Source organism: Ovis aries, chromosome 15 (assembly GCF_016772045.2).
Source record: "Ovis aries strain OAR_USU_Benz2616 breed Rambouillet chromosome 15, ARS-UI_Ramb_v3.0, whole genome shotgun sequence".
Lineage (NCBI taxonomy): Eukaryota > Metazoa > Chordata > Mammalia > Artiodactyla > Bovidae > Ovis > Ovis aries.
Window position 1 is genome coordinate 48970023 of NC_056068.1, and position 144179 is coordinate 49114201.

General features: G+C 39.8%; 7 protein-coding genes, 1 non-coding gene and 2 pseudogenes across 8 annotated transcripts; 7 read left to right on the forward strand and 3 right to left on the reverse strand.

The window, feature by feature from the left end:
• The first annotated feature begins 16329 nt into the window (after window positions 1-16329).
• On the forward strand, window positions 16330-17298 carry LOC114118273 (olfactory receptor 51S1). Its single transcript, XM_027979030.1, has one exon. The coding sequence runs from the start codon at window positions 16330-16332 to the stop codon at window positions 17296-17298; it is 969 nt and encodes a 322-aa protein (XP_027834831.1).
• A 7656-nt stretch (window positions 17299-24954) lies between these two features.
• On the reverse strand, window positions 24955-25908 carry LOC114118274 (olfactory receptor 51A7-like). The gene has a single exon (XM_027979032.2). It carries the CDS (start codon window positions 25906-25908, stop codon window positions 24955-24957), a length of 954 nt encoding a protein of 317 aa, XP_027834833.2.
• Window positions 25909-37491: 11583 nt separating this feature from the next.
• Window positions 37492-38432, reverse strand: LOC101117018 (olfactory receptor 51F2). Its single transcript, XM_012095940.5, is given in 2 exon segments — window positions 37492-38321; window positions 38324-38432. Coding segments are annotated over 2 exon segments (939 nt in total).
• Window positions 38433-52910: 14478 nt separating this feature from the next.
• LOC101117278 (olfactory receptor 52R1-like) lies at window positions 52911-53861 on the forward strand (annotated as a pseudogene).
• A 14505-nt stretch (window positions 53862-68366) lies between these two features.
• On the forward strand, window positions 68367-69320 carry LOC101117534 (olfactory receptor 52R1). The gene has a single exon (XM_004016687.3). The coding sequence runs from the start codon at window positions 68376-68378 to the stop codon at window positions 69318-69320; it is 945 nt and encodes a 314-aa protein (XP_004016736.3). The 5' UTR covers window positions 68367-68375.
• Window positions 69321-91235: 21915 nt separating this feature from the next.
• Window positions 91236-91547, reverse strand: LOC121816695 (cytochrome c-like; annotated as a pseudogene).
• Window positions 91548-94133: 2586 nt separating this feature from the next.
• Window positions 94134-95099, forward strand: LOC101117788 (olfactory receptor 52R1-like). Its single transcript, XM_004016688.4, has one exon. It carries the CDS (start codon window positions 94140-94142, stop codon window positions 95097-95099), a length of 960 nt encoding a protein of 319 aa, XP_004016737.3. The 5' UTR covers window positions 94134-94139.
• A 20049-nt stretch (window positions 95100-115148) lies between these two features.
• TRNAG-CCC (transfer RNA glycine (anticodon CCC)) lies at window positions 115149-115221 on the forward strand. Its single transcript has one exon. It is a non-coding gene; the product is annotated as a tRNA-Gly (tRNA).
• A 4087-nt stretch (window positions 115222-119308) lies between these two features.
• Window positions 119309-120244, forward strand: LOC101118050 (olfactory receptor 51F1-like). Its single transcript, XM_027979866.2, has one exon. The coding sequence runs from the start codon at window positions 119309-119311 to the stop codon at window positions 120242-120244; it is 936 nt and encodes a 311-aa protein (XP_027835667.2).
• A 17186-nt stretch (window positions 120245-137430) lies between these two features.
• Window positions 137431-138390, forward strand: LOC114118275 (olfactory receptor 51F1-like). Its single transcript, XM_027979033.1, is given in 1 exon segment — window positions 137431-138390. A coding segment is annotated over 1 exon segment (960 nt).
• The last annotated feature ends 5789 nt before the right edge of the window (window positions 138391-144179 follow it).

A 144179-nucleotide genomic window follows, 5' to 3' on the forward strand; every position in this document is an offset into this window, starting at 1 on the left:
CAGTCCATAGGGCCGCACAGATTTGGACACGACTGAGGTGATTTACACACACAAAGAAAAGTCGAACTATTTCATATTTTATTATTAAAGAAATTGAAGCATAAATAAAGAAAATAACTTGCTCTGAGTCGAATACATAGTCAGTGGGGAAAAAAAAGAAAAACAGATGAAAAAAGGAGGGAAAGAAAGTTACAACTAAATATATTAGAAGCTTGAGGGTTCAGCTAGCAAAGACAAAGTTTTTAAAAAGGCATCTCTTGGCTACGTTGCTTATTCCTTAAAATGCATCCTTGATTTTGTCCATAATTATACTGCCCAGGATATACTAAACAGGTGAAGATCAGTTTCTTAGATGCCAAGTTCTTCTGAAAGTTTCACCTAACCTGACCCTCAACTGACCATGAGCTGCCTCATTTATGGAAAAAGGTTGTGTAAGTGTTTTATATCTGCCCCATAGGCTGCCACGGAGTAGGTTGCCATTTTCTTTCCAATGCATGAAAGTGAAAAGTGAAAGTGAAGTCGCTCAGTCGTGTCCAACCCTCAGCGACCCCATGGACTGCAGCCCACTAGGCTCCTCCATCCATGGGATTTTCCAGGCAAAAGTACTGGAGTGGGGTGCCATTGCCTTCTCCGATGACCTCATTAGAGATCTTTGATTGACTAGTGGACAATAAAATTGCAAATTTTCTCTACTGTCTGAGTTATAGCAGAAAAACAAAAACACTTCCATTTCACTAAGTACTAGAAAGTGGTTGAGGGACAATTGGAAACTTTAGTAATATTGTCTTAAGATATTCTGTTGATAGCACAACTTTAGCCTCTCATTTTGCTCTAAAACTTACCTTGTTGCTTAGGGTACCCCTAGCTGGAAGAGGATTCACCAGCTGCCTGAGGCTCACTTGGCAAAACCATTTCTACTCACATGAAGACTTTTATTTCCTGAGCTGCTCCCAAACTCCTCCCCATACCAGACCGTGGAGAATTTCACAGATTGGTAAACAGGGTTATACCCTGGGGCTCCCAAGATTGAGGCAGTCTCTCCGGAATTGCGAAATCAAGCCCTAGAGTCTCAGGTCTGAAAAAAATGAGATAGTATTGACGAGGATATTAGCAAAAAGTGCATGTGTGTGTGTGTGTGTGTGTGTGTGTGTGTGTGTGTGTGTGTGTGTGTGTATTTGGGTGGAAATTCACAGGCTGGTCAGTATTCAATCACATTCTCTTAGAGCCATCTTGGGCACCTCACTCTTCCATGCCTCTTTGCAGCCAAAGATGGAGAAACTCAATACAGTCAGCAAAAACAAGACCAGGAGCTGACTGTGGCTCAGATCATGAACTCCTTCTTGCCAAATTCAGACTTAAATTTAGAAAGTAGGGAAAACCGCTAGACCATTCAGGTATGACCTAAATCAAATCCCTTATGATTATACAGTGGAAGTGAGAAATAGATTTAAGGGCCTAGATCTGATAGATAGAGTGCCTGATGAACTATGGAATGAGGTTCGTGACATTGTACAGGAGACAGGGATCAAGATCATCCCCATGGAAAAGAAATGCAAAAAAGCAAAAGGCTGTCTGGGGAGGCCTTACAAAAAGCTGTGTAAAGAAGAGAAGCCAAAAGCAAAGGAGAAACAGAAAGATATAAGCATTTGAATGCAGAGTTCCAAAGAATAGCAAGAAGAGATAAGAAAGCCTTTTTCAGCGATCAATGCAAAGAAATAGAGGAAAAGAACAGAATGGGAAAGACTAGAGATCTCGTCAAGAAAATTAGAGATATCAAGAGAACATTTCATGCAAAGATGGGCTCGATAAAGGACAGAAATGGTATGTACCTAACAGAAGCAGAAGATATTAAGAAGAGGTGGCAAGAATACACGGAAGAACTGTACAAAAAAGATCTTCATGACACGGATAATCACGAGGGTGTGATCACTCATCTAGAGCCAGAACCTGGAATGTAAAGTCAAGTGGGCCTTAGAAAGCATCACTATGAATAAAGCTGGTGGAGGTGATGGCATTCCAGTTGAACTATTTCAAATCCTGAAAGATGATGCTGTGAAAGTGCTGCACTCAATATGCCAGAAAATTTGGAAAACTCATCAGTGGCCACAGGACTGGAAAAGGTCAGTTTTCATTCCAATCCCAAAAAAGCAATGGCAAAGAATGTTCAAACTACTGCACAGTTGCACTCCTCTCACCCACTAGTAAAGTAATGCTCAAAATTCTCCAAGCCAGGCTTCAGCAATACATGAGCCGTGAACTCCCTGATGTTCAAGCTGGTTTTAGAAAAGGCAGAGGAACCAGAGATCAAATTGCCAACATCCGCTGGATCATGGAAAAAGCAAGCGAGTTCCAGAAAAAACATCTATTTTTCCTTTATTGACTATGCCAAAGACTTTGACTGCGTGGATCACAATAAACTGCGGAAAATTCTGAAAGAGATGGGAATACAGACCACCTGACCTGCCTCTTGAGAAATCTGTAGGCAGGTCAGGAAGCAACAGTTAGAACGGGGCATGGAACAACAGACTGGTTCCAAATAGGAAAAGGTGTATGTCAAGGCTGTATATTGTCACCCTGCTTATTTAACTTATATGCAGAGTACATCATGAGAAACGCTGGACTGGAAGAAACACAAGCTGGAATCAAGATTGCTGGGAGAAATATCAATCACCTCAGATATGCAGATGACACCACTCTTATGGCAGAAAGTGAAGAGGAACTCAAAAGCCTCTTGATGAAAGTGAAAGAGGAGAGTGAAAAAGTTGGCTTAAAGCTCAACATTCAGAAAACGAAAATCATGGCATCTGGTCCCATCACTTCATGGGAAATAGATGGGAAACAGTGGAAACAGTGTCAGACTTTATTTTTGGGGGCTCAAGAGGCAGGTCAGGTGGTCTGGTATTCCCATCTCTTTCAGAATTTTCCACAGTTTATTGTGATCCACAGTCAAAGGCTTTGGCATAGTCAATAAGGCAGAAATAGGTGTTTTTATGGAACTCTCTTGCTTTTTCCATGATCCAGCGGATGTTGGCAATTTGATCTCTGGTTCCTCTGCCTTTCCTAAAACCAGCTTGAACATCAGGGAGTTCACGGCTCATGTATTGCTGAAGCCTGGCTTGGAGAATTTTGAGCATTACTTTACTAGCATGTGAGATGAGTACAATTGTGCTGTAGTTTGATCATTCTCTGGCATTGCCTTTCTTTGGAATTGGAATGAAAACTGACCTTTTCCAGTCCTGTGGCCACTGCTGAGTTTTCCACATTTTCTGGCATATTGAGTGCAGATCTTTCACAGCATCATCTTTCAGGATTTGAAAGAGCTCAACTGGAATGCCATCACCTCCACTAGCTTTATTCATAGTGATGCTTTCTAAGGCCCACTTGACTTTACATTCCAGAATGTCTGGCTCTAGATGAGTGATCACACCATCATGTTTTTCCAGGTCAAGAAGCTCTTTTTTGTACAGTTCTTCCGTGTATTCTTGCCACCTCTTCTTAATATCTTCAGCTTCTGTTAGGTCCATACCATTTCTGTCCTTTATCGAGCCCATCTTTGCATGAAATGTTCCCTTGGTATCTCTAATTTTCTTGAAGAGATCTCTAGTCTTTCCCATTCTGTTCTTTTCCTCTATTTCTTTGCATTGATCGCTAAAGAAGGCTTTCTTATCTCTTCTTGCTATTCTTTGGAACTCTACATTCAGATGCTTATATCTTTCCCTTTCTCCTTTGCTTTTGGCTTCTCTTCTTTACACAGCTTTTTGTAAGACCTCCCCAGACAGCCATTTTGCTTTTTTGCATTTCTTTTCCATGGGGATGATCTTGATCCCTGTCTCCTGTACAATGTCACGAACCTCATTCCATAGTTCATCAGGCATTCTATCAGACCTAGGCCCTTAAATCTATTTCTCACTTCCACTGTATAATCATAAGGGATTTGATTTAGGTCATACTTGAATGGTCTAGCTGCTTTCCCTACTTTCTAAATTTAAGTCTGAATTTGGCAAGAAGGAGTTCATGATCTGAGCCACAGTCAGCTCCTGGTCTTGTTTTTGCTGACTGTATAGAGTTTCTCCATCTTCGGCTGCAAAAAGAATGTAATCAATCTGATTTCGGTGTTGACCATCTGGTGATGTCTATGTGTAGAGTCTTCTCTTGCGTTGTTGGAAGAGGTTGTTTGCTGTGACCAGTGCATTTTCTTGGCAAAACTCTATTAGTCTTTGCCCTGCTTCATTCCGCATTCCAAGGCCAAATTTGCCTGTTACTCCAGGTGTTTCTTGACTTTCTACTTTTACAGTTCAGTCCCCTATAATGAAAAGGATATCTTTTTTTTTTTTTTTTTGGTGTTAGTTCTAAAAGGTCTTGTAGATCTTCATAAAACCATTCAACTCTAGTTTCTTCATCATTACTGGTTGGGGCATAGACTTGGATAACTGTGATACTGAATGGTTTGCCTTGGAGAAGAACAAAAATCATTCTGTCGTTTTTGAGATTGCATCCAAGTACTGCATTTCAGACTCTTTTGTTGACCATGATGGCTACTCCATTTCTTCTGAGGGATTCCTGCCTGCAGTAGTAGATATAATGGTCATCTGAGTTAAATTCACCCATCCCAGTCCATTTTAGTTCGCTGATTCCTAGAATGTCGACGTTCATCCTTGTCATCTCCTGTTTGACCACTTCCAATTTGCCTTGATTCATGGACCTGACATTCCAGGTTCCTATGCAATATTGCTCTTTACAGCATCGGATCTTACTTCTATCACCTGTCACATCCACAGCTGGGTATTGTTTTGCTTTGGCTCCATCCCTTCATTCTTTCTGGAGTTATGTCTCCACTGATCTCCACTAGCATATTGGGCACCTAATGACCTGGGGATTTCCTCTTTTGGTATCCTATCATTTTGCCCTTTCATACTACTCATGGGGTTCTCAAGGCAAGAATACTGAAATGGCTTGCCATTCCCTTCTCCAGTGGACCACATTCTGTCAGACCTCTCCGCCATGACCCGCCCATCTTGAGTTGCCCCACAGGCATGGCTTGGTTTCATTGAGTTAGACAAGGCTGTGGTCCTAGTGTGATTAGATTGACTAGTTTTCTGTTAGTATGGTTTCAGTGTGTCTACCCTCTGATGCCCCCTTGCAACACCTACCATCTTACTTGGATTTCTCTTACCTTGGGCGTGGGGTATCTCTTCACGGCTGCTCCAGCAAAGCACAGCCGCTGCTCCTTACCTTGGACAAGGGGTATCTCCTTACCGCTGTTCCTGACCTTCAACTTGGGATAGCTCCTCTAGGCCCTCCTGTGCCTGCACAGCCACCGCTCCTCGGGTTGCTCCTCTCAGCTGCCGGTCCTGGCCTCGGGCTCCGGGTGGCTTCTTAGGGTCACCACCCCTGGCCTCGGGCGCGAGGTGGCTTCTCCCGGCCGCCCCTGACCTCGGACTCCCTGGCGGCCACTGACCTTGAACGCGGGGTAGCTCCTCTCAGCCGCTGCCCTTGACCTCAGACGTCAGGTGTCTCCTCCCGGCCACCGCCCGTGACCTCGGATGCAGGGTAGCTCCTCCCGGCCGCCACTGACCCCGGACGCAGGGTAGCTCCTCTCAGCTGCCACCCTGACCTCAGACGCAGGGTAGCTCCTCTCGGCCGTTCCTGCACCATCGCAGCCTGGCACTCTAGGCCGCTGCCCCTGACCTCGGATGTGGGGTAATTCTTCGCGCTTAGTGCGCCGGCTCGCAGCCGCCTGTGACATAGCCAAAGCTAAAAATGCAGAGGAGATTGATTATGCAACAGATCAGACTCTATTGTCCTATATATTTAGAGAATCTATTTTTAATTAATTTTCCCTTGATTGGATACTAACCCCTTTTTTATCAAATGTCCTCCTCTCTTAGCTACTTCTTTTTAATTAATTAGTTAATTTAATGGAAAAAATGGCAACCCACTCCAGTGTTCTTGTCTGGAGAATCCCAGGGACAGGGGTGCCTGGCGGGCTGCCATCTATGGGGTCGCACAGAGTCGGACACGACTGAAGCAACTTAGCAGCAGCAGCATAGTTGATTTACAATAGTATATTATTTTCAGGCGTACAGCATAATGATTCAGTATTTTTGCAGATTGCACTCCACTATGTTACTAAAAGATAATGAGTATAGTTTCCTGTGTTACACAATATATCCTTGTTGTTTATCTCTTAGCCACTTCTTGAAATACATCCACACCCATCTTTTCCTTCTTAGCATTTCAGTAAACTGCCCCTTCCCAGGTTCAATAGTAACCCCATTCACTACTCCCAGTGAAATGACTCTCTCTCTCTCTCGTCATTGTTCACTTGGTTAATTGTGCCCTCTTCTTTGTGACCCCCGTGGACTGAAGCATGCCAGGCTTCCCTGTCCTTCACCACTTCCTGGAGTTTGCTCAAACTTATGTCCATTGAGTCGGTGAGGCCATCCAACCATCTCATCCTCTGCCTCCCCTTCTCCTCCTTCCTTCAATCTTTCGTAGCATTGGGCTCTTTTCTAGATGCTGGGTCTCTCTCTCTAGAGAGAGAGATCTACATCTCTGATACTGAGCCTTATGATGAGTTCAAGATAATAATATGTCATCTGCCTGGTGGCCACTGGAGGAGTGGAAAACTTTTCCCTTCTTCCCTTCTAGGTTCTTTCACTGGCCCAATAATTAAATTGACATAAAATAAATTAAGAAGATTTAATCTGCATGTATAGGAGTTCATAAAATAACATAAGACTCAAAGAACTGACCAAAGCAGACAACCTTTGTACCTTTTAGACAAGGATACAATGCATTTGTGAAGAATTGACAATACAGAGGGGATTTGGGGTTGGGTTAGTAAATTAGTGAAGAAGTAACAAGATTTAGGAAAATATAATCATCCAATAAATCATAAGTCCCAAGTATTCGATCTCTTAAATATTTCTATTATTCCTCTTTTCTTTCCATATGTAACAATATTATACAATTCCAGAGTCTCTATTTTTGCTACGTGGACTTCCTCAGTAACATTTTAAGTTTCTTATTCACATAAAAATAAATCACTCTGCTTCTTCTTTTTTTCCCCTGTTCCTTGTTTCTTTTACTTTGAATGAGAAATCACTTTCTCTTATGTCTTGTCAGCTTCTTTAGAAAATATTAGCCTAATAATACTTAGCACTAACCAAATTTGAATTAGACAAATCTCTTATTGCCTCTAGTTAAATGATTTAATTGCCACATAAATTTGATATTTATGAAAGCCATATGAAAAATCATAATCATGAACAGCCAAAAATACATTTGAAATAATCTGTAAGCCTGTATAATGCATCTTGTCTATCCTTAAGCGGTTTTCATACTGTCAAGATAATTTTCAGCATTCATGAGTGTATTTTTCCCAAAACATATTCTTTGTTATTGACTCATTCTTAATATGTTTCTGAGGCCTTTCATAAAAGATAAAGTAGCTTAATATTTACTCTTTGGACTGTATGTTCCTTTTGACTACAAACTATCTCCTTAACTAGTAGCAAAAAGTACAATCTAATTTTGGAATTTGGCAGTGTTATTAAATATTTCCAGATGAAAATTCAGAAGAAAGGATTATAAAGTACAGTTGCCTTTCTGTTCTAGAATATTGACTTCACCTTTTCTTTCAACATGGCTTTTTGCTCTCTGGGAGGAAGATGGTGGGAGAGTAATTGCTGCTTTGGTTGGCAGGTTAGTTATATCACATCATCAGATAGGGAAAGTGTGACTCAACAGAAGTCAGAGTGCCTGACTCTTTGCCTTTAAATGCTGATGTGCAAACAAAATGGTTGAAAATTATTTTAAAGGAGAATTCACAGCTAGGTAACAAACAAAACTTGCATCTTGTGCATGCTAGGAGTGAAAGACCCTCAAGAAAAGGGACAAAAGTCAAATTCAAAATGAAAGGAGATAGTTTGTGGTCAAAAGGAACATACACTCCAAAGAATAAATGTTAAGCTACTTAAATATTAAGCTACTTTTGCTAAATTGAAATGATTTGTTTTTCTGACTTGCAGTTATCTTGCTTAAAATATTTGAATGATAAATTTTTGAGATGTCTTTCTATCATAATTTAGCAGCTGCATTGCATTATCAGGTCTATATTGGTCAAAACAGTGAAAAACAAGATATATTAAACTTGTGGATTATCTAGTTATTAATATCTCTGTCCCATTGCACTGAGCAATTAAAAATAATAATCATGTGTATAAATAGACTATACTATTTCTTTTGCATTAATACTAACTCCACTCTGTGGGTACCAATGGAATAAAAATAGAGCTTTGTGTTTTTGCAACTATATCATATGTTCGTTTTGTTTGTTCAGTTTTGATTTATTTTAGCAGATAATATGGTCAATATTTTTCAAAGCTCTTCATTTCATTCATGTAAAACAAATTAACATTGGGTTGAACTTTGTTTTCAAAAGCTTTCTATATAACCATGTGTAACTTTACCTTTCATCCGCCAAATTGTTTAAGACTTTTTAAAAGATATGTATATATAGAAAAAAATATGATCAAGAGTAACTACTAATCCCTTTAATGATAAAATCTTTGAGTATCTATATGGAATATGTCATCAGCTTTTTCTTAAATCAGTGGCTAAAGTTCAGGTATTTAATCCTGTAAATTTTCATTTTTCAGGAAAAAAGATACATTTTAATGTATAGTTAATAAATGAACATCACTAAAAATACTAGCCCTTTTAATACTGTAATACTCATATGAAGTATCAAAAGTAGTCAAAATCATAGAAACAGAAAATAGAATGGTGGTTACCTAGAGCTTTAGGAGAGGAAAAAAGCTACTGTTTAACGATTATAGAGTTTCAGATTCAGAAGACAAAATGTTATGGAAATCTATTTCACAACAATGGAAGTATACTTAGTACCACTAAACTATACACTTAAAAGTGGTTAACATGGTAGCTTTCCTTCTATGTTTTCTATCAAAATAATAGATTTAGAATCCCCAAACTCCTAATTTATCTCTCCCCCAACCTTTTTCCCTTTGGTAACCTTTTTTTTTTTTTCTTCTGTATCTGAGTCTGCTGTTTTTTAAAGAAATTAATTTGTATTCTTTTTTTTTTCTATTCCATATACATGTGGTATCTTCTGATAATCTTAAATGGTTTTCCTGCTTCCACTTTTGCCTGCTAAATCCATTCCTACTCTACATGGCAGGTAGATGTAACTTTTTTAAATCACAAATCATATCGTTACATTTCTCTACTTTGAAAACATCCAAGGATATTTCCTTGGACTTCAAACAAAAACTTTGTCTTGCCTCGCCACTTGAGAATTTGCCTGAAACATGCTTTGTCCATATCAGCACATGGCTGATATGATTAAGAATATTCATTCTCAATATTTAGATCTCAGTTTAATATAACCTTCAGAAATATCACCCTTTCTATAGTATTCAGCCACTCTCCATCCATTATTCCATGATCCTTTTCTGTTTGTTTTATAGACCTTAGATAGAGCCATCTGGAATTGTCTGAATTGTTTATTCATTTATTGTCTATCACTCTCCCCACTGGAAGATCCGTGAAACAAGAAACCTGACTATTCTTGTTTACTCCCTTGTTTACTACTGTAGCCTATAATAATATCTGGTATATATCAGGTGCTCATAACTCATCTTTGAGAGAAAACCACTTTGGACAACAAAGAGGGAAGATTGGTGACCTGATGTTGACGGGCACATACAGCAAATAATAGGAGTTATGCATATTCTGGACACATCACTAACCTTACATACAAACCCTTTTTACTGATGAGGAAACTGAAGCTTGGAGATGTGAAGGGGCTTGTCCTGTATTATAGATAGAAAGTAGCAAAGCAAGGATTTTTGCCTAAATAGGTCTAAATATGAAAGTCATAATGCCATATTGTGGGCTCCTGAAATATGATAGCTGATGACAGACATGTTGATCTGAGATAAAGAAGTACCCATGAATGGTTTAATTCTGTCCCTTCCTCAAGCTATTAGGTCAGAATCACTTATCACGGAAAATAGTTATCCTGAACATTAGGAAGATCAGAGTACAGAGATATGGGACCATTTCTATGGTTTAGAGATGAGAGAAGAGACAACTCTGGATCCCAAAGGCATGAAAGTATAGGGAATGGTACATGGAATTGAACAGGGAACCTGTGATAGGACTGGCTATGGGACTGTGGGTGTTCTGAGGAGGTAAAACTGACTTTATCAAGGTCCTAGTCCCAATCCCCAGGGATTAAAAAAAAAGCTTCAGTTGGAGAGTTTGAGGGAAGCCTCCAGGTCCAATAGATCACACCTACTGGAATTTTCTGGGAGAAAATGAGAAGAAGGATGCAGTAACTTGAATCTAGGAGAAATTTAGTTGTACCCTGGGGATAAAGACATTAACGCACAATCTCTTCAAGAGGAGTAAAAGTAACAGGAATGAGCCAGGATAAACCCACAAGCTGGAATCTAGTTACCTAGGTCTGCCTTAGGGATTATAGGAACAAAAACATCCCTGAACGTCTTCAGGTAGGGGAGGAGCGGTGGGTGGCATGACACACATGAGTCCCTAGGTTCTTTACAGAGATTTGGGCTAATTATGTCCAAGGTGTGAAGGAAAAGCCGCAAGCTGGTGTGGGGAGTGGGAGTGTCTGAGACTTGATCCACCAGACAACAGGACATTTGTAAAGAATGAGAAATGGCAAGGAGAATGAGAAAGGGCAAACACAAGGAAGAGAGAGAAAAAGAGTGAGCCCAAATGACTTGATTTGGGCCAGAGGAGAGTGGGGATCCAGTCAAGCTCACTGCTATATTTCAGAGAGATCTGACTTTATGTGTAGCAGAGTGAGTGTGGTTGGGGATGAGCATCAAACCATAACAAGGATAAAAGGTCATTCAACGGCCCTCTTTGAATGAATTATTTGAATTGATTCAGCCCTTAGCCTAAAGCTACAAAGCAAAGTGAGTAAGTGATCTTTGGAGATATGGAACCTGCACCCTTAGAGCCACTAGCACCCTGTTGTACTCCACTGAGCTCATGGCAATTAGTCAAAACAAAGACAAGCAACAAATCCAGGGGTCCCTATGGTCTAAACCTGGGATACTCTCTGGGGCTCATTATGTGCTCTTTGAAAAAAAAAGGTTTGGGAGAGGTTGTAAACTGCCAAAGAGCAGAAAGACCAAGACAAAACAGGGCATCAGAACCTAGTGGGCCTATGAGCTTAGGGTTAGTGTGGGGTGGAAAGAGACTTGTTTTACAGGCTGTGAGAGCAGTAATTTATGCTGGGGATGGAAGGATTCTTCCATTCCAGCTACAGTTCAAAAGTTATTGTGATGCTTCCTCTGGGCAGAACCACAGACCCTTAACTAACTACAGCATTCTCAGGATCCCCATGGGGCTGTGACAACAAGAGACTGGACCCCTGTGCTCTACTTTCATGTAGCGCACACCCCACCCACTCCACCAGAAGCTGTACAACAAGGGTAGCATAACGAATACATCTGAGGCAGTACAACGTGTGTGAGGGTCACTGGAGGAACCAAGTGAGTGAACTGCACAAAGGGAGAAGCAGGTGTGGAAAAGGACCATTAGATTTGAGGTAAGAGTGATAAAGTAAATGGGGAGAGGGTAGTAATTGGGGAGATGAAACAAGAATGAGGAAAGCGGAAGGAGAAATAGGTGTGAAAGTTGCTGTTTCTGAGCCTGAGAGGGCAGAAAGAAGATAGGGTAAAGAATTTGGCCACTTGCAGAAAGTTACTTCCGTTTTTGAAGCATGGAAATGTAGATGTGGGTTGGAGAATTGGGATGGAGAAGTAGAAAGTTTATAAAAGCAAAATTCCATTTACAAGGAGCCTGGGCTCAGAATCTGGACAACAAGAGCAATTTTTATATAAGCAGACTTTAAAACAGCTCATGGAATTCAACAAATATATTTCATGTATAATGGAAAGATACCGTTATTATAGAAATGAAAAATATAAAAGATAATATGTCTTTATACAGCTCATAAAGTAGCAGGAAGGCATGGAAAGTGTTATAATAGTGCACTAGTTTATGCTAGAGGGATTCATAGAGTTAAGAGAATAATAAGTGATTTGTTTGCAGGGAGTAATATATTAACATTAGCAGGTCTATGGGAACCAGTAGCAGATGAGTTCTTGTAAGAATAAATTGTTTCCTGAGATGGATAATGGAGTGAAGATAGAAATAACTGTCCATGCAAAGACATGGATTCTGAACCAGCATGCAGTATTCAGGATTGGGTTAAAGTCTTGGAGACTGGGTATAAAGGACTATAACAGTTGCCACCATAATTTAGAGAAAGGAAGTCACTTGAAGCAGACTTTGACGATCAAATATATCACTGAGAGATGTCTTAAAATTAATATAGAATAATTCTTAAAATGTATGACCCACAAGGACCTACTATATAGCACAGGGAACTCTGCTCAATATTATGTGGCAGGCTGGATAGTAGGGGAGTTTGGAGGAGAATGGATACATGTACAGGCATGGCTCAGTCTCTTTGCTAACCACCTGAATCTACCATAACATTGTTAATCAGCTATACTCCAATAAAAACTAAAAAGTTATTGGAAAAATTAATATAGTATAGTTCTAAGGTTCAGTTCAGTTCAGTTCAGTTACTCAGTCATGTCCGATTCTTTGTGACCTCATGAATCACAGCACGCCAGGACTCCCTGTCCATCACCAACTCCTGGAGTTCACTCAGACTCACGTCCATCGAGTTGGTGATGCCATCCAGTCATCTCATCCTCTGTCGTCCCCTTCTCCTCCTGCCCCCCAATTCCTCTCAGCGTTAGGGTCTTTTCCAATGAGTCAACTCTTCGCATGAGGTGGCCAAAGTACTGGAGTTTCAGCTTTAACATCGATTCTTCCAGTGAACACCCAGGACTGATCTCCTTTAAAATGGACTGGTTAGATCTCCTTACAGTTCAAGGAACTCTCGAGCCTTCTCCAACACCACAGTTCAAAAGCATCAATTCTTCGGCACTCAGCTTTCTTCACAGTCCAATTCTCACATCCATACATGACCACTAGAAAAACCATAGCCTTGACTAGATGGACCTTTGTTGACAAAGTAATGTCTCTGCTTTTGAATATGCTATCTATGTTGGTCATAATTTTCCTTCCAAGGAGTAAGCGTCTTTTAATTTCATGGCTGCAGTCACCATCTGCAGTGATTCTGGAGCCAAAAAAATAATAATAATAATAAAGTCTGACACTGTTTCCACTGTTTCCCCATCTATTTCCCTTACTGGTGGGAAGCTTGGGGAATCTTGAAAATTCAGTAGCAGTATCTGCTATTCCCTGTAGGCTGGCTTTCTGCCTACCTTACACTCCTGATAAGATTAGCAGGGGTCCTTTTCCCCAGATTCTTCAGAGCAAAGCTAAATTCCATAGGTGTCCTCACAAAGACAGAGTGTGAGAGAGAATCTGAATATACGGAGTAGCAGAACTGATCCCTACCTTGTATTTCAACTAGCCACAGATTTGAGATCAAAAATAGAGAGCTTATTACCAAAAGTTAGACTCTATAATTTACCAAATCATTTTTGTTCCCTGGTTGTTTTATTTCTCAATCCCGCATGTGATGCCCTTTTTAAAATGTTTCTTATATGCCTAGGTCTCTTGCGTATTCAAATGTCATAACGTATCCGATTTGATCTCTTACTTTGTCATATGGATATACCACCTGCCTCCAGCAGATTCATTAGTTCTTGGCCCTGTAAATATCTCTTTCAGTACAGTCAAGGTTAATATGGAGACAAAGAGAAGTCTCTCAGGAAATGGAGGAGCAATCATCACCTTGGAGAAAAGTCCAATCCCTTAGCCATTTCTTCCTACTGTGACTTATCCCCTATGACCTAACTTAGCAATTTCTCAAATTGGCCACTTCTAATTCTGTAGCATTCATGTGCAACTGAAGACCCTGTCTGATGCGTAAATTTTTCGATGCTGGCCTGGTAAGTAGCAAGGAGAATTTTAATGAGAGCCATATAGCCAGTCTTGGTCTGGACGCAACTGTAAATTGAGAGGATTTGTTCATAATACTTTGCCATCTCTGTATGGCTGCTCCAATCTCCCCATTGCACCAGCCTCAAATCTTCCCTATAACCAAATATCTCATGTTCTATCTCTTTAGTAACCTGAGCGACTTTTATTTCAAACGGCAGGGAAATAAGCCAGTAATGAGTGAAACTTGTCCTCTCCCCAAAAACATCATTTAGTATTTATACACGTCTTTTGTTGATAATGTCCCCACTTTCAGTTTTGAACCACAGAAATAAATCTATAGAAAGCAAGATTTCAGTATGAGAAAAATGGAGCTTATACTTGTCTTTGTAGTTATCTATCAGATATTTGAAGTAAAATATGGATGAAAAATGCCCTAAGTAAAATATTGATAAAAATGAGTGATGTGAGATGTGATTATTAGATACACGTTTATGATCGCCTGCCTTTCTGATGGGTGCAGATGTATGTTTGTGTGCTGCATACTGAGGGAAGTTTCTGAACATCTGAGGAATATGTGTATGTGAAGAGGTAGACTTACTCATTGTCTGCAGGTGTGTTTATGGAAAATGACTGAGTCTTTGTATTGGCTTGGCTCTGATGGTGTAAAGCAGCAAAAGATTGGTTAAGGGCACTTGCCATTCACAATCTGTGCAGATGAGTGTATGTATGATAAGAATATACTAATACGTGAATATACGGGTGCTTTTGTTCCACATGTATTCTCATGTGAATATGTGTATATGTATCAGTGCATAGTCAGAAGTGCTTTCATCTAGGGAATGAGCATTTTGTATCTCTCCATGGTTGAGTGTTTGCATGAGTATGCCTTATATTTTGTTTATATTTTGTTTATCCGTTGATATAATGCCGCTTTTCTAATTTTACTTTTGTCACATGCACTTTTAGTGTCATACTCAAGAAATTATCACCAATTCCTATGTCATGACGGAGAAGGCAATGGCACCCCACTCCAGTGCTCTTGCCTGGAAAATCCCATGGACGGAGGAGCCTGGAAGGCTGCAGTCCACGGGGTTGCTGAGGGTCGGACACGACTGAGTGACTTCACTTTCACTTTTCACTTTCATGCATTGGAAAAGGAAATGGCAATCCACTCCAGTGTTCTTGCCTGGAGAATCCCAGGGATGGGGGAGCTTGGTAGGCTGCCGTCTATGGGGTCGCACAGAATTGGACATGACTGAAGCGACTTAGCAGCAGTAGCAGCCTATGTCATGAAGCTTTTCCCTTATATATTCATCTAGCAGTTCCAGGTCTTACGTTTAAATCGTTAAACCTTTTTGAGTTGATTTTTGTTTGCAGTATAAGAACCAAGAACAATGTAATATTTTGTATGTGAATACATTTGTTAAGATCTGATTTGGATTATTTGAATTTATAACGCTTATGACATCCAAGTAGAGACTTGGGTGAGCTAAATATAGAATTATCTGGGGATATATTTATGATTCATCAACTTATAAAGTTTAGTTGAAGTCAGGAGGAATGTCACTGAGGAAAAAGGAAATAGCCAAATAAAGATTCTCAAAAATACCAGTGTATAAATTGGATGGGAAAGGGCATGGAGAACTAAAAATATAAATTCTGATAGGTGGAATTGAAAAGGAGAAAGTATTTCATAAGAGCCAAAGCTCATTGAGAAACACATCAGTTTAGGAAATGTAAGCGCCCCTAGATTTGGTAATAAAGGAGTAATGGATGATGAATGAGAGCAGTTCAAGTGAATTGAAATGTGTGTTGAGGAAGCACAGAGGTCAGATTGCCTGGGACTGGGAGGAGTAGAAGACATGTTCAGGGACTTCCCTGGTGGTCCGGTGGCTAACACTCCATGCTCACAATGGTCAGGGAACTAGATCCCACATGCTGCAACTTAGTTTGTATGCTGCAACTAAGATCCTGCATAGCCAAATACATTTAAAAAAGAAAAAAAGAAAGTTTGCTCATAGGAGTATAGACCCCCTTATGGGTGTTTTCCGTTAAAGGAGGGAGCAAATTAGGAAAAAAGCTACAGTGAAAAACAGGGTTGAGGAAAATGGGAAAATCATTTAAAGAGAGAATCAGAGCTCTGTGGACAGCTATAGAAAATGCTCCAAGGCAAGGGATGACTATGGCATAGCTACTAGAATGAGTATGTGTATGTGTGCCTGGGGCAGGAGAGGGAGGGGGCAGGCAGTTTTAGAAAGCCTTATGCAAATGCATCATAAGGTTAAATAAGTCTTTCTAATCCGTTTTCAGTTTCCCAAGTTCCCAGTGGGATCCTGAAGTATGTCAACATTCCTCACCCACTCAGCTCCCAATGCCAGCTCTTCGATGGCCCCCACCTTCCTGCTGGTGGGCCTGCCAGGCCTATCGGCTGTACCCTCCTGGTGGGCAGTACCCCTCATCACTGTCTACCTTCTGTCTGCCCTGGGCAATGGTGCTATCCTCTGGATCATTGCCCTGGAGCCCACACTGCACCGCCCAATGTACTTCTTCCTCTTCCTGCTCAGCATGTCTGATGTTGGCTTGTCCACAGCCCTGATGCCCACCCTGCTGGGTCTTGCCTTTGCAAATACTCATGCTGTCTCTGCCTCAGCCTGCCTTCTCCAGATGTTCTTTGTCCATGTCTTTTCTGTCATGGAGTCCTCTGTCTTACTTGCCATGGCCTTGGATCGGGCACTGGCCATTTGCCGCCCTCTCCACTACCCAACACTCCTCACCAATGGTGTCATCAGCAAGATCTGTGTGGCCATTGCTTTCCGATGCCTGGGTCTCCACCTGCCCCTGCCATTCCTCCTGGCCCACATGCCTTACTGCCATCCACAGGTCCTGACCCATTCTTACTGCTTGCACCCGGATATGGCCCGTTTGGCCTGCCCCGGAGGTGGGGGAGCAGTGTACAGCCTCTTTGTGGTCCTGTCTGCCATGGGCTTGGACCCTCTGCTTATTTTCTTCTCCTATGGCCTAATTGGCAGGGTGTTGCAAGGTTTGGGGTCCAGTGAGGATCGCTGGAAGGCTGGCCAAACCTGTGCTGCCCACCTCTCTGCTGTGCTTCTCTTCTATGTGCCAATGGTCCTCCTGGCTCTCATTGATCGTCTCAGGATGCCAATCCCTCAGCCTGCCCATACTCTTCTCTCCTATGTCCACTTCCTGCTTCCCCCATTGATAAACCCTATTCTCTATAGTGTCAAGATGAAGGAGATTAGAGAGAGAATCCGCAAGAGATTGCAGCCCAGGAAGGTGGGTTGTGCTTAGTGAGAAGGATGTTTCCTCCATATTTGGTGGTTAGCTGACACAAAGGTTTCCATGACTGAGAACTCAGTTCATCATGCATAAAATGTCATTCAGGTACACAAAAGTGCATGTACACAGATGTATATTTCTGTCCCTTGAAGTGTTCATGTGGATACTGATGAAAGTTTATGAGCTCTAGAGAAGGGGAGTGGTCTATTGTGAGCCCCTATTAACATCACATCCATGGCCCAGAAACAGTCAGAATCTAAGTCTTGTCACAACCATTCAGGTGTGTTAGGGGTGTGCATTTTCTGCATGTCCACCAGAATTCCCTGTTACCATTATTATCAAATTTTCATCAATTTTATTAGTGATGAATTTTACTTTACATCAGATTTTCCTAATAGAAACAGTGTCTTTCACATATCTGTAGGCTATTTTGTTTCTTCCTCTATGAATAGTCTCTTCAAAAAGACTTCACCCATTTTTCTACTGGATTGTTTAAGGTTTTAAAAACAAATGTGCAAGAAATCCTTTATATAAAATCCTTTTTATACCTTTGCCAATATAGTATTTGCCTTTTTCACTATTTAAGTAACCAAATCTCAAGTAAATGCAGTTTAACATAATCAAATCCATTTTAATTTTTAATTTTTGTTTTTCATGTGTTGCTTTTAAAACAAGTGTCTTTAACCTGTTCTGTACATATTCTCTTAAGCCTTTTTAAAAGAACTGTTATAATGACTTTTCTAAGTCCGATGTTATGTTAACAAGGTAATTATGTACTCGCGGTAGCATCATCTATTAAACACATTCTCTTTTTCTCACTGAAATAAAAAACTATGTATGTCATATGTTCGGATTCCTGGTGGCTCAGATGGTAAAGAATCTACCTGTAGTGCAGGAGACATGGTTCTATCCCTGGATTGGGCATATTCCCTGGTAAAGGGAATGGCAACCTACTCCAGGATTCTTGCCTGGAGAATCCCATGAATAGAGGAGCTTAGCACACTACAGTCCATGGGGTCGCAAAGACTCAGACATGACTGACTAAGCGGCATATATGTCATATTTTAGGTGTACGTATGGATATGGACTTTGCTTTAGAAATCTAATGGAATATGGTATATATGTGAAATAGCTGGCTTAAAACTCAGCATTCAAAAAATGAAGATCTTGGCATCTGGTCCCTTCACTTCATGGCAAATAGATGGGGAAACAATGGAAACAGTGAGAGACTTTCTTTCCTTGGGCTCCAAAATCACTGCAGATGGTAACTGCAGCCATGAAATTAAAAGACACTTGTTTCTTGGAAGAAAAGCTATGGTAAACCTAGACAGTATATTAAAAATCAGAGACAACACTTTGTCGACAAGGGTCTATATAATCAAAGCTATTGTTTTTCCAGTAGTCATATACAGATGTGAGGGTTGGACCATAAAGAAGGCTGAGTCATAAGGCAGTTCTATTTGCAATTCTTTAAGGAATCTCCACACTGTTCTCCATAGTGGCTGTACTAGTTTGCATTCCCACCAACAGTGTAGGAGGGTTCCCTTTTCTCCACACCCTCTCCAGCATTTATTGCTTGCAGACTTTTGGATCGCAGACATTCTGACTGGTGGGTGTGAAGTGGTACCTCATTGTGGTTTTGATTTGCATTTCTCTAATAATGAGTGATGTTGAGCATCTTTTCATGTGTTTGTTAGCCATCCGTATGTCTTCTTTGGAGAAATGTCTATTTAGTTCTTTGGCCCATTTTTTGATTGGGTCTTTTATTTTTCTGGACTTGAGCTGCATAAGTTGCTTGTATATTTTTGAGATTAGTTGTTTGTCAGTTGCTTCATTTGCTATTATTTTCTCCCATTCAGAAGGCTGTCTTTTCACCTTGCTTATACACAGTAAAATAAAGTAAAAATAAAAATTTAATTAAAAAAAAAAGGCTGAGCACTGAAAAATGGATGCTTCCAAACCATGGTGCTAGAGAAGACTCTTGAGATTCCCTTGGACAGCAAAGGAGGTCAAACTAGTCAATCCTAAAGGAAATCAACCCTGAATATTCATTGCAAGGACTGATGCTGAAGCTCCAGTACTTTGGCCACCTGATGCAAAGAGCTGACTCTTTGAAAATGACTCTGATGCTGAGAAGGGGTCGACAAAAAATGAGATGGTTGGATGGCAACATCAACTCAATGGACATGAGTTTGAGCAAACTCCAGGAGTCGGTGATGGACAGGGAGGCCTGGTGTGCTGCAGTCCATGGGGTCACAGAGTCAGAAAAAACTGAGCTGAACAACAATATATGTGTCATATATATTCACATATCACTGACCTACTAGACCAGCCTCATAGTGTGATTTGGTTAATATGCGCTATAAAGTGATCCTCTTTCAAAAGCAATTAAAAACTCTGAAATTCTAACAAGAATTACATTCTTAGTAGATTAAATATAACCAAATCAGCATTCATGATAAGTTTCCACATCCAACAATTTATGTATTTCACTTATTAAGAACTTGTTTATACTTTTCAATAAAATTATTCATTTTATTTAAATATATTTCTATGTAGTTTTTTTTTTTTTTTAGTTTTTATTTTTAAATTTTAAAATCTTTATTAAAATGTGTGATTGTGTTGCTATCATAAATAAAATATTACCCCATTTCTCTGTGTGTGTGTGTGTGTGTATGCTCAGTCATGCTCAAGGACTGTAGCCTGCCAGGCTCCTCTCTCCATGGGTTTCCCCAGGCAAGAATACTAGAGTAGGTCGCCATTTTCTTCTCCAGGGGATCTTCCCCACCCAGGAATCAAACCCATGTCTCTCAAGTCTCCTCCATTGACAGGCAGGTTCTTTATCACTAGCACCACCTAGGAAGCCCTTAACATGTAACCACCTTGGGTAATAAGGAGAAAAACTTTCTGTGGCCTGCCTGGGGACTGAACCCAGGACCTTGGTGTTATTAGCCTCAAACTCTAATCAACTGAGATAACCAGCCATTTCTATCTCCACATATATATTGCTAGATTGAGAAAAAACATTTTTTTATCTTGCATTAGTATGTACTTTACCAAATTATCACAAAATTTTAGAAGCATTTTAAAATTTTTATATTTTATTTGTATTTATTAACAGCATTCATAAGTAAAAATAGATGATAAGTAATGTTCCCCTGATATTCATATAAATTATTTCATTTTCTTATTTTATTAAATTCATTGGAATCTCCAACCTGTTATGAAAGTTTAAGAGTGAACAAAAAATGTTGTTTCTCATTTTATTTATTTATTTATTTATTTTTTTTATGTTAATCATAATTATTTTATTTGGTGTTACATAATTTTTATTTTTATTTATTTTTTTTTATTTTTATTTTTTTTTTTTTTTAAATTTTAAAATCTTTAATTCTTACATGCATTCCAAACATGAACCCCTCCCTCCCCATAACATCTTTCTGGGTCATCCCCATGCACCAGCCCCAAGCATGCTGCATCCTGCGTCAGACATAGACTGGCGATTCAATTCACATGATAGTATACATAGTGTTTCATTTACTGGCACTGCTAGATGGTTGACTGCTAGATCTTTGAATAAACTTTATAACACTTAAATAGTTCATTTATATTGCATTTAAAAAAATTTTTTAATAAGCTTACTTAATGAATCCTATTAAATGCATTTTCAGCATTCACTAACACAATAATAGTCTACTTTAATATGTTGAACAGTTGAAACATCCTTGTTACTTGTGATTAAAGAAGAACACATTTTAAATGAAAAGCGAAAAAATCAAATTTTCAGATCAAATCCATTTAGTGACAAGATAAGAATACACAGTGATATATTAGAACATATTCTAGGAATACAGAAACAGTTATAGCCTCATATTTTATCAAACTATTCTTTAAGATATACTGCATATTCTCTTAATAAACTAATTAGATGGCAGTCTCTCAATTTCATGGAGAAGGCAATGACAACCCACTCCAGTACTCTTGCCTGGAAATTCCCATGGATGGAGGAGCCTGGTAGGCTGCAGGCCATGGGATCGTGAAGAGTTGGACACGACTGAGCGACTTCACTTTCACTTTTCACTTTCATGCACTGGAGAAGGAAATGGCAACCCACTCCAGTATTCTTGCCTGGAAAATCCCAGGGACAGAGGAGCCTGGTAGGCTGCCGTCTGTGGGGTCGCACAGAGTCAGACAAGACTGACGCGACCTAGCAGCAGCAGCAGCAGCAGCTCTCAGTTTCATGAATAAGAATACTGAGGGTGAGATTTTAAGAATGCCCCAGGTCTATCAAACTAGTTACTAAACAGAATTTATTTTCAGATTTTTCTTAATTCAAAACCCTTGCTACAAAATACGCTTTTAAAATTATTGAATGGAGAAACAGCATGGTCTTGAAGAACAGTGATGAGGTCTCTGAGAAACTTTTCTTTTTTTCCCAAAGCCCACTCTTTCCTCCTCCCTGGAACACCTACCTCCATCTTCCCATTTCTTTACCGAGAGTAGAATGTTGTATAGAAAGAACGTGGAGTCACATTGGCCTGGCTTAGAATCCTCAGTCCATTATTCCTGAGTGATTTGGCACTAGCTGTTCCATGTTCATAAAATAGGTGTAATAAGGATTTCATGCAATCAAGTCTCTGTATCATACTGTCTGAACATACAAAATATTCAATAAATGATAGTTTTGTGGAATTAATCATGGAAGTTAAAATAACTATATTTAAACTTCGTATGCATATTCAGTCTGAATAAAGAACTTTACAGTTGGAAGTTTCTTTAAGTTCCTACCACTTCATTGTATACAGGAAACTACTGAAAGCATTTGAATGGCCCTTTGTAACTGGGTGGTAGATGAGCTAAATGCAGAATCACTGACTGCCTCCATGTTTGTATAACTTTACTAAGAGATGGGAGCAAAGAGCTCTTCGTTTCACAGCAGGGCCTCAACTGCTCTCCCCGTCTCCTGACCACTGGCCACACCCACATCAATCCTGTAACATCTTTGGTTCTGAGTGCTCACTATTACCATTCATAGCACCGTTCTCTCTCTGAAAATCATTCCACACCAACTTGAATGATAAGTTTCAGGAAGAACTCAACTGTTCTTTCTCCTCTCAATAGCGCATACGGGGATAGAGATATTAATAAGAACTTCTGGAACCATAATTTGTTCTCTCATGTTCATTACACTTCTTTATGCTAGCCATTTTACCCACACCCTTTCATTTAGACTATTCTTTTAGTTCAAATTGAGATACACCTGCCAAGCATATACAATGGATGAAGTATTTCATCTTTTAGAGACTTTTAAATTTGAATCATTCACAACTCTTTCCTTGTGTACATTCACAGTGTATCAATGAGAGAGACATACGAATGTTGATGATGTATATAGGTCTCCATCCTTTATGTCCCAAGGATTTCCTCCTACACTTTCCCTTCAAATTGGCTTTAGCAAAAGACACACTCTCTAGGTTTCCTTTTCACATTATCCCAGGAAAGTATTTTGTATTTTTCAATCATTAATGTACACACCAACCGCCTAGAATCTTGTTACAAGACAGATTCTAACTTAGTAGGCTTGAAGAAGGATGAGATCCTATGATTCTTACTATTTCCCAGATGCTGCTGAGGCACATCAGTGCACCACCCTTTGGTTAGCAAGGAAGAAAACTTACTTAGACAAACCTAGTCACAATGGAAAGGATTTAATGTAAATCACAGGGAGGAATCAAATGCTGAGAGGCAAATATAAAGATGCTAAGCCTCTTGAGAAATCTGTATGCAGGCCAGGAAGCAACAGTTAGAACTGGACATGGGACAGCAGACTGGTTCCAAATAGGAAAAGGTGTATGTCAAGGCTGTATATTGTCACCCTGCTTATTTAACTTATATGCAGAGTACATCATGAGAAACACTGGACTGGAAGAAACACAAGCTGGAATCAAGATTGCTGGGAGAAATATCAATAACCTCAGATATTCAGATGACATCACCCTTATGGCAGAAAGTGAAGAGGAACTCAAAAGCCTCTTGACGAAAGTAAAAGAGGAGAGTGAAAAAGTTGGTTTAAAGCTCAACATTCAGAAAACGAAGATCATGGCATCCGGTCCCATCACTCCATGGGAAATAGATGGAGAAACAGTGGAAACAGTGTCAGACTTTATTTTTTTGGGCTCCAAAATCACTTCAGATGGTGATTGCAGCCATGAAATTAAAAGACACTTAATAGAGGAAGCTGAGCTGGGCCCACAAAGAAGCCCACATTTAGGATACAGTAGGACTCCTTTGGAATAAACCTGGTTGCAGAAGAGAAATTATCCTGGACTCACCTGGCATCTGCAGGAAAAGGGGGCACCCAGTAGAGGGAAGAGTTTGGGCTGGGTGTCGAGTCTTGGCCCCAGGCACTTGTCTTATACAAGAAGTCTCTCCAATTAAGCTGTACCACAAGGGGTTTGAAAGACTTCCCTCATAGATCAGTTGGTAAAGAATATGCCTGCAATGCAGGAGACCTGGGTTCAATTCCTGGATTGGGAAGATCCCCGTGAGAAGGAAATGGCAACTCACTCCAGTATTCTTTTGGAAAAGACTCTGATGCTGGGAGAGATTGGGGGCAGGAGGAGAAGGGGACGACCCAGGATGAGATGGCTGGGTGGCATCATGGACTCGATGGACGTGAGTCTGAGTGAACTCCAGGAGATGGTGATGGACAGGGAGGCTGGGCGTGCTGCAATTCATGGGGTCGCAAAGAGTCGGACATGACTGAGTGACTGAACTGAACTGAACTACTCCTTGGAAGAAAAGTTATGACCAACCTAGACAAGCATATTCAAAAGCAGAGACATTGCCGACTAAGGTCCGTCTAGTCAAGGCTATTGGTTTTCCAGTAGTCATGTATGGATGTGAGAGTTGGACTGTGAAGGAGGCTGAGTGCCAAAGAATTGATGCTTTTGAACTGTGGTGTTGGAGAAGACTCTTGAGAGTCCCTTGGACTGCAAGGAGATCCAACCAGTCCATTCTGAAGGAGATCAGCCCTGGGATTTCTTTGGAAGGAATGATGCTAAAGCTGAAGCTCCAGTACTTTGGCCACCTCATGCAAAGAGTTGACTCATTAGAAAAGACTTTGATGCTGGGAGGGATTGGGGTCAGGAGGAGAAGGAGATGACCCAGGATGAGATGGCTGGATGGCATCACGGACTTGATGGACACGAGTCTCAGTAAACTCCGGGAGTTGGTGATAGACAGGGAGGCCTGGCGTGCTTCGATTCATGGGGTAGCAAAGAGTCGGACAGGATGGAGCGACTGAACTGAACAGAAATGGTCCAAAACCTTGCAGAATTCTCCCAATTACAGTTCATTTCCTACTTACAAGCTTCTCTGAGATTAGATGTCTTCTTTACTCTTTTACCTGAGGATAGATGGCCTCAGTCTCCCCCAATAACAACAACAGGATTACTACCTACTTTATAAATTGTAAGCCTCTTCTTCCTTAGTATCAAAAAGCTGTGGTATGTGACATCCATGATACATATTAATTGATTACTTAATAATTAGCTAATATAATTAAGGACTCTAAAGTAAATGGAAGCATCTCCTATTTGAAAGAAACGTTGTCCTACTCCTAAGACAATTTGATGTAGAGAAAATGGAACTTCCACCTTTGCCTCATCATTTAGACTTCAGACTCAGTTTTTCCAATTTTTCCAGAACCTTCACTCTAATCTGCCGAGTTTTTACACAATACAAGATGGGATTCATCAAGGGTGGTGCCAGCAAGAATGCATCAGCCATCAGAATCATAGCAACAGGGAGTGTATGCTTGGGAAAGCGATGCATGATAGCCAAGGTGATGATGGGCACATAGAAGATGAGCACAGCATAGATGTGGGACACACAGGTGTTAAGAGCTTTAAGCCATTCCCTGTAAGATGCAATACCCAATACAGTCTTCAGAATAAACACATAAGAGACAACAATTAACATAATGTCTGACATCGTACAGAGTGTAATAAACAGACTGTAGTAGAAGTTAACTCTATTGTCAGAGCACGCCAGCTTCATGATGTCCTGGAGGAGGCAGTAGGAGTGGGATAACAGGCGTTTATTACAGTATTTGAGTCTCTTTAAAGTGAAAGTGAGGGGAAGAACTAGGAGAATGCTTTTAAAAGCAAATGTTAACCCAATGTGCAAAACTCTGGAGTTAGTAAGGATGGAGCGGTATCTCAGGGGGTTGCAAATGGCCAGAAAGCGATCAAAAGACATGATCAGGAGTACCGAGGACTCCATGTCTGTGAATCCGTGGATAAAAAATTTCTGAGCAATGCAGGCATCAACAGAAGTCCCCATGGCATTAAACAAAAAGATCCTCAGCATGGCGGGAAGAGAAGAGAAAGACAGGCCCAGGTCCGATAATGCCAGCATGGAGAGGAAATGGTACATGGGCTCCTGCAGAGAAGGCTCTGTCCTGATGACAAATAGAATAGTGCAGTTTCCCAGGACAGCCATGAAGTACATGAGGCAGATAGGGATCGAGATCCAAATGTAGACACCCTCAAGCCCTGGGATCCCAATCAACAGGAATGTGGAGACTGCAGCTTCGGAGGCATTGAGAGGAAGCATCATAAATAGGTCTCTTACATACTGCTCCTGGTAGATAAATAATCAAATTATTATTCTCTTAGTTATGTTTACTGAACACAACTCACTTTAATTGTCAGTTAAATTAAACACAGTTCACATTTAGGTATCAAGAAATAATGTTATATAACTTTTTCTATATAAAGAAAAATGAGTAAATTTAAATAGATTCATTTTTATCTAAGACCTTTATACTCTTCGAGTCTATCTTTATTCCTTATATACTTCTAAACAACTCTATAGAAGTGTGTCTATGCATGCTAAGTCTCTTCAGTCGTGTCTGACTCTTAGCAACACTTTGGACAGTAGCATGCCAGGCTCCTCTGTCCATGGAATTCTCCAGACAAGAATACTGGAGTGGGTTACCATGCCCTTCTCCAGAGGATCTTCCCAATCCAAGGACTGAATCCGAGTGTCTTCTGTCTCTTTCATTGGCAGGTGGGTTTTTACCACTAACGCCATCTAAGAAGCCTGTCTATAGAAGTAGTAGAGTGCTTTAATAACTTTTTTTTTCTTCTTTTTAAGCCACAATGTTTGGAGGTTTATCAGTCAAGTAAACTAAATTGTGGAAAATTCTGAAAGAGATGGGAATACCAGACCACCTGACCTGCCTCTTGAGAACTCTGTATGCACGTCAGGAAGCAACAGTTAGAACTGGACATGGAACAACAGACTGGTTCCAAATAGGAAAAGGAGTACGACAAGGCTGTATATTGTCACCCTGCTTATTTAACCTATATGCACAGTACATCATGAGAAATGCTGGGCTGGAAGAAGCACAAATTGGAATCAAGATTGCTGGGAGAAATATTAATAACCTCAGATATGCAGATGACACCACCCTTATGGCAGAAAGTGAAGAACTAAAGACCCTCTTGATGAAAGTGAAAGAGGGGAGTGAAAAAACTGGCTTCAAGCTCAACATTCAGAAAACTAATATCATGGCATCCAGTCCCATCACTTCATGGCAAATAGATGGGGAAACAATGGAAACAGTGGCTGACTTTATTTTAGGGGGCTCCAAAATCACTGCAGATGCTGACTGCAGCCATGAAATTAAAAGACGCTTACTCCTTAGAAGGAAAGTTATGACCAACCTAGACAGTATATTGAAAAGCAGAGACATTACTTTGCCAACGGAGGTCCATCTGTTCAAGACTATGGTTTTTTCCAGTGATCATGTATAGATGTGAGAGTTGGACTATAAAGAAAGCTGAGCACTGAAGAATTGATGCTTTTGAACTGCAGTGTTGGAGAAGACTCTTGAGGGTCCCTTGGACTGAAAGGAGATTCAACCAGTCCATCCTAAAGGAGATCAGTCCTGGGTATTCCTTGGAAGGACTGATGTTGAAGCTGAAACTCCAATACTTTGGAGGCACAGGGATAAAGGATAATCCCTTGTCCATTCTTACTCAATGAGTCCCTTCAAAATGGGTCATTTCCAAAGTTCCATGTTTGAGGTTTTTATTGACAAGCTTCCAACATAATTCAGGTAACTGAATAAATGAGCTACTGTTGAAAATATCATTTTTACAACTGTTCATTATGCAAATACAAAGATGTACCCTGTCCCACTTATAGACCCTAATCTTTTCAGCCATCAACACTGTCCCAAACATAGCTTGATCCCTTGGCTGGAGAACCTATGAAACATTTTTATCTCTAGCCCTCTGAAAGGCATTAGGTTGATGCCTATAAATTGCAGAGTTTTCCTTGGATAGCATAAAATCATCTTAAGGAAGTTTAGTTTGAGTCTTCAGGACACCTTCCAGGCTCCTGGTTACCTTATCCCAGAACAAGGGTGGCAAGATTTCAGATTATTCAGGTTCAGCAGTTTCTTTGCTCCAGCTCCCTGCTGGGAATCACATCCTTTTTTATGCTCTCATATACTTTTCTAGGAAGCACAGGCACATCCTCATGAGAATGAACAGATACTATGCCCCTGAGAATACTGACTCCACTCTGTTGATCACTGTCTGTCAATAATCTCTCCTAAGAAAATGCAGAGAGCAAGTTTCTGTCTCATGGTCGGATTTAACTCCTGTGACCCTGTTCCCACATCAGGTGCAGGCTTTGGGAATGCCAGTCTCAGATGTTGGTAAGGCAGCCCATATCCATCTGTAGCTCCAAGATAAAGTATGTACCTTAGCAGACTCAATGTGAGACTATTACAGACCTTATGTAGAGTTCTGTCCACAAAACTCTATTTGGTCATCACAACGTTTAATTTTAGTTTTAATCCGAATGCATTTAAATAGCTTATGAACACTCAAATTTATCATAGATTCCCGCTTTTTTCATTGTCTTCACATTTACTGGCAACCAAAGGCATTTAATCTCACAGAGCAGAAAGCCAAGGGTCACAAGTAGTCCTGGTATCTTGGACCCTCAAGTTTAGAAAAGAAAATCAATTTTTATCAAGCCCTCAACTTTGAAGATTGAAAGTAAATAAAAGGTGTAATTTTGATAATGTTTTATGGGATGACACGATTTTTCAGGCAGAGAGTAGAAAATAAGATCTAGTAAAACATCTTACTCTTGAAAGAGTAAGAAGAGATGAATGAATCAGTTTTGATGAGCCAACAATGATGACTCTGTCTCCAGGTTAATAGAAGAGGGGATGTGCTGGTGATTGGGCTACAGTCATCAAATCAGCTCGGGAAGGAAATTGAAGAAAAGATGCCTATAGACTATTCATCTTGATTTTCCACTCCCCTCCAAAGATGCTTATTCCAGTTAAAGTACTAAATAAAGTAATATAAATGTCTAACCTTGATATACATATCACTCTAGGATCATAATGCAATTATACAGCTCAAGTTCAACTATGTTATTTCTTCCCATCACTTTTTGACAGGTATCTGCATTGTTTTGAGTTGAAAATCCATTGGTCTCCAGGTAACAAAATGGGACCAAGAGGAAAAGCAGCTGGAACAACAACAAAATAATAAATGTGTTTTGTTTATTTGTTGGTTTTTTCAGGGAGGAAGGCAGGAGAAATCTGGACTTATAGGGTCTATATTTAAGTAAAAGGTACATTTATCTAAGTAAATTTAGGTAAAGTCAGGTAAAATATGTAATAAAATATATTATTTTCCTCTTCCGATTCAAATTGCTGCCTAATCTCTGCCACTTTCATTTATTTTCCCTCTTGTTCCTTTTTTCTTATTGTTAATATTATTATTTTAATGGAAAAGACCATGAATTTAACAACAAATATTTCTGATAAAAGGGATTGCTCTCAATGGTCTTTCCGAGACCACTTCTGTATACATTACGTACTCATAGCACTTCCCCATTGCCCTGGAGCTACTTTCATTCTTTTTAAAGCATGTTGCCTATGAAAACCTTTTTCTGGGTCATTTTTCTTCTCTGAGGTTTAAAATATGAAGGAACAGAAGTTTATAACTATGTGACCCTAACTGACTTTATAGGGCTTCCCTGGTGACTTAGTGATAAAGAATCTTCCTGCCAATACAGGAGACAAGGGTTTGATCCCTGGGTCAGGAAGATCCACTGGAGGAGGAAATGGCAACCCACTCCATTATTCTTGCCTGGAAAATCCTATGGAAAGAGGAGCCTAGAGGGCTCAGATAGGACTGAGCAACTGAACAACAACAATTGACTTTTGGGGATTTAAAGGGGCAATAAAACTTGCACAAAAAAACAAAAATGAGTAAGTGTAACTTTACAGTACGACAGGCAGGATGGCCCAAACCTTACTCTGAGACAACCAAATCTTTCAACCTACAAACTCTCCAGGCTAGAATATCACGGTCTCAGTTTGCCTTAAAAGTCAGTTTTTTACAGTGTACCGTTCAGATCATTCAGCCTCATTGTCTAGTCACTGGTGCAGTAAGCAGCCCCATCATTCATTTATTTCACACAGAGAAAACAAGATATTAGACTGCTTTCGGCCTGCACCATGCACCTCTTGCTTCTTGCCCCAGGGCTGACACTGAGGAGTGAGATTTTCGTAAGTACTATTAGGTGTTCATGCTGCAGTCCATAAGGTCACAAAGCGTCATACATGACTGAGTGACTGAACTGAACTGAACTAGGTGTTCAGGAGGGCTTCCCTGGTGGCTCAGCAGTAAAGATTCCGCCTGCTAATGCAGGAGATGCAGGTTTGATCCCTGGGTCCAGAAGATCCCCTGGAGAAGGAAATGGCAACCCACTCCAGTATTCTTGCCTGGGAAATCCCATGGACAGAGGAGCCTGGAAGGCTACAGCCCATGGGGTCACAAAAGAGTTTGACACACTTAGCAACTAAACAACAACAATAACTAAGTGTTCATGAATCTGCAACCCAGAAGTACGGGACAATCCACAAATAATAGGGTCAGTTTTGACCAAATAGGATCCAATGGAGAAATCTTCCCCACTTTATTTTCCTGGATAGAGTATCACAAGGCATATTTGATAAGGCTTCAGAGATGGATCTGTAGGATTTGCAATAGTCACCCGTAATGGTATCTGGCTTATTACTGATTCATCATCTCTCAGCTCCAGATTTCTTTTTGCCTCCTCCATGATGGTGGTGTTGGATTCTGTGACTATTTCTCTTCTGTCAGCTGGCACAATGTTAAGACTTGTCACTAGAGGGTGGTAGGAGAACACCAGAGGAAGAGGGGTTTTCTCTCCTGCTTTCTGTGTTGCTTGCAGGCCAGACTCACAGACCATGTCAGTTCCCCATTGCCTGGCACCGTGCAGTTTCTTCAGTGCTCAGCTCCAGCAGCGCATAGCTCCCTCCAGCATTTACACACTGAGCTTGTTCTCCAGCTCTCCAGTGGGACAGCAGCGGTATAACCAGGGGCCCAGCCAGAATGGACCAGCACCCCAGCTGAAACAGCTTCCCTACATCTTCTCATTAGCCTTGGCTATGTGGCTGTACATTGAGTCAGTACAGGGTGAGCTGTCTAACAACCTGGCCACCGAAACCTCCTCCCAGAAAGGCAGCCTGGAACTACCTCAGGCTGAGCCTTAGGCAGCCTTCCCGTATTCTAGTTCAAGTGGCACCTAACTGTCATAGGCTTTTCTGGCATTGAGAGTTCAGAGTGTCAACTAAAAAATAAGTAAATAAATAACAATCTGAAAGTTTGAGAGTTCTGGGTTTTTTTTCAGCAGACATACTGAGGACTTCAAATCCACGACACAGCATCTCAAGTAACTGAGAAAACTGCCCTGAGGAGTTGTGGTGGGGGGTAGCTAGGATATATAGGAATTTTGCAACAGAGGCAGGTAGTCAGATCAAAAGATATACTGTTAAAAGTAAACTAGTTATCTCAAGTTACGGAATTTAGTAGTTTTCTATATACAGGAAGATACAAGAGTCCAGGCATGTACATCTCAAGTATCTGGGGCTGTATCTTGGGTTTTATCATCCTGAATTCCCTTAGGGCTCACCCACTGTGAGTGGCTGCAGTGTGGTAGGTGCTAGATGGCAAGTATTCTTTGTTTCTTTTCTGAGTTCTCACTGCTGACTGTGACATCCTTTGTTTGCTGTTCTGGCAGGGAATATTTTATTTTTCAAGAGGCCTGGCAATTTCCTATAGGAGCCCTTCCTTGACCTTCCCAGAGGGCAGATTTTTGGCAAGCCCCCCAAATAAGTCACTTTAGTAATCTCACAGGCTTAAATAAAAGAGAGGAAGGTTCTTCTTTGGATGCCCCACCTCAATTCTAGAAGTAGTGATTACTCCTTATATCTTCTTCTCTCATAGGTTCTTTATATTTCTCTTTTAACTTTTACTAGCCAATTTCCCCACTCGTATACTTTTTAATAACAGAATTCTTTATATTAAATTTTCCCTTTTCAAATCATTGTGTGGTCTCTGTCTCCTGTTGGATCCTTAACAACACAGCATCCAATTTGAAATAAATTTATTATCCTTCTCTTTGACTTCAGTTGTTCCTGATGCATGTTTGCTGAAATCACATTATCAATAACATGGTCGGTTTATAATCAAGAATCTATTGCCAGTGGTCAATGGACTGACAATGATTTCTGAAATGCAACATTACCACAATTACTAAGATTCTCACTTGTGGTTGATTGGATGAGATTCAGGTGGAAGGTGTGAAGTTACATGGTGACTGTAGTCTCCCATTTTTATCAAAAAACATTTACTGTCAAGCTTATGGAATGAACTGACTGTTGGTATCTGCACTGAAAACCTTAGGTAGGAAAATTACTCAATTAGGACAGCCACTGACAATTCAGGGCATGTGTGGAAGTCAGAGGGCCGCTATAGGAACCTTTAAGGGAACCTTAATCTCCTGCACCCAAAGATCATACAGTTCTAAAAATATCCAGCAGATGATGTAACTGAAAAAGTAACAGAATTTCAATGAAGCCTGAATGTTCACTTTTGATACATCATCTTTCATTAAGTCAGAACACTGAAAAATGCAGGGAATTAAAAAATGAGGAAGTAATATGATCTTCATTCCCAGAATGTGGACCTTTGCATGAATAAGCCCCCAAATCTCAAAATCTTTTAAGACTTCATGCCAGAAGAAAGAACTCTATTCTCTTTTTACAGAGGATAATTATTTTATCATGTCTGGACACCTCACAAAACCAAGCCTGAGAACAGTGCCTTACAACATGGTGCTTCTCCCATGCAAGGTCTGCCCCCATCATTCCTCACTGTACCCAAGCCAATAAGCAATCATATCTCAGCAAAGCATGAACAGGGTAATGTTATCGACATTTTGGGAGAAAATGGCTTAACCACTGAAGTCACTACAGAATCTATCTAAACATACTAGCTGAAACACTTGTAAACCTGAATCTTGAAAGTGTTAGGTTTAAGACAGCAGAGGAAGTGAAGGGTGATATAAGTTGACATAGAGAATAATTTATTGATATGAGGACACTCATACATGATTGGAGTTCACCATTACATCAAAGAAGGCTGCAAACTACGAAAATGCACTGCTGAGATGGTTGCTTGAAACTTTAACATGATGATTTACCTATAGAAAATTTGGTAGAGATGCCATATCTGCTTGGCAAAATATATAGAAATCTAAAGGAGGCGAAAATATTAGAATGGATTTATCATGTAGGACAAGATAATTTATCACATGATTATTTTCTCTGGAAGGAAAGAAAGGATATTCCCTCACTGAGGCAATAAAGAATGTGTTTGCAAGAGAGTATCTGGTATTTTTGAATAGTTCGGTAGTTGCAGTGCTCTGTATGCTGGACTTGGCAGTGAAAGCTGCTTCTGTGGAGCAAGTCCCCACTAACAAGGAGAATAGGGAGATTTTGAAATCACATGGCAGTACTTAACAATCGGAAGTAAGCTGAATAACTGCAGTAGAGAGTAGCAAGTCTTGAGTGACAATCAGGGTGGCAGCACCCATAATGATCAGTTGCATTAGATGATGGCATTGAAGACAAGCTAAGAAGACAGTGACTAGGCATTACTTGAAATACATTTAAAACAGAGAACTTCTGACCATCAGACTGGCATCAACCACTCTAACAGAAAGCTATGACTCCTCAGATTATCTGAAAGATTTAAGTCACTTCACATACCGGGTAGTCATCAACTTGATGTGAGTCTTGGTTCCCTAGATGAAATAACCTGCCATGCCATTATAAGTAGGCAACTAAAACAGCAAAAAATACCCAGATTTTTCCCCAAATAGACATATGTCCATTTACAGAAGTTCTTGTTCACTGGGGAAAGACAAATATCCAGATTCTTTGAGGACTATTGGATATAGGATATAATATCTTACTGATATGGTAAACCAAATATACCATCACGTTCTTGTTTGGTAAAAGTACGAGATTATTGAAGCAAGATGATTGATGGAATTCTGGACCAAGTTTATCTCATAGTGAACCTGATGATTTTCAGTTCTACCTGTGTAGAGATACACAGTTATAGACACAGATGCCTGAGTGCATAACTGGCAAGATTACATTTAGTAGCTGGTGAAATCTCATGTTGTTACTCTATCTGGGACATTTAAACCATTAATTATAGTGAGAAAGACAAAGTGCAAGGTCCCATTCACATAATTTATTTATACAAAGCACAAATAAATTATGTGAATGAATGATTGTCCTAGAATCCTATGGAATCTATCATTGGTTTTATGGGTGGATTGGTGGACAATTTGGTGCTAAAAGAAAAGTGTAGTCGCTCGGTCATGCCTGACTCTTTGTGACTCTATGGACTGTAGCCTGCCAGGTTCCTCTGCTCTTAAGATTTTCGAAGCAAGAATACTGGAGTGGGTTGCCATTTCCTTCTCCAGGGGATCTTCCAGACCCAAGGATAGAACTTGGGCCTCCTGCATTGCAATCAGACTCTTTAAGGTCTGAGCCACAAAATATAATACAACAGCAAAACAGTCCCACACATGGGTGATCATTAAAAAAAATGATGAAGAAAAATTATCATAATGCACGCTTCTCGTGGTTGTAAACATTGTGTAGAAAGAGAGGTTATCTGACTTATGTGGATATACATGGACTTCTGTACTTTTTTGAAAGGTGTGGATAGTTGGTCATGGGATAGAATAAGCAACTTTGAAAGAAAAGAAAAAAAGGAAGTCTGTAGAAGATGTATGTGAAATACATATTGAAGAGGTCATAAAGAGTGAAAATCTTTTATCTCATGCTGAAAGTGAAAGTGTTAATCGCCCAGTCATGTCCGACTCTTTGCAACCCCATGGACTGTAGCCTACCAGGCTCTTCTGCGCACAGGATTCTCCAGGGAAGAATACTGGGGCGGGCTGACATTCTCTCCTCCAGGATATCTTCCTGACCCAAGGACCAACATCACAGACAGATTCTTTACCGTCTGAGCCATAAGGGAAGCCCCTTACCTCATGCTACCACCCACCAAACCTCATGCTACTACCCACCATACAGTATGCACCTCAGTGGAGAAATTCAATAACCAAGTGGAGAGAATCTACATAGAAATATCACTTGGCCTTAGCTCCACTGCTGCTGGTCCAGTGGGCCCATAGATGGAGTCGTAATGGCAGAGTCAGAAATAAAGCAAGAGTCAAAAGTATGAGCCCTCTTCTCAAGGCTGGTCATGGGGAAACAGTACAATCCTCACTCCTGGGATGTCAAAAATGTTGCTACAAGTGTTTAATGTTCAGCTAACGGCAGCAAAACTGATCCAGAGCACTTGATATGACATTTTACATTCACACTGGGTATGCCCTATAACATAACAAAGGACAAAAATAAATTTACCTACATAAGATCCAATGTTAGGTTACACTGATATATATTTTAGGATTCACTCTCTATACACACTCTCTCTCTCTCTCTCTCTCTCTATATATATATATATATATATCTGTTTTGGAAGCATGCAGAGAATTGATAGTTTTAAGATAAAAGTTCAATTATTAGAAGTGTTTTTTGTATATCATTCAGAAAAAAACTGGTTTGTTAATAAAGTTTCCTACATAAACCTGAGCTTTTATTATTGCAGAATCTGGTGAATATTTTATTCAGGCCTCATACTACTTTCAAATATAAATATTTGTTTACTGATATTATTTCACTTTATCTTAAAAACAAAAATAATTTGGGTGTTATTAATATGAACTTACTGAATAAGAAAGCTAAGCAAATATCATCCAACCTATAACTTGAATAGTTTGTATTGTTGGAGGCATATCTAGGCATTTGGTGGAGAGTTACACCATTCTACCAAAGCATTCATTCAAAGCATTTAAATGCAGAGTTGCAAAGAATAGCAAGAAGAGATAAGAAAGCCTTCTTCAGCAATCAGTGCAAAGAAATAGAGGAAAAGAACAGAATGGGAAAGACTAGAGATCTCTTCAAGAAAATTAGAGATACCAAGGGAACATTTCATGCAAACATGGGCTTGATAAAGGACAGAAGTGGTATGGACCTAACAGAAGCAGAAGATATTAAGAAGAGGTGGCAAGAATACATGGAAGAACTGTACAAAAAAGAGCTTCTTGACCTGGACAACCACGATGGTGTGATCACTCATCTAGAGCCAGACATCCTGGAATGTGAAGTCAAGTGGGCCTTAGAAAGCATCAGTACGAACAAAGCTAGTGGAGGTGACGGAATTCCAGTTGAGCTATTTCAAGTCCTGAAAGATGATGCTGTGAAAGTGCTACACTCAATATGCCAGCAAATTTGGAAAACTCAGCAGTGGCCACAGGACTGGAAAAGGTCAGTTTTCATTCCAATTCCGAAGAAAGGCAATGCTAAAGAATGCTCAAACTACTACACAATTGCACTCATCTCACACGCTAGTAAGTAATGCTCAAAATTCTACAAGCCATGCTTCAGCAGTACGTAAACCGTCAACTCCCTGATATTCAAGCTGGTTTTAGAAAAGGCAAAGGAACCAGGCATCAAATTGCCAACATGCCCTGGATCATGGAAAAAGCAAGAGAATTCCAGAAAAAGCATCTATTTCTGCTTTATTGACAATGCCAAAGCCTTTGACTGTGTGGATCACAATAAGCTGTGGAAAATTCTGAAAGAGATGGGAATATCAGACCACCTGACCTGCCTCTTGAGAAATCTGTATGCAGGTCAGGAAGCAACAGTGAGAACTGGACATGGAACAACAGACTGGTTCCGAATAGGAAAAGGAGTACGTCAAGGCTGTATATTGTCACCCTGCTTATTTAACTTTTATGCAGAGTACATCATGAGAAACGCTGGACTGGAATAAACACAAGCTGGAATCAAGATTGCTGGGAGAAATATCAATAACCTCAGATATGCAGATGACACCACCCTTATGGCAGAAAGTGAAGAGGAGCTAAAAAGCCTCTTGATGAAAGTGAAAGTGGAGAGTGAAAAAGTTGGCCTAAAGCTCAACATTCAGAAAATGAAGATCATGGCATCCGGTCCCATCACTTCATGGGAAATAGAAGGGGAAACAGCGGAAACTGTGTCAGACTTTATTTTTTTTTTTGTGGGGGGGGGCTCCAAAATCACTGCAGATGATGACTGCAGCCATAAAATTAAAAGACGCTTACTCCTTGGAAGAAAAGTTATGACCAACCTAGATAGCGTATTCAAAAGCAGAGACATTACTTTGCTGACTAAGGTCCGTCTAGTCAAGGCTATGGATTTTCCTGTGGTCATGTATGGATGTGAGAGTTGGACTGTGAAGAAGGCTGAGTGCTGAAGAATTGATGCTTTTGAACTGTGGTGTTGGGGAAGACTCTTGAGAGTCCCTTGGACTGCAAGGAGATCCAACCAGTCCATTCTGAAGGAGATCAGCCCTGGGATTTCTTTGGAAGGAATGATGCTAAAGCTGAAACTCCAGTACTTTGGCCACCTCATGCGAAGAGTTGACTCATTGGGAAAGACTCTGATGATGGGAGGGATTGGGGGCAGGAGGAGAAGGGGACGACAGAGGATGAGATGGCTGGATGGCATCACAGACTCGATGGACACGAGTCTGAGTGAACTCCAGGAGTCAGTGATGGACAGGGAGGCCTGATATGCTGCGATTCATGGGGTCGCAAAGAGTCGGACATGACTGAGCGACTGAACTGAACTGAACTAAACTCTGAGACAGCTAAAGATTAGATTTGGAGTCGCTTCTGAATTAAGACCTTGATAACAGCCTTTTGAATCTGCTTAGTCTTCACACTGTAGATGATAGGGTTGAGTACAGGAGGAATAAGCAGGAAGATATTGGCCATGATGGTGTGGACAAAGGGAGGTGCTGAATGGCCATAGCGATGGACAAGAGACAGGCTGATGAGAGGGATATAGAAGATGGCAACAGCACTGATGTGGGAAATGCAGGTGTTGAAGGCTTTCTGCCTGCCCTCTATGGAGACAATGTGGAGGACAGATCGGATGATCAGGACATAGGAGAGCAGGATACAAGGACAGTCGAACCCTGTCGTGGAGAAGAGTGCAAACAGACCAAGGATGCTGTTGATTCTGTTGTCTGTGCATGACAGTTGAATGAGATCAACATGGTAGCAGTAAGAATGTGAGAGGACCGTAGAACTGCAGAAGGACAGCCTCTTGACAAAAAGCACAACTGGCAACATAACAGCAACATTTCTTGTCCACATACTCATCCCAATCTGGGCGATCCTGGCATTGGTGAGGATGGTGGTGTATCTCAGTGGATCACAGATGGCCACAAAACGGTCAAAGGCCATGGCCAGCAAAACTCCAGACTCCATGAAAGTAAATCCATGGAGAAAGAACATCTGAGCAATGCAGGCATTTAAGTTGATCTCTCGGGCTCCAAACCAGAAGACACCAAGGGTAGTGGAAATTGTGCACAGGGATAAGCTCAGGTCTGTGGCTGAAAGCATAGAGAGGAAATAATACATAGGCTCATGAAGGCTCTGTTCACGGAGGACCACAAATAGGTTCCACAAATAGGAACAGCATACAGGAGGCAAACAGGTATGGAGACCCAGATCTGGGCTGCTCTCAGTCCTGGAATACCCGTCAAGAAGAAGGTCAGAGGCTGAGCACTGGTATTGTTGAGGACCCACATAATAAGGGGCTGAGAAGACAGGAATATTTGAATAATTAAACATAACATATGATAAAAATGTAGCTTATCATTAGACACTCTGAGATTCACTAAATTACTATTGCTGATCTAGGAATTTTAGTATTTTATGAGTTTTATAGAGTCACAGGTTTCTTTCCCTGCCTCTCAGTATTTCTCATTTTTGAGAACTGAAGATTTCCTGAGTTATTTTACATCAAATTTTCTTAAGTCTATAATATTCTTTGGTGGCAACAATAACACAGTTCAATTTTTCTTAACTAAAAAAGTCCCCAATAGAATATGCTGATAAATCTGGTTTCCAGGATTTTTTTTTAATAATGTATTGATCCTAGAATAAAGAACCAAAAAATCAGTTCATATTTGAAATGTGGATATTATTAGGTGTTCCTGGGATATATCTAGATGTATATAAAGAATCTGACTGCAATGCAGGAGACCTGGGTTCAATGCCTGGATAGAGAAAATCCCCTGGAGAAGAGAAAGGTAACCTACTCTAGTACTCTTGCCTGGAGATTTCCATGGACAGAGGAACCTGGAAGACTATACTCAATGGGGTCACAAAAGTTGGACACAACTGAGTGACTAATACACACATGTCTAAGGCATCTCCAAGACTCACATGTTTATATATGTGATGATGGAATCACACTAAGAATCACACTAAGAAAAATTAGTATATCTCTCATTCATTGAAATTTCCCTGTGTTGTTGACAAATACTAGTAGGCATTATATGATTTTACCCATACACTAACTCTAGAAGGTAGGTAGTATGTATAAATGTATATATGGCATATGAGGAAATGATTAAATAATCCCCAGATTAATCTTTAAAGATAAAGATAACAATTGTTGAGAGAAACTACATATTTAGCAAAGGTGGAGGAAAGAAGGAAAGCATAAAAGGAAGGAAGGAAGGAAGGGAAGAAAAAAGGAAGGAAGGAAGAAAAAAAAAGACAAAACTTGCCATTATTTTAACACAGTCCAATAACACCTCATTTTGATAAATTTGGCAAGCTACTGCTAAAATCGCTTCCCTGGAGCTCAGTGGTAAAGAATCCTCCTGCAATGCAAGAGACATGGGTTCTATCCCTGGGTCAGGAAGATCTCCTGGAGAAGGAAATGGCAACCCACTCCAGGATTCTTGCCTGGGAAATCCCATGGACAGAGGAACCTGATGGACTACAGTTCATGGGGTCACCAAAGAGTCAGACATGATTTAGGGACTAAACAATTACTGAACCACAAAGGCTAGCATTTCTTAAATACAAACCATGTGACAGATGTTATTATCTTCATAGCCATAATCTGATCTAATAATCATAACTATCCAATCAAGTACCAAAAAATGTTATCTCTAATACATTATCAGGGAAACTGATGTTTAAAGTGGTTAAGTTAATTTGCCCCAAATTATGGAGTTAGACATAGAAGAACTGAAGTTGGAACTCTCATGTATGACCCCAGTGCATGAATGACCTCATTCAATGAGGCTGAAGCACATAGAGAAGGGGTCTCTAACATAGTCCAACAAATGTCCATGACAAATATTTTTTAGATGTTTACTTTCAGACACCTAAGTGTTAATTCCATGTCAGTTGTGTGGGTATGATGCTGCTTAGGCTTCTCAAGAAAAGAATCTCATCATGAATAGTTTTGTGTGCAAAGGGCCCAGAGAATTAGATGTTGAGGATACACCCAGTATGGAAAACAATGCCAAAGTATAATAGAACCACCAAATTCAGTAGAATCATTTTGGTGACCATCTCTTTTATCTACCACTTACATATTATCTTGATGACGCTTTCTTTCTGGAAATTTTCTTTCTGCATATATTATATGGAATAGTTCAGTTCAGTTCAGTTTAGTCACTCAGTCGTGTCCAACTCTTTGTGACCCCATGAATCTCAGCACGCCAGGCCTCCCTGTCCATCACCAACTCCCGGAGTTTCACTGAGACTCATGTCCATCGAGTCAGTGATGCCATCCAGCCATCTCATCCTCTGTCGTCCCCTTCTGCTCCTGTCCCCAATCCCTCCCAACAACAGGGTCTTTTTCAATGAGTCAACTCTTCTCATGAGGTGGCCAAAGTACTGGAGTTTCAGCTTTAGCATCATTCCTTCCAAAGAAATTTCAGGGTTGATCTCCTTCAGAATGGACTGGTTGGATCTCCTTGCAGTCCAAGGGACTCTCAAGACTCTTCTCCAACACCACAGTTCAAAAGCATCAATCCTTCAGTGCTCAGCCTTCTTCACAGTCCAATTCTCACAGCCATACATGACTACTGGAAAAACCATAGCCTTGACTAGATGGACCTTAGTCAGCAAAGTAATGTCTCTACTTTTGAATATGCTATCTAGGTTGGTCATAACTTTTCTTCCAAGGAGTAAGTGTCTTTTAATTTCATGGCTACAGTCACCGTCTGCAGTGATTTTGGAGCCCAAAAAAGTAAAGTCTGACACTGTTTCCCCATCTATTTCCCATGAAGTGATGGGACCGGATGCCATGATCTTCGTTTTCTGAATGTTGAGCTTTATGCCAACTTTTTCACTCTCCACTTTCACTTTCATCAAGAGGCTTTTGAGTTCCTCTTCACTTTCTGCCATAAGGGTGGTGTCATCTGCATATCTGAGATTATTGATGTTTCTCCCGGCAATCTTGATTCCAGCTTGTGTTTATTCCAGTCCAGCGTTTCTCATGATGTACTCTTCATAGAAGTTAAATAAGCAGGGTGACAATATACAGCCTTGACATACTCCTTTTCCTATTTGGAACCAGTCTGTTGTTCCATGTCCAGTTCTCACTGTTGCTTCCTGACCTGCATACAGATTTCTCAAGAGGCGTATTGGTGGTCTGGTATTCCCATCTCTTTCAGAATTTTCCACAGCTTATTGTGATCCACACAGTCAAAGGCTTTGGCATAGTCAATAAAGCAGAAATAGATATTTTTCTGGAATTCTCTTGCTTTTTCCATGATCCAGGGCATGTTGGCAATTTGATCTCTGGTTCCTCCGCCTTTTCTAAAACCAGTTTGAACATCAGGAAGTTCACAGTCCATGTATTGCTGAAGCCTGGCTTGGAGAATTTTGAGAAACACTTTACTAGCATGTGAGATGAGTGCATTGTGCGGTAGTTTGAGCATTCTTTGGCATTGCTTTCTTTTTGGGATTGGAATGAAAACTGACCTTTTCCAGTCCTGTGGCCACTGCTGAGTTTTCCAAATTTGCTGGCATATTGAGTGTAGCACTTTCACAGCATCATCTTTCAGGATTTGAAATAGCTCCACTAGAATTCCATCACCTCCACTAGCTTTGTTCGTAATGATGCTTTCTAAGGCCCGCTTGACTTCACATTCCAAGATGTCTGACCCTAGATGAGTGATCACACCATCGTGGTTGTCCAGGTCAAGAAGCTCTTTTTTGTACAGTTCTTCCGTGTATTCTTGCCACCTCTTCTTAATATCTTCTGCTTCTGTTAGGTCCATACCACTTCTGTCCTTTATCGAGCCCATCTTTGCATGAAATGTTCCCTTGGTATCTCTAATTTTCTTGAAGAGATTTCTAGTCTTTCCCATTCTGTTCTTTTCCTCTATTTCTTTGCATTGATCGCTGAAGAAGGCTTTCTTATCTTCTCTTGCTATTCTTTGGAACTCTGCATTCAGATGCTCATATCTTTCCTTTTCTCCTTTGCTTTTCGCTTCTCTTCTTTCACAGCTATTTGTAAGGGCTCCTCAGACAGCCATTTTGCTTTTTTGCATTTCTTTTCCATGGGGATGGTCTTGATCCCTGTCTCCTGTACAGTGTCACGAACCACATTCCATAGTTCATCAGGCACTCTATCTATCAGATCTAGGCCCTTAAATCTATTTCTCACTTCCACTGTAAAATCATAAGGGATTTAATTTAAGTCATACCTGAATGGTCCAACAGTTTTCCCTATTTTCTTCAATTTAAGTCTGAATTTGACAAGAAGGAGTTCATGATCTGAGCCACAGTCAGCTCCTGGTCTTGTTTTTGTTGACTGTATAGAGCTTCTCCATCTTTGGCTGCAAAAAGAATGTATTCAATCCGATTTTGGTGTTGACCATCTGGTGATGTCCATGTGTAGAGTCTTCTCTTGTGTTGTTGGAAGAGGGTGTTTGCTATGACCAGTGCATTTTCTTGGCAAAACTCTATTAGTTTTTGCCCTGCTTTATTCCACATTCCAAGGCCAAATTTGCCTGTTACTCCAGGTGTTTCTTGACTTCCTACTTTTGCATTCCAGTCCCCTATAATGAAAAGGATATCTTTTTTGGGTGTTAGTTCTAAAAGTTCTTGTAGGTCTTCATAGAACCGTTCAACTTCAGCTTCTTCAGTGTTACTGGTTGGGGCATAGACTTGAATTACCATGATATTGAATGGTTTGCCTTGGAAACGAATAGCAATCATTCTGTCGTTTTTGAGATTGCATCCAAGTACTGCATTTCGGACTCTTTTGTTGACCATGTTGGCTACTCCATTTCTTCTGAGGGATTCCTGCCCGCAGTAGAAGTTATATTGGTCATCTGAGTTAAATTCACCAGGGTTAGGGTTAGGGGTTAGGGTTAGGGTTTAGGATTTAGGGTTAGGGGTTAAGAATGGGGCACCCTCCCCACTTGTTAGGGTTCACGTTTGGGTTAGGGTTTGGGTTAGGGTTCACGGAACCCCGTCTCTATTATTTTTCTCCCACCACTCATCAACTTCCCACTGAACCCCCACCAAAGGATTCTGCATCAATAGCAACATTCATTTATTAAAAATCTTTTCTATGGTAGAAAAATATAAATGAGAAAAATAATATTTTAAGCTGAAAAAAATTAAAAAAAAAAAAACACATATCAGAACCTGTGAGGCAATGCACTGGAGTGCAGTATATTAACCTGAAAAATATACATTTATTAGAAAACGATAATGGGCTTCCCTGGTGGCTCAAATGGTAAAAAATCCACTTGCATGGAGAGACCTGGGTTTGACCCCTGGGTTAGGAAGTTTCCCTGGAGGAGAGAATGTAACCCACTCTAGTACTCTTGCCTGGAGAATCCCCATGGACAGATGAGCTTGGAGGGCTACAGCCCATGGGGTTGCAGAGAGTCTGACATGACTGAGCAACTAAGCACAGCTCATATTGGTCAAAACCTCATTGTTTTAATGAAACTTTCTTTTATTCAGTGCAGAATGTGATGATATAAAACATTTTTTTGTTTTCAGCTTAAAATGTTAGGAAAATATTTAAATAAAAGTCAGAAGATGAGTACAAATTAATGCATTAACAATAAAACCAAAGTCGATCATTTAAAAAGAAAATATGTGAATTTTTCAAGAAAATTTTAGAAAAAGCATGATTAACTGCATGAGAAATGATAAGAACAACTGGATGCTTGGGGCTGGTGCACTGAGACGATCTAGTTGGATAGTACGAGGAAGGAGGAGGGCGGGGGGTTCAGGATGGGGAACACGTGTATACCTGTGGCAGATTCATGTTGATGTATGGCAAAACCAGTACAATATTGTCAAGGAATTAATCTCCAATTAGAATAAATAAATGTAAAAAATAACAAAAAAGAACAGAGAAATAAAACTTTATAATAGAATAGTATGCATAAGTATAATACCATATTTGGCAACAGATACAAAATAGATAACATTTATAGAAAAACAATCACCAAATGTGTCCTTCCTATCCATGGTATGACTATACCAACAGAGCAAGGGAAGCAAATCATGGTTTTCTCAAGAGATGAGGAAGAAAACAAAAAATTTAATGGCAATCCGTGGCGGATTCATGTTGATGTATGGCAAAACCAATACAATATTGTAAAGTAGCCTCCAATTAAAATAAATAAATTTAAATTAAAAAAAAAAAACATGGTAAAAAAAATAAAATAAAATTCTTAATATATAACATGCAAATAGTGTTCCAAATGAAAGGTATCTTTCAGAAATTTGGAGCAAATATATTTACCAGTGACCTGTGAAAAGCAGATCTGTTAAGTTAGTGACAAGATAAAGATATTGTTAGGGAGGGAAAATTATCCCCCCTACCCATACTTAGTTTTTGGCTAATCTAGTAATTAAATTGACACCAGGCGGATTAACAGGTGAAGCACACACACACACACACACACACACACACACACATTAAATTTGATTTCTACATGTGGAGTGTGGAGGTCTCATAGAAATGGAGCATCATAAGTGGTCAAAGCTGGCAGCTTTATACTCTTAAGACAAAGAAACAGCATATTTGTGAGGAAATGACCAAAGAAACTTAGGCTTGGGTGCTTAATTAGTGACACATCTAAACAGAGTTTTGGCTTGGGGTGGCAAATTAGTAAAGAAGTAGCGAGGTCTGTCTGTACAGCCTCTGGGCTCTGAATTCACTGTCTCTGATGATAAGGTCCTCTGTTTACCGTACAGTACAGGGAAGTTTTCACATGGGAGATTTATTTCCCACTTTAAGAAGAGAGAAGACAGTCAGAGTGTCTATTTATTAACACAACTACTATTCTACATTTAATGAAACAGTCTTCATAAATGAAAAAAAAAACAAGTAAATAAAAGGAGATAGCGTTGCCTTTGAGACAAAGCAAAAATGTCTTTATTTAGGTTTTAATTAATCATTTAAAAGAATAGAGTGAAAACTCTTAAAAACAAGAATCTGCCAAAGTGATAGTATAGATGATCAATATCACAAATTAATAGCTTTTTCTGCCACAGAAATTAACCACTGATAGTAAAGTCACATATGTAGAAAACAAACTTGTTACCAGAGGCTAAAGGTGGGGTGGGGAAGGGATAAACTGGAAGATTGAGCCTGACAAACTATCATGTCTGAAATAGATAACTATTAAGAACCTGTTGTATAGCTCAGGGAACTCCACTCACTATTCTATCATGGCCTATATGAGAAAAGAAATTTTAAAAGTGTGGATGTATGTATATGTATAACTGATTCACTTTACTGTACACCTGAAAATAACACCACATTGTAAACCAACTATACTCCAATAAAAAAAGTTAAAAAAAGAAATTAACTGCTGAGGAAATTTTATAAAAGTAATGATTTATTTATAATAGCTACAAAGCTATAAAATGAATTCGTATGACAGAAGTTTGTGTCTGGCAGAGATAGGGGAGGTCTGTAAAAATTTACTGAAGAACATTAAGTCCTTTATTCCTTTCCTAAAACAAGGAATGAATATTCAACAGTGAAAAGATGTGAATTTTCTCATTAACGCTCCCATAAATTCAGTGTTATCAGTCAATAAACAAAAGTTTTAATGGATAGTGACAGATGTATTATAAAATGTATTAGGTACTATAAATGTGCAAATGTATTTGGTATAATATTGAAGTAACAAAGCTGGGCTATCCTTTGATATGTCAAAATATAATTGAAAGCTATTATAATTTTAAAAATGTAATGGTCAAAGGTTTAAAAATATATACCCTCAGAATAGAAGAGTATTTCTAAAAAATGTTTAAATGAAGATAAAGAATATGACAATGGCATGTTACCAGGAAAAATTTTATATGATAAATAATACTTGGTCAGTTGGTTAACAATTTATAAAAATGTGAAAGCATCCTTATTTCACACATCTCTGCACTTAGGTTAAAAATTTCAAGGCCAGAAAAAAGCTATAATAATTAATATTAGAATAAATAAGGTAAAATGCATTTTTTAGGGAGTGCCTTCTTAAATAAGATGAAATGAAAACAGTTAAGTAAAATACCAATACAGAACACACTGTCAAACTTAAATACAACTGGTTACAAAAGATACATGTAAGTAAAATAAGTTGTACAGCAAATATACACATTATAATGCCAAAGCCAGAGAATACTGCTACATCTGATTTAAAGTAGATTGTGCATGTGTTATTTATTTGATGACAGTCTGTGGTTAGATACATGGTAAGAGAGTTGGGAACAGGAACAATAACACTTAATAAATTTTTGTGTCCAGAGGTTTTGATCATGGATGTTGGGATGTATTATTCTGGCCCAGTATAATAATAAAGATGAAGGTATGAGTCCTTGCTCCTACATTGACATTGGTGAGAGGTAGACTTTGGTAACCCATTCCCATCTAAGATTCCTTACCTGTAAACCTTGGACTTAAATATCCATGGTTCCAAACTCCTAATTTATCTCATATACACACTACTATATATAATATAGCTAACCGACAATGACCTACTGTATAGTGCAGGGAACTGTACTCAATTTCTTATAGTGGAAAATAATCTGAAAATAATATTTATATATGTGTGTATAGCTGAACATTTGCTATACATAGAAACTTATACAACATTGTAAATTAACTGTATTTCAATTAAAAAATAAAATCCCTGGTCTGCCAATATCCAGTTGTTTCTATAATGATCAAATGCCAAGATGTATTTGAAGTACTTCTTCCTAAACATAAAAGGTTTCTTAAAAGCTCAGACTGTGAGGATCCTGTAAAAAAGGTGGAACTGATGCCAAGTGAAAGAATTCAAAAAACTTACTTTCTAACAAATAGGGAGACAGAAATCAAATCTAAAAGCTGTGTGAAATAACAATAAAATATACGATAAATATCAAATTTGGGCCACATAGAAGTACAACTCACTCAAATTCTTGATAGAACTGAATTTAATGTTTTTCCTGTAGACATATATGTGCTTGCAAATATGTCACTTAACCTTCACAAGCTCTAGCTTTGGGGCCGCCTCTGATCACTCTACTCTCCCTTTTCAGGTGTGCAGTCTTTTGCCTCCCCTCTCCCCATCCCTTCCTCTGCTCTGTCCCTTGCCCTTCTGATGAGCTTTCAACAGTCCCTCTTCTTGATCTGCACTTTCTGGTCCTAGCATCTTACCTGGCTCCCGACAGAGGGGCAGCTGCCTTTTCCTCTACTGCCCAGCCAATTGTACAGTGGGTAGCTCTCAGACCCAGCCTTCTAAGGAGCCCAGCATGTGACTCAGCCCTACTGCCAAGAGACCTTTGGGGCTTAGAGAGAGTAAAATTAGATAAGCAGCATAATCCTAGGTGGAAGACTAGAATTTCCCAGGAGACTAACCTGGGAAATACTAAATATTATGTTTTAGATTGAAGAAAATCTAAATAATGTGTTGCCATCTCCCTTTTAGTTATTTCACTAACTTTACAAAATGTTCCATAAATGTAAACAGTCTTTTTTTTTCCTCCATTAATTTTCAGTTTTGTTTATTGCTGTGCAGGGTGCAGACAAGAAATGCCCTTATCCTTATCTCCTTTCTTCATTCCCAGATATTAATATAATCACCTACACCATAATATTTTCCTGAATATTTATATAAATTTATATATGGTAGACACTTTACCATCTGAGCCACCAGGGAAGTCCGTATATGCTGCTGCTACTGCTGCTAAGTCACTTCAGTCATGCCCGACTCTGTGCGACGCCGTAGATGGCAGCCCACCAGGCTCCCCCATCCCTGGGATTCTCCAGGCAAGAACACTGGAGTGGGTTGCCATTTCCTTCTCCAACGCATGAAAGTGAAAAGTGAAAGTGAAGTCGCTCAGTCGTGTCCAACTCTTCGCGACCCCATGGACTGCAGCCCACCAGGCTCCTCACTCCATGGGATTTTCCAGGCAAGAGTACTGGAGTGGGGTGTCATCGCCTTCTCCGATGGTCTTATAGCTATTATTGTATATACTATAGTTGTGTTTCAGTTGTTTGAACTTTAAAGCAAATCAGTTTTGATTGAAATATGATTAAATAAACATTATTCAACACAGACTCTAAAACACAAGAAATGGCTAGAAAAATAAATGACATACAATTTTGTGTCACTAAACACATATCTGGCTTCCTAGGTGGCTCAGTGGGTAAAGAATCCTCCCACAATGCAGGGGATGCAGGAGATGCGGGTTTGACCTCTGGATCGGGAAAATCCCTGGAGAAGAGCATGGCAACCCACTCCAGTGTTCTTGCCTAGGGAATACCATGGACAGAGGAGCCTGGGCACTACAGTCCATAGGGTGACAAAGAGTTGGACATGACTGAGGTGACAGAGCATGCAAACACACACCACTGTAAAAGGAGGCATCCATTCAACAAAATAAAATCACTTTTTCCTTTGACTCTGATTCAATTACCCATATTTATGTCACATTTCTGTTTAATTTACACTGGACCATGGATTTCTGGGATAACATTTTGCTTTCTCCAGAATTCAAGTTATCTTCCATTTTGGCTGCTAGCAAGATAAAGGGATAAACATAAACTTTCAACATTCAGAGATTATTATTGCTGATTCCAATCTGAGATGGGAAGAAGACATGTTGCTTGTTCTGTGTCCTTCAGGGAGACTCTAGAAAAGTAGGAAGACTTTGTCCATACACAAACCCTCCAGGAGGGAGGTTGGATCTGAACCCCATACTACTCCAGAATTATTGTTCTGGGTCTTAGTTTTAAATACCCCAAAGTACAAAAACAGGGTCTCAACTTCCCTGAAGCTATTCATTAGCTAAATCTCATCTCATTTAGGTCTTTATCCCTTTGGGCTTGAGCAACATGGATTGAACTGCTATTTTACCTCATGAGTCAGTGTGAAGGCACCAGATTCTGTAGGAATTCAGGAAAAAGTGCAGAGAGAAAAGACAGGTACCTCTCTAGGGCTCCCCTCTCCCATTTCAGACTTGGGTGGCAGGTCAGCATTGTTTCTCCATTGTCCACCCAAGTGTGTGTGTGTGTAAGGCAGGGGGTGGGTAATCTGTGATCTGAAAGTCAGAATCAGCAGAATAGAATGAGGAAGCTGAGAGACATCTCTTATGAGGGCACTTTGGTCTGTGAAAAAGACATCAGAGAGTTCGGAAAATAGATGAATCCGTGGAAACAAACTGGTTTTGAAAGGGGCTACAGCATATGAATAACAAGGCTTCCCTGGTGGCTCAGAGGTTAAAGCGTCTGTCTGCAATGCGGGAGACTTGAGTTCGATCCCCTGGGTCGGCCAGATCCCCTGGAGAAGGAATTGGCAACCCACTCCAGTATTCTTGCCTGGAGAATCTTATGAACAGCATATGAATAGCCAAACCCTGATTGAGAAGAGTCACCATCCCTAAAGAAGTTTACAGAAGAGGTGAGTTTTCTATCAAGGCTCATGGGCAGAAGGCAATAAAGATGCCATCCTAGAGAAGGTAGTCTATACCCAGAGATGCCAGAAAATCAACCTGGAATCTTGTTATAGAGGCAACCAGTCCAGTGAAAAGCAGAGTTCTGCATTCAAATGCAGATTTCCCTATAATTTGCAGGTCCCCTTTGTATCTGGCTTTTTCATGACAGGGCAGGCAAAAATCTCTTCTGTGTGCTACCAGAGTGAGTGTTCCAATCAATCACTAGCAGAGGCAGTGGTGTGGACCACCAAGATCACTGGGTGTGGAGTTATGCACTTGGCATGAATTTATCGGGCTTCCCTTGTGGCTCAGCTGGTGAAGAATCCACCTGCAATGCAGGAGACCTGGGTTCGATCCCTGGGTTGGGAAGATCCCCTGGGCAAAGGGAAAGACCACCCACTCCAGTATTCTCTCCTGGAGAATTCCATGGACTATATAGTGCATGGGATCGCAAAGAGTCGGACACAACTGAGCGACTTTCACTTTCATTTTCAAATTTATTATGTGGTCTTGGGAAAATCATGTAACTACTCTCAGCTCTATTTTCCTCATTTTAAATGCAGATGCAGAGTCTTTGTGAGAGGAACAATAAAATGTAAAGGTATATCTACAAAAATAGCAATGTCTTCCACAGTTAATCAAACAGATTATTATCCACTTTGATAAATCATATCTCTAGCCAGCATCTTCACCGGTGCCCATGGTACAACCTGATGAAGATGGTACAACTTGTGCTTTTGCTGGTGCCACTGATTCTCAGTGACTACATCTTCACAAGTGACGGGATGACACACAGGAGGCAAAAAGGAGTTTGGGAGGAAGCTTCTACCTCAAACAGAATATGTGACAATTTGGGAAGACCAGGACAGGCAGAAGGGGATTAAACAAAGCCCTAGTGCCCAGATAATGGGTGGGTATTCCTGAATTTTCACCATACTCCATATAGGACTATTTGTTTTGAGCAAATCTATAGTTATTATCTAAATAGGATTATCTAGCTCCAAACTTGAGCAAGACAAGTTCAGAGCCACACCTCTCTCAAACTGTTAAAAATCTAGGGGAAAATCAGAAAGAAGCCAGGTTTATTGCATGTCTTACAGAACCCTTATTAGATGCCTTTGGGTTGGGTTGAATAAAACATTTGTCAATAGATTTGTTAAAGGAGATTTGAAAAGATGTCTTTCTTGCCTACATGTTTCTGTTATAAAGGAGTTAAGAATTAATCAAAGAATTTAAGAATTGTCAAACAAAGACTCAGGTCAAGTGAGATTGAATAGTGAAAAAGTGTTGGGTAGGTGAGCTCTAGATGAATTTTTGAGTCATTTACTCTTAGTTAAGAGTCACCAACTGGAACAAACAGTAGGCTCAACCCAAATAATTCCATCAAATACTGGTAGAGGATGATGTTCACAAAGTCATCCCCTGGTCAGTAGGGCAACAGCTAGTATGAAAAAAGTGCACAACTGTCTTGTGGGCCAGGTGTCAAAGTAGAGGGTTATGTCAGACCATTTTAAGATGTGTGTGTGAGCATGCGTGCTCAAGTCATGCCTGACTCTTTGTGACCTATGAACTCTAGCCCACCAAGTTCCTCTGTCCACGGGATTCTCTAGGCAGGAATACTCATGTGGGTTGCCATTTCCTCCTCCGGGGGCTTTTTCCCAGGAGTCCTGCATTGGCAGGTGGGTTCTTTACCACTGAGCCACCGGGGAAGCCCTTCTAAGATGTGGTCAATTATTAATGACACCGTTGCTACTGAATAATGGATTCTATTTGTTATTTTCTTCAGCAAACCTTTATTGAACTCTTATTCTGTGGCATACACAGGTGCTAGAAAGAGAACATGGCTTAGGGATGGCAATATGAAAATTTATCATTTAGGACAGGGTTTGGAAAACGATAGCTTACAGACCAAATCTAACTTGCAGCCTATTTTAATAAATAAACTCTTACTGGAACACAGCCATACTCATGTATTTATATATTGACCATGGTAGCTGCTTTGGCTAAGTGAAGTTACAACAGAGATCATATGACCCACAAAGCCTAGAACATTTAAGATCTGACTTTTCCAGGAAAAATAAAGTTTGCTTATCTTCCAAGTAATAGGAGTCATAGCCTAAATTCATTACAGGTACACAGTTGCTGAGTCAAGTTATCATCCATTCCAAATCCCCGTGGTAACTGTTTTAGAGTCAAAACTAATTCATTATCAGTAAATACACTGCCATCTGCCTTTAAGTCAGAGTTTTCCAAACTGACTTCCAACCCAGAATGTGGCCCAAGTGTTGCATCACTGGTTTAATTCAGAAGCAGGAGACCACAGCATACAGCCTGTTATTGATAGACCTCGGCCTTTGTTATCTGGTCATCTGTCTGAATATATATCTGAATATTTCTACCGAAGGAGATTCTCATGTAAAATCTAAAGTACATTTTGACTTTGAACAACTTTGACCAGTTTGCAAACTGGTCAGTGAAAGTGTGCATGAAGTCCAAAGGAAGACAGGACACATGGGATAGAGGCCTGATTCAGCCCCTTGCCAGGCTGGTGCCCTTGGCTAGCATGCTTGCTCCACCTCCCAGACATCAGTCCTGTCCTGAGAGGGGTCAGAGGGAACATACAGTCCAGTCCTCCTCCTGGGGTCTCTATATGGTAAGGTCCTTGGCTTTGGGAGTCTCAGAACATATCAGCAGGGAGATGACAAGGTCTTCTGCATAGTCATCCCTCATGGAGAAGTAGGAGCCCTCTCCCTGCCAGAAAGGAAAAGCAGATCACTGCTCCCCACATCCTCAGAGCATGGATCCACCCTGAAGGGGTATTGTGGTACTGTGTAGTGAACCAATTGCTTCCCTGTGGAAGGACTTCTCAAGAGGAATGAAGGGACCTATGCTTAGGGTAAACAAATGAGTTGTCAGTTCTAAATTGAAAAGAAGGGAAAGAATGTTATGATGTTATTTGTCAAGATAGTTTTCCTTTCACAGATTCTATTTCCAAAGAGGTATTACTCTTATGAAATATTATGAAATATTACTCTTATTAAATATTATTATTAATGTAGCTTATATATTCTGACCCCCTTTGCATGGACATAAATATGAATAAATAATAATGAGTGACATTATTTTATATTGCAAGTTTTTATTTATTAAGATAGTTGAAATTATTCTGGTTTAACATTAACTCCAGCTGCTCTATTATTTAATTATTCCATCCAAGATATTATAAATAATAATCATGACTGCTTTTAATGTTATCCCCTGAAAGGAGTAGATCACCTTCCCAGTGGAGAAACATTAACCATCCTATGATGTTGACTTCAGGGAATAGCTCTTCTCATCCTGTGCCCTTCATCCTCCTTGGGATCCCAGGATTGGAGAATTCTGTTTCCAGTTGCCTTTCCATTCTGTGCCATGTATGTTGTGGCTCTAGTCGGCAATATCACTCTCCTTTATGTAATCTGAACTGACCCCACCTTGCATGAGCCCATGTACCTCTTTCTGGCCATGCTGGCTACCACTGACCTGGTCCTCTCCACGTCCACACAACCTAAAATGCTGGCCATATCCTGGTTTCATGATCATGAGATTGAATACCATGCCTGCCTCATCCAGTTGTTCTTCATCCACGCCTTTTCTTCAGTGGAGTCCGGATTGCTCATGGCTATGGCCTTGGACCGATATGTGGCTATCTGCTTCCCACTGTATCACTCTAGTATCCTGACCCCATGTGTCGTGGGTAAACTGGGGGGCAGATGTGATGATGAGAGGGCTTCTGTGAGTGAGTCCTTTCTGCTTTATAGTGTCCAGATGTGCTTCTGCCCCATTCGGATCATCCCCTAGTCATACTGTGAGCACATGGCTATGATGAAGCTGGTGTGTGCTGACATTAGAGTTAATCATGCGTATGGGCTCTTTGCAGCCTTCTCTGTGGTTGGCTTTGATGTTATTTTCATCAGTTCTCTAAATCATCAGTGATGATTTGGATAACTGTGCTGTGGTTACCTTCAGGTGAAACCCAGTTCAAAGCTTTTGGCACATGTGCCTCCCAAGTCATCTTGGCTTTTTATGTCCCTGCTCTCTTTACTTTTCTCACCCACTGCTTTGGATATCAAGTGCCCCAAATGGTACATGTCATGTTAGCTATTCTCTATCTCCTGGTGCCTCCCATGCTCAACCCCATCATCTACGGAGTTAGAACCAAACAGATCAGGGACAGGGTTGTTCAAAGATGTTGTGGAAAAGACCCTTGAGTCAAAGCTTAGGGATATAACCATCCCAGTCACCCCACTGATCCGGGGACATAAATATAGAAGGCTTAACACGATATTGCATATTGTCAGAAGATCATCTCTATGAACAACTGACTCAGAAAATAGCCATCCTCCTGAAGCGACAGGGGCAATTTTCAGGATACTCTGAATATGATTCTCTGAAAAAAGTTATTGATAATGAACACAGGGTTGACCTATGTTCATCATTAGAAAAGAAAAGAGTAAAAGACATGCTCACCTATCAAATTTGTGAAGATCTGAAAAGAATATCATCTTCCATGGACAAACAAGATGACATTTCCTCTTGAATGGTTGGTAGAAGGATAAGTTGGTATACCTTGTGATAAAGGAATTTAGAAATTTCCATGGAAACTGTTTAAAAGTTCTGTATCTTCCCCAAGCTTGTAATTTATTTATAGAAATAGAATTGCTTCCTATGGATTCATTATTTATAAAAATAAGAGCAGGAAAACATTCAAATATTGATTTATAAGAAAGCAGATATAGTAATGAGCAATTGAATGTTATTTATCATTTAAATACTGTATTTTCAAAATGTATCTAATGGTGTGGGAATGATCATGATATAATGTGAAACCGAAAAAAGATTGCCCATATGGCTGATTTCAATTCTAAAAAGGAATATAGGTGCATAGAAATGGATTCAGGAAATGCATCCTAATGCTATAACAATTAATGACAGTACTGAGATTTATGGTATTTCGATGTTCTTTTTGCACCTTTATGTATTTCTCAAAATTATTCATGATTGAAAAGTTTAGTTTCAGTGTGAGAAAAAAAAATAATTGAAATAACAAAACTATACCAAAGAGGTTAATTCAGTGCCAAAGCCTAGAGGGGTGGCGTGGACAATCTGAGAGCATTAGGGACTCTGTAATAATTTCCAGAAATGTTTGGAAATATAGACATAACATTGCTGCCATACATAATATTGCTGACAGTATCTTGAGACTGCTAATACTGAGAATTAGGTAGACTAAATGCTGGTCTCTCTTAACAAAATTTGCTGATGTTCTGATGATAATTGATTTCAAATGAAATTTTGGAAAAAAATTGAGGAAGGAGCATCTCCTTGAAAATAACTGTTGTAGAGCTGAAGATAGTAAGAAAGTCACTAGAAATTTTGTTATTTATTAATATTCAATTTCCTCTTAAGTGAAAATTTTAAGGTATATTAAAAACTACATGTCCTTCATTTTTCTTATTTTTTTCAACTTTTTTGAGTTGTATGAAGCATACAAATATTTGCACATATTTAATGCATACATTTTGATAACTTTGGACATTGGTGTATACCTCTGATACCATTACCACAATCAAGGTGATAAACATATGTATCACATTTACACTATCTGTACTTTTATTCTCATGCACTACTCTCTTGTCAAAGCCAATGGTGAAGAAGGTCCTAAAATAGAGGCTCTTATGTTATTAAAACCAACATCAGATGAAGGTGCTTTAAGAGAAATCAGGAGTATTTGTTTTTCACAAGAGAAACAGCTAATGGAGCTTAAAGGAGCCTTCAGAAATGAATGGGTATTCTGAAGGACCATTGTCAAAATTCCTAAATTTTAGAGTTCTGAGGAACCATGATCCCCTTATTAGCAAATCAATAAATAATTATGAGTCTCTCTCTTTGTCTTTTAAAATTTATTCTTTGGCAGCATAACTTGAAACAATAAAATGCAAATATTTGTAATGCATAGTTTAATGAGTTCGTGCATCACACTCAGTCTCTTGAGTTGTGTCCGGCTGTTTGAGACCCTATGGATTGTAGCTTGCCAGGCTCCTTTGTCTATGTAATTCTCCAGGCAAGAATACTGGATATGTGGCCATGCCTTCCTCCAGAGGGTATTCCTAACTCAGGGATTGAACCCAAGTTTCCTGTGTCTCCTGCACTGCAAGCATATTCTTTATCTACTGAGTCACCTAGGAAGCCCCAGTTGAATGAGTTCTGACTCATGTAAATGCCTGTGTGGGTACCTGCCCATTTAAGATATAGAAAATTTCTATCACTTGGTAAAGATTTTTGCTGCCTCTTTGTATTTAAACACCCCCTTCATCCCAAGCAGGCAATTCCTGATCTGATTTCTTTCTCTATATGTTATTATTTTTCCTTCCAAAACTTGAGCCTTATGTCTAGCTCAGAATACAGCTTTTCAGATTCATATTCATCCATATTGTTGAATGTACCTGAGTGATTCATTTCCTATTATTGCTCAGTAGTATGTTTTGTTTTTGCTACATACCTCAATTGTTATCTTTCTCCCTTCCTTCAGCCCTAATTTACATATGCTCCTGTAGCTATATAAAATATGATATATTCATTTTTCATTTATTTGAACTTTAAAGCAAGTCAGTTTTGATTTAAATGTGTTTAAATACATGTTATTCAATAGAGAATCTAAAATACATACTATGACTAGGAAAAAATAATGACATTATTCTACATAACTAAACACATATCACTGTAAAAGAAAGCATTCATTCAACAAAATAAATTATTTTCTTTGACTCTGATTCAATATGTCATATTTTGTTTAATTTACATTGGACCATGGATTTTTGGGAAAACTTTCTCATATCACTAGCATTCAAATTGTCTTCCATTTTGCTCACTAGGAGGACAGGCTTTTAGCATCATCTCACTAATGACTTTCTGCTAAGTATTCTTAATGGTGCTAAAAGCTTTCAAAATTTCATGAGCATACAAACATCCCTAACCTCTTGTTAAAATGAAAATTCTGTTTCATTAGGTCTGAGGGCAGGCCTGAATCAGGAATTTCTGACAACACTTCCACTTTGAGGCCCTATATTGTGCAAGACTTTAATACATTCTGCACTTTTAAAGGCATGTTGGAATGCTCTTTTCCTGAGATTACTTTACATGGCACCCTTCAGTAATTTATACTTAGTTAACAATTCTAATTGGTTGTTGAAATTTTTTTGCATATATGTTTCCTTTTGCTAAAATACATAATTCACTGTTAATCAAAAAATATGGGTATGACATTTGAATGATAAATTTTCTATGTGTTCTGCCAGTGTAAAATGTCTCTCTGATTTTTTCCTTTTACACTTCGTTGATAGATTGACTACATATACAGAATTACTAGGCTTTAAATAATTTTCTTTGAACACTTTAAGGTTTACAGTGAATGAGAGTAAAGTTAGCATTCTGGTTCTGTGTGTCTACACTCTAAAACCTTAACCTCTCTGTGCCTTAGATTCTCTACCTGTACAAGGAGAAGGCTGATACCTATTTCACTGGGTTGTTGTAGAGAACACATAACTACACGGTTTCAAATCCTCTAGAGTACAGAGAAACCATTAAACAAAAGCCACACATTCATTACTAGGCCTGAGCAGCCTAAAACTAAATGTCTTTCTTTTGAAGTTGATAAATTCCGTATTTTAAAGCCTTAGTCTCCAGTCTTTATCCTGGCACTCTGAAATTCCACAATATTATTTTCACAAATACTTTTTTCCCAGTTCTTTATCTTCCCCTTCTTTACCGAGTAGTGTTTCATTGGATAAATGTTGCAAAATTTCATCAATCTCTTTTTGACAGATATTTGGGTTTCCACATTTTAGCTGTTATTATGTACACAGCTACTTTAAATATGCTCTTTTTATCAACTGAAATATAGTTGAATCACAAAGTTATGATATTCCTACTTTTTGTTGTAAGTATTAACCAATTATTTGGTGTATGCAACTTGAAGTGGGCCTGCATCATCAAAATATGCCTGACTTTGTTAGAAGTAGCCAAAAAGATTCCTGATGGGGCTGTCCTCAGTGCCTGAGGGCCCCAAGTGCCCCACAGTTTTTTTGAACACTTAGTGTCCCGATGCATTTTGTTTAGTTATTCTAACGATTTTGTATTTGTACCTCTTTGTGGTTTGAATTTTCACTTCCCTAATGAGCAATGAGTTGAGCATATTTTCATGCATGTACTGGATGTTCATTTACTTCCCTTTGTGAAGTGTCTCTTAAATCATAGGCTTAGAATTTTAATGAGTTCTTTATCTCTCTACTGATTGTGAAATTTTGTTTTTCAGATACAAGCAATGTGATTATTTTCTTCATCTGTGGGTTTCTTTTTTACCTTTATATCTTTTGTAGATTGATGAAGTTTAAGTACTTTTTTTTTTCTTTAAAATCTGTTTTGTGTCCTAAGAAATCTTTACTTTCCTTCAGTTCATGGCAATATTATCCTATTAATTTTTCTCTTATAATATTTATAGCTTTAGCTTCTAAATTTAGGTTCATACTATATTGCAAATAAAGATGTTTTACGTTGAGGTAGGAGTTAAATTTCATTTTGGTTTTTATACAAATACCCAGTTGTTCTAGGCACATATTTTTCTGTCACCGAAGTTCATTGATTTCGCTGATGAAAATTACTTAATTATATTTGGGGCTGTTTCTGACTTCTCCCTGATTTGCTTCTACAGTGTATTGATCTATTCTTTGATAAAGAAAAGATTACCTCTGGTGTATGTGAAACACTAAGCATGTATGTTCTGTAGGATCATATGTAGATGAACAATTTCCTTGGAGCTATATTAAAAAATCCAATGGCTCATGTTAAGTGAATTATTTACAGATAATGTCTTAGAAAAATGTAAAAAATGCATTTATTGTTATATTAGTTTGCAATGGTTCGCTTAACAATGTAACAAAAGCTGAGTGGCTTAAACAACAGAAATTGATTGTGTCACAGTTTTGGAGCCTAGAGGTCCAAGATTAAGGTGTCAAAAGGGCTGATTCCTTCTAATGGCTCTGAAGAAGAACCTGTACCTTGCATATCTCTTAGCTTCCAGTGGTTTTCTGGAAACCTTACCATATTAACATATTAACATAATCTCTGACTTCATGTCTACATGGCATTCTTTTTGTGTGCAAGTCTCAGTTCAGTTCAGTTCAGCTCAATAGCTCAGTCATGTCTGACTCTTTGCAACCCCATGGAATACAGCATGCCAGGCTCCCCTGTCCATCACCAACCCCGAAGCATTCTCAAACTCATGTCCATAGAGTTCGTAATGCCATCCAACCATCTCATCCTCTGTCATCCCCTTCTCCTTTGCCCTCAATCTTTCCCAGCATCAGGGTCTTTTCAAATTGTCAGCTCTTCACATCAGGTGTCCAAAGTATTGGAGTTTCAGCTTCAGCATCAGTCCTTCCAATGAATATTCAGGACTGATTTCCTTTAGGAGTGACTGATTGGATCTCCTTGCAGCCCAAGGGACTCTCAAGAGTCTTCTCCAACACCACAGTTCAGAAGCATCACTTCTTCAGTGCTCAGCTTTCTGTATAATCCAACTCTCACATCCATACATGACTTCTTGAAAAACCATAGCTTTGACTAGATGGACTTTGTCAGCAAAGCAATGTCTCTGCTTTTTAATATGTTGGCTAGATTGGTCATAGCTTTTCTTCCAAGGAGCATGCAGCATTTAATTTCATGGCTGCGGTCACCATCTGCAGTGATTTTTGCAGCCCAAAAAATAAATTCTGTCACTATTCCACTGTTTCTCCATCTATTTGCCATGAAGTGATGGAACTAGATGACATGATCTTCCTTTTCTGAATGGAGAGTTTTAAGCCAGCTTTTTCACTCTCCTCTTTTATTTTCATCAAGAGGCTCTTTAGTTCTTCTTCATTTTCTGCCATAAAGGTAGTGTCATCTGCATATCTGAGGTTATTGATATTTCTCCCCACAATCTTAATTACAGTTTGTGCTTCATACAGCCAAGTATTTCACATGATGTGCTCTGCATATAAGTTAAATAAGCAGGGTGACAATATACAGCCTTGACATACTCCTTTCCTGATTTGGAACCAGTCTATTGTTCCATGTCCAGTTCCAACTGTCACTTCTTGACCTGCATACAGAGTTCTCAGGAGGCAGGTCAGGTAGTCTGGTATTCCCATCTCGAAGAATTTTCCACAGTTTGTTGTGATCTGCAAAGTCAAAGGCTTTGCATAGTCAGTAAAGCAGAAATAGATGTTTTTTGGAAATTTTGCTTTTTTGCTGACCCAGCAGATGTTGGCAATTTGATCTCTGGTTCCTCTGCCTTTTCTAAATCCAGCTTGAACATCTTGAAGTTCGCAGTTCACGTCTTGTTGAAGCCTGGCTTGGAGAATTTTGAGCATTCCTTTGTTAACATGTGAAAAGAGTGCAATTGTGCAATACTTTGAACATTCTTTGGCATTGCCTTTCTTTGGGATTGGAATGAAAACTGACCTTTTCCAGTCCTATGGCCAATGCTGAGTTTTCCAAATTTCCTGGCATATTGAGTGCAGCATTTTTACAGAATCATCTTTTAGGATTTGAAATAGCTTGACTGAAATCCCATCACCTCCACTAGCTTTGTTCATAATGATGCTTCCTAAGGCTCATTTGACTTTGCATTCCAGGATGTCTGGCTCTAGATGAGTGACCACACAATCATAATTATCTAGGTCATGAAGATCTTTTTTGTAAAGTTCTTCTGTGTATTCTTGCCACCTCTTCTTAATATCTTCTGCTCTGTTAGGTCCATAACATTTCTGTCCTTATTGTGACCACCTTTGCATGCAGTGTTCCATTGGTATCTCTAATTTTCTTGAAGAGATCTCTAGTCTCCCATTTTATTGTTTTCCTCTATTTCTTTGCATTGACCACTGAGGAAGGCTTTCTTATCTCTCCTTGCCATTCTTTGGAACTCTGCATTCAGATGGGTGTATCTTTTCTTTTCTCCTTTGTCTTTAGCATCTCTTCTTTTCTCAGCTATTTTTAAGGCCTCCTCAGACAACCATTTTGCCCTTTTGCATTTCTTTCTCTTGGGTATGGTCTTGATCAGAGTCTCCTGTACAATGTCACAAATGCTTGTCCATAATTCTTCAGGCACTCTGCCTATCAGATCTCGTCCCTTGAATCTATTTGTTACTTCCACTGTATAATTGTAAGGGATTCGATTCAGGTTGTACCTGAATGGTCTAGTGGTTTTCCCTACTTTCTTCAATTTAAGTCTGAATATGGAAAGAAGGAGTTCATGATCTGAACCACAGCCAGCTCTTGGTCTTGTTTCGCTGACTCTATACAGCTTCTCCATATTTGGCTGCAAAGAATATAATCAATCTGATTTCAGTATTGACCCTCTGGTGATGTCCGTGTGTAGAGTCTTCTCTTGTGTTGTTGGAAGAGGGTGTTTGTTATGACCAGTGGTTCTCTTATGAAAACTCTATTAGCCTTTGTCCTTCTTCATTTTGTACTCCAAGGCCAAATTTGTCTGTTACTCCAGGTATCTCTTGACTTCTTACTTTTACATTCCAGTACCCTATAAGGAAAAGGACATCTTTTTTGGATGTTAGTTCTAGAAAGTCTTATAGGTCTACATAGAATCATTCACCTTCAGCTTCTTTATCATTACTAGCTGGGGCATAGACTTGTATTTCTATGATATTGAATGGTTTGCCTTGGAAACTAACAGAGATCATTCTGTCATTTTTGAGACTGCATCCAAGTATTGCATTCTGGACCCTTTTGTTGACTATGATGGCTACTCCATTTCTTCTAAGGGTTTCTTGCCCACAGTAGTAAATATAATGGTCATCTGATTTAAATTTGCCCATTCCAGTCCATTTTAGTTCACTGATTCCTAAAATGTTGATGTTCACTCTTGCCATCTCCTGTTTGATCACTTCCAATTTACCCTGATTCATGGAGCTAACATTCCAGGTTCCTACGCTATATTGTTCTTTACAGCATTGAACTTTACTTCCATCACCAGTCACATCTGCAACTGGGTGTTGTTTTTGCTTTGGCTCTTTCTCTTCATTCTTTCTGGAGTTAATCCTCCTCTCTTCTCCAGTAGCATATTGGGCACCTACTGATTTCAGGAGTTCATCTTTCAGTGTCCTATCGTTTTGCATTTTCATACTGTTCATGGAGTTCTCAAGGCAAGAATACTGAAGTGGTTTTCCATTGCCTTCTCCAGTGGACCACATTTTGTCAGAACATCTCCACCATGACCTGTCCATCTAAGCTCAATCAAGACAGCAGAGCAGAGGACATGCACTTATCTTCACTCATCTTCTCTTGCGAGAACTCCAAAATTATAACTCATTGCTTAATAACCGTCTACAGGAAAATATTGGATCCCACCAAAAAAAGATACCCTATGTCCAAGGGCAAAGGAGAAGCCCCAGCAAGATGGTAGGAGGGGTGAAATTGCATTTAGAATCAAACCCCATACCCACCAGAGATGCTCAGAGGGCTCAAACAAAACCTTGTGCACATCAGGAGACCCCACAGAGACTGAGCCAGACCTGCCTCTGAGTGTTTGAGTGTCTCCTGTGGAGGTATGGGTCAGCAGTGGCCTGCCACAGGGGCAGGGGCTCTGGGTGCAACAGACCTGGTTATAATAAGCCCTCTTAGATGGTGTCACCATTAATCCCACCATAGAGCCACCAAAACTTTCACAGGACTGGGGAAACAGACTCTTGGAGGGCACAAACAAAACCTTGTGCACACCAGGACCCAGGAGAAAGGAGCAGAGACCTCACAAGAAACTGACTCAGATTTTACTGTGAGTGTCTAGGGGTCTCAGATGGAGACGTGAGTCAGCGGTGGCCTGCTGTAGGGTCGGGGGCACTGAGTACAGCAGTGCGTGTATGGGACTTTTGAAGGAGTTCGCCATTATTTTCATTACCTCCACCATAGTTTGGGCCTTGTCCATCAACAGAAAATTGGATTAAATATTTACTGAGTATTGCCTCACCCATCAAAACAAGACCCAGTTTCCCCCATCAGTCAGTCTCTCCCATCAGGAAGCTTCCATAAGCTTCTTATCCTTATCCATCAGAGGAAAGACAGAATGAAAATCACAATCACAGAAATCTAATCAAATTGATCACATGGACCACAGTCTTGCCTAACTCAATGGAACTATGAGCCATGCTTTGTAGGTGCATGTCTCAGTGTCCAAATTTTCCCTTTTTAGAAGGAGATCAGTCATATTGACTAGGAACCCACTCTACTTCAGCATGAAATTATCATTACTAGTTTATTTTCATTTAATTTTATTATTTATTTATTATTAGTTATAATTACATCTGTAATGAGCTTGTTTCCAAAGAGTTGAACATGACTGAGCGACTAAGCACAGCACAACATGAGCTTATTTCCAAATGAGGTTACACTCAGAGGTGCTAGAGGTTAGAACATCAGTATCTGAATTCAAGTCCTTACTGTTAAAGTCAAATCCACCCTCTGTACGCCAGCAGGAAACTAATTCTCAGACAGAGTTTTAGGTGAAATAGAAAATAATAGCTTTATTGCTGTTGTAATGCCCTCATACTCTGTGTTCGAATCAGGAGGGATTATGAAGAATTTTATAGTAATGGCTCAAAGACGGCATGGTCAGCTATTGGACAGTCATCTGATTGGTTGGTGGTGTGCTAATAAGTGGAAGTCAGCATCATCAACCTTCTGGTTCCAAGTGGTCTGGGGTCTACAGGTTTGTGGGAAGCATACAGTTAATTTCTCCCACCTGGTGGGATTTTCATATCTGCAAAACAGTTCAAAGATATTGTTATGCATATCCCTTGAGAGAGGATCAGGACACTGCCCCAAGGCTGCACTATTTTGTGTATGTGTATGGGAGGGGGGTTATTTTGACTGTTCCTCCCTTTGTCTCTATATCACCTCCCTTCCCTCATTAGCAACTGTTGAACCCACTCACTGGAATTCAGGGAGTCAAGGATACTGAATGAAGACTATTTCCTGTAACTAAGAAATGTTGCAGGAAGGAGAATACCTTCCAGAGCCCACTGGTTGATGGCTCAATGGCTTAATGATAAGCAATATTCTTTTCTTACTGAAATGGCAGGTGACGTTATTTTCTCCACATGTATGGTGACCTCGCCCTCACAGAGCCTTGCTGTCACACTAAAATTCATGCTTCATGCAAGTAATTATTTGTCCTTGCAGGTATATACAATTTCACATACATACATCCTCAAGAAAATCCACTTCTTTACATACATAGTTATTACTATCACTCAGATATACACATCAATATACATGGTAAATGAACACACTTGCACATTGCACAAAATACCCCTTCAGTTGTAAATATTCATACTCTGGCAAACAATAAAGTACATGCATATAGATAAACTTAACACTCATACGATCAGTGGACATGAATTTGAGCAAACTCCAGGAGACAATGAAAGACAGGGAAGCCTGGTGTCCTGCAGTCTTTGGGGTCACAAAGACTCAGACACGTCTTAGTAACTGAACAAAAAAATCTCAGCGACACACATTATTATGTGTGCATTCAAATGCACACATATAGAGAATGCACACATATAGAGAAGAAGGGAGAGTTAGGGGTTAATGCTTCCGCTTCTAGTCTCCAGACTTAGAAGAAGTCAGTTCAAGTATGAGGCAGTGGGACCTAGGAGGGTGGAGACAATTGGTGCTTGGGGGAAGGGAAAGTGTAAACACTCATAGGTTTTAAAGAGGCTCCATTCGGTGTTCTCGGTTATAAGCTGTTTTCCAGAAGCCATTTACAGTTGTGTCCGGTAAAGTTGGAGTTGGTGAGAGATAAAGCAGAGCTTTCAGTGAGTGGTGCCTTGAACCCCAGTTATCTCTGCCCACCCCAGGAAGCAATAGGACTCAGAGTCTTCAAGGAGCTAGAGGCATGGTGTGCTCTGTGCAGAAAGGCCTGACTCACTGGGGGCTCCAGGCCCAGGGATCATGACTGCTGATCTCTAGCCTGAGATAGGAAGAAGACTTGCTGCTTATTCTGTGTCTTCCAGGAAAATTCTAGAAAAGTAGAAGGACTACCTCCTTACACAATCCATCCAGGAAGGAGGTTGGATAAGGAACCCATATTACTCTAGTATTATGGTTCTGGGTCTTAGTTTTAAACGCTCAAAGTAGAAGCTGTTCCTTAGCAAGATCTCAGCCCATTTAGTCTCCATCCCTTTGAGTTTGAGCAACATGGATTGAACTGATATTTCATCAGGTGAATGATAATGAAGGTACCCAGTTTCGAAGGAACACAGCAGAAAGTACAGAGAGGAAAGAGAGGCACCTCTCAAGAAGCTCCCATCTTCCACTTAGACTTGAATTTCAGGTCAGCTCTTCTCCTCCACTGTCGACCAAGGAAGAAAATCTGAGATCCGAACGTCAGAGCCAGCAGAATAGAAGAATAGAATGAAGACGCTGAGAGGCATCACTTATGAGGGACCTTGGTCTGTGAAAAGGCCATGGGAGAGTCTGGAAAATAGATCTATCAGAGGAGAGAAACTGGTTTGGAAAGAAGCTACAGTATATGAGTAGCTGAACCCTGGCTGAGAAGAGAGTCACCACATCAAAGGGAGTTTATATAACAGGTGAGTTTATGTTAGGGTTCGTGGGCAGATTCAGGGAAGATACCATTCAGCAGTCTATAATCAGAGATGCCAGAAAACCCACCCTGAACCTATTGTGGAGGGATCCAGTTCAACGACTTAGTGGGGTTCCAGATTCAAATGCAGATCTATTTGTAATTCACTAAACAATTTCTCAAGTTCCCTTTGTATCTGGCTTTTTCAAGACAGGGCAACAATCACTGCTGTATCCTATCAGCATGGGTGTTCCAATCAGTCACTACCTAGCAGAGGCAGTATTGTGGATCACCAAGACCACTGGGTGTGGAGCTATGCACTTGGCACTAACTTATTGTGTGATTTCAAGCAAATCATGTAGCTACCCTCAGTTCTGTTTCTCTCATTGTAAATAAAGATGCAGAGGCTTTATGAGAGAAACAATAAAATGCAAAAGTGTATAGTGTTGTAGCTACAAAAATAGCAATATCTTTCAGAATTAATCAAAGAGATTATTATTCATTTTGATAAATTTATATCCAGCATCATCACTAGTACCCACTGAAACAGTGAGGATGACCCAGTTATGCTTTTCCAAGTGACGTTAAGCCTCAGTGACTATGTCCTTGCAAGTGAAGAGTGACATACAGGAGGTGAAAAGAGGGAAATGAGGGAGCCTCTAGAGGAAACACAATATAAGACTGTTTGAGAACATAAGGCCAGGTCAAACGGGATGAAACACAGCTCTAGTGCCCAGATAATGTATGTGTTTCTGAATTTCATTTTTTATGACTGGTGACTTTGTTTTTAATTGCTAAGCCTTGTATGTGTGTGTGTCTTAGTTGCTCATTCATGTCTGACTCTTTGAGACCCCATGAACTATAGCCCAGAAGAGTTGTGTCCGACTCTTTTGCAACCCCATGGACTGTAGCCTGCCAGGCTCCTCTGTCCATGGGATTTTCCAGGCCAATGATATAGAGTGGGTTGCCATTTCCTTCTCCAGGGGATCTTCCCCATCCAGGGATCGAAGCTGTGTCTCCTGCATTAGCAGGCAGATTCTTTACCACTGAGCCACCTGGAAAGCCCCAAATATCTACTATCTAGGAAGGATGGTAAAGTTTTCAATTTAGAGCAGAACTTACAGAATCTTAGTTCCACTTCTTTCACAATGTTACAAATCTATAGAAAATCAGAAAAAGGCTAGGTTTATTTCAGATTCTGCATAAACCCTTCTTAGGAACCACTGAGTCAGGTGAATGAAACGTTTGTCCATACCCACAGGTGATTTGATAAAGGGGGTTTGAAAAGATACTCTCCTTGACTACGTCTTTCTGTTATGAAAGAGGTAAGAGCTAATGCTTTCAAAGACTCGTGTCAACTGAGATTAAATTGTGTAAAGATATTGGGTAAGAACCAGGTGTGTTTTTTGCCATTGACTCTGAGATAGACAGTGGTGAGCAGTGGGATCAGACACAAGCATCAGTCCTTGTGATACCAGCAAATACCAGCAGAGGATGATGTTCCCAAAGTCAAACCCTGGCCAGCAGGGCAACCGCTAGTATGAGAAATGGACATAACTATCTTCTGGGTTTAGAGCCAATGTGGAAGTTTCTGTCAGACATTGTAAGATACGGAAAATTGGTCCATGACTCCATTGCTACTGAATAATGACCTTTATTTATTAGTTTCTTCGGCCAACATTGATTACATTCCCTTTCTTTGTAAAGCAGAGGTTCTAGAAAGAGAGCACAGCTCAGGAATAACTTCATGAAAGTTACCACTTAGGACAAGGGTTGAAAAACTATAGTCTGCACCAGCTCCACTTTGCAGCATGGTTTTAAAAATGAAGTTTTGTTGGAGCACAGCCACATCCACAAGTTAGATATTGACTGTGGCTTCTTTCATGCTACAATACCTATGCTAACTAGTTTTAACAGAGATTCTGTGGCCCAAGGAGCCTAAAATATTCATGATTTGACCAAGGAAAATTTTTTGATTCTCCAACTGAGGAGTCATACCCTAAATCCATTATAGGTACACAATTGGTCAGTCCTTTACCTACCAACCCAAATCTTCACATTAATTGTCTTAGAGTTAAAACTAACTCAGTAATACACTGCTATGGTCCTTTAAGTCAAAGTGTTTTCCAGAGTGACTTCCTACTTTGAAAAGTGGCCCACGTGTTGCTGCTGTTTTAATTCAGGAGTGTGAGGCCCCTTCACGGAGACTGTTGTTTATAGATCTCTGTCTACTTCATCACGATGTCTGTGTATACATCTAAGTATTTCTATAGATGGAAAAAAAGGGATTCTCATGTAAAAATTCAAATACATTCTGGCTCTGAACACTCGCAATACAGATCAGTCCAAGTGTGTATGACATTCAGAGAAAGACAGGGTACCTGGGACAGAAGCCTGGCTCAGTCCCTAACCCTGTCTTGGGAGGGGTTAGGAGGAAGGCATGACTAGACTTCCTCCCAGGGCCTCGAGGACACAGTAGGATCCTTGGCTTTGGGAGTCTCAGAAGCTATCAGCAGGGAGATGATGGGGTCGGCTGCATACCTATCCCCAGTCAGAGAAGCAGGGGCCCTTTCACAGCTAGAAGAACAAGGACAGATCCCTGCTTCTCACATTATCAGAGCATGGGTCCTCCAGAAACTGATTCCTCATTGTGGTGTAGTGAACCAACTGCTTCCCTGATTTGGGGATTTCCAACAGGGATGAAATGACCTATGCAAAAGTTTAAGCAAATCAGTTGTCAGTTCTGACAAGAACACAGGGACAGAATTAATATGACATTATTTTTCAATTTTCCTTCTACATGTTCTTATTTTTAAAAATATTTGTTCCTTATAAAATATCATGGTTGCAGCTAGTGGTGTGTTCTGACGGCATAGTCAAGAAAATAAATGTAAGTAGCGAACACAGATTAGCATCATTTTATATTGCAAAATTTTATTTATTAGCTGAAGTTATTCTGGTTTGCCATTCAACTTTTACCTTATTATTCAATTCTTATATCTAAATATAATAAATAATAATAAAGATTAATCTTAATGCTATCTATCTCCTGCAGACAGTAGATTACCTTATAAGCCAGAGTGCAATGCTGACTTCAGGGAATAGCTCTTCTCATCCTGTGTCCTTCATCCTGCTTGGGATCCCAGGATTGGAGAATTCCCAGTTTTGGGTTGCCTTTCCATCCTGTGCCATGTATGTTGCGGCTCTAGTCGGCAATATCACTCTCCTTCATGTAATCCGAACTGACCCCACCTTGCATGAGCCCATGTACCTCTTTCTGGCCATGCTGGCTACCACTGACCTGGTCCTCTCCACGTCCACACAACCTAAAATGCTGGCCATATTCTGGTTTCACGATCATGAGATTGAATATCATGCCTGCCTCATCCAGTTGTTCTTCATCCACGCCTTTTCTTCAGTGGAGTCCGGATTGCTCATGGCTATGGCCTTGGACCGATATGTGGCTGTCTGCTTCCCACTGCATCACTCTAGTATCCTGACCCCGGCTGTAGTGGGTAAACTGGGGGCAGGCGTGATGATGAGAGGGCTGCTGTGGGTGAGTCCTTTCTGCTTCATGGTGTCCAGGATGCCCTTCTGCCCCAGTCGGATCATCCCCCAGTCATACTGTGAGCACATGGCTGTGCTGAAGTTGGTGTGCGCTGACACTAGAGTAAATCGTGCATATGGACTTTTTGTGGCCTTCTCTGTAGTTGGCTTTGACATTATTGTCATCAGTGTATCCTATGGAATGATTCTGAGAACAGTGCTACAGTTACCCTCAAGTGAAGCCCGGCTCAAAGCTTTTGGCACATGTGCCTCCCATATCTGTGTCATCTTGGCTTTCTACATCCCGGCTCTCTTTACCTTCCTTACCCACCGCTTTGGACATCATGTGCCCCGAGTGGTACACATCATGTTTGCTATTCTCTATCTCCTGGTACCTCCCATGCTCAACCCCATCATCTATGGAGTTAGAACCAAACAGATTAGGGACAGGGTTATTCAAAGATGTTGTGGGAAAAAACCCTGAGTCAAAGCATAGGGCTTCAACCACCCCAATCACCCCCACTGATCTGGGAATATAAATGCTGAAGTTTGCCAGGATGTCACATATCGTCACATAGTCATCTCTGTGAACAGCTGGCTCAGAGATCAGCCACCCGCCCAAAGTAAGAGGAACACTTTTCAGGATACCCTGAAAGTAGTGACTGATAATAAATACAAGTTTTACCTATGTTTGATCACTTACACTGAATGATGTTGGATTTGTGATCTCCAAAGAAGATTTAGCTTCAGGACCAGGGACCAGGCTTAATCACTCAAGCTCTTGTGTGACAGTTTTATTACAGTGAAAAGGACAGAGAAACCTTCTGACATAGACATCAGAAGGGGGCGGAGAGTGCCCCACTCGTAGCCTTAGCAATTGGTTAATAGAGTAAATCAAAAGAATGTCTCAAGGTCGTAAAGGTCTTACCAGACCCACTCCCACAATATACATTTTGAAATGTCAGGATTATTCAGAAGTTTCTTAAGAAGGAGAAGCATGTCTTCCAGCAGGATACATTGCTGTAACATAATCATTCTTGCAGAGTTTAAGGAAAAACTCCTTGAGCAAGATGAGTTGATTTTTTTGTGTCATCATTAGCTCTGTGCTTAAAGAAAAAAATGTTTTATGTGACTAAGATGAAGGAATGTAGGGAAAAAAATGTGTGTCTTTTTCTCCTCCTCAAGAGCCCCAGGCCCTTTTCTCCTTCTCAGGGACCCCAGACTTCTTATCAACCCTGCTTTTTTCACTATGCCAAAGCCTTTGACTGTGTGGATCACAATAAATTGTGGAAAATTCTTAAAGAGATGGGAATACCAGACCACCTTACCTGCCTGCTGCAAAACCTGTATGCAGGTCAAGAAGCAACAGTTAGAACCAGACATGGAACAATAGATTGGTTCCAAATCGGGAAAGGAGTACGTCAAAGCTGTGTATTATCACCCTGCTTATTTAAATTATATGCACAGTTAAGTAAGTAAGTAAGTAAAATCACTCAGTCATGTCCGACTCTTTGTGACCCCGTGGACTGCAGCCCACCAGGCTCCTCAGTCCATGGGATTCTCTAGGCAAGAATACTGGAGTGGGTTGCCATTTCCTTCTCCAGGGGACCTTCCCGGACCCAGGGATTGAACCCGGGTTTCCCGCCATTGGAAGGCAGATGCTTTAACCTCTGAGCCACCAGGGAAGCCTTATGCATAGTACATCATGTGAACTGCTGGGCTGGATGAAGCACAAATTGGAATCAAGATTACCGGGAGAAATATCAATAACCTCAAATACGCAGATGACACCACCCTTAAGGCTGAAAGTGAAGAAGAACTAAAGAACTTCTTGATGAAAGTGAAAGAGGAGAGTGAAAAAGTTGGCTTAAAACTCAACATTCAGAAAACTAAGATCATGTCATCCGATCCTATCACTTCATGGCAAATAGATAGGAAACAATGGAAACAGTGACAGACTTCATTTTATTGGGCTCCAAAATCACTGCAGATAGTGACTGCAGCCATGAAATTAAAAGATGCTTGCTCCTTTGAAGGAAAGCTATGAAAATCCTAGGTAGCATATTAAAAAGCAAAGACACCACTTTGCCAACAAAGGTCCATCTAGTCAAAGTTATGGTTTTTCCAGTAATCATGTATGGATGTGAGAGTTGGACTATAAAGGCTGAGCACCAAAGGATGCATTTGAACTGTGTTGTTGGAGAAGACTCTTGAGAGTCCATTGTACAGGGAGGAGATCAAACCAGCCCATCCTAAAGGAAATCAGTCCTGAATATTCATTAGAAGGACTGATGCTGAAGCTGAAACTCCAGTACTTTGGCTACCTGATGCAAAGGACTGACTCATTGGCAAATACTCTGATTCTGGGAAAGATTAAGGGCAGGAGGAGAAGGTGGCAACAGAGAATGAGATGGTTGGATAGTATCACTGACTCAGTGGACATGAGTTTGAGCAAACTCTGGGAGATAATGAAGGACAGGGAAGCCTAGCATGCTGCAGTCCATGAGGTCACAAAGAGTTGGACAGGACACAACTTACCAACTGAACAATAAGAACAGGATATTTGCACAAAGGAAATTGCCCCACTGCAAATGTGGCTCCTGGTCTAAGTTGGGTGCCCTGTCAGATCTTGGATGATGATCCTAAACCAGGTTCCTGTGTCCTATGAGTTAGTATATAAACTACTATTTGTCTTTAGCATACCCCAACAACTGTCTAAAGCACTGCAAATTGATTGGAACTTACATTCATCCTGGAGACCACAATCAACAGGAAAAACTGAGAAAATGAGTCATAAATTGAAAAGGAGAATTGCTAAAATATGTCAATAAACTAATTTAACTTGGAATGAGGCTTTGCCAGTTGCCCGCTACATATCAGGGTGGCTCCCAGAAGTAGGCTTAAATTAAGCCCCTTTGAAATATTGTATGATAAGCCATTTCAATTGTTCCACTATAAATGCTCTGAAATAGCTAGCTGTAGCTAATTATGTTAAATCTTTGGACATTATAAAAACCTCTGTTCATGAGTTTTGCTCTATTATACTAACCTCTGATCTTGAGTAATGGACTCAAGATCATGCCTTCAGTGCCACATAGAGGGGCTTTAACATGACCCTATAGTTTGGGATCCAAATCCAATAGAACCCTGCCATCCCCTGATACCCTCTCAGTTGTCTGCCGATCTTGGGTGCCCTCAAGCCTGGAATTGCCTGCTTTCTGTCAGGTGAAATACCCCACTGTCCTTGGGAGAGGACAAAGCCCAGATAGACTACTTGTTTACATATCTGGGCCTTTTTCTAGGAAACTTTTTATCCACAATTAGCCAAATAGTTCAGGGTTCTGATGGTATTTTGCAGACATTTGTCATATGTAAGGTTAGCTATGAGCCAGTTGTCCACATATTAGAGTAAAAGCCTTTCATCCAATATAAAGTTTCTAAGCTTCCAGCTGCCTATGCAACTGAAGTAGCCTTACATTTTTTCTAACCCAGTGATGGAGTCCTCCTTAAAACCCAGAGAGAACAGCGAGCTGAGGACCAACTGACTGCAAGGTAGACTGGACCATACAAGGTGTTATTCACCATGAACTCATCTGTCAAACTGCCTGAGATAAAACCCTGGATTCACTATACTCAGATTAAAGCTGTACCTCTGTCTTTGAAAACAAACCCAACTCCCAGGAGGCCTGGGGAACAATGGGTTTGTGAACCCTTAGAGGACTTAAGATTGCTCTTCAAAACGATATGTTGAGTTTACAATTTCCTTAGAAATTGGAGGATAGATCAATCTACTTCTTTAATCCTGTTGTACTGATCCACCCAGCATGAGGTTCAAGTAGTTGAGAATTATACTGTACTAAAAATTTTAATTGGAGAAGGCAATGGCACCCCACTCCAGTACTCTTGCCTGGAAAATCCCATGGATGGAGGAGCCTGGTAGGCTGCAGTCCATGGGGTCACTAAGAGTCAGATACGACTGAGCGACTTGACTTTCAATTTTCACTTTCATGCATTGGAGAAGGAAATGGCAACCCACTCCAGTATTCTTGCCTAGAGAATCCCAGGGATGGGGGAGCCTGGTGGGCTGCCGTCTATGGGGTAGCACAGAGTTGGACATAACTGAAGTGACTTAGCAGCAAAAATTCTATACATTATTTCCTGCCTGAGGGTTTAACAGTCAGGCAGAGGGGCAGAGTTCCCTGAGGCAGGTAATTATATCCAATTATAATGACAAAAGCAACTCTCACAGGTCTTCAAAGATGCTCCAGTGTGTAGAAGTGAAATGAAGTGAACTCTGTCAGGCAACCCCATAGATTATATAGTCAATGGAATTCTCCAAGCCAGAATACTGCAGTGGCTAGCCTTTCCCTTCTCCAAGGAATCTTCTCAACCCAGGGATCGAAACCAGGTCTCCCGCATTACAGGGGATCCTTTACCAGCTGAGCTCTAGTGGGTGGCTTCTGTTAAAAACTGAATTCCAGAAGCCATTTAGAGCTATTTCTGGTCATGATAGAGTTGGTGAGAGATAAAGCAGAGCTCACAGCGAGTAGTACCCTGTGTCCCAGTCTTCTCTGCCCATCCCAGGGAGCAGTAGGGCTCAGAGTCTTCAAAGAGTTGGACGGCAAGGTGTGCACCGTGCAGGACAGCCTGACTCAGTGTAGGGTCCAGGTCCAGAGAACATGACTGCTGAGCCAGAAAGAAGACTTGCTGCTTGTACTATGTCTCCCAGGAAGACTCTGGAAAAGTAGGAAGATTGCCTCCATTCACAAAGCCTCCTGTAAGGAGAGAGGATCTGAATGCCACCCTGCTCCAGAATTAGGCTGGGCTCTAGTTTTAGCTACCCTAAACAGAGTCTAAATTTCCCTGAAGCTATTGCTTAGCAAAATCTCAGCCCATTTTAGTCTTTATCTCTTCAGGGTTGAGCAACTTGGATTGAACTGATATTTCACCTAGTGAGTGAGTGTGAAGGCACCAGATTCCCTAGGAACTCAGCAGAAAGTGCAGGGAGGAAAGAGAGGTGCCTCTCAAGGGCTCCCACTTCCCACTCAGACTTGTGTCGCAGATCAGCTCTGCTCCTCCATGGTCCATCCAAAAAGAAAATCTGAGAGCTGAAAATCAGAGCCAGTGAATGGAATGAGGAAGCTGAGAAGCATCTCTTAGGAGGGAACTTTGGTCTTTGAAAAGGCCAGTGGAGAATCTGGGAAATAGAATCAGCAGAGAGAAACTGGCTTTTGAAAGCAACTACAGTAAATGAGTAGCTGAAGCCTGCTTGAGAAGAGAGTCACAAACCCTAAAAGAGTTTGTGGAAGAGGTGAGTTCACTATTAAGGCTCATGGGCAGAAGCTGATAAAGATGCCTTCCTAGAGAAAGCAGTATGTAATCTGAGATTTCAGAAGAGCAGCCTGGAGCCTATTGTAGTCATCCATCCCAGTGACTTAGGAGGGGCCAGGTTCAAATGCAGATCTACCTATAATTCAGTATACAGTTTCACAGATCTCCTTTTTATCTGGCTTTTTCATGATGACAGGGCAACAATCTCTGCTGTAACCAACCAGAGTGGGTGTTCCAATCAATCACTACCTAGCAGAGGCAGTGGTGTGGACCACCCAGAGCACTGGGTGTGGCATTGTGCACTTGGCACGAATTTACTATGTGGTCTTGGGCAAATCATGTAACTGCACTGAGCTCTGTTTTTCTCATTTTAAATACAAATGCAGAGGTTTTGTGAGAGAAACAATAAAATGTAAAAGTGTATGGCATCATATCTACAAAAACAGCAATGCTTTCCACAGTCAATCAAAGAGATCATCGTTCACTCTGATAAATTATGTCTTTAGCCAGACTCTCCACCAGTGCTCAGTGCAGGAATGAAGATGGTACAAGTTATGCTTTTGCTGGAGCATCTGAGGCTCAGTGACTACATCCTCACAAGTGGAGAGTGATATACAGAAGGCAAAAAGGAGGGAGAGAACCTGTAGCTCAAACAGAATATTTGACTGTTTGCAAAGGTCAGGCCAGGCAGAAGGAAATAAAACCCTAGATAGTGGGTATGTATTTCTGAATGTCACTATAAGCCAGATAGGAGTATATGTTTTGAGCAAGCCTATAGCTATTACCTAGGTAGGATGGTAAAGTTTCCAGATTATAGAGTAAGACCTATAGGGTGAGCCCCAATTCTCTCACAATGTTACAAATCTAGAGAAAATCAGAAAGAGGCTCGGTTTATTTCAGATCTTGCAGAAAGCCTTTTGAGGAACATTTTGGGCTGGCTGACACATTTGTCCATAGGTTGTTAAAGGAAAGTTGAAAATATGTTATTCTTGCCTATATGTTTCTGCTATGAAGCAGGTAAGAATCAATGTTTTCAAGCAAAGACTCAGGCCAAGTGAGATTAAATACCGAAAAGGTGTTGGGTAGATAAGAACCAGATGAGTTTTTGTGTCATTGACTCTTAGGTGGTGGTCACCAGAGGGATCAAAGTGTATGAACCCACAGCATACCAGCAGTGTGAGGTACACACAATCCTTCCATAGCCAGCAAGGCAACCACTAGTAGGAGAAGAGGATGTAACTGTCTTGTGAGTCTGGTGACAAAGTGATCGTTTCTGTTAGAATATTTTAAGGTATGGTTAATTGCTTAGTGCTTCCATAGCTACTGAATAATGACCTGTATTTGTTACTTTCCTCAGCAAATGTTTATTGAATACTTATTCTGTGCCATGCCAGGTGCTAGGAAAATCTAGCACCAAATCCGTCTTGCAGCCTATGGAACACAGCCGTACACACATATTTATATATTGACTAGTATGCTTTTACGCCTTAAGGACTAAGCTGAAGTTGCAACAGATTGTATGGCCAACAAAGCCTAAAATGTTTATGATCTGATTTTTTTCAGAAGAAAATTTACTGATCCTGCAAGTAAGAAGAGTCACACCCTAAATGCATTACAAATGCATGATTAGTCAGTCAGCTATCTTCCAGCCCAAATTCTCATAGTAATTGTCATAGGGTCAAAACCAACTCAGTATCTGTAAGTACACTGCTGTGGGGCTATAAGCCTGTCTTCCTACACTGAAAATTGGCCCAAGTGTTGTGTTGTTTTAATTCAAAAGCAGGGGGCTACAGGATAGAGCCTATTATTTATAGACCTCTGCCTGTCTCATTGAATATCTGTCTGTCCATATATCTGAATATTTCTACAGAAGGAAAAAATGTTTTGTGAAACTGTTAGTTGCTCAGTCATGTCTGACTCTTTCTGATGCCATGGACTGTAGCTCACTAGACTCCTCTGTCCATGGCATTTTCCAGGCAAGAATGCTTGAGTGGGTACCCATTCCCTTCTTCAGGGGACCTTTCCGACTCAGGAATAGAACCCAGATCTCCTGCATTGAAGGTAGATTCTTTACCATCTGAACCACCTACATATCTTTGTAGAACATTTTCCAAAACTCTATAAGTAAATTCCAAAGTTGAGGACAATACAGGACTTTTAAACAGTTTTCAGGGAAATTTTAAACTCCTTTGTAACAAGGTATACCAATTCCAGCCATGTAAAAGGAATTTTCACATTGGGGTCTGTGGAAGACGATATTCCTTTTAGATGCTCACTAATTTGATAACTGAAATTTTTTTTACTGTTTCTTCAGATGATGAACATAGGCCAACCTTGTGGCCGTTATCAATCACTTCTTTCTGAGAGTTCTTATCCAGGGTAGTCTGAAAATTGTCCCTCTTGCTTCATGAGGGTGTCAGTCCTCTGAGCCAACTGTTCACAGCCATGACTTTGTGACAATTTGTGACATCCTGGCAAAATGTATGCATTTATATCATCAATGCCTTAGCAGTGGGGACCTTGGGGAGGTTAAGACCCTATGCTTTGAGTTGGGAGTATTTTCTATAACATCCTTGAATAACTCTGTCCCTGATCTGTTTGGTTCTAACTCTACAGATGATGGGGTTGAGCATGGGAGGTACCAGGAGATAGAGAAGAGCAAACATGACATGTACTACTCAGGGCACATGATGCCCAAGTGGTGGGTAAGGAAACTAAAGAGAACAGAGGTGTAAAAAACCAAGATGACACAGATATGGAGGGCACATGTGCCAAAAGCCTTGAGCTGGGCTTCACTGGAGGGTAACCCCAGCACAGCTCTCCAAATCATCACATAGGATACACTGATGATGATAACGTCAAAGTCCTAACATCAAACCTACTCATACGGCTGATGCCGATTCTTAAAGGTAAGATATATGTATAGAAAAGGATTCAGGAAATACATCCAAATGATATAACATTTAAGAATAATGGTCAGATTTGTGGTATTTTGATTTTTTTTGGCACCTTTAGGTATTTTTAAAAAATATCAATGATTGAAGAAGCTTAATTTCAGTATGAGAGAAAAAGTAATTGAAATAACAACAAAAGTGTACAGAAGTTAATTTAGTGCCAAAGCCTAGGGAAGTACAGTGGACAATCTGAGAACGTGAGGAATTTGCAATAAAATCCAGAAAGTTTGAAAGTCTAGGTATAGCATTGTTGCCAAGAAATCACAACTTCTTGAGACTCCTAACAATAAGAATTAGGTAGACTAAATGCTGGGCTCTCTTCCCAAAATTTGCCGATTCCATGATGACAATGGATTTCAAATGAAGAAGTTCTGGGAAAGAAGAAGGAAGAAGAATCTCTTTGAAGATAACTATATTGTAGGGTTCATAGTAGCAAGAAAGTACCTAGAAATTTAATTATTTGTTAATATTCAATTAAATTAAAATTTTAAACTAGTTTAGAAAACTGCGTGTCCTTTATTATTTTCTCATTTTTAACTTTATTGAGCCACATGTAATATACAAATAGTTGCACATATTTAAGACATACATTTTGACATAGGGGATTTGGACATAGCCATACACCAGTCATGCCATCGCCATAATCAAAGTAATAAACACATTTATCACATTTACTGCGTTTGTATTTTTGTCCTCACTCACTACTCTCTTGTCAAAGTCAGTGATGAAGAAGGTTCTAAAATCCAGGCTCTTACTTTACTAAAACCAATGTCAGGTGAAGGTGCTTTAAGAGAAATCAGGAGTATGTTTGCTTCTCAGAAGAAGCAGCTTATTGGAGCCCAAAAGTACCTCCAGAAATAAATGGGTATTCTGAAGGATCATTGTCAAAATTCCCAAATTTTAGAGTTGTAAGGGATTATGATTTCATTATCAGTAAATCAGTTAATGAATGTGTGTCTCTATTTCATTTTAAAATTAGCTTTATGGCTGCATAAGTGGGGCAATAAAATGCAAATATGTTAATACATAGTTTAATGATTTCTGACACATGTAAACATCTGTGTGGTTACCTACCCAATTGAGATATAGAAATTTTCCATCACTTCATAGTTTCAATAAGGACAGACTGAAGGGATAAAGTAGGTCATTAAATAGTGTGGATTGTAAGTAGGAAAAAAATATGGGAGATTCCTGTAAGTTAATGATTACTCGAGAAATCGGGTTTACTTAGATACACAACCATCCAGGCTGGTTTAGCAAAAAAACCATGTTACAGAGGCATGAGACTTGTCCCCAAAACAGTAAAACAGTAGTGACATGAGGCCCACATCCTGCCCAGTGAGCTCAGGAAGTTAGGACATGCTTTTTGCACACATAAAAAGCAATAATCTGTGGACCTAACTTGACCAAGTAGGTATAAGAAAACTCCTCTGCTCAACTGGGAGAGGAAAATGATGATGGAAGCATGGCATCAACTCAAGAAAGGCAAAGATGTTCTCCCCTCCTCACTTGTTCTTTGATTATAAAACTATAGCCCAGTAAGTTTCAGGGTTATGGATTTTTGAGTTTTACCAAGAGAATGCACTGGTCATAGCAAACAGCCTCTTCCAACCACACAAGAGAATACTATACACATGGACATCAACAGATGGTCAATATCAAAATCAGATTTATTATATCCTTTGCAGCCAAAGATAGAGAGGCTCTATCCAGACAGCAAAAACAAGACCAGGAGCTGATTGTGGGTCAGATCTTGAACTCCTTATTGCCAAATTCAGGCTTAAATTAAACAGAGTAGGGAAAACCACTAGACCATTCAGGTATGACCTAAATCAAATCCCTTACAATTATATAGTGGAACTGACAAATAAACTCAAGGGATTAGATCTGATAAACAGAGTGCCTGAAGATCTATGGATGGAGGTTTGTGACCTTGTACAGGAAGCAGTGATCAAGACCATGCCCAAGAAAAAGAAATGCAAAAAGGCAAAATGATTGTCTGAGGAGGTCTTACAAATAGCTGAGTAAAGAAGTGAAGCAAAAGGCAAAGGGTAAAAGGAAAGATATACCCATTTGAATGCAGAGTTCCAAAGAATAGCAAGGAGAGATAAGAAAGGGTTCCTCAGTTATCAGAAAAAAATAGAGGAAAGAAATAGAGGAAAACAATAGAATGGGAAAGACTAGAGATCTCTTCAAGAAAATCAGAGATACCAAGGGAGCATTTCATGCAAAGATGGGCACAATAAAGGACAGAAATGGTATGGACCCAACAGAAGCAGAAGATGTTAAGAAGAGGTGGCAAGAATACACAGAACTGTACAAAAAAGATCTTCATGATCCAGATAATCACAATGGTGTGATCACTCACCTAGAGCCAGACATCCTGGAATGTGAAGTCAAGTGGGCATTAGGAAGCATCACTACAAACAAAGGTAGTGGAGGTGATGGAATTCCAGTTGAGCTATATCAAGTCCTAAAAGATGATGCTGTGAAAGTGCTGCACTCAATATGCCAGCAAATTCGGATACTCAGCAACAGCCACAGGACTGGAAAAGGTAGTTTTCATTCCAATTCCTAAGAAAGGAAATGCTGAAGATTGTTCAAACTACCACACAATTGCACTCATCTCACAGCTAGCAAAGTAATGCTCAAAATCTCCAAGCCAAGTTTCACCAGTACATGAACTGTGAACTTCCACATGTTCAAGCTGGATTTGGAAAAGGCAGAGGAACCAGAGATCAAAATGCCAACATCCGTTGGATCATTGAAAAAGCAAGAGAGTTCCAGAAAAAACATCTACTTCTGCTTTATTGACTAGACTAAAGCCTTTGACCATGTGGATCACAACAAAATGTGGAAAATTCTCAAATATATGGGAATACCAGACCACCTTACCTGCCTCCTGAGAAACCTGTATGCAGGTCAAGAAGCAACAGTTAGTACCAGACATGGAAAAACAGATTGGTTCCAAATCGGGAAAGGAGTACTTCAAGGCTATATATTGTCATCCCGACACACTTATGGCAGAAAGTGAAGAAGAATTAAAGAGCCTCTTGATAAAAGAGAAAGAGCAAAGTGAACAAGTTGACTTAAATCTCAGCATTCAAGAAGCTACATCCGATCCAATGACATCATGGCAAATAGAGGGGGAAACAATTGAAACAGTGACAGGCTTTATTTTCTTGGGCTCCAAAATCACTGCATATGGAGACTGCAGTCATGAAATTAAAAGACGCTTGCTCCTCGGAAGAAACGCTATGACCAACCTAGACAGTATATTAAAAAGCAGAGAAATTACTTTGTCAACAAAGTAATGTCAAAGCTATGTCTGTCTAGTCAAAGCTATGGTTTTTCAAGTAGCCATGTATGGATGTGAGAGTTGGAGTATAAAGAAAATAAGCGCCAAAGAATTGGTGCTTCTGAACTGTGGTGTTGGAGAAGACTCTTGAGAGTCCCTTGGACTGGAAGAAGATGCAACCTGTCAATCTTAAAAGAAATCAGTCCTGAATATTCATTTGAAGGAGTGATGCTTAAGCTGAAGCTTTGGCCACCTGTTGTGAAGAACTGACTCATTGGAAAAGATCTTGATGCTGGGAAAGACTGAAGGCAGAAGGGGATGACGGAGGATGAGATGGTTGGATGGCATTACTCAATGAACATGAGTTTGAACAAACTCCGGGAGTTTGTGATAGACAGGGAAGCCTTGACTGCTGCAGTCCATGGAGTTACAGATTCATGTCAATGTATTGCAAAACCAATACAGTATTGTAAAGTAAAATAAAGTAAAAATTAAAATTAAAAAAAAAAGTTGTACAGTTGAACTGAACTGAAAGTTTAGGGTAAGGCATTTCTCACCCACCCAGCTGTAAACTTCACAAATGTATTATTCTGATAAATCACTTCTTATTTATCACTTTGACTCTCGCTGAATTCTTTTCTACATTGAGATGTAAAGGTCAGTAGTACTGGAACTCTTTAGAGCCCTGCTGAATAGTAACCAGTTTCAGTTTTATTGCCTCTTTGTAATCAAACTCTCCCATCCATCCTAAACACACAAATTCTGGTCTGATTTCTTTCTTGATATTTTTCTCTCCCACTAAAACTTGAGTCTTGTGTCTTGCTCAATATAAAGCTCTTCAGATTCATCCATACTGTTGTGTGTATGAGTGATTCATTTCCTATTATTGCTCAGTAGTATGCTTTTTTTCCTATGTACCTCAATTGGAATATTGTTACCCTTTCTTCTTTGCTTCAGTCCAATTGCATACAGTCTGGTAAATATATAAAATATGATATATTTATGTTTCAGTTGTTGGAACTTTTAAGCAAATCAACTTTGATTGAAATATTAAATAACGCTATTCAACAAGAATCTGGAATACATAGTATGACTAACGACAACAAAAAAAAGAATGACATGTTACTCTCTAACACCTATTGCTGTAAAAGAAGACACTCATTCAACAAGATAAAGTCAATTTTTTTCTTTGACTCTGATTCAAATGACCATAATTATGTCACATTTCTATTTAATTTGCATCAGGCCATAGATTTCTGGGATAGCTTTCTGTTTTTTCTGGAATTCAAATTATCTTCCATTTTGCCCACTTGCAGGATAAAGACAAGCTTTCAGTATCATCTCACTTAGTGACTTTCTGTTAATTATTCATAATGGTACTAAATTTTAAGATTTCATTATCATACAAACATCCTCAAGATCTTGTTAAAATTGAAAACCTGATTCAATAGATCTGGAGTGGGGCCTGAGTCAAGAACTTCTAACAATACGTTTGCTCTGAGGCCGTATTTTTTTGTGCAAGAGTTTAACACATTCTGCATTTTTAAAGGCATGTTGGAGTGATGCTTTCCTGAGATTACTCTCCATGGCACCCTTGAGTAATTTCTAATTGGTTATCAGCTGTTGAACTCTATTGGATGTAGGTCTCATTTTGCTGAACTACATAATCCAGTTTTGTTCAGAAAAATATGATGTGATTAATAAATGATAACTTTTCTGTGTGTTCTTGCCTGTTTAAAATCTCTATTTCTCTTTTTTCCTCTTGCACTTCATTGATAGATTGACTGTATATAGGATTCAGTTCAGTTCAGTTCAGTCCATTTCAGTCGCTTAGTCGTGTCCGACTCTTTGCGACCCCATGAATCACAGCATGCCAGGCCTCCCTGTCCATCACCAACTCCCAGAGTTCACTCAGACTCACGTCCATCGAGTCCGTGATGCCATCCAGCCATCTCATCCTCTGTCGTCCCCTTCTCCTCCTGACCCCAATCCCTCCCAGCATCAGAGGCTTTTCCAATGAGTCAACTCTTCACATCAGGTGGCCAAAGTATTGGAGTTTCAGCTTTAGCATCATTCCTTCCAAAGAAATCCCAGGGCTGATCTCCTTCAGAATGGACTTGTTGGATCTCCTTGCAGTCCAAGGGACCCTCAAGAGTCTTCTCCAACACCACAGTTCAAAAGCATCAATTCTTCAATGCTCAGCCTTCTTCACAGTGCAACTCTCACATCCATACATGACCACTGGAAAAACCAGAGCCTTGACTAGACGGACCTTAGTCAGCAGAGTAATGTCTCTGCTTTTGAATATGCTATCTAGGTTGGTCATAACTTTTCTTCACATGCCTTAAATAATTTTCTTTGAACATTTAAGGTTTAGCCTAAAAAACCTCTTGATGAAAGTGAAAGAGGAGAGTGAAAAAGTTGGCCTAAAGCTCAACATTCAGAAAACGAAGATCATGGAATCCGATCCCATCACTTCATGGGAAATAGATGGGGAAACAGTGGAAACAGTGTCAGACTTTATTTTTTGGGGTTCCAAAATCACTGCAGATGGTGATTGCAGCCATGAAATTAAAAGACGCTTACTCCTTGGAAGAAAAGTTGTGACCAACCTAGATAGAATATTCAAAAGCAGACACATTACTTTGCCGACGAAGGTCCGTCTAGTCAAGGCTATGGTTTTTCCTGTGGTCATGTATGGATGTGACAGTTGGACTGTGAAGAAGGCTGAGCACTGAAGAATTGATGCTTTTGAACTGTGGTGTTGGAGAAGGCTCTTGAGAGTCCCTTGGACTGCAAGGAAATCCAACCAGTCCATTCTGAAGGAGATCAGCCCTGGGATTTCTTTGGAAGGAATGATGCTAAAGCTGAAACTCCAGTACTTTGGCCACCTCATGTGAAAGATTGACTCATTGGAAAAGACTCTGATGCTGGGAGGGATTGGGGGCAGGAGGAGAAGGGGACGACAGAGGATGAGATGGCTGGATGGCATCACGGACTCGATGGACGTGAGTCTGAGTGAACTCTGGGAGTTGGTGATGGACAGGGAGGCCTGGCGTGCTGCGATTCATGGGATCGCAAAGAGTCGGACACAACTGAGCAACTGAACTGAACTGAAAAATAGAGACAAAATTCTAGTTCTGTATGTCCACACTAAAATGTTCACCTGTCTGTGTCTTAGCTTCTCTACCTGTACAATGAGGATGTTGATACCTATTTCATTCGGTCTTATAGAGAATTCATGACTACGTAATTTATAAACCTCTAGAGTACAACCTGGCATATAGAAACTACTAAATTTACTTCACCCATTCATTACTAAGCCTGGGTAGACTAAAATTAAACTTTCTGGTTTTTCCTTGTAGGTGATTTTTTGCTCTTATTTTAAAGCATTAGGCTCCATTCTTTATCTTGACACTTTGAAATTCCACTGCATTATTTTTCAAATGCTTTTTCAGTTCTTTTATTTTTCTTCATTGCTGATTATGTTGCAAAATTTTTATTATGTTGCAAAATTTGTTTAGTCTTCACTTGACAGATATTTAGGTTTCCACATTTTAGCTCTTCTGTAAACAGCTACTCTAAATATACTCTTAACATTTTCTAAATTGAAATATGGTTGATTTACAATGTTCTGATACTCTGACATTTTTGATGTAAATGTAAACTAGTTATGTGGGAACTACAACTTGAAGTGGAACTTCTTGGTCAAAAAGATGCAAAACATTGTTACAAATAGTTAAAAACATTTCCTGATGGGGCTATACTAAGAACCTGAGTGCCCCCAAGTGCTCCACAAATTTGCCAACACTTAGTGTTGTCAATGTATTTCATTTTGATTATTCTAATGACTTTGTACTGGCAATTCTTTCTGGTTTGAATTTTCATCTTCCTAATGAATAATAATTTGAACTCATATTTGTTTATACCATTAGAGGCTCATTTATATTCCTTTAGCAAAAATTTTAATGAGCTGTTTTTTTCTCTATTGATTGTGTCATTTTATTTCTCAGATATATGCACTGTGAATATTTTCTTCATCTGTGGATTTCCTTTTCACTTATGTCTTTTTCAGTAAGTAAATTGGTTTTTATTTTGATGAAGTTTAATTTTTTTTTTTTTTTTGGAATCCACTTGTGTGCTAAGAAATTTTTTCCTTTCCTCAAGTTCATGACAATTGTATCATATATATATAGACTATAGTTTCAGCTTTCAAATTTAGGTTTATATTATATTGCAAATAAAGATATTTTACACTGTGGTAAGAATTAAGGTTCATTTTAGTTTTTATACAGATATCCATCCAGTTGTTCTATCCACATAAAGATATTTTCATGTCACTGAAGTTCATTGATTTCTCTGATTAAAGTCAATTAATTATGTTTGGGGCTATTACTGATCTCATGATTTTCCTTCACAATGTATTGATCTATTTTTATATAAATATAAGATCACTCCTACGATATGTGGAACACTAGGTAATTGCAGCCATGAAATTAAAAGACGCTTACTCCTTGGAAGAAAGGTTATGACCAACCTAGATAGTATATTCAAAAGCAGAGACATTACTTTGCTGACTAAGGTCCATCTAGTCAAGGCTATGGTTTTCCTGTGGCCATGTATGGATGTGACAGTTGGACTGTAAAGAAGGCTGAGTGTTGAAGAATTGATGCTTTTGAACTGTGGTGTTGGAGAAGACTCTTGAGAGTCCCTTGGACTGCAAGGAGATCCAACCAGTCTATTCTGAAGGAGATCAGCCCTGGGATTTCTTTGGAAGGAATGATGCTAAAGCTGAAACTCTAGTATTTTGGCCACCTCATGTGAAGAGTTGACTCATTGGAAAAGACTCTGATGCTGGGAGGGATTGGGGTCAGGAGGAGAAAGGGACGACAGAGGATGAGATGGCTGGATGGCATCACTGACTCGATGGACGTGAGTCTGAGCGAACTCCAGGAGTTGGTAATGGACAGGGAGGCCTGGCGTGCTGCGATTCATGGGGTCGCAAAGAGTCAGATACGACTGAACAACTGAAATGAAATTAACTGAACTGAAATTAACTGAAGCAAATATGTTCTGTAGGATCTTACTTAGGAAAAAAAATTTTTTTCCTTAGAATTCTTTTTAAAAAAACCACTAGCTTGTGTTAAATGAATTATTTATAGATGGTGACTTAGAATAATGGATAAAAATGCATTTATTTTTGTGTTAGTTTTCTAAGGTTACCATTACAAAGTACCACAAACTGAGTCGCTTGAACCCAGAAATAGTCATGTTAGAAGTTCCAGAGCTTAGAAGTCCCTGATTAAGGTATCAGAGGGATGATCCCTTCTGTTGGCTGTGCAGGAGAAACTGTCCCTTGCCTCTCTCCTAGAGTCTGTTGGTTTGCTGGAAACCTTGGTGTGTAATCGTATTATCTTGATCTTTGTTTTCATGTCTATATAACATTCTCTTTGTGTGTATTCTCAGTGTCCAAATTTCCTTTTTTTTTTTTAATAAGAACACTAATCATATTGGATTAGGAACCCACTTTACTTCAGCATGACCTCATCTTAACTAATGACATTTGCAATGGACTTATTTCCAAATGAGGTCACATTCTGAGGTACTAAAGGTTAGAACCTTGCTGTCTTAGTTCAAGTTCTTACTGATGAAGCCAAATCCAGCCTCTGTACCCAAATATCAAATTAATTTTGAGACAGAGTTTGGGGTGAAATAGAAAAGAATAGCTTTATTGCTCTGCCAGGCAAAGGGGTCACAGTGAGGTAAAGTCCTTAAAACTGTGTGTCCAAATTTGGAGAGGCTAGTGAGTAATGATTATAGTAATGGTTCAAAGAGGTCATGATCAGCTTGTGGACATTCTTCTGATTGGTTGGCAATGTGGTAAGTGGGAGTCAGAATCACCATGCTTCTGGTTCCAACTGGTCTAGGGTCTCTGTGTTTGTGAGCAGCATACCGTTAATTTCTCCAACCTGGTAGGAGTTTCAGTATCTGCAAAACAGCTCAAACATATTGTTACATATATATGTATGTATGTATACCTGCTCACTAGAACTCAGACAAGGTCAAGGGGGCTGAATGAAGCCTAGTTCCTGTAACCAAGACGTGATGGTACAGGAAGGAGGAACCCTTTCCAGGACCCAAGAGTGGGCTCTTGTCTAACACTTAGAAATGAATTATCTAAGGAGACAAATGTGCTGACAAAGCAAGAGACTTCACTGGTGCCTGGGTGGACAGCAGCAGCATAACAAACCCAGAACTGCTCTGTCACATGGCTTGCACACTCGGGTTTTATGGTAATAGAGCTAGTTTCTGGCTTATCCCTGGCAAATCTTTCTGACTCAGGGGCAGAGCCCCATCATGCCCCTTCCTGATAGAGCACTCACTGCTCATCCAAGATGGAGTCCAGGGAAAAGGATTCTGGGAGGATACTGTGACATGTAGACTGGTGTCTCACCTCTTCTTTTGACTTTTCTCAAGTTCTTTCGGGTGGTGGTAGATTGTTAGTTCCGAATTCTTTACCAGGACCTCCTGTTGTGAGATAATTCATGCAGGTGGTTACTATCAGGCCTGGCCAGGGTGGGCAGCTTGGGTCTGTAGTTCCCAAACCTTTCTGGTCACAGTAAGTTTTTTATGCCCAGGATATCCACAGGGTCATGGAAAGTACTAATGAGTTCTACATCCTGGATATTGCCTCTCAGCTCTGAGAAACTGTTCCAAAGAGATAAGAGAGGAGACGGGATATATAGGACTTTAGCTGAAGAAAAAACAAACAGGTACTTAAGCATCAAAAGATTATTGCTAAGCATACAAAAATGAGGCATCTCAAGTTAATAATTTTAGTGCCTTTCCAAGAGTCTGGAATCATTAAATTGATTACTTTGACAATGTATCTTGACTATCTAGGACCAACATTTGGTTTTTCTCTCTCTTGAATTCCCCTCACAGCACACGGAGAGAATAAGGGACTGCACTGGCGGATGGTATCATGGCTTAAATGTCAGGCTGCATTTTTTGCTTACTGATATGACAGGGGACATTTTTTATCCACAGGTGTCAGTTACCTTGACCTCACAGAGCCCTACTATCACACTAAATATGGATACTTCCTCCAAATGATTATTCATACTTGCATACAAGATTATACACACATAAATTAGTAAGCAAGTCCACTCCTTTACACATGTATTTATTTCTCTTGGATATACACATCAACATACAAAATGAATAAGCATACTTTCACATTGCACAAAATATCCCTTCAGGTCTAAATATATATACTCTGCCTGCACACGTCCTCAGTCATGTCTGACTCTTTGTGACCCCATGGACTGTGGCCCTCCAGTCTCCTCTGTACATGAAATTTTCCAGGGAAGAATACTGGAGTGGGTTGCCATTTCCTGCTCCAGGGGATCTACTCAACCCAGGGATTGAACCCATGTCTCTTGTGTCTTCTGTAATGCCAGGCAGATTCTTTACCACTATGCCAGCTGGGAAGCCCATACATAATCTGACTAACAATAATTTACAGTAATACAGATAAATTTACACTCAGGTAATCTCAACCTACATTCTTTTATGTGCATTCAAATCCCATGTCTTTGGATTTGTGTGTACATGGGAGAAAGGAGAATTAGGGGTTAATCCTTCCAGCTTTAGTCTCCAGTCTCAGAGGAAGCCAGTGTGGATAAGAGGCAGTGGGACCCAGGACGGGTTCAGAGAATTAGTGTCTGGGGAAAGGAAAAGGCTAGACTTTCATAGGTTTTTAAATAGGCTCTAGTAGGTGGTCTCTGTTAAAAGCTGATTTCCAGAAGCCATTTAGAGCTACTTCTGGTCACATTGGAGTTGATGAGTACCAAAGCAGATCTCACAGTGAGGGGTGCCCAGAGCCCCATTCATCTCTGTCCATCCCAGGGAGCAGTAGGACTCACAGAGCCTAAAAGGAGCTAGAGGCATGGTGTACACTGTGCAGAATGGCTAACTCACTGGGGGCTCCCGATCCACAGACCATGACTGCTTATCTCCAGCCTGATATCGGAAGAAGACTTGCAGCTTGTTCTGTGTCCTCCAGGGAGAGTCTAGAAAAGTAGGAAGACTTCCTCCAAACACAGTCCCTCCAGGAAGGAGGTTGGATCTGAACCCCATACCACTCCAGCTTTATTGTCCTTGGTCTTTGTTTAAATACCCCAGTGTAGGAAAGCAGAGTGTAAATTTTTCTGAAACTATTCCTTAGCAAGTTCTCAACTCATTTTAGTCTATCCATTCAGGTTTGAACAACACGGATTAAACTGATACTTTTCCAAGTTAATGATAGTGAAAGTATCAGGTTCATTAGGAACGGAGCAGAAAGTGCAGAGAGGAAAGAGAAGTGCCTCTCAAGGGCTCCCATTTGTCACCTTAGACATGGGTCACAGGTCGGTGCTGTTCCTACAGTGTTCACCCAAGAAACAAAATCTGACAGTGAGAAGTCAGGGCCAATAGAATCACATGAGGAAGCTGCGAGGTATTGCTTATGAGGGAAATTTGGTCTGTGAAAAGGTCATTGGAGAGTCTGGGAAGTAGATGAATCAGAGGATAAAAACTGGCTTTTCAAAGTACATGAGTATCTGGACCTTGGCTGAGAAGAGAGTCACCATCCCTAAAAAAGTTTGTACAACAGGTGAGTTATCTGTTAAGGCTCATGGACAGAAGTCAGTAAAGATGCCATCCTAGAGAATGCAGCTTATACCCCAAGATGCCAGACAATCGATCAGAAACCTATTCTAAAGGCAACCAGTCCAGTGATATAGCAGGGTTTCTGGTTTCAAATGCAGATCTTTCTGTAATTCAGAATTGTAGACAATTATATAAAATTTCACCTGGTGGCTCAGATGATAAAGAATCTGCCTGTAATGCAGAAGACCTGGGTTTGATCCTTGTGTTGGGAAGATCCCCTAGAAGAGGGCATGGCAACCGACTCCAGTATTCTTGCCTGGAGAGTCTCCAAGGACAGAGGAGCCTGGCAGGCTACAGTCCATGGGGTTGCAAAAAGTTGGACACGACTTAGTGATTAAGCACTGCACAGCACATACTATTTCACAGGTTCTCTTTGTATCTTACTTCTTAATGACAGGCCAACAATCTCTGCTGTATCCTACCAGAGTGGTTGTTCCAATCAATCACTACCTACAGAGGCAGTGGTGTGGACCACCAAGATCATCAGTTGTGAGTTATGCATTTGACACTGAATTATTGTGTAGTCTTGGGCAAATTGTGTAACTACTCTTAGCTCTATTTTTCTTATTATAAATAGAGATGCAAAGTGTGTGTGAGAGAAATAATAAAATGTAAAAGTGTGTAGTGTTATATCTACAAAAAATAGCAATGCCTTCTACAATTAATCAAAGCAATTAATACTCACTTGGCTAAATTGAATCTTTAGTCAGCGTCTTCTCCAGTGCCCAGTGCAAGAGTGAGATGGCCCAGGTATTCTTTTCCAGGTGACCTTCAGTGTCAGTGACTATGTTCGTACAAGCAGAGGGTGACACACAAGTGGTAAACCGAAGGGAAGGAGGGAGCCTCTAGCTCATAGAGCATATATGACTGTTTTGGAAGGTCAGTCCAGGCAGATGGGGTTAAAACAAAACCTAAGTACCCAGATAATGTGTATGTATTTCTAAATTTTCTTTCTTTTTTAATGATATGTGATTTTGTTTTTAAACCTAAGCCTATGATCAGATAATTTACAGATTTGGGGTAATTATATATCTCTTCTAGTTGAATCCTTCTCATGAGTAGTCAAAAGCACCTTTATCAATCACATGTATACAGTAGTTCAACAGTTGTGTTACTGAACAGCGTCCTTGTTTGAAAGATAATCCAGAGTTATAACAGTCAAATTAGACCTTATAAAGAATTCACAAGCAAAGTTTATAACATATTTTGTCTCAGAGAATTTAAAAGCTTCTGATCTTAAAAATCATCTATAAAATGTCAGTAGTGTTAAATGCTCTTTATTTGATGCTAAACATAAACCACACTAAAATGTCTTTCATTAAGTAAAAGGAAATATTTACATAGAAAATTTTAATTAAATTGGCATGTGTGTGCACTCTGTTGCTTTAAGCATGTTGGATTCTTTGAGATCCCATGGACTGCAGCCCACCTGTCTCCTCTATCCATGGGATTTCTCAGGCAAAATACTGGAGTGGGTTGCCATTTCCTATTCCAGAGTATTTTCCCAACCCAGGGATTGAACCCACATCTCCTGCATCTCCTGCATTGGCAGAGGATTCTTTACCACTGAGCCACCTGCTGCTGCTGCTGCTGCTAAGTCACTTCAGTCGTGTCCGACTCTGCACGACCCCATAGACAGCAGCCCACCAGGCTCCGCCATCCCTGCGATTCTCCAGGTAAGAAGACTGGAGTGGGGTGCCATTTCCTTCTCCAATTGAGCCACCTGGGAAGCCCTTAAATTGGCATAATTTTAAAAAACAGAAAGATAAAGTGAATATTGTCAGTGTATCTTCAGGCCTTGCCTTGACAGGCTAATGAGCACAACTTGAAATCAGGTGAAGCTTACTCTGTTCTACGAGACAGTGAAGGGATCTTCTCAATATTTAAGTATATTAATATAACCAATTATAGAAATCTGAATATAAAGTTAATCTCCCATAGGGTTTGAGAAAGCATTCACCATTTCCCTGAAAAGCTTAACATTCCTCAATCAAGTTCAATCATCTCTTTAGAAGGGGAAAACAGTCATAATACTTGCTGAACCAGAATTAATATCAAAATTCAAAAATCTGATAATATTCATTCAGCCACAAGCCTGTCTGATTTACTCATTAGTATCTTTTTTCAGATAAGCTATCAAATTTTCCCTTTCTCCCTTCATAATACCAGCAGAGATCATTTTTGTTCCAGGGATGTATTTCTTGGAATTCACCAAGTACTCCATCAGCATCTCTCCCCAGGTGATGCCTTTGTTCTTGTTGGCATCTGTGTAAGATAAAGCAACAGGTTGAATTGTCTTTCACCCAAGCAGATCATGGAGATTTGGCCTAGTCTTACGCTTGCCTCCCTTCTTCTCAGTATGGCACTGGGCACACTTCTGAAGAAAAATCTTCTTGCTCTTCTCAACATCACACATATTTAAGTTGTTCTGTCTCCTTATGCGACCAAGAGGTTCTTGCTCACAAGCAGAACATCCTTCTAAGTCTCTGCATTGTCACCCTATCATAGATAGGATTGTTTGTTTTGAGCGAACCTGTAACTATTATCAGGCTTCCCAGGTGGCTCAGTAGTGAAGAATCTGCCTGCCAATGCAAGAGACGTGGGTTCAATCCCTGGGTCAGGAAGATTCCTTGGAGGGGGAAATGGCAACCCTCTCCAGTATTCTTGTCTGGAAAATTCCATACACAGAGGAACCCAATGGGCTATAATCCATATAATCAAAAAGAGTTGGACACAACTGAGCACTGGACCATAGCTATTATCTGAGCTTTGCTTTTGGCTCAGTGGTAAAGAATCCACCTGCCAGTGCAAGAGATATGAGTTTGATACCTGAGTAAGATCTCCTGGAAAAGGAAATAGTAACCCATTCCAGTATTCTTGCCTGGAAAATCCCATGGACAGAGGAGCCTGGCAGGTTACATTCTATGGGGCCCCAAAAGAGCTGTACATGACTTAACAACCAAACAACAAGAGCTATTATCTATGAAGGAGGGTAAAGTTTTCAAGTTAGAGAAAGATAAGGTCTGAAGATTTTCCAGAAATCCTTTCTTTCTTTTTAACTCCTGGATCTGGAATGAAACATTTGTCCATACCCAGAATTGATTGGTTAAAGGGAGTTTGAAAAGATACTCTTCTTGTCTCTATACTTCTGTTATGAAGGAGGTAAGAGCTAATTCTTTCAAACAAAGGATAGGTCAACTGAGAGTAAGTAGTGTGAGTGTGGTGGGTAAGAACCAGATGAGTTTTTGTGTCACTTACTCTGAGTTAGGTAGCGTTCACATGTGGGATGAGACAGTAGGATTACCCCCATGTAATGCTGGCAAATACTAGCAGAGGATGATGTTCACAAAGTCCTCCCCTGGCCAGCAGTGCAACCACAGTATGAGAAATGGACATAACTGTCTTATGCTCCTGGTGTTCAAGAGGGGGCTTCTGTCAGGACATTTTAAGAAATGGTTGATTGGTTAATGACTCCATTGCTACTGAATAATGACCTTTATTTGTTAGTTTCTTCAGTCAACATTGATTAAAGTCCTTGTCACAAAGCACAGGTTCTAGGAATAGAGCACGACTCAGGGATGACTTCATGAAATTTAACACTTAGGACAGGAACTGGAAAACTATAGCCTGCACCAGCTCCACTTTGCATCATGGTTTTGTACATAAACTTTTGTTGGAGCACAGCCACACTCACAGGTCGTATATCAACTATGCCTGCTTTCATGCTACTCAGCTCAGCTGATTAGTTGTAACAGAGATTGTATGGCCCAGAAAGCCTACAATATTGATGATCTGACCTTTTATAGAAAAAGTCTGATGATCCTACAACTAGGAAGAGCCATACACTAAATGTCTTACACAATCGGTACACAATTGGTCAATCAGATACCTTTGAGTCAAATCCTCATAGTAATTGTCTTAGAGTCAAAACTATCTCAGTGTCACTAAATAGACTGCTTAGGGCCTTTAAGCCAAAGAGTTTTCCAAACTGACTTCCTACCCTGAAAAGTGGCTCAAGTGTTGTATTGTTGCTGTTCTTTGAATTCTGATGTAGGAGGCCACAGCATGGAGCCTGTTTTTTTTTTTTTTTTTTTTTAATAGAACTCTGCCTGTCTCATCTGGATGTCTGCCTGTGTGTATATCTGAATATTTCTGCAGAAGAAGAAAAGGAGATTCTCATGTAAAATACAAATATACTGACTCTGAATACCCACAACACTGGTCAGTCCAAGTGTGTATGAAGTCCCAAGAAAGACAGGGCACAGGAGGTCGAGGCCTGACTCAACCTCTAACCAGCCTGGTGCCCTTGGCTAGTGTGCTTGTCTCCCAGAGACCAGCCCTGTCCTGGGAGAGGTCACAGGGAAAGTACATGCCAACCTCCCTCCTGGGGCCTAAGGAGATGCTGGGGTCCTTAGCTTTGGGAGTCTAGAACCTAACAGCAGGGAGACGGTGGGGTCCTCCTCATAGTCATCGCCTACATAGCCGTACCCCTTGAAGAAGCAGTAGCCCCTTTCCAGTGGGAAGAGCAAGGGCAGATCACTGCTCCCCACATCCACAGAGCCTGGGTCCCCAGGAATGGGTTCATTGGTGTGGTGTAGTGAATCAACTGCTTCCCTGAGGCAGGGCTTCCCAAGTGTGATGGAGGGATCTATGAGAAAGGTCAAGTGAATCGATTATTGGTTATAAATTGAACAGAGGGAAATAATTACTATGACATTATTTTCCAAGATAGTTTTCCTTCAGCAGATTCTACTTTCAAAATTTATAAAATATTGTACTTGCAACTAGCATGTTCTGACCCTATTTTCAAGGACATAAATATGAATAAACATGAAGGTTAGCAATGTATTATATTGCAAAATTTTATTTGTTAAAATACCTGAATTCATTGTAGCTTACCATTAAGCCCAGTTCTTCCATCCAAAGGATTATAAATAATAATAACAATTTAATGCTATCACCTGCAGAGACTAGATCACCTTTCCAATGGAGAAACATTAACCATCCTATGATGTTGACTTCAGGGAATAGTTCTTCTCATCCTGTGTCCTTCATCCTGCTTGGGATCCCAGGATTGGAGAATTCCCAGTTTTGGGTTGCCTTTCCATTCTGTGCCATGTATGTTGCGGCTCTAGTCGGCAATATCACTCTCCTTCATGTAATCCGAACTGACCCCACCTTGCATGAGCCCATGTACCTCTTTCTGGCCATGCTGGCTACCACTGACCTGGTCCTCTCCACGTCCACACAACCTAAAATGCTGGCCATATTCTGGTTTCATGATCATGAGATTGAATACCATGCCTGCCTCATCCAGTTGTTCTTCATCCACGCCTTTTCTTCAGTGGAGTCCGGATTGCTCATGGCTATGGCCTTGGACCGATATGTGGCTATCTGCTTCCCACTGCATCACTCTAGTATCCTGACCCCGGCTGTCGTGGGTAAACTGGGGGCAGGTGTGATGATGAGAGGGCTGCTGTGGGTGAGTCCTTTCTGCTTCATGGTGTCCAGGATGCCCTTCTGCCCCAGTCGGATCATCCCCCAGTCATACTGTGAGCACATGGCTGTGCTGAAGTTGGTGTGCGCTGACACTAGAGTAAATCGTGCATATGGACTTTTTGTGGCCTTCTCTGTAGTTGGCTTTGACATTATTGTCATCAGTGTATCCTATGGAATCATTTTGAGAACTGTTTTGGGGTTACCCTCAGGTGAAGCCCAGCTCAAGGCTTTTGGCACATGTGCCTCCCATATCTGTGTCATCTTGGCTCTTTATATCCCAGCCCTCTTTACTTTCCTCACCCACCGCTTTGGGCATCATGTGCCCCAAGTAGTACATGTCATGTTTGCTATTCTCTATCTCCTGGTACCTCCCATGTTCAACCCCATCATCTATGGAGTTAGAACCAAACAGATCAGGGACAGGGTTATTCAAGGATGCTGTAGAAAAAACTCTCAACTCAAAGCATAGGATTTTAACCTCCCCAAGGTCCCCCCTGTTAAGGCATTGATGATATAAATGCATAAAACTTGCCATGATGTCACAATATTTTTTTTTCATATTTATTGAGTTATAGTGCAGTGAAACTCACTCAGTCATGTCCAAATCTTTCAATTCCATGGGCTGTAGCCCGCCGGGCTCCTCTGTCCATGGAATTCTCCAGTGAAGAATACGGAGTGGGTTGCCATTTCCTTTTCCAGGGGATCTTCCTGATGCAGAGATTGAACCCGGGTCTCCTGTAGTATAAGCAAACTCTTTACCATCTGAGCCACCAGGGAAGTCTGTATTGAGGTATATGTAACATACAAATAGTTGCACATATTTCAGTTCAGTTCAGTTGCTCAGTGTCCAACTCTTTGCAACCCCATGGACTGCAGCACACCAGGCTTTCCTATCCATCACCAGTTCCCAGAGCTTACTCAAACTCATGTCCACCGAGTCAGTGATGTCATCCAACCATCTCATCCTCTGTTTCCCCTTCTTCTCCTGCCTTCAGTCTTTCCTAGCATCAGGGGCTTTTCCAGTGAGTCAGTTTTTCACGTCAGGTGGCCAAAGTATTGGAGCTTCAGCTTCAACATCAGTCCTTTTAACGAAGATTCAGGACTGATTTCCTTTTGGATGGACTGGTTGGATCTCCTTGCTGTCCAAGGGACTCTTGAGAGTCTTCTCTAACACCACAGTTCAAAAGCATCAATTCCTCGGCTCTCAGATTTCTTTATAGTCCAACTCTCACATCCATACCTGCCTACTGGAAAAACCATAGCTTTGACTAGATGGACCTTTGTTGGTAAAGTAATTTCTCTGCTTTTTAATATGCTGTCTAGGTTGGTCATAGCCTTTCTTCCAAGAGTAAGAATCTTTTAATTTCATAGCTGCAGTCAACATCTGCAGTGATTTTGGAGCCCCCCCCCCCCAAATAAAGTCTGTCACTATTTCCATTGTTTCCCCATCTATTTGCCGTGAAGTGATGGCACCGGATGCCATGATTTTAGTTTTCTGAATGTTGAGTTTTAAGCCAACTTTTTCACTCTCCTCTTTCACTTTCATCAGGAGGCTCTTTACTTCTGCTTTGCTTTCTGCCATAAGGATGGTGTCATCTGTACATCTGAGGTTATTGATATTTCTCCTGGTAATCTTAATTCCAGTTTGTGCTTCATCTGGCCTAGCATTTTGCATGATGTATTCTGCATATAAGTTAAATAAGCAGGGTGACAATATACAGCCTTGAAGTACTCCTTTCCCTATTTGGAACCAGCCTGTTGTTCCATGCTCAGTTCTAAACTGCTGCTTCTTGACCTGCATACAGATTTCTCAGAAGGCAGGTCAGGTGGTCTGATATTCCCATCTCTAAGAATTATCCACAGTTTGTTGTGATCCACACAGTCACAGTCAAAGGTTTTGGCATAGTTTATGAAGCAAAAGTAGATGTTTTTCTGGAACTCTCTTGTGTTTCCGATGATCCAACAGATGTTGGCAATTTGATCTCTGATTCCTCTGCCTTTTCTAAATCCAGCTTGAACATCTGGAAGTTCACAGTTCACATACTGTTGAAGCCTGGCTTGGAGAATTTTGAGCTCTACTTTGCTAGTGTGTAAGATGAATGCAATTGTGAGGTAGTTTGAACATTCTTTGTCATTGCCTTTCTTAGGGATTGGAATGAACACTGACCTTTTCCAATTTTCATTTTAATAAAATTTAATTTTATTTGATTAATTTCATTTAATTAATCATATATTTAATGCTTACATTTTGATGAAGTTGGGCATATGCACACATCCATGATACCATCACCACAGTCAAGGTAATATAAGCGTGTATCACATTTATATTTGTATTCTTACTCACCTCTCTTGTCACAATCAGTGGTGAATAAGATTCTAAAATTCAGGCTCTCATGTTTTAAAAGCCAATGTTAAAAAAAACATCAACATCAGATGAAGGTGTTTAAAGAGAAATCAGGAGTATGTTTGCTTTTCTGAGAAGAAACCGCCATTGGAGCCTAAAAGTGCCTCCAGAAATAAATGTGTGTTCTGAAGGACCATTGTCAAAATTCCCAAATTTTAGGGTTGCCTGGAATTTTTATCCTCTTATCAGGAAATCAGTTAATAGTTGTGAGCCTCTTCCTTTTTCTTTTAAAAATCATTTTACTGTTATATAACTTGAGACAGTAAAATGGGAATATCTTAACACATAGTTTAATGAGTTCTGACACATGTGAATGTCGGTGTGGTGACCTGCCCAATTAGGATATAGAAAACCCCCATCACTTCATAAAGATTTTTGCTGCGTCTTTTATTTAAACACTCCCCTCTTTCCAAGCAGGTAAATCCTAATATGAGTTCTTTATCTCATTACAACTTGAGTTTAGTTATTTTTTTCTCTTGCTAAAACTTTATTCTGGTGTCCCACTTAGTATAAAGCTTTTCAGATTCATTCATACTGTTGCATGAATGAATGATTCATTTCCTATTCTTGCTCAGGAGTATATTTTATTTTTTCTACATACCTCAGTTGTTATATTGTTATCTTTCTCTCTTGCTTCACCTTCTACCATTCTAGTCTTTTGCTTCCAAACATGTCCACTTCTTACTGCTCTTAGGGCTTTGCTTTTAATCATGCCAGTTCTCTGCATGGTTTGCTTCTAGAACTTTCTACTTCTCATCATTCTGTAGTTTTCAACTAATACCACCTTATCAGTGAGTTATTTTTTAACCTGTGTATCTTAAGTAGATGCTGCCCCTTATTATTTTCTTTCAACACATTTTATTTTCCATGTATCTTAGCCCAATGTGTAATCATTTAAATTGCTTATTTGTTATTTATTCTTCTGACTTGAATATAAATTCATGAAAGCATAAAATAATTGCTTACTATTCTATCTCCAAAACTAGCTCACATACACACAAAAAAACCTCACTGAGTGAATGAATGAATTTTTGCCTGTGTGATACCATTGTCCTAACAATTTCACTATGAACCACAAGATGGCATTTCCATGTATATTATCCCCTCATCCCTCCAAAACTGGATCCCAGTCCTAAAGGCCCCTTTCATTTATCCCCATGGAAATTTTGAAGATTTCTGTTGGTCAAATGAGATAAGTTCACTATATAAATAACAATTTCCCTCATTCTCTTCTTTTTAATTAACAAATGCAAGATATTTGAAACATTTTAAAATTTCTGTTCAAGAAATGATTTATTGAACAACTGTCTGCACCAAACATTCTGTAAGAGGATGGGAACAGAGTGGAGAAGAAGAGAAACTGTCCAGCAGAGCATTTGAATAGTAGGAGAGAATCAAAAGAAACATGCTGAATACCTACAATTCCAGCTCCAGTATAAAAACGTAGTACTTGTGACCCCATGGACTGTAGTCTGCCAGGCTTCTCTGTCCATGGGATTCTCCAGGCAAGAATACTGGATTGAGTTGCCATTTCATCCTCTAGGGAATGTTCCCAATCCAGGGACTGAACCTACAACTCCTGTGTCTCTGGCATTGGCTGGCAGATTCTCTACCACTGCATCATCTCTGAATGAACTTCATGATTAGAAGTATCCTTAGCTGTTCTGCCAATGGGTTCAAATTTGTAACTAAATTCAAGCTTTTCTGTAGCCAATTTGTAAAAAGTGTCAAATGAATACTGTGATTGAGAAATTCAATTTCCCCTTTGTAAGACAGGCAGAATCATCACTGCCCCTCTCTTCTCTCAAGTAACACACATCTCTAACATGACCCAAGTGACCGAGAGAGACCAGACAGAGCTTATCAAATGCAGCCCCGGTAAGTCAGCTTCTCCAGGCTTTTAAACATTGCTAAGAGCCAAGCCAAGCTCTCAGAATACAGTTCTAGAGTAATTTCGAGAGGTGAATCTTCATCAGTATTGTCTGCTCTGTGTGGAGCCAGACACAGGGTTATTGGTATGATGGCATTTCATATTCAACAAGCATTTCTTTATCACTTATATGTCAGTGCTGCGATTATAGAGATCAGTAGTTCAGAGCTCATCCTAGAAACTACTCCTCTGTGTTCTCACAGGCTTACTGGTGGCTCAGATGGTAAAGAATCTGCCTGCAAGGCAGGAGACCTGGGCTCAATCCCTGGGTCAAGAAGATAGCCTGGACAAGAGAATGGCAACCCACTCCGGTATTCTTGCCTGGAGAATCCCCATAGACAGGGGAGTGACTAACACTTACTGTGCTCTCACAGCTTCCCAGGTGGCTCTGGTGGTCAAGAATCTGCCTGCCAAAGCAGGAGACTTAAGAGATGTGGGTTCAATCCCTGGGTAGGGAAGACCCACTGGAGGAGGGCGCATGGACAGAGGAGCCTGGGGGGCTACAGTCCATAGGGTCACAAAGAGTCAGACACAAATGAAGTGACTTAGCATGCATGTGTGTACTCTAACAGCAACTGGTAAAATCTGCTGTCATCACACTCACTTACTCCTGAACACCCTATTAATCTGATTGTGCATTTTAATGTTGACTCTCGGTCAGCTAACCCTGAAGTCACTGACTAATCCTAGCCTGTCTTCTGAGCCTTGGACTCCCAGGGCCAGAGAAGGAGGGAGAGAAAGGTCCAAGGAGGTTTGATGCCTGACTTCACAGACCACAGCCTCCACCCCAGCCTCATCCAAGATCAATGTAGAGTCTCAGTCTCTGGGTTTCAGTTCTCAGTGGGTCTATCTTAGGTGTGGCCTCTCAGGGAAAAGATTCAGGATCTCTCATTTCTGGGAGCTCTCCAGAAACCAGCTCCAGTATTTATTACAGACATTTGCATCACTGCATGAGCATATGTACAAGTGTCTATCCAGTTACATTTTGTAGATGAGAAAACAGAAACCGAACAATCTAAGTAAGATCCTTGGGTGTATTTCTGAGTCAGAATGTACAGCAGAGGCAGAAAGGGAGTGAGTGAAAATAAACGGCAGATCTACTAGGTAGGAATCGATCCTTTCTAAGAAATCCACTACATGGCTACAACTCTGAGGAGACATTCACATGATAATTTGTATTAATGATTCCCCTGGCGCCATGCAACATGGCTCCCTTGGAATAGTTTTAAAAAGGAATGTGTGCCAATTTCTTTTTTGTAAACTTCATGTTTTAAAAGATGTTCAAGGCCAGTGGGGTGTTGGAGAAGACTCCTGAGAATTCCTTGGACTGCAAGGAGATCAAACCAGACAATTCTAAAAGAAATCAACCCTGAATATTCATTAGAAGCACTGATGCTCTGAAACTGAAGCTCCAATACTTTGGCCACCTGATGCAAAGAACTTACTCATTAGAAAAGACCCTGATGCTGGGAAAGATTGAAGGCAGGAGGAGAAGGGGACAACAGAGGATGAGATGGTTTGATGGCATCACTCTTTCAATGGACATGGATTTGAGTAAGCTCCAGGAGATGGTGAAGAAGAGGGAAGCCTGCCGTGCCGCAGTCCACAGGGTCACAGAGTCAGACACAACTCAGTGACTGAACAATAAAACAGGGGCAGGCTACTTCCCCAGCAGGTCTCCTGTTTTAATTGTCTCCTGGAATGGAATAGAAAGGTCTCAGTGAATGTTATCCAGATCTGCAGCAGTAGTTCTCTTATTTCTGGAAACAGAGCAGTGATACTTGTTGGATCCATTATAGCAGGAAGGTGTGGGCAAGGAGCCAGGAAGAGGAGATGAACTGAGAGAAGGGTAAATGTTGCTCTGGAAAAGGAATAGTGAAGTCTACAGTGTAGTGAAATTGTCTCTGGACCAATGGGAGTGATGACTTGAATTATCAACAAAATAATTCATTTATTTTTGAAGCTAGTTTTCTTGAATCCACATAGAAGAGGGAGTCATTTATACATTCATTCATTCAGCGATTTTTCAATAATTACTCTTCCATGTGTCCTCTGTCTTACTAATAATCCTCAACAGCCATGCTTTTTATGGTCTTTTGACTGATTGAGAATTTTTGAGGGCAGCCACCAGACCATTCTCATTGCTGCATGCCCAACACTTAGCACCCTGGAATAGAGTAAGTGCTTAAAGAAACAGATAAGTGAATGATGAATCAGTTCAGTTCAGTCACTCAGTCATGTCCGACTCTTTGCGATCCCATGAATCACAGCACACCAGGCCTCCCTGTCCATCACCAACTCCCGGAGTTCACTCAGACTCACGTCCATCGAGTCCGTGATGCCATCCAGCCATCTCATCCTCGGTCGTCCCCTTCTTCTCCTGCCCCCAATCCCTCCCAGCATCAAAGTCTTTTCCAATGAGTCAGCTCTTCGCATGAGGTGGCCAAAGTACTGGAGCTTCAGCTTTAGCATTATTCCTCCCAAAGAAATCCCAGGGTTGATCTACTTCAGAATGGACTGGTTGGATCTCCTTGCAGTCCAAGGGACTCTCAAGAGTCTTCTCCAACACCACAGTTCAAAAGCATCAATTCTTCAGTGCTCAGCCTTCTTCACAGTCCAACTCTCACATCCATACCTGACTACTGGAAAAACCATAGCCTTGACTAGACGGACCTTAGCCGGCAAAGTAATATCTCTGCTTTTGAATATGTTATCTAGGTTGGTCATAACTTTTCTTCCAAGGAGTAAGCATCTTTTAATTTCATGGCTGCAATCACCATCTGCAGAGATTTTGGAGCCCAAATAACAATAGTATGTTCTAAAAAGATCTCATTTGGAATTAAAAGAAAACAAATAGTCCATTTTATGGGTTTTCTATGATCTCTCACTTTCATAAAGCACATAAGCATATGAACCTGAACTGCATTATTGGTTTATTGATTCACTGTTAATAATGATACTTTAAGCAGAAATTGGAGATGGCAATGGCACCCCACTCCAGTACTCTTGCCTGGAAAATCCCATGGATGGCAGAGCCTGGAAAGCTGCAGTCCATGGTGTCGCTGAGAGTCGGACACGACTGAGCAACTTCACTTTCACTTTTCACTTTTCTGCATTGGAGAAGGAGATGGCAATCCACTCCAGGGTTCTTACCTGGAAAATCCCAGGGATGGGAGTGCCTGGTGGGGTGCTGTCTGTGGGGTCGCACAGAGTCGGACATGACTGAAGTGACTTAGCAGTAGCAGCAGCAGTAGCAAGCAGAAATTATGGAAGATACTAGCCCTGAAGCTTCATCCCTTTCCCACAGGTTCCCAGAAATTAGGCCCAAGATTTCCCTAAAAGTAGCAAAAGAATGGGAGAACTACTACACAGAGTCAGGAGACCCCAAAACCAGCTCAGCTCTGATCTGGTCCTGGGGTATGACTGGGGACATCTCTATTCTTTCAAGGACCAGCTCTTCAGTGACTTTCTTCTCAGCTCTCCAAATAAAACAACAATCACTAATTTATTGTTGCTTAGTCACTTAGTCATGTCCAACTCTTTGTGACTCCATGGACTGTAGCTTGCCAGGCTCCCCTGTCCATGGAATTCTCCAGGCAAGAATACCGAGTGGGTTGCCATTAGACCTGCCTATTTCCAAAGAAACAAGTTTGTATTTATGGAAACATAAATACACAAGGGAGTTTGTGTCTTTATGAATTCCCCCATTGGTAGGGGAGACTTGGTAGGGAGCAGGAAAAGCATCAGAAGAGATATCACCAAGTAAATGATGATTAATCTGTGGCTTTAATTGGGTAGTTTTAATACATCAAAGGGCTACAAATGGGAAGGAAAGTCAAAGTCGAGGAATCGGCATTTTTAAAGGTGATAAACCTTTGCAATGAAAGATATAGGAGCAGCAGCAAACAAGGCTGAAACAAGGCTGCAGAGCCAAATACAGGCTCGATCTGACCTAGGACTTCAGGTTTTTAGCTTGCAGGACAGAGATCCTCCAAGAGATCTCTGTGTTTAACCAAAGATCCTAAGCAAATTCAGGGTGGGAATTTGGGGCTCCTAGAGGAACTGGGATCTGAGGGAAAAAAGGAAGCCCTAACAGGTAATGCTGGCCCCAGATGAAGGCAAAAGCATGAAAACAACCTCAGCAGGCTATAAAGAATTACACAGAGCACAAGGATAGGATGGCAAGATGATGGTTGCGTTAGGCATTTCTCTTTCTCTTTCCTTCCCATTTTCATGGCTTTTCTAACTTATTTCCATCTAATTTGTATAAAAGAGTGGTTAGATACATCCATGTGAAGAGCTGACTCATTGAAAAAGACCCTGGTGCTGGGAAAGATTGAGAGTGGGAGGAGACAGGGATGACAGAGGATGAGATGGTTGGATGGCATCATTGATTCAATGGACATGAGTTTGAGCAAACTCCGGAAGACATTGAAGGACAAGGGAAGTATGGCATGCTTCAGTCCATGGGGTTGCAAAGAGTCGAACATGACATAGCGACAGAACAGCAACAATAATACACCCACAGGCATGATGAAAAAGTAATTTGTTTCTTAAGACAAAATTGACTTTTATGTGGAAAAAAAGGACAGGGGTTGATGTAATGTTTACTGTGACTCATTTCCATTTGGAGACAAAGTTTTAAATGTTTATTCTTCATTCCATAAATTTGGGCTTGTGATTTATAAACATACCATCAGGAGAAAATATAGCTCATTTTAAGGTTTAATTTAGGAAAAATATGTGTATTTATTAACATATGATAAGCGATTTCCTGTTTAGACCATTTTCTTTTTAAAAAAAAATGTTTAAAAGAAATATATTTTTTGAACAGATATACACCATGATAGCAAAAGTACAAGAAGGTATTAAATACAAATGCAAATACCCCTTCAACCAAATCTCCCAGCAACTACATTTCCATTTCCAGGAGTCACCACCAGAGTCAAATTCTCAAATCTTTGTGCAGACATTCTTTGCATTACCCTAGTGAACATGTGTATTTTCCCCCTTTTTTAGCAAATGTACAATATTCCTTTCTGTACTTTTCTTTTGAACTTAGCATATATTCTGAAGATTTTTCTAAATCCATATTTGATGAATTCCCTCTTCTTCTTTATTTAAAGCAGTCACTACCATTACATAGACATTCCATAACCTATTTAATCAATCCTACTATTTAGGATTTTTTTTTAATGTTGCGCTATTACAGACAATGTGGCAATGAATATATGCACATATTTATGCAAGTATGCACATAGAACAAATTCCTAGAAGTGGAATTGCTGCTTTTACATAAAATTTTCATAGATACTGCCAAATCATTTCTATAAATATAGTACCATTTTAGATTCCCAGGAAAATATACAAAAGTGCCTATCTTCTATATCCTCACCAACATAATGTGTTTGCAAATATTTTAATATTTGCTAATAGAAAAACAATTTAGTTTTAACATATTCATCATATTATGAATGAGTTTGAGCATATTTGCACATTCTTAAGGACCATTTATTTTACATTTCACTGACCTAAGTCTTTTGCCCATTTTAACTTGGGTTGCTGTTATTGGTTCTTATTGATTTATAGGAAAATAATTTACTTATTAAGAAAGCTAATCTATTTTCTTTTATATGAACTAGAATTTTTGTTTCTTTCTTTTTAGCCAGACTCATCAAGAAGCAAAGAGAGAAAAATCAAATCAATAAAATTAGAAATGAAAATGGAGAGATCACAACAGACAACACAGAAATACAAAGGATCATAAGAGACTACTATCAGCAGTTGTATGCCAATAAAATGGACAACGTGGAAGAAATGGACAAATTCTTAGAAAAGTACAATTTTCCAAAACTGAACCAGGAAGAAATAGAAAATCTTAACAGACCCATCACAAGCACGGAAATTGAAACTGTAATCAGAAATCTTCCAGCAAACAAAAGCCCAGGTCCAGATGGCTTCACAGCTGAATTCTACCAAAAATTTCGAGAAGAGCTAACACCTATCCTCCTCAAACTCTTCCAGAAAATTGCAGAGGAAGGTAAACTTCCAAACTCATTCTATGAGGCCACCATCACCCTAATACCAAAACCTGACAAAGATGTCACAAAGAAAGAAAACTACAGGCCAATATCACTGATGAACATAGATGCAAAAATCCTCAACAAAATTCTAGCAATCAGGATCCAACAACACATTAAAAAGATCATGCACCATGACCAAGTGGGCTTTATCCCAGGGATGCAAGGATTCTTCAATATCCGCAAATCAATCAATGTAATTCACCACATTAACAAATTGAAAAATAAAAACCATATGATTATCTCAATAGATGCAGAGAAGGCCTTTGACAAAATTCAACATCCATTTATGATAAAAACTCTCCAGAAAGCAGGAATAGAAGGAACATACCTCAACATAATAAAAGCTATCTATGACAAACCCACAGCAAACATTATCCTCAATGGTGAAAAATTGAAAGCATTTCCCTAAAGTCAGGAACAAGACAAGGGTGTCCACTTTCACCGCTACTATTCAACATAGTTCTGGAAGTTTTGGCCACAGCAATCAGAGCAGAAAAAGAAATAAAAGGAATCCAAATTGGAAAGAAGAAGTAAAACTCTCACTGTTTGCAGATGACATGATCCTCTACATGGAAAACCCTAAAGACTCCACCAGAAAATTACTAGAGCTCATCAATGAATATAGTAAAGTTGCAGGATATAAAATCAACACAGAAATCCCTTGCATTCCTATTCACGAATAATGAGAAAGTAGAAAAAGAAATTAAGGAAACAATTCCATTCACCATTGCAATGAAAAGAATAAAATACTTAAGAATATATCTACCCAAAGAAACTAAAGACCTATATATAGAAAACTATAAAACACTGATGAAAGAAATCAAAGAGGACACTAACAGATGGAGAAATATACCATGTTCATGGATCGGAAGAATCAATATAATGAAAATGAGTATACTACCCAAAGCAATTTACAAATTCAATGCAATCCCTGTCAAGCTACCAGCCACATTTTTCACAGAACTAGAACAAATAATTTCAAGATTTGTATGGAAATACAAAAAACCTCGAATAGCCAAAGCAATCTTGACAAAGAAGAATGGAACTGGAGGAATCAACTTGCCTGACTTCAGGCTCTACTACAAAGCCACAGTCATCAAGACAGTATGGTACTGGCACAAAGACAGACATATAGATCAATGGAACAAAATAGAAAGCCCAGAGATAAATCCACACACATATGGACACCTTATCTTTGACAAAGGAGGCAAGAATATACAATGGAGTAAAGACAATCTCTTTAACAAGTGGTGCTGGGAAAACTGGTCAACCACTTGTAAAAGAATGAAACTAGATCACTTTCTAACACCGCACACAAAAGTAAACTCAAAATGGATTAAAGATCTAAATGTAAGATCAGAAACTATAAAACTCCTAGAGGAGAACATAGGCAAAACACTCTCAGACATAAATCACAGCAGGATCCTCTATGATCCACCTCCCAGAATTCTGGAAATAAAAGCAAAAATAAACAAATGGGATCTAATTAAAATTAAAAGCTTCTGCACAACAAAGGAAACTATAAGCAAGGTGAAAAGACAGCCTTCTGAATGGGAGAAAATAATAGCAAATGAAGCAACTGACAAACAACTAATCTCAAAAATATACAAGCAACTTATGCAGCTCAATTCCAGAAAAATAAACGACCCAATCAAAAAATGGGCCAAAGAACTAAACAGACATTTCTCCAAAGAAATACGGATGGCTAACAAACACATGAAAAGATGCTCAACATCACTCATTATTAGAGAAATGCAAATCAAAACCACAATGAGGTACCACTTCACACGAGTCAGAGTGTCTGCGATCCAAAAATCTGCAAGCAGTAAATGCTGGAGAGGGTGTGGAGAAAAGGGAACCCTCCTACACTGTTGGTGGGAATGCAAACTAGTACAGCCACTATGGAGAACAGTGTGGAGATTCCTTAAAAATTGCAAATAGAACTACCTTATGACCCAGCAATCCCACTTCTGGGCATACACACCGAGGAAACCAGAATTGAAAGAGACGCATGTATCCCAATGTTCATCGCAGCACTGTTTATAATAGCCAGGACATGGAAACAACCTAGATGTCCATCAGCAGATGAATGGATAAGAAAGCTGTGGTACATATACACAATGGAGTATTACTCAGCCATTAAAAAGAATTCATTTGAATCAGTTCTGATGAGATGGATGAAACTGGAGCCGATTATATAGAGTGAAGTAAGCCAGAAAGAAAAACACCAATACAGTATACTAACACATATATATGGAATTTAGGAAGATGGCAATGACAACCCTGTATGCAAGACAGGAAAAAAGACACAGATGTGTATAACGGACTTTTGGACTCAGAGGGAGAGGGAGAGGGTGGGATGATTTGGGAGAATGGCATTCTAACATGTATACTATCATGTAAGAATTGAATCATCAGTCTATGTCTGACGCAGGATACAGCATGTTTGGGACTGGTGCATGGGGATGATCCAGAGAGATGTTATGGGGAGGGAGGTGGGAGGGGGGTTCATGTTTGGGAACGCATGTAAGAATTAAAGATTTTTAAATTTAAAAAAAATTAAAAAATTAAAAAAAAATAAATTTTATATATGAAAAAGCAAAAAAAAAATTAGAAAAAAATTAAACCCAGGATAATTTTCAAAAGGAAGTGTAATAACGGATAGTCCTATTAGATATTATATTATATCTTTTGATTAAAGCAGTGATTCATTAACTTTTAAGAGACAGATCAATGGAGTACCCTTCAAACTTAAGAAAGTGAAAAAATGTAGGAGTTTTTTATATGATAAAGTTAATACAGAAATCATAGGTGGAAAATGGGTGATTAATAAATTTAACTAACTAGAAATATGCTTTTTAAATAATTTATACAAAAAATAAATGTTCAGGTGCTTTAAAGACTTAAGTGTGAAAAGTAAAGCAAAGTACAAGAAGAAACATCAGAAAATTTTTGTCTTACATTGGATTGGGAAAGTTCTATTTGTTTGGAAATTTCTTTCTAAATATGGAGTAAAATAGAGGTCATAAAAGAAAAAAAATCATGAATATAGTTCTAAAATTATCCTATATAGCAAAGCACTAGACCATTTTCTAATCACTCAGCTCTCATAATTCCCAGACTTCTCAAAAATAATGTGTTTGTGACTCAGTTAGTCTCTTTGGAAGGTAGGCTCCTCCTCCAACAGTAGTCATCCTCTGATGCCATCATTGTCGACCAGCCCTCCACCAACTCTCCTTGTGTCTTTTCAAGATAGGAGGCTCCCCAGTCTGGATCTGTTTCCTGTCCTGTATATGCTACACAATGACTGTTGTGAAAATCAGCCCCCTCTCTGATGTGCCCTGCACTGACTACTTCTGTGAAACATGTATTTCTTCCTGACCCTGCTAGCTTTCATGGTGGAGACCCTCTTACTCTCACCTGATCTGAGATGCTATCCATAAAATCAGCTACTGTAACTGCTTCTGCTCCCCCAGGTCTTCTTTATCCATACTCTGTCAGTCAGGATTGGCCATGTGCCATCTGGTACTGGATGTCTCCATATGCTTCCCACTCCACCATTTCATCATATTCCAGTAATTGGCAGTCAAGCTGGGAACAGCTGTAATAACAAAAGCATTGTAGGAGTGAACCCCCTTTGCTCCATGTTCTCCTGATTGATGTTTTACCTCAACCAAATCATCCCTTAGACCTACTTTAAGCATGTGGCTATGCTGAAACTGAGGTATGCTGATGCCAGACCATATCTATGATCTTCTCTGTGATTGAATTTGATACATATGTCATTACAACACCACATGTTATAATATTGCAGGCTATTCTCTAGCTACCCATTGGAGAAGCCTTGCCCAAGGCATGTGGCCTGTGCCCCTAATACTCATTTCATCGTGTTACTGTATGTCTCAGGGACTCTACTTCTTCCTTTGCTTTCAGTTCAGTTCAGTCGCTCGGTCGTGTCTGACTCTTTGTGACCCCATGAATCGCAACACACCAGGCCTCCCTGTCCATCACCATCTCCCAGACTTCACTCAGACTCACGTCCATCGAGTCGGTGATGCCATCCAGCCATCTCATCCTCTGTCATCCCCTTCTCCTCCTGCCCCCAATCCCTCCTAGCATCAGAGGCTTTTCCAATGAGTCAACTCTTCGCATGAGGTGGCCAAAGTACTGGAGCTTCAGCTTTACCATTATTACTTCCAAAGAAATCCCAGGGTTGATCTCCTTCAGAATGGACTGGTTCGATCTCCTTGCAGTCCAAGGGATTCTCAAGAGTCTTCTCCAACACTACAGTTCAAAATCATCAATTCGTCGATGCTCAGCCTTCTTCATAGTCCAACTCTCACATCCATACATGACCACAGGAAAAACCATAGCCTTGACTAGACAAACCTTTGTTGGCAAAGTAATGTCTCTGTTTTTCAATATGCTATCTAGGTTGGTCATAACTTTTCTTTAAGGAGCAAGTGTCTTTTAATTTCATGGCTGCAGTCACCATCTGCAGTAATTTTGGAGCCCCAAAAAATAAAGTCTGACATTGTTACCACAGTTTCCCCATCTATTTCCCATAAACTGATAGGACCAGATTCTGTGATCTTCGTTTTCTGAATGTTGAGCTTTAAGCCAACATTTTCACTCTCCACTTTCACTTTCATCAAGAGGCTTTTTAGTTCCTCTTTACTTTCTGCCGTAAGGGTGGTGTCATGAGCATATCTGAGGTTATTGATATTTCTCCAGGCAATCTTGATTCCAGCTTGTGCTTCTTCCAGCCCCGTGTTTCTCATGATGTACTCTGCATAGAAGTTAAATAAGCAGGGTGACAACAGCCTTGACGTACTCCTTTTCCTCTTTGGAACCAGTCTGTTGTTCCATGTCCAGTTCTAACTGTTGCTTCCTGATCTGCATACAAATTTCTCGAGAGGCAGGTCAGGTGGTCTGGTATTCCCATCTCTTGAAGAAGATGATAATCTTCTTACACATGATAATCTAGCATGTGTAACTCAATTCTGGATCCAAGGATTTCAAAAAAAGTTAAAATTTGATATTTGTATTATTTCAAAGATACTTATTTTAAGAACACACTAGCAGAAAAAAAGAATATACTAGCAGACACCCAGAAACACTTTCTTTTTTTGCAAATTCATCCTAGTGAAATATAAAGCAAGAGAGAAGTCTTCAGAAATATACATGCATTCATGAACCTAAAATCCGGATCAGAAACTTTTCAGAAAGGCCCACAGATGCATAATATTTCTTCTCAGTTATATACATTCAGCATCACATTTCCCTCATTCACACTAGCAGGCATTGTTCTTTAACAGACTTCTGACCCAATAGCTGTTTCACAGGAATTCAGAAAAGCCCTTTACTTTCACAGATGCACTAATAGAAAAATATTTTTAAATCACAGCAAGAAATAAATCTCTGCCTTGCAGCTTGATGGTCAACTCATGCATTAGGTAAGACCAGAGCAAATACAGAGACACAGGTAAAAGCACATAGCTGTGGTCTGGTCTCCTGGCTGTATTCAATCATCCACTCAGTCAACAGTTGCTCACGTATTGAATCCTTGGGCTTCCCAGATTGCACAGTGGTAAAGAATCCACCTGCCAAGCAGGAGACATGGGTTCGATCTGTAGGTAGGGAAGATCCCCTAGAGAAGGAATGACCACCCACTCCAGTATTCTTGCCTGGGAAATCCATGAACAGAGGAGCCTGGCAGTCCATGGGGTTGCAAAGAGACTTAGCAACATGCATACATTGAATTCCTTGTTTACTTAATAGGGGCTGCTGTTGCTGCTGCTAAGTCGCTTCAGTCGTGCCCAACTCTGTGCGACCCCACAGACAGCACCCCACCAGACTCCTCTGTCCCTGGGATTCTCCAGGCAAGAACAATGGAGTGGGTTGCCATTTCCTTCTCCAATGCATGAAAGTGAAAAGTGAAAGTGAAGTCGTTCAGTCATGTCCAACCCTTCGAGACCCCACAGACTGCAGCCTACCAGGCTCCTCCATCCATGGGATTTTCCAGGCAAGAGTACTGGAGTGGGTTGCCATTAATGGGGGCAGGGGTCAACAAAATACTTAATCATTTTATTGAATTAAATCACATTGAACTTGCTGAAAAAAATATCTACTATTACCCTGGGATTTCTTTGGAAGAAATGATGCTAAAGCTGAAGCTCCAGTACTTTGGCCACCTCATCCGAAGAGTTGACTCATTGGAAAAGACTCTGATGCTGGGAGGGATTGGGGGCAGGAGAAGAAGGGGATGACCGAGGATGAGATGGCTGGACGGCATCACCGACTCGATGGATGTGAGTCTGAGTGGACTCTGGGAGATGGTGATGGACAGGGAGGCCTGGCGTGCTGCAATTCATGGGGTTGCAAAGAGTCAGACACAACTGAGTGACTGAACTGAACTGAATTGAACTGATCCTAGTATTAAGGATGACTCTTATCTTCTTAACCCTTCAAAAGTCTTAAGCCCGGAGGGGTCCCTTATCCAAAGGGCATGATAAATTTATGCTGCTCTTCTCTTTGGCATGCCAACTGTGCTGTGAATGCTGGTTCTGTAGTTGAATCTGCCTAGTGTTGAAAGTAGTAATAACAAGGGGAATGAGGTGACTGATGCCCCTTTGGACACATATACAGACTCTTTTCCTCTAAACCCATTATCCACGAAGTCACACATAGAAAGAGAAGCAGATGAACTGGGAAGACAATGCCACTGCTGATGAATTCTGTGTGGCTGAGCCTCAGCCTCCTAGAAGCCTCTCTCCCTACTTAAATAGTGCACATAATTGCATCTCAAAACTCTAGTCACTAAAACCCTGGATTCCTTTCAAAAATCAGTGAAAGATTACCCCACAGAGGGAACACATCAAGGTCTTGTAATCTTTCTTGTTATAGCCTGTTCCACTCAAAAAATAAGTATTGTTAGCACACCTGTTTGGAGAAAGCAGAGGGAATAAAGAAGATTGAGGAAGGATAGGATCACAGTGTCTTTTCTTCAGGAATTGTCTGCAGTGTGCCTGTGAAATATTCTAGGGGTAGAATTTTATGTCCAGCTCTACTTGGACTGTGACATGAACTGTGTCTTTTGCATTTATTTGCGACATGATATCCAGGAAGAGCACCAGCCCAAGTCCTCAATTTTATTCTACCTGGCTCAATAATTAGACAGAATGAGTAGATTCTTAAAATGAATAGTGAACTTGGGCAAGTAGCTACAGGATGAACAACACTTTCTTACTCATTCTGACAATTCCTCATGGCATAAGTGTATGCATGTTGCATTTTTAAAAAGTTCCTTTCTACCAGGAGAAGGAGAAAAAAGAATGGGGTGAAGAAACCGAACAAATCAGCTGTTGTCATTTTCAAACTAGCAATAAGAACAATTAACATTTTCCATAGTTTTATTCTGTATCAGACCATACCAAGTACTTCATATACTATATATAATATACATAGAATATAAGAAACTTTTATTTAATCCACAACTAGAATATTTTAAATACTCCAAATGTAATTTCAAAAATATTAGTTTTTGCCAAGTTCTATCCAAATAAGTCTCCCATTCATTAAGCATTATCCATATGACAAACACAATGTTGTGTTGTACAGACTTTGTCTCAAGTCATTTTCACAATATTATTATATTATTATACACATTTTATTGATGAGACAAGTATATACCCAAAGTCACTAACTAGTGATGACAGAGTTAAGATTTAAATATCAATCAGTCAGATTCCAAAATGGTTATACTTTCAGTATGAACTCATGTAGAAAGTGATAGGAGAAGGCAATGGCACCCCACTCCAGTATTCTTGCCTGGAAAATCCCATGGACCGAGGGGCCTGGTGGGCTGCAGTCCATGGATCGCTAAGAGTTGGACACGACTGAGCAACTTCACTTTCACTTTTCACTTTCCTGCATTGGAGAAGGAAATGGCAACCCACTCCAGGGTGCTTGCCTGGAGAATCCCAGGGATGGGGGAGCCTGGTGGGCTGCCATCTATGGGGTCGCACAGAGTCGGACACGACTGAAGTGACTTAGGAGCACCAGCAGCAGAAAGTGATAGCAAAAATGAAAATTGTATTATTTATATTTGTTGTTATACCTCTGAAGTATGCACTCCTTCAAACGTGATGAGGAACAATAATTGACTGGAAAAAGTATTTAAGGTTAAGGTTACATGCCATAATTTACCAGCTGCATAAATTTGAATTAATTACTTTAACACACTGGGACTTCGGTTTCCTCTTCTGTTAAATGGTGACTTCCCTGGTGGCTCAGACTGTAAAGAGTCTGCCTACAATGCAGGAGACCCAGGTTCGATCCCTGGGTCAGGAAGATCCCCTGGAGAAGGAAATGGCACCCCACTCCAGTACTCTTGCCTGGAAAATCCCATGGACGGAGGAGCCTGATTGGCTACTGTCCATGGGGTCGCAAAGAGTCGGACACAACTGAGTGACTTCAGTATGACTTCACTATCTTTTAAATTAGAATGATAATTATAAATAAATTATATAGTGTTATTTTGTGTATTAAATTATATAATTAAATATGAAATATCTTTTCTAAACTATGTATTTATTAGCAAATGTTACATTTTAAATAATTCATATAATCGATTTTTTTCTTGGCAGTTTTAGCCTCATCTCCAAATAGAATCCTCCAAGTAGAATGGAAAAGAAAGCTGTGGTACATATACACAATGTGTATACACATATATGTGTATATGTGTATACACATATATGTGTATACACATATATGTGTATATGTGTATACACATATATGTGTATATGTGTATACACATATACACAGCCATTAAAAAGAATACATTTGAATCAATTCTAATGAGGTGGATGAAACTGGAGCTTATTATACAGAGCGAAGTAAGCCAGAAAGAAAAACACCAATACAGTACACTAACACATATATATGGAATTTAGAAAGATGGTAATGATAACCCTGTATGAGAGGCAGCAAAAGAGACACAGATGTATAGAACAGTATTTTGGACTCTGTGGGAGAGAGCTAGGGTGGGATGATATAGGAGAATGGCATTGAAACATGTAAATTATCACATTTGAAATGAATCGTCAGTCCAGGTTGGATGCATGATACAGGGTGCTCAGGGCTGGTACACTGGGATGACCCAGAAGGATGGGATGGGGAGGGAGGGAGGAGGGGGCGTTCAGGATGGGGAACACATGAACACCCATGGCAGATTCATGTCAATGTATGGCAAAACCAATACAATATTGTAAAGTAAAATAAATAAATAAAACTGAGATTTTTTAAAAAAAGAGATGATTAAAAAGAGATCTTAGCTTTAGGTGCCAAAAGCAGCATAGCTATTTGCCAACAGCAGAAAAGGCATTTGGGCACCAGTGGAGTAACCTTTACTCACACTGCCTTGTGGGTGAGTTCTCAACTAGTATTTTTGTACTGCTTAACAAATTACCATAAATTAGTATAAACTCAGTGGCTTAAAATACCACAAATGTATTATCTTACAGTTTGGAGGTCAAGGTCTAAAATAAATGTTGTGGGGCTAAAAATCAAGGTTGCAGCAGAGCTGTATTCTTTCTGGAGGCTCTAGGGAAAATCTGTTTCCTTGCCTTTTCCAGTTTCTAGAGCTTGTCTGCATTCCTTACATTGCGTCCCCTTCCTTACGGATCTCCAATCTCTCCTTCCATAGTTGTGTGTCCTACTCCAACTCTGAGCTTCGTGCCTCCTTCTTATAAAAACCTTTGTTATTACCTCAAGTCCACCTGGATATTCCAGGCTAGTCTCCCCAGCTTAAAATATTTAATACAAAATAGTTTTCCTGCTGTAATTCACAGCAGGAAAGCTGTGATTAAAACAAAATAGTTTAAGTAGGGACTTCCCTGGTGGCTCAGACAGCAAAGAATCCCCATGCAATGCAGGAAACCTGGGTTCGATCCTGGGTCAGGAAGATCCCCTGGAGGAGGACATGGCAACCCACTCCAGTATCCTTGCTTGGAGAATTCCATGGACAGAAGAGTCTGGTGGGCTACAGTCCATGGGGTTGCAAAGAACTGGACGTGACTGAGTGACTACCACTTTTCGCTCTCTCTGATGGTCCAGTGGCTAAGACTCTACATTCCCAATGTAGGGGGCCAAGGTTCAATCCCTGGTCAGGGAACTAGATCCAGCCTACTTCAACTAAAGATCCCACATAAGCAATGAGAAGATCCTGTGTGACGCAAGGAAGAGCAAAGATCCTGCATGCCACAACTAAGGCATGTTGAAATAAGAATAAGAAATTGGTTTAAGTAAATGTAATGTATCTGCTTCTCCCATTATTAGATGTCACTGTCAGAACAGGTCATAACATAGTACATACTCACCATAATTATTTAAATAAATTTGTCAGTGAAAATAGCCACAAATGTTTGAATTAATTAAGCCATAAAATACAGTACATAGGAGCTGCTCAAAAATGACAGTTGTCATTATTTCTGAACATGCCAAAAAATTCTATTTATTGAAGGCTTGTTTTTGCAGTTTGTTTTGGTCTTTTTTGTTCCTTTTAATCCCTCCTGAAATCATCAACTTCACTTTTACTTTTCACCTTCATGCATTGGAGAAGGAAATGGCAACCCACTCCAGTGTTCTTGCCTGGAGAATCCCAGGGACGGGGGAACCTGGTGGGCTGCTGTCTATGGGGTCGCACAGAGTCAGACACAACTGAAGCGACTTAGCAGCAGCAGCAGCAGAAATCATTGAAATAATATTTACTAGTGCTTACTTCTTTCTGTAAATGATTTTTTTCTTTAAATGCAGAATGTAAGTAATGAGATGCTAAAGTAAGGGTATCAGATGGTATGTGTAATGAGTCCTGCCTGTGCAGTCCTGTGTTGATACTCAGTTATGTCACTTCCATCTCTTCCCCCTCCCAAGGGTGTAATTCACAGCAGGAAAGCTGTGGTTAATGTCTGTGCAAAAACGTTACACTCAAGAGGTTTTCCTCAAGTGTATCAAGTGCCTGAAAAATACATGCATTTTCTCTGGGGTGGGTTACGAGGCCCCTCTGGGGCTAGGGATTCTGCTCTTGGCAGGGCTGTCATGCGGGAAAAGCTATTTAAATGGCTATTTGCTCCTGCTTGAAAAGGCTGAAACTGTAGATTCTCCCCAGCCAAGTGCCCCAGAAAGCAGTTCCATCAGTCAGTTTTCACTTATCTCTTTGCTGGGGTCTTGTAGAGGCAGGGAACTTTTTCCTTCAGTGAATAGCAGGTAAGGAGATGACAAAAACAGATGATGTGGGGGAGAAGCACCAAGGTCACAGAGAGGTGGGGAAAGCTGGAGTAGAAATATGAAAGAGAAAGAAATATTTCTTTCCTGCCTATTTCTAGGCTTGGGGAAATAGTGGGGAAGGGGGTGGAAATGGGAGTGAGGGGAAAAAGAAATCCTCCAGCAGTGCTCTAAAAGTTTAAAACACAAGTATTGTGAAGTATTGAAACTTTTCCTGAAACTCAGAATCATGAAAATTCTTTTTAGCATCATTTAAGAGTCGAACACGACTGAGCGACTTCACTTTCTCTTTTCACTTTCATGCATTGGAGAAGGAAATGGCAACCCACTCCAGTGTTCTTGCCTGGAGAATCCCAGGGACGGGGGAGCCTGGTGGGCTGCCATCTATTTGGTCGCACAGAGTTGGACACGACTGAAGCGACTAAGCAGCAGCAGCGGCAGCATGTTGGGATGGGAGGTCATCCAAGGATAGCAACTTCTAAATGCCAGTACTACAGGGAGGGGAGTGAAAAATTTAAGGGGACACCAAAAAATTTAGCAATTATGAAAATGTTTTAATGCAGTATTTTAATCTAATCTAATCTAATCTAATTTTTTAGTCCATGATCAATAAAACATTAAAGTTTTAAATAAAATTCTGTACCATGCCAAGTCATGTTACAGTTTAGGGCAAAAGAAAAAAATGTGAACCCTTGGGTTTTTTGTGTTTTTTTGTTTTTTTTTTCTTTTTTAATTATTTTTATTGAAGTATAGTTGAATTACAGTGTTGTGTTAATCACAGCTGTACTGCAAAGTGACTCCATTATACATAAACATATACATCCCTTTTCATATTCTTTTCTATTAAGATTAATCACAGGACATTGAATACAGTTCCCTGTGCTATCCAATAGGATCTTGTTTATCCATTCTATTTATACCAGTTTTCTTTTTTTTTTTTATTTTATTTTTTATTTTTTTTAATTTTAAAATCTTTAATTTTTACATGCGTTCCCAAACATGACCCCCCTCCCACCTCCCTCCCCATAACATCTCTCTGGGTCATCCCCATGCACCAGCCCCAAGCATGCTGCACCCTACGTCAGACATGGTCTGGCGATTCAATTCTTACATGATAGTATACATGTTAGAATTCCCATTCTCACAAATCATCCCACCCTCTCCCTCTCCCTCTGAGTCCAAAAGTCCATTATACACATCTGTGTCTTTTTTCCTGTCTTGCATACAGGGTCGTCATTGCCATCTTCCTAAATTCCATATATATGTGTTAGTATACTGTATTGGTGTTTTTCTTTCTGGCTTACTTCACTCTGTATAATTGGCTCCAGTTTCATCCATCTCATCAGAACTGATTCAAATGAATTCTTTTTAACGGCTGAGTAATACTCCATTGTGTATATGTACCACAGCTTTCTTATCCATTCATCTGCTGATGGACATCTAGGTTGTTTCCATGTCCTGGCTATTATAAACAGTGCTGCGATGAACATTGGGGTACATGTGTCCCTTTCAATTCTGGTTTCCTCGGTGTGTATGCCCAGCAGGGGGATTGCTGGGTCATAAGGTAGTTCTATTTGCAATTTTTTAAGGAATCTCCACACTGTTCTCCATAGTGGCTATCCTAGTTTGCATTCCCACCAACAGTGTAGGAGGGTTCCCTTTTCTCCACACCCTCTCCAGCATTTATTGCTTGCAGATTTTTGGATCGCAGCCATTCTGACTGGTGTGAAGTGGTACCTCATTGTGGTTTTGATTTGCATTTCTCTAATAATGAGTGATGTTGAGCATCTTTTCATGTGTTTGTTAGCCATCCGTATGTCTTCTTTGGAGAAATGTCTATTTAGTTCTTTGGCCCATTTTTTGATTGGGTCGTTTATTTTTCTGGAGTTGAGCTGCATAAGTTGCTTGTATATTTTTGAGATTAGTTGTTTGTCAGTTGCTTCATTTGCTATTATTTTCTCCCATTCAGAAGGCTGTCTTTTCACCTTGCTTATATTTTCCTTTGTTGTGCAGAACCCTTGGTTTTAATGAAAGCAAACTTATCAACAATATATTTTTAAACCTACTTTTTGCTTACCTTATTATCTTTCTTTTCTTTTTGGCCATACTGTGTGGCCTGTGGGATCTTAGTTCCCCAGCTGGGGATCTAGGGATCAAACCCCAATGCCCCTGCATTGGAAGCATGGAATCTTAACCACTGGACCACCAGGGAACTCCCACTTATCTCATTTTCAGTTGAGAAAATTGCCATATTGGAGTTACGTGAGAACTATAAATAATTTATAATTAGCTGAAGTAAAATTATAATTCTATTATGATATAAATAAAATATTTAAATATAAAATACTAATGTGAGATTTAATACAATTACTTTTTATTTGTCAACATTTTCAAGTTATGTTAATGTTCTGGAAAATATTAAGTATCAAAAAATGCTTAAAAACATGTACATAGTGATGTACATTTTTCATTTTGCTTTGGACTCCAATGTGCTTTGACACAGCTCTGGCTCCGAATTTTGATGTTCTGTTTGTCATGGATATTTTTGCATTAGTTTTGACTTTTTAAAATATTGCATAAAAATGTTATCTATCCAATTGCTGTGAGTTGTTGTTGTTTGTTGTTTTTTTTTTTTTAAACACCATCCTTATATTCCATTCCCAAGGCAAATGTCTTACTTGCCTCACCCTAGTTTCCATCCTGCTGTTCATAGCATATGCTAAGTATGACAGAGTAGGAAAAATGACAGGTTTGAGTCACACTTGTCTTTTACTTGTTTAATGGGTTAATTTAATCTACTGAAATTTATCTGTAAAATTAAGATGATAGATAAAAGCTACCTCTAAGTCTATAGGGACTACATGAGGTATAATAATTAGAACAATTATCAGAATATCTGACAGACAGTAGTTTTGACTCAATGAAATGTATCACTGCAGGAACCAAGTGAAGGAGAATACCATTTCACTCAGGCCACCATGCGGTCGACTGGTAATTCCACTTCCCCAACTTTCTTCTTGACTGGAGTTCCAGGGCTAGAAGCTTTTCACATCTGGTTTTCTGTCCCCTTTTGCTGCCTTTGTGTGATTGCCCTTTTGGGGAATAGCACCATCCTGTATGTAGTGATCACAAACTCCAGCCTCCATGAGCCCGTGTACTACTTCCTCTCCATGCTCTCCACCACCGACATTGGCATCACTATTTCCTCTCTTCCCACAACACTTGGTGTCCTCTGGTTCAATGCCAGGGTCATCAGCCTGGATGCTTGCATTCTGCAGATGTTCTTTCTGCATGGATTCACCCTCATGGAATCTTCTGTGCTTTTGGCCATGGCTTTTGACCGCTTTGTTGCCATCTGCAACCCCCTAAGATATGCTATGATTCTAACCAACTCTAGAATCATCAAAGCTGGTGTGGTAATTTTTGTACGAATGCTGGTCAACCTGATGCCCTTGCTCCTGCTCCTTAAGAGGTTATCCTTCTGTGGTCCTAATGTGCTTTCTCACTCCTATTGCTACCATCCTGATGTGATTAAGTGTTCTTGCTCAAGTATCAAGGTCAACAGTATCTGTGGTTTAGTTGCTCTCATTCTGACCTCAGGTGTAGATATTCCCTGCATTTTCCTCTCCTACATGCTGATCATCAAGTCCATCCTTAGCATCGCCTCCCCAGAGGAAAGGCAAAAGGCTTTTGGCACTTGCATCTCTCACCTTGGTGCTGTTGCCATCTTCTACTTCCCCTGGGTCATCTTGGCTTTGGTACATCGGTTTGGGCATAGTGCTCCTCCATATGTCCATACACTGATGTCAAATCTCCATTTTCTATTTCCCCCAGTGCTGAACCCTATTATATATAGTGTGAAGACCAAACAAATCCGTAAAGCTTTCTACAAACTATTGCCAAACACAGAGTAGCGAGTCTGATCATGCAATGTCCTAGATAGAAATAACCTTACTTTCTTCCTCCCTTCCTTCAACATTTTATTGTGAGTAATATTACACTTTCCTTAGTGGTGGTAATACAAGTTTATATAAGAAACATCCTTGTCCTCTATAGTCTAGTATATATAGCCTAGTGTCAGGGACATAAAGTTAAATATATATAATAATGGCAGTGAATAGGAGTGTTACCATAGAATTATATCCAGAAGGCTATATGACACTGAAGAAAATACCAATTTAAAAAATAAAAAAAAAAAAAAAAAAAAAAAAAAAAAAAAAAAAAAAAAAAAAATACCTAGATCAAATTGCAGATTCAAAGAATTGTTTGAAGAGCTAACTACTTGAACTAAGAATAATATGTAACATGTAAAAACGTAAAGATCTTCCAGGCCCAGGGCACAGGCCTCTGAAGTCAATAATATATGACATAGCCTGATACACCAAGGACTGTACATGGTTACCATAGCTGGAGTAAGGGATGCAAGAAACAGTGAAAGGAGTAAGAGAGGTTATATGTGAGGTTATAAAATAACCTTTGTGCCTAGTAAAGTGACAGTATGAAAGCTTGAAGAACAATCAACTGGAATTGGAAGTTTTATTAGATTCTCTTTTAAAAAACATTCATGGAAGCAATCTAGATGTTCATCAGCAGATGAATGGATAAGAAAGCTGTGCTACATATACACAATGGAGTGTTACTCAGCCACTTAAAAGAATACATTTGAATCAGTTCTAATGAGGTGGATGAAACTGGAGCCTATTATACAGAGTGAAGTAAGCCAGAAAGAAAAACACCAATACAGTATACTAACACATATATATGGAATTTAGAAAGATAGTAATGATAACCCTGTATGTGAGACAGGAAAAGAGACACAGTTGTATAGAACAGTCTTTTGGACTCTATGGGAGAGGGAGGGTGGGGATGATTTGGAAGAATGGCATTGAAATAAGTATAATATCATATAAGAAACGAATCACCAGTCCAGGTTCGACACAGGATACAGGATGCTTGGGACTGGTGCACTGGGATGACCCAGAGGGATGGTATGGGGAGGGAAGTGGGATGAGGGTTCAGGATTGGGAACACATGTACACACGTGGTAGATTCATGTTGATGTATGGCAAAACCAATACAATATTGTAAAGCAATTAGCCTCTAATTAAAATAAATAAATTTAAAAAAAAAAACTTTACTACAAAAAAAAAAAAAATCATGATGCCCTGGGAAAAAAAATCTCTCTTTATTCTTCTGATTTGAAGGAATCTAAGAAATGTTAATCTTCAATCCCTTAATGTCATATAAATGTATTTTTTTGTCCTGGTTTAAACATAGGGATTCTATAGTTCTGGTATTATGATCTGCTATTGCTGAACTTGAATTCTAAAATTTCTAGCACCAGCTCTAATTCTTAAGTTCTCAAGGGTAGATAATGAAGGTTACAAGACTCTAAGAGGGAAGATCCTGTGGAGAAGGAAATGGCAACTCACTCCAGTATTTTAGACTGGGAAATCCCATGGGCTTTGGGCTCTGGTGTACTACACTCCATGATATCACAAAGAGTTGAACATGACTGAGCAACTAACACACAAAGGAAAGGACAGAAACAGTAGTAAAATTTAGTGCTTTCCTGTCTCTTCCGACAATATCATTTCCAAATACATCCCCTTTCAGTTCAGTTCAGTAGCTCAGTCGTGTCCAACTCTTTGCGAGCCCATGAACCGCAGCACGCCAGGCCTCCCTGTCTATCACCAACTCCTGGAGTCCAGCCAAACCCATGTTCATTGTGTCGGTGATGCCATCCAACCATATCATCCTCTGTCATCCCCTCCTCCTCCAGCTCTCAATCTTTCCCAGCATCAGGGTCTTTTCAAATGAGTCAGCTCTCCGCATCAGGTGGCCAAAGTATTGGAGTTTCAGCTTCAACATCAGTCCCTCCAATGAACACCCAGGACTGATCTCCTTTAGGATGGACTAGTTGGATCTCCTTGCAATCCAAGGGACTCTCAAGAGTCTTCTCCAACACCACAGTTCAAAAGCATCCCCTTTGTCTGACATAAGATTAGCTTGTCAGGTTCCTCTGTCCATGGAATTCTCCAGTCAAGAATACTGGAGTGGATAAGCATTCTCTTCTCCAGGGGAATCTTCCTGACCCAGGGATTGAACTCATCTCCTGCATTGCAGGCAGATTCTTTACCATTTGAGACACCAGGCAAGCCCCAAGACATGCGAAAGAAGGATCAGAATTGGGTAAAGAGTATGAGATAATGCACTGAAGGAAAGATATTTTATGCCTTATTTCATATCTTGTAGAAACATTTACATCTTAAGGTGACTGGATTTAGGAGTTTAATAGCATTTCTGAGCTTTTTGTAAACAGTATTATTTTTTTCCTTTGTTATTTTCCCCTGAAAGTTAGTAAAACTGAACACACAATGGTAGAAAAGTCATGTTAGTAAAGTTGTAATATTAATTATGTACATACAATTGTGCCTCTGTTACCACCTTGCAGGTTCTATTATGCCTTACCTCACTTCCACCCTCCACGAATGAAGTCCTACACTTTTGTTTGTTTTTCTTCTGTTATAAAGTCTTTATATATTTCCTCTTCTTGCCATTTGCTTCTCCAACAAATGAAAAATGGAGATAAAGCTAAAACTGGGCTTAGAGAGAAATTTTAGTAGAAAATGAGTATTTTCTACTTAGTCACTGTCATGTCCGACTCTTTTGCAACCCCATGGACTTTATAGCCCACTAGGCTCCTCTGTCCATGGAATTTCCCAGGCAAGAACACTGGAGTGGGTTGCCATTTCCTTCTCCAGGGGATCTTCCTGACCCCGGGATCAAACCTGCATCTCCTGCATTGGTAGACGGATTCTTTACCACTAGGGAAGCCCAGAAAATGAGTCTAATAGGAAATAAAAGAAACTCTGAAAACAAGTTAGTTAAGTATTTAGCTCCAGAATTAAGAAAAGTAAGTAAAGAACATCTCTTCCTCCCCCCCCCAAAAAAACCCCCAGAAAATGAAATAAAGTAATAAATGCTAATGCAAAAAAGATTTGTTTAAAAACTATTAACTAGTAAATAAGATTAAAAAGACAAAAGTTAACTCATTAGAAAGACTAGTAAACTTGACTGGAAAGAATGATCAATTAAAGTTGAGGAAAAGCATAAAAAATCAAAATTAGGAATGAAGAAATGACATCATTACTAATCCAACAGACACTTTTGAAGATGTAAAAGAAAACAATTTTTAAAACCTGGATACCAATTTTTTGAAAATTCAGATAAGATGTGAAAATATCTAAAAAGCACAGTTTTGAATAGTAATAAAAGGAAAAAAGGCTCAATAATCCCATAGTTATCAAATACATTATATTCATATGTACAAACCAACACAAAGACGTAAAAGTAAAAGGGAAGAAAGATAGAAGGACAAAATGAAGAAAGGAATGGAGGGAGAGAGAAAAGGGAAGGAAGAGAAGGACAGTAGGAAGGGAGACAGACAGAAAGAAAACAGAACAGTTTTCTTTAATTTCCAAACTATAGGCTCCCACTACACAAACTCTTTGAGAGAACAGGAAAATAAGGAATACTTCCTAATGAGGTTTATAAAACCAATTTTATTCAACATTGCAAAGAAGAACCCAGCCAATCCAGGCACCCAAAGGGAAGTAACACACACACACAGAATAAATGGAAAGGAAAGAAGAAAAGTAAATACTATTATTTATTGAAAGCCTTATAGATTAAGAAGAAGACCAAAATGAATCAACAAATAAGATTTATGGTATGTCACCACAGAAAGAATATTTTTCATCTTTTCCACCCACAACCAGAAGAGCAGATTTAAAGGGTTTTATTTAAAACACATGGAAAACCACATACTTAAGAATGAATTTCCAGTTTTTTAAGGAATCTCCACACTGTTCTCCATAGTGGCTGTCCTAGTTTGCATTCCCACCAACAGTGTAGGAGGGTTCCCTTTTCTCCACACCCTCTCCAGCATTTATTGCTTGTAGACTTTTGAATCGCAGCCATTCTGACTGGTGTGAAATGGTACCTCATTGTGGTTTTGATTTGCATTTCTCTGATAATGAGTGATGTTGAGCATCTTTTCATGTGTTTGTTAGCCATCCGCATGTCTTCTTTGGAGAAGTGTCTATTTAGTTCTTTGGCCCATTTTTTGATTGGGTCATTTATTTTTCTGGGATTCATGTTGATGTATGGCAAAACCAATACGGTATAGTAAAGTAAAATAATGTAAAGGAAAAAAAATTTTTTTAATTAAAAGAAAAAAATTCCCCCCAAAAAAAATAAAAGAATGAATTTCACAAAGGTATAAAACACTTCTACTCTAAAAACTATAAAACAACATTGAAACTAAATGAACCAAGTAAATGGAGGTATAAATCATATTAATGGATTGAATGATTCAGTAAACTATTGTGAAACATTCTCCCCTAGATTGTTCAGTGTAATCCCACTGAAACCTCAGAATTTCTGTGTAGATTGGTGTGTGTGTGTGAGTGTGTGTATTAACTAGTTATTCTAATGTTCACAATAATTTTTTAAAAATAAAGTTGTCTTACTCTATTCAATCACAGAATGGTTACAAAGCTACAATAATTATGACAATGTGATTTTTGCCCGGAATTAGACAAATGGAGTATTAAAGCAGAAAAGAATACAAAACTTGTACATTACATATATGGACACTCTATATGGAACCATATAGCAGTGGAGAAAAGATGGGTCTCTTCAATGAAAGTTGCTAGGTTAATTTTATATTCCTATTTGGCCACCTCATGCGAAGAGTTGACTCATTGGAAAAGACTCTGATGCTGGGAGTGATTGAGGGCAGGAGGAGAAGGGGATGACAAAGGATGAGATGGTTGGATGGCATCACTGACTCAATGGACGTGAGTCTGGGTGAACTCTGGGAGTTGGTGATGGACAGGGAGGCCTGGCATGCTGCAATGCATGGGGTCGCAAAGAGTCAGACACGACTGAGACTGAACTGAACTGAACTGATAAAGAAAATAAGCATCACCTCCACCTCATACGTTAAACAAAAATCTCTTCCAAATGAATTATAGATGTACATGCAAACGGTAAAAAAATAAAGTTCCTGTAGATAACACTGGGAAGTATATTTGAGTTGTTGGAATATAAACCACTATTTATTTAACATATAAGGCACTAAATATAAAGAAAAAAGTTTGCTCTAAATTAAAATGGGAAATTCCATCCATCAAAACATACTTTCAAGAAAATGAATATTAAGAAGAGGATATATAAAGAACTCTATAAAATTGATAAGAAAAATCAAACAAGGCAATAGAAAAATGGAGAAAAGTTTGGAATGAACACTTCATAAGAAACTAGATGAAAAATGCTTTGGGGGAGGGTTTACATTTTATTTTATTGGAGTATAATTGCTTTCCAATGTTGTACTGCTTTCTGCTGTACAATGAAGTGATATGTCTACATATATCCCTTCCCTCTTGGACCTCCCTCCCACCACCCCTCCCCCATTCCACCCATCTGGGTCATCCGAGAGCACCGAGCTGAGCTCCTTGTGCTGTACAGCAGCTTCACACTCGCTATCTATTTTACATACAGTAGTGTATATATGTCGATCCATCTCTCCCAATTCCTCTCACTCTCTTTCCCTTGTTGTGTCCACACGTCCATTCTCTTTCTGTCTCTATCCCTGTGTCCTGCAAACAGGCTCATCTGTAGCAAAGTGCTTAAACACATGAAAAGATATCTGACATAGCCCAACAATAAATGCTGGAGAGAGTGTGATGAAAAGGGGACCATCTTACACTGTTGGTGGGAATGCAAACTAGTACAGCCACTATGGAGAACAGTGTGGAGATTCCTCAAAACACTGGAAATAGAACTGCCATATGGCCCAGCAATCCCACTGCTGGACATACACACTGAGGAAACCAGAATTGAAAGAGGCACATGTACCCCAATGTTCATTGTAGCACTTTTTACAATAGCTAGGACATGGAAGCAGCCTACATGTCCATCAGCAGATGAATGGATAAGAAAGTTGTGGTACATATGCACAATGGAATATTGCTCAGCTATTTAAAAGAACACATTTGAGTCAGTTCTAATGAGGTGGATGAAACTGAAGCTTAATTATACAGAGTGAAGTAAGTCAGAAAGAAAAACAACAATACTGCATATTAACACACACACACATATATATATATGTGGAATTTAGAAAGATGGTGATGAAAACCCTATGTGCAAGACAGCTAAAGAGACACAGATATAAAGAACAGATTTTTGGACTCTGTGGGAGAAGGCAAGGGTGGGATGATTTGGGAGACTAACGTTGAAACATGTATATTACCATATGTGAAATAGCTGACCAGTCCAAGTTTGATGCATGAAACTGGGCACTCAAACTGGTGCACTGGGATGACCCAGAGAGATGGGATGGGGATGGAGGTGGGAGAGGGGTTTGGAATGGGGGGACAGATGTACACCCATGGCTGATTCATGTCAATGTATGGCTAAAACCACCACAATATTATAAAGTAATTAGCCTCCAATTAAAATAAGTTGATTAAAAAAAATGGCAGCATCTCAAAGTTGACCTAGAAATTTTACTTGTAGAATATAACCAACAAAAATGTATATATGCATGCTTGAAAGACATAAAAATCTTTATAGCAGCATCATTTTTTATAACCAAAACCTGAACACAATGAGGGTGTCCAGTGAAATAAAAACTGATAATTTTGGGTATGTTCATACAATTATAAGAACTGAAAAGAATGAACAATTCCAACACTGTGGGCAGGAATCCCTTAGAAGAAATGGAGTAGCCATCTTAGTCAACAAAAGAGCCCGAAATGCAATCTTGGATGCAATCTCAAAAACGACAGAATGATCTCTGTTCATCTCCAAGGCAAACCATTCAATATCACAGTAATCCAAGTCCATGCCCCAACCAGTAAAGCTCAAGAAGCTGAAGTTTAACAGTTCTAAGAACACCTACAACACCTCTTACAACTAAGACCCAAAAAAGATATCCTTTTCATTATAGGGGACTGGAATGCAAAAGTAGGAAGTCAAGAAACACCTGGAGTAACAGGCAAATATGGCCTTGGAATATGGAATAAAGCAGGGCAAAGGTTAATAAAGTTTTGCCAAGAGAACGTACTGGTCATAGCAAACACTCTCTTCCAACAACACAAGAGAAGACTCTACACATGGACATCACCAGATGGTCAACACTGAAATCAGATTGATTATATTCTTTGCAGCCAAAGATGGAGAAACTCTATAAAGTCAGCAAAAACAAGACTGGGAGCTGACTGCAGCTCAGAACATGAAATACTTATTGCCAAATTCAGACTTAAATTGAAGAAAGTAGGGAAAACCACTAGACCATTCAGGTATGACCTAAATCATATCCCTTATGATTATACAGTGGAAGTGAGAAATAGATTTAAGGGCCTAGATCTGATAGATAGAGTGCCTGATGAACTATGGAATGAGGTTCATGATATTGTAGAGGAGACAGGGATCAAGACCATCCCCATGGAAAAGAAATGGAAAAAATCAAAATGGCTGTCTGGGGAGGCCTTACAAATAGCTGTGAAAAGAAGATAGGCAAAAAACAAAGGAGAAAAGGAAAGATATAAGCATCTGAATACAGAGTTCCAAAGAATAGCAAGAAGAGATAAGAAAGCCTTCCTCAGCAATCAATGCAAAAAAATAGAGGAGAAGAACAGAATGGGAAAGACCAGAGATCTCTTCAAGAATATTAGAGACAGCAAGGGAATATTTCATGCAAAGATGGGCTCAATAAGGACAGAAATGGTATGGACTTTACAGAAACAAAAGATATTACAAAGAGGTGGCAAGAATACACAGGAGAACTTTACAAAAGAGAGCTTCATGACCAAGATAATCATGATGGTGTGATCACTCACCTAGAGCCAGACATCCTGGAATGTGAAGTCAAGTGGGCCTTAGAAAGCATCACTACGATCAAAGTTAGTGGAGGTGATGGAATTCCAGTTGAGCTATTTCAAATCCTGGAAGATGATGCTGTGAAAGTGCTGCACTCAATATGCCAGCAAATTTGGAAAACTCAGCAGTGGCCACAGGACTGGAAAAGGTCAGTTTTCATTCCAATCCCAAAGAAAGGCAATGCCAAAGAATGCTCAAACTACCACACAATTGCACTCATCTCACACGCTAGTAAAGTAATGCTCAAAATTCTCCAAGCCAGGCTTCAGCAATACGTGAACCATGAAATTCCAGATGTTCAAGCTGGTTTTAGAAAAGGCAGAGGAACCAGAGATCAAATTGCTAACATCCACTGGATCATCGAAAAGCAAGAGAGTTCCAGAAAAACATCTATTTCTGCTTTATTGACTATGCCAAAGCCTTTGACTGTGTGGATCACAATAAACGGTGGAAAATTCTGAAAGAGATGGGAATACCAGAGCACCTGACTTGCCTCTTGAGAAACCGATATGCAGGTCAGGAAGCAACAGTTAGAACTGGACATGGAACAATAGACTGGTTCCAAATAGGAAAAGGAGTACGTCAAGACTGTATATTGTCACTCTGCTTATTTAACTTATACGCAGAGTATATCGTGAGAAACGCTGGGCTGGAAGAAGCACAAGCTGGAATCAAGATTGCCAAGAGAATCAATAACCTCAGATATGCAGATGACACCACCCTTATGGTAGAAAATGAAGAGGAACTCAAAAGCCTCTTGATGAAAGTGAAAGTGGAGAGTGAAAAAGTTGGCTTAAAGCTCAACATTCAGAAAACTAAGATCATGGCATCTGGCCCCATCACTTCATGGGAAATAGATGGGCAGACAGTGGAAACAGTCCGACTTTATTTTGGGGGGCTCCAAAATGACTTCAGATGGTGATTGCAGCCATGAAATGAAGATGCTTACTCCCTGAAGAAAAGTGATGACCAACCTAGATAGCATATTGAAAAACAGAGACATTACTTTGCCAACAAAAGTCCGTCTAGTCGGGGCTATGGTTTTTCCAGTGATTATGTATGGATGTGAGAGTTGGACTGTGAAGAAAGCTGAGTGCCAAAGAACTGATGCTTCTGAACTGTGGTGTTGGAGAAGACTCTTGAGAGTCCCTTGGACTGCAAGGAGATCCAACCAGTCCATTCTAAAGGAGATCAGTTCTGGGATTTCTTTGGAGGGAATGATGCTAAAGCTGAAACTCCAGTACTTTGGCCACCTCATACAAAGAGTTGACTCATTGGAAAAGCCTCTGATGCTGGGAGGGATTGGGAGCAGGAGGAGAAGAGGATGACAGAGGATGACATGGTTAAAGGGCATCACCAACACAATGGACATGAGTTTGGGTGAACTCTGGGAGTTGGTTATGGACAGCGAGGCCTGGCGTGCTTCAATTCATGGGGTCACAAAGAGTCAGTCACGACTTAGCGACTGAACTGAACTGAATGTTGAAAAATCTCTTAAAGATAATGTGAAATGAGCCAGAAATAAAAGTATGCTGCTGCTGCTGCTAAGTCACTTCTACGTGTCCGACTCTGTGCGACCCCATAGACGGCAGCCACCCAGCTCCTCTGTCCCTGGGATTCTCCAGGCAGGAATACTGGAGTGGGTTGCCATTTCCTTCTCCAATGCAGGCATGCATGCTAAGTTGCTTCAGTCATGTCTGACTCTGTGTGACCCTATGAACAGCAGCCTACCAGGCTCGTCTGTCCACGTAATTCTCTAGGCAAGAATACTGGAGTGGGTTGCCATTTCCTTCTCCAAAATAAAAGCATACATACTGTATTATGCAATGTATATATTTATATTTCATTACATTATAGATGAAAATTATGAACAAAACTAATCTAGGATGTGGAAAGTCAAGATAGTAATTAGTTTTAGTATAAGGGGATAGTTAATGGGATGGGCTGGAGCTGGAGTACCAGAGGTTATCCAGTAAGGCTGTGTATCAGGATTGGCAAAGTATGACTTGTGTGTCTAATCTGCCTGCCATTTGATTTACAAATAAAGTTTCATTTGAAAACAGCCATGCCCATTCAATATATTCAATGGCTGGATCATACAACATCAAAATTAAGTAGTTAGTACAGAAAACTCTATGACCAGTAAAAGCCTAAAATATTTACTATACAGTCTTTACAGAAAAGAAAAAACTCGGTAGCCTCTATTCCATATTATTGGCTGGGTGTCAGTTGCATGTGATAAATCAATGAGCAAGCAGTATGCTCATGAAATGCATAATTTGCTGAATGAATATTATCTTTCTATTAAAATATTATTTATGATTCAATGAATCATTACCAACTTCCTATGATGTATGCAGTTGTGTTCAGCTTGTTTTAGATGATTCACCAAGGATAAAATGCACAATATTTGTTTTCAATAACATCAAAGTCTCAATAAAGACTCGTGGTATATCACTCAGGGCAGAAGTAAATGCCACTCTGTGTTTTAATGTTTTTACATTCACTGGCAATCAGAGATAGTAAAACAAAGGACAACCAAAGCAGATTTTTTTTCAGCTTTTAAGTAGAAGTTATTTATCACTTCATAACAATTTACCACAAATGCAGTGGCTTAAAAGTGTTTATCTCATAGTTTCTGTAAGTCCAGAGTCTGGGCACAGCTGAGCTGAGTCCTCTGCAAGGCTGTAATCAAGAGGTTGTCAGGGCCAGGGTCTCTTTTGAGGATCCACTGGAGAAGAATATGCTTTCAAGATCATGTAGCTGTTGGCAGAATTCAGTTAGTTCCTCACAGTCTGTTGGATTGAGGAACTGTGTTTCTTGCTAGCGGTTGGCTAGAGAAGTCAGCACTGAGTTTCTAGTTGATTGTTGGCTGGAGACAACCCTCAGTTCTTTGCAGTGTGGGCCTGCACAACATGGCAGCTTATTTTATTAAAGCTAGATCCTATGTGACATAAGCACAGAAGTCATGCCCCACTATCTCTGCCACATTCTACTGGCTAAAAGAAAGTATAAATCCTACCCACAGTCAAAATCAGATAATTATACAAGGGCTCAAGAAAGCAAGGATAATCAGAGACTATTTTATTAGTTTGTAATCTGTCTTAACAAAAGGATGTAGATGGAGAACCTAGTTAGATTCTAAACTATTTGAATTCAATAGTGGTGGACTTTTCATTCTTAACACTGACATTAGATTTCAAACAATAATTTGGTTCATTTCTGTTGTTGAAGTATCAGTCCAGACACTTGGGGTACAGAGTGGGGGTGGTGGTTCCAGGAAGCATTACAGTGCTTGAATTAAATCCACCTCACAATTTCTGCCATTAAGAGTTCTTACACAAGGAATAATAGCCAAATATACATTAAAGAAAAATAGCTAAATGGGAACACATTATTGGATTTAGTGCTATCTAGGCAAACAAGTGGAGAAGGTGATGGCACCCCACTCCAGCACTCTTGCCTGGAAAATCCCATGGATGGGAAAGTCTGGTGGGCTGCAGTCCATGGGTTGCAAAGTCAGACACAACTGAGCAACTTCACTTTCACTTTTCACTTTCATGCATTGGAGAAGGAAATGGCAACCCACTCCAGTGTTCTTGCCTAGAGAATCCCAGGGATGGGGGAGCCTGGTGGGCTGCCATCTATGGGGTCGCACAGAGTCGGACATGACTGAAGCAACTTATTAGCAGCAGCAGCAGGCAAACAAGACACCCTCTATCTATATGAGGCTTCTCTATTAAGTAGACACATGATATCTGGGTATGAATTTTCACTTTTCCTATGGATCTAGAATTTCTAGGTCCATACAGTAGTCTGTATCCATTGCTTAACTGGCCACGATGACAAGGATGACCAAATTCTCCCCAGAGTCTAGATCCTTACACTGAGTACCACAGGAAAACAGCAAGTAAGACAGAAAGAACACATACACGTGAAAACTAATCATTTACCCAAAGTGACCTCAGCCACTAGCAAAATTGGACCCAATTAACATAAAATACAAAATTCTCCAACTCAGGCTTCAACAGCACATCAACTGTGAACTTCCAGATGTTCAAGTTGGACTTAGAAAAGACAGAAGAACATAGATCAAACAGCCAACATCCATTGGATCACCCAAAAGGAACAGAGTGCCACAAAAACATCTACTTCTGCTTTAACTATGCCAAAGTCTTCGACTGTGTGGAACACCACAAACTCTGGAAAATTCTTAAAGAGATGGGAATACCAGACCACCTGACCTGCTTCTTGAGAAATCTGTATGCAAGTCAGGAAGCAACAGTTAGAACTGGACATGAAACAACAGACTGGTTCCAAATAGGGAAAGGAGTACGTCAAAGCTGTATATTGTCACCCTGCTTATTTAACTTATATGCAGATGAAGCACAAACTGGAATCAAGATTTCTGGGATAAATATCAATAACCTCAGATATGCAGATGACACTACTCTTATGGCAGAAAGCAAAGAAGAACTAAAGAGCCTCTTGATGAAAGTGAAAGAGAAGAGTGAAAAAGTTGGCTTAAAACTCACATTCAGAAAACTAAGATCATGGCATCTGGTCCCATCACTTCATGGCAAATAGATGGGGAAACAGTGGCAGGCTTTATTTTGGGGAGTTCCAAAATTATTGCAGATGGTGACTACAGCCATTAAATTAAAAGATGCTTACTACTTGGAAGAAAACAAATGACCAACATAGACTGCTGCTGCTGCTGCTAAGTCACTTCAGTCGTGTCCGACTCTGTGCGACCCCATAGACGGCAGCCCACCAGGCTCCCTCATCCCTGGGATTTTCCAGGCAAGAATACTGGAGTGGGTTGCCATTTCCTTCTCCAATGCATGAAAGTGAAAAGTGAAAGTGAAGTCGCTCAGTCGTGTCCGACTCTTTGCGACCCATGGACTGCAGCCTACCAGGCTCCTCTGTCCATGGGATTTTCCAGGCAAGAGTACTGAAGTGGGGTGCATTGCCTTCTCCAACCAACATAGACAGCATATTAAAAAGCAGAGACATTGCTTTGCCAACAAAGGTCCATCTAGTTAAGGCTATGGTTTTTCCAGTAGTCATGTATGGATGTGACAGTTGGACTATAAGGAAGGCTGAGCACCAAAGAAATGATGCTTTTGAACTGTGGTGTTGGAGAAGACTCTTGAGAGTCCCTTGGACTGCAAGGAGATCCAAACAGTCCATCCTAAAGGAAATCAGTCCTGAATATTCATTGGAAGGACTGATGTTGAAGCTGAAACTCCAATACTTTGGCCACTTGATGTGAAGAGCTGACTCATTTGAAAAGACCCTGATGTTGGGAAAGTGTGAGGGCAGGAGGAGAAAGGGATGACAGAGGATGAGATGGTTGGATGGCATCACCCACTTAATGGACATGAATTTGAGTAAACTCCAGGAGTTGGTGATGGACAGAGGCCTGGCATGCTGCAGACTATGGGGTCGCAAAGAGTCGGGCATGATTGAGTGACTGAACTGAACTGAACATACCAGAAAATAACCCATCTATTGGGCAAAAGCAAATGAGTAGCTGGAGAGAGATGGATTTGGGAATGGATATATCATCATCCGTATGGATCAATATGGTAGTGAAAAGACAGAGGCTTGGAGGCTGAAGTACACGTTTTCTTCTCTCTTCATTGTCTTCATAATTGTCCCAGTGAAAATTGATTTGCTTTCTTATTTTTCTAGCATACTGATAATCTAGACATAATAACATGCATCTCTCTATTCCCCAGTGCCTAGAATAATGCCTAAGCTTTCCATTTATATGGATGATTTGGTTTATTTTGCTTTGCAATATTGTCTCTGTGGACCACTGGTCACTCAAGTTAGTACCTAAAACCCTTCTGAGATTACACAGCACTATATTATATTAATAGACAGAGATGGGGGGATTTCTGCTTTTCTATATATGCAGCCCCAGGGATATTCACATTTTACCAATGGCTCCACAGTTCAGTTCCACTTTACTATAAAATCAATGGCTCCAGAGCTGTAACTTGTTCACTCTCTGCTGATAAAGACAGAGAAGGCTTGTTTTCCCCCATAAAGCTGGTAAGAAGCTAGAGAAGGGTGTTTGTTGTATTGACTTTATGCTTTGTGTTCTATTTATAATTGTTCAAATGAGCCTACAAAAAAGTCAGATAACATTAGGTTTTACCCTGTCCTCAGAGATCCATATAACACAGACAATTGAGCCTTTCTACTTTATAGTCAAATATTATTATGATGATTTTCTCAGATTGAATGCTATCTTGAGAATTGGCAATTCAAATGGAACTATAGAAAACTAGCATAAAGGGATAGCAACACATATATTGTTGCAGGGAATTCACTTTTTGGAAGTAAGTTTTACCTAATATTTTTAAAGCTTGATTGAGAAATATTAATGCTTTAATAACTAATATTGCTATTCTTTGATTTTAAGTTTTCCCAGAATTTATTTTGACACTAGAAATTTATTACTTTAAACTTATTTTTTAAATTGCAATTGAACGAAAATTCATAACATTTTTGAGTTGCCCTTTCTATTTCTTGAGTGTCTATTGAAAAAGTCTATTGTATACTCAAACCAATATTCATTACCTAATACTCCCTGAAGAGCAGTAATTTCCTCCTGATAAGTCAGGTAAGAAAAAAAATAAGCACTGGTTAATAAGAAACAAAATTCTAACATATGCTGAAACATGGATGACTCTTGAGGACATTATTTCTAGTGATATAAGCCAGTCACACAAGAAAAAATATTGTATGATTCCCTTATATGAGACACTTAAAGCAGTCAAAATCACAGAGACAGAAAATAAAATGGTGGTTGCCAGGGACTAGGGAAAGGGGAGACTGAGGAGTTACTGTTTAATGGATACAGAGTTTCAGTTTTACAAGATGAAACAGTTATGGAGATGGATGATAGTGATGGTTGCACAGCATTATGAATGCATTTAAATCCACTGAAATGCACACTTTAAAAGGATTAGGATGGAAAGTTTTATGTTAGTTGTTCAGTTCAGTTCAGTTCAGCTCAGCCCATCAGTCGTGTCTGACTCTTTGCAACCCCATGAACCACAGCACGCCAGGCCTCCCTGTCCATCACCAACTCCAAGAGTTTACCCAAACTCATGTCCATTGAGTCGGTGATGCATCCAACCATCTCATTCTCTGTCGTCCCCTTCTCCTCCTGCCCTCAATCTTTTCCAACATCAGGGTCTTTTCAAATGAGTCAGCTCTTCACATCAGGTGGCCAGAGTATTGGAGTTTCAGCTTCAACATCAGTCCTTCCAGTGAACACCCAGGACTGATCTCCTTTAGGGTGGACTGGTTGGATCTCCTTGCAGTCCAAGGGACTCTCAAGCGTCTTCACCAACACCACAGTTCAAAAGCATCAATTCTTTTGAATTGATGACACTCAGCTTTCTTTATAGTCCAACTGTCACATCCATACATGACTACCGGAAAAACCAGTCTTGACTAGATGGACCTTCATTGACAAACTAATGTCTCTGCTTTTTAATATGGTGTCTAGGTTGGTCATAACTTTTCTTCCAAGGAGCAAGTGCTTTTTTTTTTTTTAATAATTTCATGGCTGCAGTTACGATCTGAAGTGAAATGTTAGTTGTATTTGACCACAATTTTAAAAATTGTGAAACAAAACAAAAACCAGTAGCACTGGGTGATAATTGTCCCACAGCCTTACACCAACTTATCCACTTGCACTTACCCTCTAGTGTCAGTGGATGTGCTGATCCTCATCTTTGTGAGGATTAATTATTTGGTTGGCAAAAAAATTAGTTCTGTGTTTTCCATAACAGCTTACAGAAGACCCAAAGGAACTTTTTGGCCAACCCAATACTGTCATGCTTTATATTCAATCTCCGCAGTTGTAAAGAATATACCTGCCAATTCAGGAGATGCAGGCATTGTGGGTTCCATCCCTGGGTCTTGAAGATCCCCTGGAGTAGGAAGTGGCAACCCACTCCAGTACTCTTGCCTGGAAAATTCTATGGACAGAAGAGTCCAGCGGGCTACAGTCCACAGAATCGCAAATATTCAGACACACACTATTTCCTTAGGGAATTTTCTATGCCAATTAACTCCTGTCATTCTATAGTTTTAATCTCTCACTATGTAACATTTTTAACCTTAGTTTATAAATATGCTCAGTTCTTTTTCCTATATTACAAATATCCTCCAACTACTTTATGGTCACCCTTCATCATGGCTTATTTATCTCCTTGCTTTCACTGACAAGTTTCCAAAAGTAATATATGCCATGCCTCCAGGAGTTTTCCATTTATTCCCCAAGCCACTGTGGCAGAATCTCAGCTTTCATTGCTGGATTTCAGCTAGTTTTTTCTGTTTGTTTTTTTTTTTGTTTGTTTCTTAGGGTCATTCATGTGTTCTCAGCAGCATTTGATATTTTTGATCCTTAGAAGACCCACTCAAGCAGTTCAGTACTATTGTTCATGTAACACCCAGACATGACGCTAGACTCTCTTGGTTTTAGTGGTTCCAGGAAGGCTATCCAGCCTCATCTTGCTTTAGTCTATATAGTCCTTTCCAATAACTTCTATCAAATTCCATCTTTATTGGTTTTCTCTTATAGAAATCTACTCCCTGAAGGTATTCATCCACACTACTGGAATAACATGGCACTGGATTAACAAGCACTCCTGTGCTTCCAAACGTGTATTACTAGCAAAAATCTGGAAATGTTTGCCGGCAATGTCTTGCCTACATGGGCACAGCAGACTCAACATCTTTAGCTGAATTTCACTTTGTCATTTCTTACATAAGATATTCAAAATTGAATGTATTCAATGTATTGATTTTTCTTAACTCTCTATCCATTTAATCTTATAATATGATGGAGCTAAAAATTCTATCAATATAGAAATTATTATTAAAATGTATGGAATTATTTGAATGTATTTTCTTAAATTTAAGAATAAATATGTTATATATATATATATATAGTGAAAGCTATAAATCAAACTCTGTTATATATATATTATATAAATAATCACTTACCCATGACCTTAGATAACTTTAGATAACTCTCCTAACCAAGAGAAAATTTATCCGGATATCTTCATGTAACAATATAATGTATTATTTCTATAGGATGTATGCATTGTGAAGATAAATGTTACCAGTCCAGGAAAACATGGAAATCTTAGATAATTCAACATCTAAATTTCCAACTTTCTTGTTGGCTGGAATTCCTGGCCTAGAGTTTGCCCATGCTTGGATCTCCATTCCCTTCTGCTGTCTTTATGCCACTGCCCTCTCTGGGAACAGCATGATCCTGTTTGTCATCATCACCCAGCAGAGCCTGCATGAGCCCATGTACTATTTCCTCTCCATGCTGTCAGCTGCTGACTTGGGTTTGACTGTCTCTACAATGTCAACCACATTAGGTATCCTCTGGTTTGATGCAAATGCAATCAGTCTAGATATGTGCATTATCCAGATGTTTTTTCTTCATGGGTTTGCCGTCATAGAATCTGGGGTGCTGGTGGCTATGGCCTTTGACCGTTATGTGGCCATCTGTGATCCTCTGAGGTACACCACCATTCTCACTAGTTAGAGAATCATCCAGATGGGTCTCCTGATGGTTATACGCACTGTAGTATTAATTGTACCACTGCTTTTGCTTCTTAAGCCCCTCAGTTTTTGTGGAGGGAATGTGCTTTCCCACTCCTACTGCTATCATCCAGATGTGATTAAATTAGCATGTTCAGATACTCGGGCCAATAGCATCTGTGGATTAATCGATCTCATCTTGACCACAGGAGTAGATACGCCATGCATTGTCCTCTCTTATATCTTGATCATTCACTCTGTTCTCAGTATTTCCTCCCCTCGAGAACGACACAAAGTTTTTAGCACCTGTGTCTCCCACATTGGAGCAGTTTCTATTTTCTACATCCCCATGATTAGCTTGTCATTGGTGCATCGCTATGGGCGATCAGCCCCCAAAGTTGTCCATTCAATGATGGCCAATATGTACCTGCTTTTTCCTCCTGTGCTCAACCCCATCATCTACAGTGTAAAAACAAAGCAGATTCGCAATGCTATACTCAGGCTTCTTCTTATGAAATAGACAGAGATAATTAAGTTTGAGAAAATAATGATAGAAGTGGCTTTCATTGTAGAAAAGCAGTTCTGCTAGGTTACTGTCTTTCAGACATTTTTTCCTCATCTTTTCATTTGTTCAACAAATATTCAGTAAGCATTTTTGAGTTTTCAGTCATAAAATACATATATGATATACCTTAAGGAATTTACAGTCTAATAATAAAAGCATAAAAATAATAATAATGAAATAATTTAAGTAATGCCTGTAGTAACTAACATTTATTGTCCATTTTATACTAAGCATTCTATTAACTGCATTTAATATATACTACTTATTCTTCAAAACTGCTCATTGAAATGATTAATTATATTTCAGAAGTGAAGAAACAGACAAAGACATTTAGGCCATCAAAGGTAAGACATCTAACAGAGCAGGATTGAGGTTTGAATTCATGCTTTTTGTATCTCGGGTACTGTGTTCTTCACAAACTTATTGTGTACTCTTCCAAAAGCAACTACAAAAATGTCACAAGATCAGAAGTAGGAACTGGTCTTCACATCTGTGTATCACGCATTTAAAATATTGTAATGAATTTCTAGCAGTATATTTTAGCTTTTAGTCTTTATTCATAATTAATAGTACAAAAATTGAAACAGATGTGCCATGGCATGCAAGCCATAGGTCATTACCTAGTACTGAACAACCAGTAGAAAATCTGCAAGGATTAGGGACATCAGCTAATTCACGACAGCAATTTAGAGAACTGGAGAGATCATGAAGAGGCATGACCTTTGAGGTAGAATTTGTTAACTTTCTTGTGTCCAAAGGTCCTTTTGAAACCTAATGAAATCCATCAACCCTTTTCCAGAGAACAATAACATATAAAAACATTCATATTATTTTCCATAGAATGTCAGAGGATTCACAAAATGCCATGAAGGGCCTACATGGCTCTCCTAGTCAAAGAACCAAAGTAAAGAATTCATAATTTTTAGGCTATAAATGGTGGTACACAGCTAGACTTAAAAAGTTTGGTTCCTGAAAAGAGATGCATGATGACAATATCAGTTTAAGAGATAGACAGAAACTTAGAACTCAGTTGCACAAAACGGTTGAAAAATACAGAGGAAAAAGGAGATGGAAACCTGATGGGAGACCCATCAATATTATTGCCGTTGGAAAAGTGGTCCAAGATAGGAGGGGTGAGCCATGAATCCCAGAAACACTGGGGGCAGCTGTGAGCTGGAGCCAACTCACACTAGTTTGCCCGAAGCCATAGTGTGCATCTCTTCTCAACTCTGCATTAATGACGCCACATTGACAGCTAGAATCACCACTGATACTATGGCATTGGTAAATACCGCAAATAAAATTCATTTGTTTTGTCAGATTTTCTATTGGTTGTTCAGTACTAGATAATGACCTATGGCTTGCATGCCATGGCATATCTATTTTGACTTTTGTACTATTAAAACTCAGAAGTTTTATTTCTTTTTCCTAGGATTTCAGTTTGCCAGCACACCAGTGACTGGGTCTGCCTTACATATGGCTTTATGAAAAGCAATAGAAATTAGAAGATAATGCCCTTAAAATCTAACCTGTGAGGTAATTATAGAGACAAAAAGTTATAAAATAATGTATGAAGCATTGCAATAGTTGCTAACACAAAATTACACCCCTTATTTGTGCTGCCTTCTAAGCTGAAAATGTTTCCAAAGGTAAATGGAGAAGAGTATTCTGGAAGCAATTTTGCGGAATGATGTAAGAAGCATTGTGTCACCATTTCACTCTTCATGGAAGAATACTCTCCTGAATTATAAATTCACAGGTCCTATCTAGGCACAGCATCAAAGAATATGAAAACATAAAATACTTCCTTCTCTTTCCTTCTGATTTTTGCTCTCCATCAGATTTTTCCAAGTGAATTTAGGCTACAAGATTTTCATTAGTTGCTTAAAGAACATCTTTTGCTTGAACAATATTATTTCAAGAATGGATTTATAGATTTGGTTTAGAAATTCCATTGTTATTCCTGAATTATATACATAGGGGACTTTTGTTCTGACAGTACTACATGCCTGTTTCCTGCATAGAGCTTCAAAAATATAGAACACACAAAAATGTTAAAGGTGAGGAATTTTACTCTGAGATGCCCAAAGGACTATAGCATTGTAAAGTGTTATCCTAGCTAAACCTGCTAAAGAAAAGATTCTATATCTCTTTGGATGCTTCTGGCTGGACCTGAATATGTGCACACACACACAAACACGTACACACGTACACACAAGATGATGGGAAGGGAGAAATATATTTGGGGATTTCATGAGGTGCAAGCAGAAACTTGGATAATTTTACTTAGCTTGAGTTGTATTGGTCTACAAATTATCTAGGATACTATATATGCATGCTGCTGCTAAGTTGTGTCAGTTGTGTCCGACTCCGTGCGACCCCATAGATGGCAGCCCACCAGGCTCCTCTGTCCCTGGGATTCTCCAGGCAAGAATACTGGAGTGAGTTGCCATTTCCTTCTTCAATGCATTCATGCATGCTAAGTCACTTCAGTCGTGTCTGACTCTGTGCAACCCTAGGGACAGCAGCCCACCAGGCTCCTCTGTCGACAGGATTCTCTAGGCAAGAATGCTGGAGTGGGTTGCCATTTCCTTCTCCACATATTCATGCTATTTACTGTAAATCAGTAAAGGAGGTTGGCTTGTGCTTCGCTTAGATGCAGAGTGGACTTGAGGTAAATTTACTAAATTAGCATTCTAATAAAATTCAGTACTTCAAGGAGGCCCCGTTTAAAAGATACTCAGGAGAATCTTGTAGATCAGAGTAGCTCATTCCCTAAGTCACAGGTAGAAATAAAAGAAGCTGACAAGGGGGAAAAAAAAGAGAGAGCTATGTGGATGTGAAGGCATAACATTGTTTCACTATGTTTTTCTGTACATGACATATGCCCTGATTCTTTCATTTATGTACATCTGCTGTGTTCTCTGTCTTTCCCTTTTTCCAATTCTGTCCAGTAATTCAAATTTTATCAATTTGTGGAAAAAATTAAAATTTTTCCTGCAGAAGGATGGATCTAGTTGACATCTTTCAGCCTGGAAATAAGTTGCTTGCTTATCTACTTCATTGGCCAGGATTCTAAGTAGGCTTGAATTCGAATTCTCACCACTCCGCTGATGTAAGAGGCTAACTCCACATTGAATCTTACTACTTCCCACTCTAGAAGATCACATTCATTTCTCTTTGGTATTTAATCTACATTGTATTCAAATTCTACCTCTTCTTTGAACCATTCTTTATCAAACATAATAAAACAGCTGACAACAGTGGGCAAACTGCTATGAGTAGATTACATAAAGCCATAAGACCCACCCTTGAGTGTGTCCTTGAAGAGGGCCTAGAGGACATGCCATTCAAAGGCTGTTAAGGAATGACATGTGAAAATGATAGCTTCACTAAGAAGTTGAGAAGTGGCTGTCCTCTGCTGACCAGGAGTGGCCATTGGAGATGCAGTCATAGAGCCAGGCTCATTAATATCCATGCACATGGTAAGGCCTTGACATAACAGAGGCCAGATAGCAGTGATTAATCAGAAAAAACCAGGAGGCTGCAATTATAAGAACCCCCAAAGTCTGAAGGGTAGACAGATCTTAATGTCCAAGCAGTAGTGGGACATCCCTGGGACAAAATAGACAAATAACCAAGGGGTTAGCCAGGTAACATTTATAACAAAAACAAGACAAGAATGGATGACATAGGGGCTAGAAGAATTGTCATACTTTGCAAGGTTGACCTTGAGTTTAGGAGAGAAGGATGGAAGAAAGTTTTGGTAGAAAGAAGCATCTTAGATGATTTGTTGTTGTTTAGAGGCTAAGTTGTGTCCAACTCTTTTGCAACCACATGGACCATAGCCTGCCAGGATCCTCTGTCCATGGGATTTCCCAGGCAAGAATACTGGAGTGGATAGCCATTCCCTTCTCCAGAGGATCTTCCTGACCCAGGAATTGAACTCGTGTCTCCTGCATTACAGGCAAATTCTTCACCATCTGAGCCACCAGGGCACCATGTTGACAAATTTTTTTTCTTGTATGAAAAAGGCTACACTCATGGAGTCACTTGACTTTGTAATTCTGTTTTACTGCTTACTTCTGAATTATAGGAATGTATTTGCTCATTTTAACATTTAATGCATATGCACTATGACCCTGCTGCTATGTTATTACCTGGAGATACTTTCAAAGCATCTATTATTTCACTTGGTTGTGCATGAAAAGCTGCGTGATAGATTCTTGAAGAGAAACACAGAGAATGAAAATTAAGGATTACTGGATCCTCATTAAATGACATATCCATGCTCAAATAATGATTCAATTTCATTTTTAATTAAAGCATGTAAACACAGATTTGCTGTGTCGATGTTCATTCTTCTTGGTTCTTTTGTGTCTGTCTTAGCATCACATTTCCAGGTGCCAGCAAGATAACCTGGGGGCAGGGAGGTAAAGCACAACAGAAGGGCACAGCAATTCCCCTGCGGTGTATTTATTCCCACTGAGTAAATTCCTATATCAGCAAGTTTGCTTATAAAATTCTCCTTTCTTAGAGGTAAAGGGGTAGCCTTCATATACTCACCCCAACTAAGAGTAAGAGAATTCTTTCCTCTTGTCTAAAGGCCAAGTCAAGCAGCTGCTTTCAGATCAGAACCAGTACTTGGTTGTGTCTACTATAAAATACGTCTGATGAAATAAGGCTGAATCATGAGCAATTTAGCTTAAATGAAAGGAAGACTTTTTTCAGAAGTGAAAACAACAATTTATCTAGTCTTCCGGCATTGCTACTTCAGCATCTTTCTTTGTATGCCTTCTAATTTTCCACGTCTTGAAAGGTAAGGCGTTCCCCCACTTACCGTGGTACCTGATCTCCAGGCCCTCGGAGCTCCTGGTTATTCTTACTTCCACTGTTTCGTTGACTTCTATGGCTCTTATATCTACTCAGAAATCCCAAACCCCATATAGATGTTTTGTTTTTATCTGTTTAGTTAATCATGGCAAAAAAAAAAAAGTGTTTTTTTAATGTGCGTATTTCATGGCACATATAATAACAAAACCTCAAAACACAATCTTTAAATTATTATACCTCAATTCTGATTTGAATTACATCTAATATTTGCTTTAGTTCTTTATGTTACTAGTAGCTCAGTATTTTGGTCTTTCTTTTCCCATTTGTTTTCTTTCATAATGTCTATGGTCTATTACCTTAGGATATTTTCTTCTTCATTCTACAGGGGTTTTAACAGCTTTGATACTGCAGACTGAGATGCTATTCTCTTTTTATTTTTATGCAATATTTTAAAGATTTTATACTAGCATTTTTTCTTCTGTAGTGCAAAGAAAGATCATTTCACACCTTTTTATCCCCAATAAACTACTCATGCAACTTGCTTCTGGATGCTGTCTCACAAATTATGATCATGTAGAATGCAGGTTCTGACCTATTTTCCAATTTCTAGAACCTACAGTCCCACTGACATCCATGCTACCAACACTTCTAGCTCTTTGCCACTTTGGAAAGAGAGGCAATTAAAACCTAAATTCCAGAATTATGCTGTTGCCAAATTTTCTTCTGTTTTCGCTTCTGCTAACAAAGATGTACTTTAGTGAATATTTCAAAATTCAACATGTCTCTACTCATGACACCTCTCACACCATCATCTTTGCCTGTTTTTCTTGAGATGAGATGTCTGGGAAGGAAAAATGCCCTAGGTCACCTTTTAAATTTACTTTAAAAAAAGGTGATTTTTTTTTTTTTGA

What these genes read in the sequence shown, in the direction of transcription:
- LOC114118273 (XM_027979030.1), top strand. Translation starts at nt 16,330, where the DNA reads ATGTCAACATTCCTCACCCACTCAGCTCCCAATGCCAGCTCTTCGATG.
- LOC114118274 (XM_027979032.2), bottom strand. Translation starts at nt 25,908, where the DNA reads ATGATGCTTCCTCTCAATGCCTCCGAAGCTGCAGTCTCCACATTCCTG.
- LOC101117534 (XM_004016687.3), top strand. Translation starts at nt 68,376, where the DNA reads ATGCTGACTTCAGGGAATAGCTCTTCTCATCCTGTGTCCTTCATCCTG.
- LOC101117788 (XM_004016688.4), top strand. Translation starts at nt 94,140, where the DNA reads ATGATGTTGACTTCAGGGAATAGTTCTTCTCATCCTGTGTCCTTCATC.
- LOC101118050 (XM_027979866.2), top strand. Translation starts at nt 119,309, where the DNA reads ATGCGGTCGACTGGTAATTCCACTTCCCCAACTTTCTTCTTGACTGGA.